We start from the raw sequence: 121,896 nt of genomic DNA on the forward strand, positions 1-121,896 counted from the left end.
AGTTTCTCTCTAGATATCAAAAGCTGTTTTCCAAACATAGTTTCAAGACACACCTTTATTTTTTTCAGTTTTTCTGAGCTGCTGGTGGAAACTGAATTGTTATTGTCCTACAGCCTTCCAGAATACAGCCAAGCACTTGAAGACCTGACATCTAAATCAGTGCAAGTCAAGGTGGGCTTGGAACTGAATGCAGGAAACTTGGGTTAAAAAGTAACCTACTCTCCTTCTTCCTCCTCATTCACTGCCTGCTCTCCGGAGACTACTCCTTACATGGCTAAGAGTAGGTGCAGTTGCTTCCCAAACTGATTTTGACAAATGATCCTCATCAATATAGGTGTTCTAAGAGGAGGTTTTTACAGCCATGAGTGTTTACAGGGGGGACTGGAAATGGGAACCTTTTAACACTGCTTGGTCAAAGGCAGAAAAACACAGTTGATCCATTATAACCAAGTGCACATTGATAGACTGAGCATGGAGGAAGTGAGAAACATGGAAAGTTTGTCTGCATCCTTTTCTCCTTACAGGAATGCACGTGCTACACCTGCATGCTGCCAGCAACTGCCTACTGAGCCTCCCAGTCACTCTGGGGAAAGCTGTCTTCAGACATAGGGAAGTTTTGATTGGACAAGGGTGTTGAGATAAGGTCTGATGAAGACGGTGCTACCAGATGATGTGGCCACTCAGAGACAGTGCCCAACACAGCTAGCCCAAAAAATGATGATGAATCTTTCTAGAACCTGTGAATTTGCATGTAGTTAGTATTTCTGACCATTGATGCTGACATCAACAACTTTCACTCAGTAACAAACATTTAATTCCTCTCAATTCCCAATTGTTTGGTGTGCTGGGCAGCTCTGGAGCAGCTCCTCAAACTCCCACCAGCTTCAAGAGTTACTGAAATAGGTTCTTCAATACTAAATAGTTGGAGTAACAGGATGTAATATTACTTTTAATTGTTTTTCCAGAAAAGCTCCCATGTTCTCCTCATGAGAGCTTCTGGACTGGTTGTTCAAAAGAGCAGTGCTCCCTTGTTATTCAGACATCTCAGTGGGGAGATTCATGTGTCCTGAGATGAGTATGAGCTTAAGTGGTTTGGTGGATGAAAGCCAGTTTGGTCAGCAGCATCCCTCTTGGATAAGGTGCGCACAAAGTAGACTAAGAAGGTAAATGAAAAATCCATGAACCATATGTAGCACATTTCATGTATCCAGCATCCTGCTCAGAAGCATTAAGGATATATTTTAATTTCTCAGATGCAAAGTCATTCAGCTTTTAGCCATTTCAAAATCACAATGGGCCATATGCTTTCAGAGAACTCTTAGTGAGCATAAGATGATATCAGTGCACAAAAAGGTATGCAATCAGGCAGAGTTATGGAAATCTTAAGCATCTTGGATCTGAATCAGAACTCACAAAAGGGTTTTATAGAGGCATAAAGTTTGAGTTCTGACACACAAATGAACTGCAATGTTTGTATCTGGAGTACAAACACTTCAGTAAAGTGGCAACTAATACAGTCAGGACAGCAACTAGAAAAGGTTGCAACGGGAAGACCAGTAGCAGTTTGTACTAAGATGCACTTCTGCTCATCATTGAAGTCCTGGGTTAAACTTTGCTTTTACTTTCCTTTATGTTGACCTTGGACTTTTAACCACTTTCCTGTGGCCTTTCTCAGATATCCTGATTAATGTTACATTCACATATCAGGGTTTTTTTTTGGAAAGTAGCACTCATTATCAAGATTTTCATAGCAATTCTGCACAACATGAAAAGCATAGGTCTTATTAAAAAAAGTATTCCATCAGAATTCTGTTTCCATAGTCTCACTCTTATTTCAATTGCCCTAAATAGTCACTTGGGTAACTTCACTAAAAATTTAAGCTTTTAAAATGTGATGCTTCTACCACCTTTGACATCCAGAGAGTTTTGGAGATGTTTCACAAATGTTCATTAATTAGTGCAAGTTACAATTAGAGAAATATTACTGTAATGATTTTGCAGAAGGAAAAATGGAAGCAGAAATAGCTACAGCAACACAGAATTGTGTTGCATAATACACTAGTATTGCACCAAGGTGAATCTCTTTCATTCCACACACAACTGAATTGAAAACCTGGGAAACTCCATTCCTTTCTTTACCCACTAAATAAAACACTCCACATCATCTTTAAATGGGATCTTTTTATAGAAGCCTTATAAGACTTTGCAAGGAAATGGGAGATGCTAATCCCTGAAAATTTCTCAGACCTGAAATGGTAGTAATAAACATTTGAAACCTATAAAACATCCTTAATGCACAGAAATTATTTAGAATACTAATTGCAGCTGAATGTTTGGCAATGAGTAGATAAAGTGAACAGGGAGCTAGCTGAGATGTACCATTCCCTATGTACAAAACAGTGGAACCTGATAAAAAGGCAGAGTTGGAACTTAAATGACTTAATTTGGTATGTGGGTAACTTCAATGTTAATTTTAGCTGTAACAGTTTACAGCCTCCTTACACTTAGCAATTATCCCTGATGTCCATTGAGGAATGGATTGTCTTTAAGCAATCTGAACTGTAGCAGTTCCAGAGTCCTAGAAATCTTTTCTGTGATGTCCTAGAACTGCCAAATATGAAATATAAACTAGCATCAGATAAAACCTCTCAGGCTAGCCCCAGCCCATGTGGGATTATTTTTCTACTATGTGTATCAAATTCGAGGGAAAGGATAGACTTGGGACATAGGTGCACCTGGGGAGTTTTGCCCCAGCTTTCCAAAGAAGAAGAATTGAAAACGATTCTCCTTACTGCGTTTGAAGAAATATGAGCAGTGCTGGGGGCTGGTTTATATCAAAGATCAACCTTCACTACATGCATATTTTACAGCCCACTAAGTAGGGCCTTATTAAGAAATGAATGCTCCTATACATCTCTTGTCCCTTTTCTTCCTTGCAGCAACAAAGTGATGCACATGGGAAATATAAATCGACAGAAACTACAAGCAGCGAAGTGTCTGCACACTGAAATGCTAACTTTTATAGGCTGTAAAAACAGTTACTGCTCTTTTATGGAATTATAAGATTTGGGACCCCCTGAGTCTGAGAAAGAATAGCCTCATGAAGCTAAATAATGAAAAGAGCACAGAGAAAGCATAAGTCTTCTCATAAACAGAGAATTTTTATAAGGTCTGAGAAGACAAAAGTCCTTGCAAAAGCAGCCACCACCAGTTACAGCCAGATAAACCACATAAACCACTCAGGACATGGGGTGACTCTGGCCACGCAATGCCCATTGCGGGCAGGGAATACCCCCTCCAGCTGCATCTGCATCTGATGGGCTGCAAGCCTTAGCACCATGGTTAGTCTTTGCAAAGTGGGAAGCCACAAAGCAGTCATTTGGACCAGCCACTTGTTTTGCATCATGTTAGGGTTTTAAAGAATGAAGAGTGCCAGTATGTGGTGTGGGACAGAAAATAAAGAGATGCTAGTGATGCTGGGGAGAGGGAGGTATCAGACTGAAGCATGACAGGTGATAAGGACGTGGGGTCAACTTTATTTGGAAAACAATGGTAGAACACAACTATACAGAATGAAGACCATCAACATCTACCCAGAAAGGGACCCCAAGAATACCTTTGTGGATGAGACCAGCGTAAAGCGAATCTTGCCAACAGCCAAAGTTGCATTGTATTTATTGAGTGAGACAAAGGCAGAGTATATTCAGCTACTGAAGATCTGTGTCAAGACATCGTGTGCACGTCTCCAGTAGTCTCCAAAGGGACCAGATCAGGAGAAGCAAAGAACTGCATCCCCACTACTTAAAATAAAAGGACTAACACAGAGGAAACAAAGAAGAAGTGAAATCAGCTATCTATGTTTTAAGCAAGAATGATAGAAATGCTTTTAGCTGCCTAGAAAAGGTGCAGTTACAAGTTTGCTAGTCCCACAGCAAGAGTTAGATGCCTTTGAGTAGATAACATCTTTGAAAAGAAAGGATAGTAGGGAAATAGGATAGTAGGGAAACTGAGAATTTGCCAAAACTGCATTTGGAAATCCTGTAACAAGGCTAAATTTCATGACATGTTGAGAGAGTCATCATCACTCATTAGCCACAAAGAGACCTATGAATATTAAACCAACTATACAGCACATTTCACACATCTCAAAATAATGTTCCCACTCTATATGTTTTCTAGCCTATGGATGTTTGCATTTCCAGTGCTAGAGAATTATTTGACAAAATATTGTGGAATGCCCTTCCACTTTTAATTTTGACAAGTTTGTTTATGTTTAGCACTTCAGCAATGCATTTTGCACACAATTTATTTATGGGTTGTATAGACATTTTCCAAGGAGTAGCTGGTAATAAGAATTGCCATTATTAGTTTAAATCAGGTACTTCTCAACGGTGTTTGCTTCTTTAAATGGGAAATTGAATATTTGTCATAGTGGACTAGTTGCATTTTCCTGCTTTATATATTTGATATTTCCACAATATTACATCACTGTTGTTTGTGTCTGAACCTTTGAGTCTTGGGTAAAATTGACTTGTCACTTTTTGTACTGTAAGTTAATTTCATATATCCTTGTCAGTGTTAAAAAACATGGGCTATTCTCATGTTCAGCAAGTAAATGTAAGTCAAAGTACAGTTTCTCCATTGAGCACCTTTTCTGCTTCAGATCACTGTGTATGCAAAGCAAAGGAAAAGGAGGACTTCCTCAGAGAACTTCCCTGTGAAGACTGTCTCTGCCTCTTTGACTGAGGAAAGATGTTTATTTATCCTTCAGGAGATTTCACAATCTGGTGATACTTTTGGATGAAAAAAATGCTCTTAGAAATTCATGTAGCAACAAAGATCAGGATGAGTGGGTTTTAATCTGTATTAGACTGGGAGACTGTTGACCATTTCACATGACCCGTGTCTTAGTTTGAGATTGGATGACTGTTCTGCACCCTGAATTAGCCTAGCCATTAAATCAACTGGGAAACTGTAGTTTGTATACAATGGAAAGACCTTTTTTTCATGGAATGCATTGATCTGTTGCGGGTTGGCTCTCTGAACTCTTTCACCCTGTACAAGCAACAAAACACTTACAGATTTGGCTAGATGTTTATTTGAAAAGCAGCAAATCCATTCTGGACACTTTGGGAATCCCCAAATGTTTATCACAGTTTGGATCTGAAATTTGTTGTAGATTCAATGCAATTGAGGCCCTTTAACTTCAATGTTAAAACATTGATTTACACTATGGATTGCAGTTATTTCAGAAACCATACTCCCTGAGGTCGATTAGAGCGATTGACTAAAACATTAGCAATAAGCCAGACCTTTATTGTTTAGAATAATCTCACCTAGTTTTCTCTTTCTAAGCCACTTGGCCACCCCCCTTCCACTACTATGATGCCACACAGCTGTATGTCACACAGCCAACAGGCTTTGAGACGAAGGTTGGTTTAATCTTGTGACTACCTGGTATGGTTGGCAGCAAGTCTATGTTACAAGTAGATGCTATTAGAAGTATGTGAGCCACTAGCAGCAATGCCTGTGGAAGGGTGTAGGCACATATACAGGCATGTGAATCAAATTGGGGAAAAAAAACCCAAGCCAACCAACAACAAGTTTCTTTTTTACATTCTTCCTCTCTCTTTTCATGAACAGCAGACAACAGCATTTTCCACAACTGGTTAGCAGTGACTTTCCACTTGGAGAGTCACACACAGGGCTGGTCTCAGATAGCAGGGAAGCTGCAACAGAAGTAGTGAAGAGGCCTGTTTAATTGCACTGTTTCTGGCACAGAGCACACTGACACTGATTGCCACCGGCCTTCCACCCTGACATAAGGCAGGGGTGCAGTTAGCACCTAGATGGTGGCACGATGGTATGAGGAAGGCTGCCTTCTACCAGGTCAAGCCCAGTAAAGACAGATTGCAAGTACCCAACAGAGGCATGAATTTGTGCCTTGGAGTATGTTTTGTGAAGCTCTGACCTACTAATAGAAGTGGCACTTCTAGTGCCACTAGAACCCAGCTCAATACTTCCTTTGACATTAATTTTGTTGCTATTATCCATCACTTTTATTTGCCAGGTTGGCACCTGAGCAGGGGAATGACCACCTCAAAAACTCTAAACCAGAACATCAGAGCAAAGCAGGGACTCAACATATGGGGAATCCAAGGCAGGACTCTATTTTATGGAGTATTAGTGTTGAATTAAACCTCTTTGATCCCTTACTTCCACAGCACATGAGCTGCCACGGACTCAGCAGACAGCAGATGCACTTACTAATTACTACTAATTGCTGCTGTCTAGACACCATGTGAAGACTAAACTACTAGCCTTGTTTACAAATCAGCAAATACCTGCATACTCTTCTGGTATTATTCTGGAGCGCTGTGTGCTGTCACCAGTGCTGAGTTTGCATACAGTAATGCCAGAGAGAATAACGGTTCACAGAATTTTTGCAGTAATCTGGACAACTGCATAAAGGGAAGAGAACTGGAGAGTCAAGCTCTCTGTTGCTAACAACATTAATTTTCCTTCATCAAATCCTTACTGTGTTTTTATTAGTTTGTACCACAGGAGCAAGTAGTTTTCTGCATTAAACTCTTGGTCGAATGTCTACAAATGAGAAATGCTCACAAAGAAGGCTTCCAGCATGTGAAAACCTCACAAGATTTTGTGGCACAAAACATTTTATTCAACTTCTTTAAAAAGTAGATCATTCAGTTTTGTTTGGTTTCTTTTAAACTGATAACAGTTTAAGTAGAAAATGTCAGTACCTGATACCCTGTTGTAAAAAATCTCCTTGTGATTGCTTTCACAGAGGAAAAAATACAACATAGACTTTCACAAAGCTGAATTTTTTTTTTTGCCATGCTTTTCTTTAAATAGTTTGCAATTTTTTCAGAGTTGTGAGATTGTAGCTACTCAGCCTCTACTCATCTCTCCTACAGAGATTAATCTACGGATGCAAGCACTAAGAAGCAGCAGTATCGAACAGTTTAGACATGGTGAATATATAGTACCTACCATCTTAGCTCCACTGTGAGTTAGTGCATCTACCATTGTTCTGCCTAATGGTGTTTTTTCCCTTTATAGCTATCATGAAAACTAAATGTATTATTTCATGCATCAGATGGACATTTAAAAACATCTATTAATGTCACCTGCACAGGAATTTCTTACCTGCATCACACTGGTCTTGCACAAGAAACCTTCCAAATGAGTCTGCACAAACAGAGAAGCGTTAAACTGAGTAATGGGAGTACCAAATGAGAACAGAATAATGTGGTGTTATGTGGAAATGAAATAAATAGGTTCTGGAACAGTAAAAAATTTTATCAGGAGGGGTCAAATTAATGTATTGTTCTTTTTATGGAAGTAGAGATTTTTTACATCATTTTTCTTCCCTAAACGGGAGAAAAGCTGTCATCAAGAAATGGCACCAGAAGCCAAAATAAGCCTGAATTTAAATAGGAGTTATTGAAACCAAAGTCTTTCTTAAACTTTCTTAAACTGTTAGACTGTTGATATTTCCCTTTCTGTAGACTGTACACAAGCCTTAGATAAGAGCTAACAAGGAGATACTAAGGTCTGGAGAATGGTACGTAACATTACTGTCTGAACACAGTTGTGAACTAAATTGTCTGACCCAAGGCTGAAATTATCTGAGTTAGCATAGATTGAGGCAAACCATGCCCAGCAACCCGCCAGGCAAGCACAGGTAAACCCTGCTTTGGGAAATGATGCAAGCTGAGCTGTAACATTTCAGGTAGCTTCTTTTCAGATCTCCCAGGAGAACCAGGAGTAGCACACTGGTATTACCAGTGACAGCCTCCTGTCTGCGTACCCTTCAGCCAAAATATCCTCATTGCACAGCGTGTCTATGTGAATTAGTCTTGCCTTGTCACAGCACAGCTGGCAGCCGTTGGCTTGGGCCATGGCTGGAGGCAGGATCTCTGCCCCAGACTGGCACACAACCATCTACGTGCACACATACACCATGTGGAGAGGAGGAGAGGAGGTGTCCAAGGCATCAATTCCTTATGCATGCTTTCCCCCACTACTCTCATACATTCAATACTCTTCTTTTCCCCGTCTTAAATAGCAGTACAATTACTGTGAAAAATTAACATTACTTCTTTTGACTTCCCCGACTAGCTCAGCTTTTGGAGGTTTGGAACTTGTTTGAGTCAGAAAGAAAAATTGGTGAAAGGACATGGGATTTTTGGACACAAAACCCCCTCTCTATTTACAAGAATAAACAAATTCATGCTTTCCAGGGCACACAGGGGACCCAATGTCCAGGAACAGCTTTCCAGCTGAAGGCTTCCTGCCTCCTTAAGAGAAATATGACCCAAATGTCCTCTGTCAAGCCTTTATTTAGTGCCAAACTGATGGTTTTTTTCAGCAGTTTTGAAAAAATTTTCTCTCTTTTTGAAACTTTGTGCCTTTCTCACTTCTGTCCTTCTCCCTTCTTCAAAACGCTTTGTCAAATGTCTTCTGCCCAGACCATCACAATTTGTGAACAACCTCCTATTCACCATTTGTGTTGGTTGGAATGAAATTTTTTATTCTCTCCTATAGCTCCCTGAAATGCAGTATATAAAAGGAAACCTAGCACTTCCAAATAAATTCAACCTACTCTGTCATTCTCGAGACCCTTTTAATTCAGACCAAAGTGCATTTTCTCTTGTATTTCCAAACCTTAGCCCACATTCCCTTAAAAACAACAACAACAATGAAAAAAAAGAACATGGGTTGATCTTCAAGTTCACACAGTCCCTCTGTTCACAGCTGGCCTCTTTCCAGCTCTCACAAGTCCCAAGACACATCTTACTTACTCTTGTTCTTAATGTTTGCACTGGTGCCAGGTGGCTGTTCTCTTCTCCTACGTGTCTTCTTAGGAGAACTGAGCTTACCAGTACACAACTTTGTCCGTCCAAAGCAAAAGTGTTCCTCAGAAGGAATCATAATGAACAATAAATCAGGGAAAAATACAGTTCACAAGCTATACTTAGGGTCTGAAAGGATGGAGGATAACTCTTTATGAAGGACAGAAAATGGCATTGGATGAATCGTATTTGGTCAGTTATGTAATTCTTGGTCATCTTCTTAGGAATAAAGGTTTTACTGTGTCTCAGTAATACTCAGTATCTCATAACGTGTTTCCTCAAGACCGTTAATCGCTCAATAAATCTTGAAGTATCCTGATAGTCCCGGAGGCTGAAGAACCACCGAGTGTTTGCTAACACAAACATAGGAGGCAGATGAGTTTACAGTGTATTTGAGAGCACAAAAGAAAATATACTGGAAGACTATGAAGAATTTCCTAAAGTATGCAAGGCTAGTAGACTAGAAGTTATGTGGATTTTCTGTCCCTGTGTTAGGACTATGAAAAAACTTCTGTTGACTGCAGGTATTGTCCCTTGCTTGCTGTGGAAGGGAGGGTGGATGGAGCTTTCAGAAGAGCTTTATATGGGAGAATTAATAGCAAAACCAAATTAACCCTGCAAGAGTAGAGAGCAGAGGGCAGTGCTGGTGGGAAGTCCTAAAGACTGGCAAGTGAACCCTTGTCCTGGACTCAGAGTCAACCACAGGAAGACTTACCGAAGCTGAATTTCCAGCCAAGCTTGTGGAGATGTTTTCCTATGACCTTCTTGTCTGAAACTGTCCCCAGTCACAACTCAGTGCTGCAGGATCCACAAACCTGAGGTTGCAGCAGCCATCATAACTCAAGGCAGCCACTGGCAGAGGACCAAGGGTGGTTGTGTCTGCCACAGCACCCTCTTGTTGCACCCTGCTGTGCCCAAACTGCTGCTGCAATTCACAGGTGTATCAGGGCAGAGATGATTTCCATTACAAATGTGTCATTTGGACACCTTTTGTAAGCAGTTGAATCAGCACCAGTGGTGACACTGAAGACAGTCAGCTCAGATCAGATTCTTTCACTGAGAAATTCCTCAGCATCTTTTCTCAGATCCCATGGAGAGTAAGGTCCATTATGCTAGCCCTTTGATTTCTGATTTTCTGCAAAAGCTAATGCCAATATCCTTGTAGGACGTAACTGAAACATATTTTGTTAGCAGCTATGTTAGGCTTATTCAGCCAATAACCTGCTCAAAGCAGAAAATACTGGATGCTGAAGAGGTTGGGGCTCTGCCACCAATTTTTTTTTTTTGTTGGACATAGCCAGGGCCTGCTGCTGTAGGTACTAGAGGGCCTATTCTCTCCTCACCCAGACTACATCCCAAGGGGATATCACCTCTTAGTATCTCCTCTCGGTCTCAACACACAGTAGAGGTGTGCGGAGGTCTCTGCCTCTCTCCACTGTCTGTCTTGTGAAATTGCACTCTCATTTTAGGACCTCCCTCAAGTGCCTCCCCAAGCACGTGACTACCTGTTAAGGTACTTAGTCATAATCTGAATCTTTTTGATCTAATTAATTAGTGAGAGCTGAACCTAGCCTTTTAATACTTTATTGACACACTTCTATTATAGCTTGGTTCCTGCTGGAAAATGAGTTTTGCAGTTCTGCATCATTTTCTTCTACAGTCCTAAAAATGAACAGACATTTTGTTCTGCTGCAGTCTGGTGTCACCCAAAGGACACAAGGTCAAGTAGCTGTCCTGCTTATTATATTGATATACAGCCCCAGGCCATGCCTGCAGCACATGCTCACAGCTGGTACGAGCAGCAGCAAGGCAGGCTGCTGCGTGAAGTGTGGGACACAGCACAAAGCTTTATTTTTGGCTTGCTTCATCTTGGGTGATCAAACACCAGGCACTTCAATGGAAGACGCCGTCCCCAGGGCAGCATGGAGCAGCGTGTGTGCTCCTCACACCCAGGCGCTGTGGGATGCTCGTCCTGCTCCTCTGGGGGCTGTGGGCTCTGTGGATGGACATGACTCCGGGGACCAGCAGATGTTAGTGTTTATGGATGAAATTTTTTTTGGCAGAAACAGCTTCCAAGGGACCATAGCTAATGTTTAAGCAGTGACTTTTTACCTAGGGAAAACTGAAATGCTTTATACTCTAAATAAGAGGAAAGCACGCTAGAACCACAACAATGTGCAGGCAGGATGCAATTGGTGCCTGATTCCTGTCTCCAGCCTCCCTCCTGGTGCAGCTCTCCCGGGAGGAGGGACTGTGTTTTCACAGAAATGCCGGCTACGGATAGGTAGGCCATGCTTACCACTTGAGCTAATGTGGAGGGGAGGAGGCAGCCACCAAACAGACAGGCACAAACAGGCAACATCTTGTCCCAGGGAAGATGTTGACCCTGGGTCAGCACAGACCAGGGAGGAATACTGTCAGGAAAAGAGGTGTCTCTGTCTCCACGGAGATTTTGAACAAAAAGCTCCTGAGTTGCACAGATACAACCAGGGATGCACAAATCCTCTGTATCTCAGATGCTCACTGCAAGAGGGTGCATTAGCAGGAAATATCCTTCTTTCTTATATTTATTTTGGCCCCTGTGAACTGCTTTGCAGACCCGTGCAAAATGCAGAGCTTACACAGTCCAGGGAGCACAGTGAGGACCACTGCACATCCCCACAAAACAATACCATCGTGGGTGCTGTTCCCACCGTGATGTTAGCCAGCTGGCCGAGATGTAGCCTAGTGTAGATACACAGATTCAGAGAAGGCAGTAAATCAGGATGTGCTATAGCTAATCCCAGACATACAGAAATCATGAGTCATGCCCAGAATAACCTAGAGATTAGCTTTAAAATTTGTGGGTTTTGAAAAGCATAATTAATGTTCTGCCACTTTCATTTTCCTGCCATTCTTTAATATTTCACACGAACTTTGACTTGATACCCAGTAATCATATGGGTTAAAACTGTGATTTTTTAAAACCTAGATCTGGAAAGACCCTATAATAACATACTGACAGGGTTAAGACTTTCACCAAAATGTCCCCATTAACACTGGAAACTTTAGTACAATTGCAAAGATTGGTAATATTGGAATGCCCCCAAGTTCACTTTTAACGGGAACTATGACAGAACAACTTCCCTGACTTGGTGTGAGGGTAAACATTCATGAAGAAGTCACTACGTTACAGTTATCTCCCTGCAGCACAGCACCTTCTAATACATCAACAACTTGAAAACAACCTTTCTCCTCCAGACAGCCTTTACCCCTTTATCTTAAAATAGGGTTGGTGTTCCTGTGTTCCTGGCTTTTTAGGAAACACCAGCCTGGACTTTTTAACCCCCCGGTCCCAAGTCTCCTGATAGTTTAAGTGACATAAATAAACCACAATGCTTTTAACTTATGGCTGCAACTGCTTGCTTTTTGTCAGTACTACAGCCAAGCCAAGGCTGAGAAAGCTGAGACTTAAATAAATATTCATATATTTACTAAGCTGCTGCTCCACTGATGAAATCTGAACACAAGGAAAACTTGCACAACCTTTGAACTATTGTGGCACCACTACAGTGAAATGAGATACTGCAGCTGATTTGCCTGGGGCAGCCATAAAATAACTGGCATCCCGGCCATTTGTGGTTCAGCATAATGGGGCTTCGGGTTTAGCCACTCCAGCCAAACCAATCCCTTTCTAAATTTCCCATGTTTTTGTATTTAAACAAAGTCCAACTCTCCCAGGCCCTGTGAGAAGCAGCAAACCCGGTGGTCCTCATTTTCTGTTTTCTTTTGAAAACTGGGACATATTGCTGTATTTCCCCCATTGCCACCTATTCTTTCCTTGTACTTACTTTGCAGTCCTGGCTACCTCAGCTGTTGATCCCCGGGAAACCTCCTCTGCTAATACTCCCAGGAATAGAAGACATTTGTAGCCAAACCGGTAGTAGTGCTGTGGTTGCATGCATGTTTGTAAAGTTTGTTTTGTATAGATTTAATCTGAGGCAAAGCGACTGGATGGAAATTTCTGCTACTTTGGGCCATGAACAGATGCTTTGTCTCAAGTCTCCTTATCTTTGCCTGCAAGTCCCAGGTCACATGATTTTCTGTTCTGAATCAACTTGATATTCACAAGGTGAATATTCAAAAGAAGTAGGAATGTTTAATTATTTTTCAAACTTTTTGAACATTTCAGACTCTATAAATCTTTGGGAGGGGGGTGGGAGGAAGCTTATGTGGGGCTGTTTGTTCTTTCACTCCCTCCTCGTCTCCCCACCAGCTTGCCCTGGAGAAGAGGACCTCTCCATCCACATCTGGCAGAGAGAGAGACATGACTGAAAGGAACCAACAGCCAAACTCAAAGCTTGTTTATTTTACAGAAGCTGCTGAGCTGAGGTCAGGAGGCACTTCTAGCAAAGAAAATACAGGGAGGCACACTGCAGAGTGATGGGAAGTTTACAGCAGCACAGTCAGAAATCTGGGCCACCAGCAGATATGCAGGTGTGCCCCATGTCAGCAGTTCCCCTTTCTGGGGAAGAGCACCTTGCCTTGAGATCCACAGTCTAAAACCTAAAAGAAAAAACAAACGAACAAAAAGAAAATCCATTTAGAAGTCTTCAGAGGGCTGAAAAGAGAATGAGACTCAGTGCTACAGGGAGTTTTACAGAAGGTCTGAAACAGTTGGACAAAGACACTGCTAAAGCACTGCTAAAGGTGAGCAGGGACATCAGCGGCATGTGGGGCAGTGCATGGGGCTATGCGTGGGGCAAGGCTTCATGTCCTGGCCACCACCAGCATTTTGTGGGGTGCAGGGGCTGCTTCTCTGGATGCAGCCAGGCCAATGTCTCAGCAAGAACAAGAGAGGAGAGCAAGACTAGGAACAACTACAGCTGTATCTTCCTGATGCTTTGGCCCATAATTTTTAGTAAAATACTGTTTGGCAAGGCAATTCATTCTTCTTTGTAAATGGGGAAAATTAATTAAGTAGCTAGTAAGTAGTTTAGTTTAATTTTCCTAAACTTCTGGGTGAGAGCTTGAACTACACTCTTATTAGTGATCCCTCAAATTTGATCATGGCCCTTGGAAACCTGGTAGTTGAGTTGAGACACAGAGTTATTATATCTGTGAAGGTGCAGCTAGTGTCCATGAACTGCAGAGTTTCCAGCCAAGCACTGCTTGGTTAGCACATTGTTCTCCACTTGTACACCTTGTGATATGTGGTAATGCAGCACTCCAGTACTTAAAAAAAGTTTCCCCATAGTAGATAACACATTAGCTTTTTTTTTTCTTTTTCCCTTTATATCTTTGTCTTGCTTATTTAAGTAAAGCTTCCAGTTCTGTGAGTATTCCACTGCCAGCATATAATTTCTATTTAAGGCAGTTCTACTACTTTCCAGTGTGTTGTGTGCAAAAGGAAGCTAGCAACTGCTAGTTTTGGTCAGGGTTTGCTCAGAGGAAAATTTCCTCTCATCTTTATTTGATACATTACAATAGTGCTTTCCATTGCTGCAGTTGTGAAGCAGTTTTAACCGCTCATGTAGCAGTACTGCTTTTGTGTAAATGTCCAGCCATATATTCCCACAAGAAATAAGAAAATCTATATGGCATGGCATGTCATCCATTATAAAGAGAGAAGGATCATGGTAAATTTTAGACATATAACCCATCCAATTTATTCCTTTTTCTGATGTAATATTCTCTGTATTTCCATAGGTTTTACCTTTTGCCTGTGAACCGCATCCTGCTCTTTTGCAACAGTGTAATTCCTTTGACCTCAGCCTTATTGTAAAATGCAGTCCAACCTCACGCAGCATAATTTTCACTGGAAAATAAAGCCAATAGTCATAGAATCATAGAATTATAGAATAGTTTGGGTTGGAAGGGACCTTTAAGGGTCATCTAGTCCAACCTCGCTGCAAGAAGCAGGGACACCCCTGACTAGATCAGGTTGCTCAGAGCCTCATCCGACCTGGCCTTGAATGTTTCCAGGGATGAGGCATCCACCACCTCTCTGGGCAACCTGTTCCAGTGTTTCACCACTCTCATTGTAAAAAAAAAATTTATTTGTAGCCAACCTGAATCTACCTCCCTCTATGTTAAAACCATTACCCCTTGTCCTATCACAACAAGCCCTGCTGAAGAGTTTCTCCCCATCTTTCCTGTAGGCCCCCTTTAGGTATTGGAAGACCACTATTAGGTCTCCTCAGAGCTTTCTCTTCTCGAGGCTGAACATCCCCAACTCTCTCAGCCCGTCCTCACAGGAGAGGTGCTCCAGCCCTCTGATCATCTTCGTAGCCCTCCGCTGGACTTGCTCCAACAGGTCCATGTCCTTCTTATGTTGGGGGCTCCCCAGAGCTGGACGTAGTACTCCATGTGGGGTCTCATGAGAGCGGAGTAGAAGGGGAGAATCACCTCCCTTGACCTGCTGGCTATGCTTCTTTTGATGCAGCCCAGGATGCTGTTGGCTTTCTGGGCGGCAAGCACACATTGCCAGCTCATGTTGAGCTTCTCGTCCACCAGCACTCCCAAGTCCTTCTCCTCAGGGCTGCTCTCAATCCATTCTCTGCCCAGCCTGTATTTTTGCTTGGGCTTGCTCCGACCCATGTGCAGGACCTTGCACTTGGCCTGGTTGAACTTCATGAGGTTCTAACAGGCCCACCTCTCTAGGCTGTCAAGGTGGCATCCCTTCCCTTCAGCCTGTTGACCATACCATATAGCTTGGTGTCTTCGGCGACCTTGCTGAGGGTGCACTCTATCCCACTGTCCATGTTCCCAACAAAGATGTTATACAGGGCCAGTCCCAACACTAACCTCTGAGAAATGCCACTTTTCACCAGTCTCCACCTGGTCATCGAGCCGTTGACCACAACTATTTGATTGCAGCCATTCAGTCAATTCCTTACCCACCAAGTGGTCCACCTGTCAGTTCCATGTCTCTCCACTTTAGAGACAAGGATGTCTTGAGGGTCAGTGTCAAATGCTTTGCACAAGTCCAATAACATGCATTTAAATACCTCTCTCAGTTTATATCTCCTCCTAGGTATGTGCTCATTGCATACTCATTACAATATCTGGGCATTTATATTAGCCATAGATCTATAGGAAGTTCTAGTTATATGTGTATTTTTGGTCTTTCTGGACTATGCCACAGCTGAGGAGCAATGCATAATTTAGTTCATTGTAACTGGTAAGCCTTTACCTAGAAGCTGCCCAAACGGCTTACAGTTGTCAACAATTGAAGCTGAGCTCTCAAAGACCTATTTTTCTAGAAGATGGAAAAAAGCAAACAAAAACTGGTTGACTAGCCTCTCAGCTCAAAACCTGAGCCCCTTTTCTACTTAGTGAAATGGCATCCTCAGTTTGCTTGGAGTATTTGGGCGTTATTGCAACATAAACATTAATTAATTATAAAAATATAATAGGAGAATTAAAAAAACCCAACCACATGTAATAAGTTCTTCCCTTCACAACAAAGGCAGTTAATATCATTGAAACTCTGTGAGAAAGACATTTTCCCACTGAAAGATTACACAGGAAATAAGAAAAATCATCAACATTTTGACATTATTTTCTAATTGAACTGTTTCTCTTTGTATGGGAATTTAACGAGTATGGAAAGCATTTCAGTTTGTTAGTATGCAACAGATGAAACCAAAGACCTTGGTGACCAGCCCTCAGAGCAAATATTTGCAAATGTTAAGGCAGCAAATGAGGTATTACTTAAATGAAGACACTCTTAAAAGTCTCCCTAAACTACCCAATTTTTCAAACCCAAGAACTGAGGATTAGGCTGAATTACTTAAAAACTTCTCCCTTATTTTTCCTTTCTTGTTTGTGGTGGATTTCTGGGAAGATTAAGGGGGTCTCACATCCATTCCCAGTGACTCCAGACCCTGCTTGCCCCTGTGTACACTGGCAACAAGACACAGTATTGCATATTTGCTCTCAGTCCATGAGACCTCAGGAGAGTAGACAAGGAGAGCAGAGCCATGGGAACCCTTGGGCTTTGGCCACTCTTCCCAGTGTCCTGCTGTAGGTCAGGGTGCTCCTGGCTAACACTACTCACCCAACGACCCTTGTAGCGCACAGACTTCTGCATTGCCAACTCCTATGCAGCTCAGTGGAGGAATGCTGTGTTTCTTTCTATGCTTAAAAAACAAATAGGAGCACTGGGAAGCAGGCAGGTGGCCCTGAAGTCTAGTTTTAAAACATAACGATGGATCAGTAATGGTTTTCATCACCTGGAAACAAGCATTGACACAAACCTCAGACTCAGTGAAAAATAATTGATATGCTTACACAATCAAAATACAGACAACAGTTACAAAAGCTTTAAAGGTCAGTAAAAAGAAACAAAACCATAATTTTATCTCTTTATACTTCAGGTCAGCTCCAGGAGACTTCAACCCTGTGCCTCTCAAGGCATTTACTGGAACTTAGTGGGTTTTTTAATGCACACTCTTGTTCTCTATGCCTGTAAAGAGACAAAGCAGATACAAGAAATATTTAACTGTTATGCAAACTTCCCTGACATTGCATTCCTCTTTAAAACTGTTCTTCCTACCCCTGAACAATCCACACAAGGATAATTCAGTCAAGGTCTTACTTTTAACCTTTTGCTTCTAGCTAAACACACCTCACCTCTCTCTATCCATGAGTTTTATTCAAAAGATGGCAAAAGCCATCTCCTGCCCAAACGATGGCCTTCTGATCCACAGGGAAAATGACGCAAAGCACAATTCATCTCTCAGAGCACTGTTTCAGGAAAAATATTGCATTTTTTGCCACCTTGTTTTTTACCTAAATGATTTCCACAGAGGTGTTAACCCCCCAACCATGCGTGCACTGGCGTGGCTGCTGGGCTATGCTGGGGAGGGAGGGAAGCAAGCCCCAGGAAGGAGCAGGCAGCAAGTGGAAGCTGCTCAGTCCAGCCTGGCAGCATGGAGAAGAGTCCATGGATGTGTGGCCTCTAGATGCAAATGCCTGAAATGTCACTGCTCCCACAGGCCCCTGTACAGTCCATGAGCATAGCAAAAGGAGCAAGAATTGCAAATCACTGTTAGTGCTTGGCTGAGAGCCCACAGCAGTGCTCTGATACCCTGAGCTAGTTTCTATGTGTCCCCTGCTCTGTGCTAGGAGGGCACTGGGACATTACACTGTGCCCCAGTGGAGATCCCAACGCCATGGATGCGGTGCATGAAGCTCACTCCTGCCGTGAAATCTGTGTGTGGCTTCTCCACTGAGGTAGCATGATATGTTTGCATTTATTCATCAAAAATACTGACACTCAAGGCAAGATGTTGCTGGAAATAATTTTAGTTAAAGGTAGGGGCTATCTTTAGCCAAGTCATTTATCAATTTAGAGTGCCACTGTTTCAGCAAAAGTTTCTACTAACAGAACAAACATGCACCTATTACTGAAGACAAAAAACAGCTCACAACCAATCACCAGAGACAAATATGTCAACAGCACTCCAGTTACAAGATCCTGTGTGTGTATCATAATGTATATTGATGGCTATGTGCAAAATACCTAGCAGAAAAAATGATAATGAAAGCACAAGATATGGATGGATGAAGGAATGGATGCAAGCCTGGGGCCAGCAGAGTTAGGTGAGCTGTTCCCTGATCCTTCTTGTGCAGCAGGGTACTCACTGTTACACAGAAATGTCACAGGAAGTATTGCCTTAGCTGGGATGCACATAGATTTTAATGGCTGACTTACTTCACTGTCACCCAGTTACAACTTCAGTAAAGCAATGAAGCCAAAGAACTGCATTTTGAAAATAAGCATAAACAATGTCACAAACTAAAACCTCAGAAAACATATCCAGAAAGGATGTGGTAAACATCTGTCAGACTGCATCCTTTTAAAAGAATACCCAGGGGAAGTACATTTCATTACTGACTGTGCATATTTACCACAGGCTTAACCTTTTCATTGAATAATTGAGGAGCCTTCATATTCTGAACCAGAGGAATGGGTTGGAAGAGTTGTTAGAGTTATTAGGCTGCTTGTAAATAATCCTGGCATCCATCCATTCTGTTTTTCTCTCTAGAAAAAAAAGTCCATCAATGGAGGAAGATTACTCCAAAGGGACCCGTTTCAGAGCAGTGGTTTATGTAGCCATCGTTGTTCAAGAGATGTTGAATCACTGAAGCAAAAAACTAGTTGCTAATGACTGAGACATATGTCCTTTATTATTTCAGAAGGTTTTGGAGCAACCTAGCAGTCTTTTCTCACTCACAAGGTGATTCACGCTGCATTTAAAATAAGGAAAAGCCAATAAAATCTGTAATTAAGCATTATTGCATGAGTGCTATTAAGCATACCTACAAGAATGGATTAAGGTTTTTTGGATTTCTATTAAACTTAATATTAGCTGAAAATTTCCTGTTTATATGAAACATTATTGTTTGACAACTACACCATTCCCATAATATACTTTACCCAAAATTATGTGTGTATGTAGTCTCCAGTTCTACCATTTTAATATCATTTGTCTTTGAAAACTGAATGAGGCCATATGCCAGGTGGACAGAGCTACAGACCACTGGATGTTTGTAAATCTCAAGAGGGTAGTTGTGTCCCTCCAACCCTATTTGGTCTGCAACTAGCCTATTTTTAAAAGTCTCCTACTCTTTTGCCAGATTAAGTCATCATTAGGGAGGGGCAGGGGAGGAAGCCGTTGTTCAGTACCTAAATTATACTTTACATTTTCTATAATTTAGGTTAGGATTTTCAACTTCTCAGAGAAACACATTTTGCATTTTTTAGACCAAAGGAACAAAGAAGTGGCATTATAACCCTGCTAATTTTTGGACAGCTGAGGTACCTAAAATAGATGCATCCTCACCTGAGATTGTCCCACTGTGATTAGTAAAGAAAGAATCCCTTCAGGGAGGCTGTTGACCAGCTTTTAGGATGTATGTGTGTGTATCTGAGTCCCTCTAACTAAATGGCTACCCTCCCAAACCAACCTCCTCAGCTAAGTACCTGTGGTGGTGGGGGACAAATTTGGCAGTGAGATATCAGTGGTTTTCCAGCCACAACAGGGCTAAGAATTACAGGTAGAGAAGTACTGGCTTTATATTTATATATTTGATAGCCACTAAGAGTCTGCAGAAATGGTTTACAGCTCCGTATTTATTTCCTTACAAGACTAAACAGCTAGGACCTCTTTTTATACCAAATGAACCTTCACAGCCCTAATGTATGTTTGCAAATGGCATGAGGTCAGTGAGTCTTGAGAGGAGAATTTGCCCAAATGACTGTAGGTGTACTGTAAGTAACCAAAGCCTTTACTTCAGTTTTGCTCTTAGCAGACTGGAGTGTGACAAAAGATGAGCTGTGTTTCTCCAGTCAGATATTCTGGCACACCCGTTGGGCATTTCACCGCAATCATGGCCAGAAGTACAGGATTTGATTCGTTCCAAAATCAGCAGTCAAAATCTGATCATTAGGATGCATCTGTCTGTGTTATTTCCCATAAACATGTAAAGAAACTAACACAAGATTGCTCGAGGAGAACTGGGAGTGGCTGGATGCTGTGCCCAGCCAGTTAGCCAAAATATGGCAGGTAGAAGTAGGAGCTAGACTAGATGTGGTAGAAAGCTTCTAAAACTTTTGCTTTGGCCAACTACTGCTAGATAACCCCGCTCCACCAAGGGATATATTACTTCCATGTCAAGTCATAGTAGGCAATTGTTATGCAACAAGACATGTTATTTTGTTTCCCATCCATTATAGCTGCATAAAATACAACTCTCTTGTACTTTCTGCAAAATAAATGTGAGGATAATAGATATCCCATGCTACTCATTTCATTCTTATGTCTTCTTTTTTTTTTTTTTTTTTTTGCAAGAGCAATATGTCTTAAACCTTTCAAAATCTCAAAAGCAGCAGCACCATGTGGGAAGAAGTGGTTTACTTACATTGTGTAACAGAAATGGTTAAGCTTAGATGGATCTGAAACTGGAAGCAATATAACCACATCAATGCTGCTGCTCAATGAGCCTGATTAGCTTAGCAAAACAGATGCAGTTTTTTCAGAACAAGGTAGCATCCATCCAATGTAGATATTCTAACTTAGACTGATATTAGAGCCAGTATTTGCATCACTCTCATATATAAGTATGTTCTAAAGCCCAGAGTCATCCCATCCAGCTTCAGGCACCTAACTAAGACATATTTGTCAGAAGCATACTCACCCTAAGTGTCACTGTATACTGGATGAAGAGAGACAGACACTTTCCATTACCATTCAGATATCTGGTGAATTCTAGGACACAAGCTCCTGTTTTACTTATGTGCTTTGAAATTACTGTCCTTTCTTTCCAATTTCCCCAGTCTTGAACCTCAACTCAAAATTAAAAGATGGTTATAATTTCTTCCATCTGCCATATTGCTCTCCATTTATTTATCAATTTATAATATATTATGTACATTAATACCAAATGGTATGTGAAAACTTTGGAGCATTGATGTATACCGCATGGTTTGGCACAGAAATTCAAGGGCAGTGCTTCAAAACCAGAAAGTGTATTAGACACGCATTTACTCTGTGGTGCTGCCCAGGACCCAGCTTCTATTTGAAATGTTTTGTTTGACCATTTTCATTTCAGGAGCAAAAGAACAAAATACCAACTGTGGACTGTTTCACATTTCTGAATCCCAAATATTTGTGGCAAAAAACAGTCATATACAGGAGACAGGAGAAGTGTGTTGGACACGGATTGTGCGGTATATTTTATGCTGAAGTAATTAATGTAGCTCATTTAGAGAGCACCAGTGCCTGGTGTTTGCATGCCATATAAGGCATGCATGATAGAAGAAGCGGCAGCAGCAGGGTTAATTTCAGAGGGTATTGCTGCTGTTGGCTGCCTTGACTCTGACCTCAATCCCAGCATCCTTGTGCTCCAGGGCATCTCTTCAGACAAATTCACAAGTCCACAGGCACTTCATCAAAACATAGATCTTTATCTTGAAAAGAGACAATAAAGGAAAAAAAAAAAACTGAAAAAAAAAGCTGCCGACATTCTGTGCAGGATTGGTTAGTTGAAGCTTGGTGCCACACTAACAGATCCCGTGTGGCCCTTGGCGAGCATAGCACAAATATACGACACAGGCATCCTGGCAGGGGAGGCTGGACACAGTGGATGACATAGGAGTGATTTGGGAACTGCATGGCCTCAAGCTTCTGCAAAGGTGTCCCAGAGCTAGCAGTGCCCCGACACCACATCCCAGGGGTGCTCCCAGGGCTGGGAGGCTCCAGTTGCAAGTGTAGCTACTTTAGATCACATTAATTGCACTTTTCCCCAGTGGAAATCCCAAAAGAGAAGGAAGGAAGTCTCTTGGGGGCTTCATTTATGTCTGAGCCAGGTCAGCTTAGAAAAATACAAAAGGAAATTCTTCTTGCAGGACACCATGGAAAGAGCCATTGGGGTTTCCTGTTAAATATTTGCTTGTTAGCTGTGAAGCACGCTCCTGCTAGCATTTACATAAGTCAGAGATCTGTATGCCTTTCCCTACTTCTTCTGTAATCTTCTGTCACTTCAGGACATTTTGAAAATTACTCCAACCTGCCTGTGTCCAGAGCTGGCTCTAGCACAAAGGGTGAGCCTATAACATCTGTGGTTCATTCCAAAATCAAACTCCTTAAATATTTGTTTCATGTGCATTCCCAGGAAGCAAGAGACTCAGATATAATTGCAGTCTGCCTGAAATTTATTATCAGTTGACACTTCACATCATTACTTTTTAAATGCCTGAGTACCGAGCTGATTCAAATCATACTCTGCACACTCACTGCAAAAGCAAAATTTATTTCTGAGAAAAATGACAAAGGTATTTCACAACATGAAAACTTGTATGTCAGAGAAACTTTATCAAACTCGTTGTACCTTCCCCTTGCAGTCTCATGGCTGCTGATTATTACCTATTTTTGTGCTTTAAGCTGTTTAAAAATTACAATCAAACAACTACTGATAATAAAAAATGAATATTTATTCTTTTTCAGACAAGATTTCTTCCTGTGCCAAGGATCACAGCGATGAGCAAGTGGCATCATTGCATGCCCATACAGGCCTCCCTGCTGCCTTTGGTGTGTGCCAGCTGTACGCAGAATTAAAGACAGATTTGTACAAAGACAAGACCTTGAAAGCAACCCTTAACACAGATTTGCTTGGCTGATTGCTTTTTGCCTATCACACCCTACTGTGTTTATGCAGGGTTACGCTGTCAGATTTGATACCTGTTGGACTGTGTCTGACGACGCCTCTGGCTCTGCCTGCATAAGCAGGCGCGAAGGGCTGGGTTGGTGGCCTCTTCAGAGCCAGCCCTGGGTATCTCCTCCCAGGGTGGCCAGGGAAGGTGCCCCAGTGCTGCTGCAGCTATGTTATTCCACCCCAGAAACCTCAAGGTTACCCTTTAGCACTTCCCCTCCACAATCTCAGTGGGATGCAATGGACCGAAGAAGTGAAAATCTTCCCTCTCCTGTGGCAGTGTGCAGTGCTCCCTGCATGGGCACTGCGCCAGGCCAGCAATTGTGCTACACTTAGTCCTAGTTATTTTTACAGCACTTTTGTCAAAGACACAGTAGATGTTTACCCTTGATTGTAGTGTTTTGATGTTGTTTGTTCAAAAGCTGTGCTATTAGAACTAAGGTAAATAATTTTTTTGCATCACACCGTAATGAAAACTTCTGTCATACCACCTCAGCCAACTTGCATGCTAATACATTGGTCATTTTTTAAAATAAACTAAAAAGGCTTGGTGGAACTGCCTGTGCTTTTATTTTAGACACAATAGGTACCTAACAGTCATATAGGAAATCACAGAGAAAAAAAATAAAATATTCCACAAATAGAAATATCGTGGGACCTTTCAACTGTTCAACACAATTTACAAAATACTTTGAGTGAATAAAACATCAGTTTGTAAGTATACTCAGGTAATTTTTCCCTGAGTTTAACAATTAAACAGGAACCACCCCTGATTCACTGCAGACAAGCAGTAATTTAAACAAACCTTACAGTTAAAGCTTATTTACACTTTGTTGCCTGATCAGTCTGAGATGTTCTGCATAAAAACGTCTTGATACACAACTTTTTTTAAAAATTTCAAATCAGCTAGTGTTTTAATGCATCTTATTGAAACATCTCAGAACCAGATTTACATGGAGGCACATGGTAAAATGGTGTGGATACCTGCCTGGTCCTACCATGGGAATGTCTGCTTTATCCCACTCCTGGCTCGCTAGTTTATCCTGCCTGACTTCCTCCCACCACCTCTTCTACTCTCCTCTCCAAAAACCTGCTCGCTGCTTGAGCGCTAGCAGGGACCAAGAGCTGCTCTTTCCCTTGCACGCCAAAATGTCAGTGGATTTGTGTACCCAAAGTGATGCCACAGTGGCAGCCCAGGTTTGGCCACCTTTTGCTTTTCTGAGCCTGGGGGAGCCAGGCACCATGTGCCTCTGAGGCAGGGTTGCAAGGCTGTCATCTGCAAGGCCCTCCCTCTCAAACTATTCTTTTTAAGCCATTCCCCTCCTCATTCCTCAAAATGGCACCCATGTCTTCCTAGAAATCCTAGGAGGTTGGTTTGTTCTTTCCACCTCCAAATACAAGCAATTGTAACTCTCAGTGAAGGCTGCTACCGTGCCCATCTCACCTTCTCCCCTCCAATTAACCTGCCACAAGCCAAGATGGAAAGCCCTAAAAGGGAAAGAATTTGAAGGGAAGTTAAATCCAGCAGAAAAGAGAAAGTGTCAAGATTATATTCCTGGCTGACAGTTGGTGAGACTTTGGCTTTGATCCGGTGCTGGATACCATACACAGACATGAAAAAGAGAACTTGCACCTGAAGTGTCCCACAAACCATACAGGGGTTTCATCTGCTCAGCTGGTCTATGCAGCACAGGATTGACGTTCACTTTTGCAGCTTTCTGCTATACAAAATCATGGCACATTTGCCTGCTATACCAGTTTTCCAATAAAATTTTCCCTGTCTTTGGGCTACATTCTTCATGGCACTATTATTCAAGCAAAGCATTTTTTTTCTGCTTTATTATTAATAACATTTTGTTTGATGTAGTCTTCATTGTTTATTTCAAAATCTTTGAAGTTCTCTTTACATCTGTATTTTGTATCTTGAGCAGTTCATTGTCTCCCACTTTGAGCAGGCTAAATTGTGAATATGCTTTACACAAAAAACACATAAGTGATACACTGAAATTCTCCTCCACCAAAAAAAAAAGAGTTATATTCTTACACAGGACAAGATATTTGTAGTAAACCCCACCAAGGTCTGTTAGAGAAGCATATACCTTGTTCCCATATGTCCCCTTTATATGAGTAAGGGCACAGAGCATCGAGGATTTGACTTGCAGGAGCTATTACAGCATTTCCCAGGGCAGTTCAGTGTGATTGATGGAATTGCTCAGCAGTCAGCCCACCTATTCCTGCTACACAGTTTCCCTCGCTTTGAAAAATTTTGCAAACCATAGCAAGCAGCACTCATAGTAGGCAGATATTTCTGAACAGCACAGAACCCTAGCAGGAACATCTGTCCTTCTTCCAAAAGCACATTTCTTTCATGAGCTGCTCAGGTGGGAATGACCAGCTCCTTTCTGATACCTAAGTGCCCAGAAAAAAAAAAAGACGTATAAGCTGCAGAAATAAAATATAAGTCTGCTGCCTCAGAATGAATGGAAGACTCTCAATGCCATAGGTCTTTCTGAGCACAAATCTTCCACTTGCAATCACAAAAAAGCAGTTCAGACTTTACTGTAAAGTTCCTGGTATCAAAGCCCTTTTAGGATGTCCTACATAAACATTAGGACATCTTCCATGGCAATCAAATAGACTTTAAAACAGGGAGGGGTAATAACCTTTTCTGAACATAAACAGATGTTTCTCAGCAAAGAATAGCCATATGGTTTTTATCAGTAGTCCAAATATTCCTCAGTATTTCCCACTGTGAAAATCTGCTGAGGCCCCAGGGTGAAAGGCTAGTCCTATTATCCAAGACAACAGCAATGCACTTACCTAGGCCCAAGGAACCACAGTATTAACTACTCACACCAAACCAGTCAGTAACTAATTAATTATAACCAGAGATGGTAACATTCCAGATGATGATTGCACATCAAGCAGGGCTTGATGCAAGGTGTGGGCTAGTGCTGGGAGCAGCTCTGCACATCACTAATAAAGCCTTTGACATCCAGAAATCAACCTGCTCCTGCTCACTGTGCCAGGTCTTCGGTTTCATCCCACCCTAGATGCCATTTCTTTTCAGCCAAGCACAGAAGCATTTCTTCAGAAAGTTCAGCCACTCCAGGAAAGATCTGGGAAGATTTTCCCTTTTGTTTCAAGCTCTTCTTCCACATCACTCATATCACACTGGTCCTGAAGGGTCCTGAAGGGATCAACTTGTCTTTGCACTGCTTTCTTAATGAAAGACAAATGAATGACTGTGATGAAGATGTTCACTCCACAGACAGTGGAAAAGATGAGCAACACAAAACTCAAGGGAGAGCAGAACACAAGAGTTAACAGTGTATGCTATAGAAAAAGGGAAAAAAAATCCAACAGCCTTCAAGAGACTTTTCCTACCAACAAATCCTTCTGGCTTTGTCTCTAAGACAGAGACAATATGTTAATGAAAACTCCTCTTGCTTTGCCACACACACACACTCACAAACACATCTCCCTCCTCCATCTCTGCCACAGTTCATCCATTAAAGGAGCCACTCTCACACGAGTAGTCCATCCCCTGTATATTTATAGCACTTCTGTTATTATTTCACTCTTTTTGTGGGTGATCTCTTGAGATATGTTCCCCCCTGCATCCTGTGATTATCCATGAGAGCTATAAATACACAGCTGAGTTGGTCAGCACATCCCTTCCCCCTCTCTGAAACAGATTTAATCTACCCAGCTACTCTGGTCCTCCTTTTCTGAGCAAGGACCTCTTCACTGCTATAAGAAGACACTTGCAGAGGATATTGCTGAGACTACGGTATCTGATGAAATAAAATTAGTGAGGTGCATTTCTCCAGATCTCCTGGGGAACAGTGAGAGAAGGAACAGAGGTTTGTACAAGAAGTATAGGCAGATGCTTTATCTTTGCAGCTTCACATGACCCACAGCACAGCATCTGTGGGGAAAGCTTCTTGACTCTGTTATCTCTAACCAACGGCCACATAATTACACCTGGAATCATGCCACATTCAACAGTGACTTTTAAGACACTATGTCATTTCTTCTTCTTCTGTGCTAGGGAATCAGGCCTGATTCTCCACTCTTGTAACAGGGAGAATTCATATCAAACAAACTATTTTAAGCCACACTATTTTAAGCTGGCCATACATTAGAGGATGTTAACTGATAGGACAGTAACCAAGGTTCAATAGAAAACTCACCAAACAAGCCTGTAAAAACATCAACCACTGTCAGCATGACCATTAGTTAGTACAGGACAGCAAACGTGGATCACAGAAATCCTAAAAAAAAAAAACCAAAAAGAAACCAAAAAAACATTAAGCTCTTCAGAGCTTACAGTGGTAGGTAGCTGCCTCACCACATACACTTCTGGTATCTGTTATTATAGTCTGCCTTTTTATCATATGCACATCTTGAGGTCTGCAGGAATATGCTGAACAACTTCTGAGAGCAGGAGGCACAAGGTTCATCATGTTCAATTCCAAAACAAGCAGTATAAATTTTCCTTTATTTATGGTTGGGAAAAAGTCATGTAAATCCTTTCAAATGAAGAAATTTATGCAGAGATCCATCTGAAGCTCTGTCTGGAACTTTTAAAGAAAATTGAAATCATTCACATAAAAAACTTTTGCTTATGGACATCTTAAAAAACTGCTCTTTTCAGTTACACAACCATTGGTGCTTTCAGACTCCTCTGAAGACAACCAACTGACTAACTACAGGGAATGAAAACTAAGAGAAGAATGCAAAAGATATGAGATGTAGATATAGAAATTCAATAATGTGGCTATTTTCACTGAGACTACAAAATCAACACTTGTAAAAATATGACCACAAAGTAGATTTTGAGATCACCAAACAGCAGTTAAAATGATACAGATTTTGTTTCCAAAGCTCACCTATAAACTGCTGCATGCATACATTGAGACAATGACCTATAAGAAAAGGAATGGATATAAATCAGCATTTACAGAGAAAGGGTGACTGGTATAGACACAGCTGTATCTGTATACAAGGGTTAGCCACGCAGCCACTGACCCCTCTGCCCAGTATGAGAGTATACTTGCACATACAGTTTCCGTCAGAATTACCAGTGGCAAGGTGCTTTGCCTGAGAACAGAATAAAATTACTAACTTTACTAGTCTTTGTCTTTGTTTCTGGTACAGGCAGTTTGTGCCTTTGTAGCCCAAAACCCTATGTTGCTGTTTGACAAAATATCACAAGGCCAGTCTCCTGGTACACTATTAGCAGCACAACATTTTTTATATACCCACAACCTCAATCCCATGTTCGTGTGTTGCTATCTACTCCTAGACACACTGGTCTTTGACTACTGCCTTGTGCTGGTCCAGGTTCCACAGCTCCTGGGAGTACTATAACATCAAACACCTCCATATCTTTGTAATGGCAGCTTATCCATTAGCCATTGAAAATTAATACTAAAATCTAAAGATACAAAGGAAAGTGATATAGTAGTAAAAAATATGATTTTTTAAATAGAAAATAGAAATAGAGCAATGAGAGATGCTTGTAAAAGTATGTCTGAACTTCCCAAAAAATAGATACCACAAACATCAAACAGTTCTCCGAATGAGAAGTAAACAGCTTAGTACACCTTTATCACATCACATAAAATATTCTTCTACATATAACTTTTGAAGAAACGCCAGCATGAGCAAGATTCACTTGTCTTTACACAACTCCAGGGAAAGCTGAAAGAGCATCGAGGAAAACACAGAAAAATATGACAGATTGTAAACTGAATCGCATGCTAAGCTACAGATTCTGCTTTCCGGACTTCCCTGACAGCTAGCCTGAGCTCCTGAGGCTTTCAGCTGCTTGGGGTTGAGATGTAAATCTAAGAGATACCCTCAGCAAGGGATCCTCTGTCTTGGAGCTCATTGCTTTTCTTGTGCCAGTGGAGTGGGTGGGTGTCTCAACTTGGCAGAGATCTGAAATTGTGTGGAGCAGAAGTTCATGGATACTGAGACATATACTTGTATCTTTCATGCTAATATATTACAGCAACTTACAGTGTAATAGCAACGATGGTCCTGGTGCCAGTGAGGGTGTTTACCTCCCCTTTTCACAACCCTCCCCAGTGCATGCATAGTTACCCAGTAAAGACTGGAATGATGCCACTGGTAACGATTCTGTGCCCACACACTCTACATGACCATCAGCAGAGATGCAAGTGAAGGATTTGCTGTTCCAGAACCACAGAGCTCTGTATTTAAGCTAAATAAGGCTTTGATTATGCCCTTTTTTCCCAGGCTTGCCAATGGGTGGGGCATAAATAACACTATTCCAAAAGCATTCCAGAATGTAACCGCTCCCCCTGCGGCGGTCGATGCCTCCGTGCAGACGGAGCAGCCGAGGGGAGAGGCTGCGGTGCAGACCTCGGGCTGCAGGCAGTGCCTGGACCCTACTCCCGGGGCAGGGGCAGGCGGCAGCCCTGATGCAGAAGGTGTGCGCAGGTGGAGGAGCTCCTGCGGCAGGTGGCTGAGCTGCAGGAGGCGGTCAGGAGGCTGCGGGACATCAGGGAGGCTGGGAGGGAGCTGGATACTTGGTTCCAGGCACAGTCTGCACCAGAACTGCAGCATCCAGTGAACCAATCAAAACCCCCCCCACTGACACACGAGGTAAGCAAGAAGGCAGAAGATGCCAATGAATGGAAAGCTGCAAGGGCAAGGTACAGCAGGAGGAAGAAGAAGCTTCCCCAGAACCCCGAGGTGCCCCTGCAGAACTGCTTTGCCACTCTGCAAACTGAAGAATTAAGACCCAGCACCTCAGGGGAGGCACTGGAGCCATGCAAGGTAGCCCGACCAGCTCACGTGATAACTAGTGCTACCAAGAAAGAGAGACGTGTGGTAGTAGTGGGTGACTCCTTCCTGAGAGGTACGGAGGCACCCATCTGCTGACCTGATACGCTCTCTCGGGAGGCGTGCTGTCTCCCGGGGGCTCGTATCAGGGATGTCGCCGAGAGAATACCTAGCCTCATACAGCCCACAGACTATTATCCACTGCTGGTGTTTCATGTGGGTGCCAGCGACACAGCCGGGGGCAGCCTGAGAAACATCAAAAGGGATTTCAGGGCTCTGGGTACAACAGTCAAAGGCTCTGGGGCGCAGGTGGTCTTCTCATCAATCCTCCTGGTCGAAGGGCAGGAACCCGAAAGGGCCAGACATATCTGGCAGGTTAACTTATGGCTCAGGGAGTGATGCTACAGCCAGGGCTTTGGGTATCTAGATCACAGGGCGTGCTTTGAGAAGCCCGGGCTGCTAGGGGCGAAAGGCATGCACTTAACTAACAAGGGGAAGAGTGTGCTTGGACAAAGGCTTGCCAGACTCATCCGGAGGGCTTTAAACTAGTGTTGCTGGGGGAGGGGGAGCACAGTTCAGCCCACTGCTGTCAGCATGGCGCCAGTGCCAGCACCAAGGGTCCAGAAGCTGAGGAAGGATTGCAGGTATGTGCAAATGAACCTAAACTGCGGTGCAGTAGCACCCCTGTCGCTCCAGCCAGCAAGTCGGCTTTGTCGGGGGCCCAGCTGAAGTGTCTCTATACCAATGCACGCAGCATGGGGAGTAAACAGGAAGAGCTGGAGATGTGAGCACACGAGCAGGGCTATGACTTTGTTGGCATCACGGAGACGTGGTGGGACGACTCGTACGACTGGAGCATCAACATGGAGGGGTATAGGCTTTTTAGAAAGGACAGGAAAAGGACACGAGGAGGGGGTGTTGCTCTTTACGTCAGCAACCAGCTGGAGTGTGTGGAGCTCCACCTTGGGATGGAGGAGGAGCTGACAGAGAGCTTATGGGTCAAGATTAGAGGATGGGGACAGACAGGGGACATTACGGTGGGGGTCTGTTACAGGCCGCGTGGCCAGGAGGACAGAGCAGACGAGGTGCTCTATAGCCAGATAGGAGCAGCCTCACGGTCACAGGCCCTGGTCCTCATGGGGGACTTCAACCACCCTGACATCTGTTGGAGAGACAACATGGCAGGGCACAGGCAATCCAGGAGGTTCCTGGAATGCGTGGATGACTACTTCCTCCTGCAGGCGATAGAGGAGCCGACAAGGAGGGGTGCCATGCTCGACCTTGTGCTCACCAACAAGGAGGGGCTGGTGGGGGATGTGAAACTAAAGGACAACCTTGGCTGCAGCGACCACGACACAGTAGAGTTCAAGATCCACGGGGCAGTGAGGAAACTACATGGCAAGCTCTCTGCACTAGACTTCAGGAAGGCGGACTTCGGCCTCTTCAGGGACCTGATGGGCCAAGTGCCATGGGAGGTGGCCCTGGAGGGAAGAGGCGCCCAGGAAAGTTGGTCCACATTCAAGGAGCACCTCCTCCAAGCTCAGCAGAGGTGCATCCTGATGAAGAACAAGTCGGGCAAAAAGGCCAGGAGGCCGGCGTGGATGAGCAAGGAGCTCCTGGACCAACTGAAAGTGAAGAGGAAAGCCTATAGAGGGTGGAAGCGGGGACAGGTAGCCTGGGAGGTCTGCAAAGAGGCTGTGCGAGTGGCCAGGGATCGAGTGAGGCAGGCTAAAGCCCTGATGGAATTTAATCTGGCCAGGGATATAAAAAGCAACAAGAAAAGCTTCTGTAGGTATGTAGGGGACAAAAGAAAGTCCAAGGAGAATGTAGGCACCCTCCAGAAGGAAACTGGCGTCCTGGTTACCCAGGACATGGAGAAGGCTGAGGTACTAAATGACCTTTTTGCCTCAGTCTTCAACAATAAAGGCTCTTGTCTCACCACCCAAGCTGTGGAAGGCACAGGCAGGGACTACGAGGATGAAGAACCGCCCACTCTACAACCGCAGGTTCAGGAACATCTGAGGAACCTGAAGGTGCACAAGTCCATGGGACCTGATGAGATCCATCCGCGGGTCCTGAGGGAACTGGCAGATGAAGTTGCCAAGCCACTGGCCATTGCATTTGAGAAGTCGTAGTGCTGAGGTCCCCGATGACTGGAAGAGAGGGAACATAAACCTTATTTTTAAAAAGGGGAACAAGGAGGACCTGGGCAACTACAGGCCGGTCAGGCTCAGCTCTGTGCCTGGCAAGGTCATGGAGCAGATTCTCCTGGGAACCATGCTAAGGCACATGGAGAGCAAGGAGGTGGTTGGTGACAGCCAACATGGCTTCACCAAGGGCAGATCATGCCTGACCAATCTGGTGGCCTTCTATGATGGGGTGACAGCATCGGTGGACAATGGACGAGCAACTGACATCATCTACCTGGACTTGTGCAAAGCTTTTGACACTGTCCCACATGACATCCTTCTCTCTAAACTAGAGAGACATGGGTTTGGTGGACGGACCACTTGGTGGATAAGGAGTTGGCTGGATGGCCGCACTCAGAGAGTGGTGGTCAACGGCTCAATGTCCAAGTGGAGACCAGTCAAAAGTGGCGTCCCTCAGGGGTCCGTGTTGGGCCTGACCCTGTTCAATATCTTTGTCGGCGACATGGACAGTGGGATAGAGTGCACCCTCAGCAAGTTTGCCGATGACACCAAGCTGTGTGGTGCCATCGACACGCTGGAAGGGAGGGATGCCATCCAGAGGGACCTTGACAGGCTGGAGAGGTGGGCCCGTGCCAACCTCATGAAGTTCAACCAGGCCAAGTGCAAGGTCCTGCACCTGGGTCCTAGCAATCCCAAGCACAAATACAGGCTGGGTGGAGAATGGATTGAGAGCAGCCCTGAGGAGAAGGACTTCGGAGTGCTGGTGGATGAGAAGATCAACATGAGCCGGCAATGTGCCCTTGCGGCCCAGAAGGCCAACCGCATCCTGGGCTGCATCAAGAGGAGCGTGGCCAGCAGGTCAAGGGAGGTGATTCTCCCCCTCTACTCTGCCCTGGTGAGACCCCACCTGGAGTACTGTGTCCAGTTCTGGAGCCCCCAACATAAGAAGGACATGGACCAGTTGGAGAAGGTCCAGAAGAGGGCCACAGAGATGATAAGAGGGCTGGAGCACCTCTCCTATGAGGACAGGCTGAGAGAGTTGGGGCTGTTCAGCCTGGAGAAGAGGAGGCTCTGAGGAGACCTTATAGTGGTCTTCCAGTACCTCAAGGGGGCCTACAAGAAAGATGGGGAAAGGCTGTTTAGTAGGGCCTGTTGTGATAGGACGAGGGGTAATGGTTTTAAGATAGAGGGAGGTAGATTTAGATTGGAAATTAGGAAAAAATTTTTTACAATGAGAATTGTAGAACACTGGAACAGGTTGCCCAGAGAGGTGGTGGAAGCCCCATCCCTGGAAACGTTCAAGGCCAGGCTGGATGAGGCTCTGAGCAACCTGATCTAGTCGGGGATGACCCTGCTCCTTACAGGGGGGTTGGAGTAGATTACCTTTGAAGGTCCCTTCCAACTCTAACCATTCTGTGATTCTATGATTCTGTGATAACATGCCCTTAGGCTTACATTCCTACTTTCCTCTGGAGGTAGGAAAAATTATTATGAGTAATAGTTCTCTGCAGGCAATATGTATTCACCACCTCACACATCAGCTGACCCCTGAGTTATGTCTAGCTCTGCATCCATTTACCCTCAGTGCTGCCAGAGACCCAGGAGATGAGGTTCGATAGACACCACCACAATGAAGCAAGTTGTTCCTGCTCCACCAGATGTCTGGAAGCTTATGAGTTGTAGCACTAGAACTGACAAGTTTGGTAGCACTGATGCTTTAAGTACTGCTGTCCCAGTGATTCTTAGAATACTTTTAAAAGAGTAGCAACGAACAGACAAGAGAAATTAAAGGAGTAGGCAGAAGGTGTAGAGAGTTTGAATAGTGGCAAAAGAAGATCCGTGTCAGAGTTTTCAAGTCTAAGAGAAGAAAGCAGAATTACATTAAATTGAACAGCAAAAGAGATTCAGTAGCTGGCCTGAGTTTCTAAGAAAAGTAAGGCATATGAAAAGCTGAAGTTTACACTTATGAAAGAACAGAAATGAGAAGCTGTGGATAAAGAAGAGCCTTAAGAAGCAGGAATAATACAAGAACCATTAATATCAATGGGAATCTTTCCGTTGGCCAAAAAAAAAGGCCAATATTTCACCCTATTTGCATTAAATGGTATATGATATAGGAAAGAAAATGAGCTGGACAACAGACCTAACCACAGGTTAGTGACAAAGATCTCTCTAACAGAGCCCAGCCTGTGAATTTACTAAGGTCCTCCTGGCAAAAATAATGGAATACTCTTGTGGCATGTGGCAATTGCTAGTGAGGGTCAACTGACAACAGCAGCCCCAAAAAATGGATTCACGTAAAAACAAACAAACAAACCCTTAAGTGTATAGCATGCAGGAAGGACATGACCCTGAGTTATGACCCTGAGAATGTGACATACAGGACAGAAAAGGTGGTAGAATGTTACTAAGAATATACATTGCTTAGCAGAGCTAGGAATGTCCCACACCAAAGCAGTAATAAGGCTGCCGGTATCTCACCAAGACAGTTTGGGCATTACCACACAGCATTGCCTCACACTACACAGACAGACTCAAGAGGAACAGTGAAAAACACATTCAAAATTCTGAAAAAAACTTACCACTACTTAATGTGCAGGTCTAGCACCATGTGGATATGTGTGAAGGCATTGGGCAATCTCACTCACCTTCAGGTCTTCTTCCACCAGCAACCCCTCTCCATCCAGTGATGCCATCTGGGACGTGTGATCTTCAGTCTGGCCTGCAGGCCATATTGTAAGCTGGGCACTATTTACAGCCCTTACTGTGACACTTCAACCTTCATGTTCCATGAAACAGCAACAAACATGCCATCCATCAGCTCCTAAGAAGCTCTTAAAGTCTGATTCACAGAAGGGGTACACAGTACTGCTGGGGAACTTCTTGTTTCAGCAAGTAATAACAGTTCTTAAGAATGCTATGTGGTATGAGAGGAATTTATCTCCTGTATAAAGGGAAACAGATGTCGAAGGGAGCAGGACATGAGATCATTAAGGGGCTGCTGTGAGGGGTCAAGGGTTCTTTTCTGAAAAGGGCTTGTTTTGTACTTTCCTAAAGCATAATGTTGGGTCATTATTATAAAGTCAATACATATGCTTGATTTGTAACATTTCTGAGCACTCTCAACCCTCAGTAGCCCTGGTAAGAGTTAGAATTTCTAACTTATTTTAAAATGTTATTTCTCCTCCTCTCTTCCACTTCTCTTTTCCTTCCTTATAATCATTCTCAGCATATAAATTACTCATGGCGGAGACAGCTAGCATTTCAGTGCCTAGACTGACCTTACACCCAGCCTGTTTAGATGTAAGCCTAGGTACAGATTTTAGCCTAGCATGCTACTAATAAAAATAGTGGCCTCCAATTGAAGTGCTTTCCCCCTGTGGCCACTGTGGAATAGGCAAACTGGCTTATGAGGGAACATGTGTTTCCTAGGAAGTCTTGATCTTCTCAAGCAGGTCTTTGTTGGAGAGGGTATAGGTAGCCTTAATCCAGGCTGCTCACACTTGCAGGTATGCTACAACGCTCTGCAGACATGGAGAACCTTAACAGCCTCTTTCTTTCCAACCCACAGTTACCTGGACAGCTTAGGTCTTGCCAAGGTGTCTATTTATTTGTCCTGTTAAGGGAACAGGTGTCAGGTTTCCATAGCTGAGTTCCAGATGTCCTACTATTAATTTCCTTCCTAGCTCCTGACATGCCTCATCAGCAGGGATGCTAAACCCAGCCTAACCATAGAATCATAGAATCATAGAATCATAGAATGGTTAGAGTTGGAAGGGACCTTGAAAGGTCATCTAGTCCAACCCGCCTGCAAGGAGCAGGGACATCCCCAACTAGATCAGGTTGCTCAGAGCCTCATCCAGCCTGGCCTTGAACGTTTCCAGGGATGGGGCTTCCACCACCTCTCTGGGCAACCTGTTCCAGTGTTCTATAACTCACATTGTAAAAAATTTTTTCCTAATTTCCGATCTAAATCTACCCCCCACTATTTTAAAACCAGTACTTCTTGTCCTATTGCAACAGGCCCTACTAAACAGCCTCTCCCCATCTTTCTTGTAGGCCCCCTTGAGGTACTGGAAGACCACTATCAGGTCTCCCCAGAGCCTCCTCTTCTGCAGGCTGAACAGCCCCAACTCTCTCAGCCTGTCCTCATAGGAGAGGTGCTCCAGCCCTCTTATCATCTCTGTGGCCCTCCTCTGGACCTTCTCCAACTGGTCCATGTCCTTCTTATGTTGGGGGCTCCAGAACTGGACACAGTACTCCAGGTGGGGTCTCACCAGGGCAGAGTAGATGGGGAGAATCACCTCCCTTGACCTGCTGGCCATGCTCCTCTTGATGCAGCCCAGGATGCGGTTGGCCTTCTGGGCCGCAAGGGTGCATTGCCGGCTCATGTTCAGCTTCTCGTCCACCAGCACTCCCAAGTCCTTCTCCTCAGGGCTGCTCTCAATCCATTCCCCGCCCAGCTTGTATTTGTGCTTGGGATTGCTAGGACCCAGGTGCAGGACCTTGCACTTGGCCTGGTTGAACTTCATGAGGTTGGCACGGGCCCACCTCTCCAGCCTGTCAAGGTCCCTCTGGATGGCATCCCTCCCTTCCAGCGTGTCGACGGCACCACACAACTTGGTGTCATTGGTGAACTTGCTGAGGGTGCACTCTATCCCACTGTCCATGTCGCCGACAAAGATGTTGAACAGGGTCAGGCCCAACACGGACCCCTGAGGGACGCCACTCGTGACCGGTCTCCACATGGACATTGAGCCGTTGACCACCACTCTCTGAGTGCGGCCATCCAGCCAACTCCTTATCCACCAAGTGGTCCGTCCACCAAACCCATGTCTCTCTAGTTTAGAGAGAAGGATGTCATGTGGGACAGTGTCAAAAGCTTTGCACAAGTCCAGGTAGATGATATCTGTTGCTCGTCCCTTGTCCACCGATGCCCTCTGCATCGGTGGACAGCAGCACTCTGCAGCCCAAGGTATAGCATGGTCACTGATGGTTTAAAGAAACAGACCAAGCTGCAAACTCTCCTTACAGAGGAGGTAACCACTTCCAAGAATACGGCTGATAAGAAAACTGTGGGCAGCAGTAGCTTCAGCTTAATTCAGCAGGGCTAGAAAGTTGGTCCCCCCAGTATTGTGACAGTTAAATACTGCACATTGAGCATCACAATGAAACACAGCCCATTTGCCAGCATTGCAAAAGGACTGTGAACATCGTTTCAGTATGAACTCAGGGGAAAACTTTAGCTTCTTGCTTTGTGCTTCTTTGCTGGCCCAAAATAGGTTCATTTTCAGCCAAACACCCCAAGAACTCAACCATTGCCAATTTTTTTTTTTCTGTTTTTTTTTTTTGCTTGTCTTCAGGACTCCTAATCTAAGCAGTTGCATCCTTCCCTGATGCAAAGCAGTGATGCTTCAGTGAATAAAGCCTGCCATAGTTGATGATGGCAGATGGCAGCCATGGAACTAGCTCTGCGTTTCGCTTCAGTGAAAGGAAACTTTCTTGAACTGTGCTTCAAATGCACTGATTCACAGGGGGGTCCTATTGTCTCTGAAATCAAAACTGCCCCATTTACTCTGAAGACTTTTTACCACCAACATCAGGGTCTTGGCAGACACAGCATTTTTTGAAAGCTGTCAATCTGCAATCCAGAGATTCAAGTTTGCTGCTTTAGCTCAGTTCTTGACCAGATCTCAGATGGAAAGAACTCGCTAAAATGCTTGCAAAAATGATAAGCAAATCCCATCTCCTGCTGCTCCAAAATAGCACTTTGTAACTCGGCTGTTCTGAATACTGAAGTTATTTTAAAAGTTTGAATGTGTTAATTCTGTATTCTGTGAATGTGCCATTTTCACTTGCAAATGTGACTGCTACTTGAACCAAGACCCTTGCCCAGCAATGAAGCCATCCATATGTGCATCTCCATCTTCACTGGATAATATCTGCTTAGCCTCTGCTTGCTCACTTTCCTTATTAATCAAAACCTGTTCTTTTACTGTACAATCCATTAAAAAATCTCAAATTTAATTTAATTTTTAATTATACCATAGTCCTTGGCTAGTTTAGGAGTTCAATCAGATCTCCTACAGTTTTAGTTATTTTTATCTTCAAACAAAATAATAAAAAAAAAATAATTTTTTGCCACCTTTGCCGAAGGTTGAGTTTTGCCATTCTTTCAGCTGTCTCTATTGGTTTCCACAGAAAAAAATATGTCCCTGTGCAACCATATATATATGTACTAAGACACAGACAAAATGGGGCAGTCTGCTCCCACCATGTAATGCTGTGTTAGGGAGCCATAGCCCTCCTACAGGGATAGCGTACATGGAGCTATGCCCACAGATTTGGCAGCAGGCACCATGCCTCAGTTGCGCTCTGCCAATGTTTTGAAGGGGGGCAGAGATGTCCGTGGCTGGGCTGGGGTCGCATGGAGGCAGTCTGGGGAGCAGGAGCTCTGCAGGAGCTGTGGGTGATGGGTGATGCTGCTGCGGTGGCATTCATGCAAGCTGCCCAGGTCAGCCCGGGAGTCTCCTCCCAGCGCCCTGTGGCTCAGTGCACAGGAGGGGACAACAGCTACTGGGGAAGGGTGGGAGTAACGTGCAGAAAAGAAAGGCGAGACAAGCCTTTAGACAGTGATGTAGGTGTACAGTCTTAACATCTGGAGCGTTGAGCCACAGGATGCAGAGAGGGAAACCCAAGGAGTTGTTTCACTGAACTCATTTCCCCTTCTCCTTTCTCCGCATTTCACTTTTTACATCATGTCTGGCAGGAAATGCCATGATAACAACTATCTTTCTTTTAACATGTGCAATCTGCACAGCACTGTACATTGAACTGAGTCTGCCTTAGCGTAACACTAACAATAAATATCTGGCCACGCTCTGAGCATCTGCCCCATTATGTCTAGAGGAAGGTGTCACTTTCAGAAGCAGACAGAGAGTTCAGCTTAGCTAAGCACGTGATCCCAGCAGTTAATACACAACATGCAGCTGAAATCTGTCCTATGGGCATATACTGTATTTATATGTGATACGTACAAGACTGTACCTCTCAAAAATGCCATTACAGTTACAGAAAAGAAGATGGAAAAAAAAAGGATGTAAAAAGCTACAGCTTTCAGAGGAGCTTGTATTCAGGCTGTAAAAAGTCAAATTCTTTCCATTTTCATCATCCCTTCTCTGAGGGAGAAGAAAGTAGATGTGAATCTAAGAGGTGTATGTGTTTTGTTACTGTGTTTATTAATCATTTCTAAGACAAACTCCAAAATGGTGTATTAAAGCATGCTAATATTTTACAGTGCTTTAAATCAGAATATTACTTTCCAAAGATATCAAGTTCAAATATATTAATTCAAATACGTTATGAGATGCTGTGATTCAAACAACACCGATAAAATGTTAGAAATGTTGACATACAGGATTTGCAAAATCTTGGCCTCAATCATTCCTGGATTTATAGAGTTAGTGTGTCAGCTTCATTGCTGCTAAAGAAAGGAGAACACATATCTTTAAAACCAATAGAGAAGGTCAAAAGAATTCAGAAAATACATAGCCATGACATAAAAGTGCATGAAGATGTGAAAAAAGTCATAGTTTTTGAAGTTTCCAAAACCTTCTCTGCTTATACTTGTATTACTTACATGTATTCTTTATATAACAATGACTGATAGACAACTTCTTTGACATAGTAGCCACCTGTATTTTGATCACTGCTGATTATGGTTCAACAGCATTCCAAATAAATGTTCTCCTTTTAAAAATGTATTTTATACTAAATCAAAATATTAATTTTTTTATCCTTTAATTATCTCTAAATTAACAATATTGCATTCAATATTGGCTTGAAACTAAGTTGCAGGCACAGAAATAAGCACAAAAAATGGTGTTACAAACAAAAATATGTTACAGCACATCACCTAGACACAATGATGCATAATACATCTTATTAATACAAAAAAGATAACTCAGCAGCAGTAGAAAAGGAGAGAGCTAAAATATGTTATAATACAATCAGATAAATATCATAATGTTTTGAACTGTAATTTTAAAATTGCCCTACTGCTGTTTCATTTTTCATACCAAGACAGTTAAAAACAAATGACTGATTTTCCAAATGATGGAGCGGTCCTTCAGGTATTCCAGAAAAGTAAACCAGTGACAGTCCTCTAAAGCACTGGATGAATGTCAGTTTGAGGAAATTATACCTAAGTCATTAATAAAACATTGCATGAATGATTTTTTTTAATCTTGATAGACAGAAATTACCAAAATTTTATCATGCCCTAAACAGTTAACAAAAAAAAAAGGAGATTCTTCAAGGACTTAATTGTAACTGCTACATGAAAAGGATAGTATTTATCTTGAAACACGATCTGTTTTGTCTGTGCAGAAACCACAATATCTTTCATCTGACGATAACTTCAGCTTTTATCTCATATTTATATATTTTATCTATCTGTAAACAGAAATAACTTTAACCACTTTTAAAACTTCTAAGCACGTACTGAAAATTCAGTTATATCAATGTCATCCATCTTTCACTGCATTCATTGAATCGAGTGCCACGTATGGAAGTAAACCCTTTTTTTAATCAGTTAATTCTTTGTGTAATACAGATGACCAAAAATCAAAGCCAGGGTCTGCCACAGTGTGCTGTGAGGCCCAGGACCACTCAGACAACTTCCGCAGCTCATTTTCCAAGCCCATTGCTTTAGCTGAGCCACCTCCCCCAAGTCACCCTGATGACTCTTCCTCTGCTATATCCAGTGTAAATCTGTACGTGACAGAAACCTCTCCTTTTTTTCATACCTGCAGGAGTGGGCAATAGTCAGGCTGTTACCTGTGCCACAGCTTCTCCTTTTAGCCAAGACCATGCCTTCTTGCAATAGAGAAGAAAAGACCCCAGACAAGATTCGGCCCATGCTAACTTTGGAGCTGGAAGTATGCAAGTCACCTGCTGCCCCTGCTTGGGTCCCCCAGCCTTCGGGAGGTGTCCTGCCTCATCGTATTTAATAGCCATTGATGGGCCTTTACTCCATGTAGTTTGTTTAACCACTTTTTCCCCTTTCTCTCCTGCAGCAAAGTGTTCCTCAATTCAATGGTACGCTGACAGATATTTGTTTCCTTTTGTTTTAAACTATTCTGGCTTCTGACTTGATTCACTGTGGTTTTTGCCTTCCTCAGACCATTGATTAGACCTAGCCAACTTGTATTTTCCTTGCAGGGACAACTTTTATAACCATTCTGTTGCCTTTTCTGCCTTTTTCGTGTTTTACTGCATTCATGAGGAGATGAAGCAACCAGAGGCACCCAGGGTACTCAAGGTGCAGTGCTCAGAGAAGAGCTTAACTGTGTTTTCCATTTTGTTCTGTGTCCCTTTCTTAAGCGTTCCAAGCATTCGGTTTCCCTTTGACAGTTAATGAAGGCAGGATGTTTTTGAAGAACTATCCACAAAGATCTCTCTTCTGAGTGATAATACTTCACGTACATTTGTGCGCGTATCATCAGAATTGTTTTTCCTATATTTCACTTAACAGCATGGAAATGAACACAGCATTTTATCAGTAGGTTGCTCAGGATCTTCAGGTCTCAGCAACTTCTTACTCTCAGCTGTGTTTTCACTGTCAAGTACTTCCAATAACACCAGCAAATGCTGGTTACTCATCCTGTTTCCCAATCCCTTGTGAATTTCCAGGGCAGAACAGACCCCTCATCCCCAGGAAATTCACCTGTTAATCTCTTGTTGCTAGGAAAACTGATCATTGTTCCTGCCCTTTACTTTCTATCTCTTACTTGGTTATTAATCTTTTTACCCCTCAAAAATGTAATTTCTTTTAAGAGTACTACAACAAGGTTGGGAGCTTTGTGGAAAGCAGAGTACGGTAGGCATGTCTCACAGGCTGTTGTGTGATGTTCAGCAATGAACTGGTGGGTTGCATGAGCTATTGCCAAACAGGCTGAGCTCCCCAAAGGTTACTGCCAACAGCTGCTTTGGCCTGAGATGCCACCCCAGGCAAATCCCCAGCAGCCTCTGTGCCGGAACTCTCTACCACACTTTGCTCCTGGCTGGCTTCTCCAGCTTGCACTGCAGTGCCTTGCTGTGGACTGCTCCTATGGGGTTGGGGCAAGCCCACCTGAGGAAGGCAAACCAAATCCATCACAGGCACCAGGGCACAGTTTGCCACTTCCTTGGCACCATTGCCAAAAATTCTTCCTGGTACCAGTATCTTGTCCCACTCTCCTACTGTAGTCTGATCAGAATGACTATTCCTTCTGGCTTCCCTCTCCAAGTAACCAAAAGGTAGTAAAGAAAAACAAGTACACAGGGAAAAAAACAAGGAATAATAGCAGATCACACAGCAAGGCCAGAGACTCCTTACTAAAACACCTCCTCTGCAAGAACTTGATGACAAGTGGCTGACAGGAGGACTGCGGAGCTTCCTGGGGTGGCTCCCAGGGAAACTGTTGGACAAGGCTTTCCTGTGCCATGGGAGAGAACCAATTCAGACTCGGGTCCCCCTTTGCCAAAGAGCGGTGTGCACTTTTATGCGGTGTGGAAGTTCACTCCTTTTCCCTTCCACTGAAGAGAGCAGCTGTCACACAGCACACGTGATGGGAGGACAAGGAGCTAAGCCCACGACCACCACATGTTGCAGTATATCCATAGCTAGGTTGGGCCGTATCCATTAGGTCCATTGATTCTACCAGCATTTTGCCCAGTGTAGCCCTTATTCTCTGTCAAGGTCCTAAATGAGAACACTTTATTACTCACTTTCAGCAGATAAAAACCAATCACAGAAACACACTGTTTGTTCTGCTGCATCAGCCTAAACTCCCGACTATAAAAAGCCCAGTTCTGCGTTTTTTCAGGACTGTTCTTCCCCGCCGAGTAGGAGCACAGGCAAGTCCACAGCCAAGCCCATGGCATGAGTCCCAGTGTGACGATGCTTAGCTCCAGACAGGAGGCTCCCGAGAAAAACACTGATTGCAGTGAGACAACTAGGCAACCCTACACGCCTGCCTGTGCTTAGCAAGGCTGTTGCAGTGTTCCTGCTTGCCAGCTCATTATATCCACTTCTGACAGAAGGCTTTGCTGTACCCACAGGCATCTTACAAGTAGTTTAAATTAGACGGTTGTAGGATCCGCGTTTCAACTTCTTTTCCAAAGTGCTGCCATCACTGAGGCAATCTACATGCCTATCACTACCCTTGGGTCGCTGTTACTCAGTCGATAACTCCATCAAGAGGTACCTCACTAAGGAGACGCTGTACTTGGCAGCTCAGGGTCAAACCAGCCCTGTTTTTTTTTGCTGGGAGTTTCTGGACGCCTCACCCCTCTTAGGCTCTGCGAAGATGGCATTGTCGGGCACAGGGAAACAGAAGGGCAGATGCAGGAGAGCTGAGCGTGCACTACCCAGAATTTCCTCCCTGCCCCTCGCGTTTTTTATGGGCCTTACAAATACTGGGCGGCGGGCTCTGCCGCCTCACATTTCACCCCCGGCTGCCCACGACGCCCGGCGCTCCACCCGCAGCCCTGCCCTGGCGACAGCAGCCGGCCCCGCAGGTCACTCTCTCGGCCACGGGGCACGCGTGGGTGGTGAGGGGCGAAGGGGCGGGATGGAGAGGGGCGGGCCGGGGGCCAGGGGCCGGTAAGGGCTGTCGGAGAGGGGAGCCAAGCCCGACCGGGGTCGACGACGGCGTGGGAGCAGCGTGCCGGAGGCAGGACCCGGGGGAAGACAGAGGCGGGGCGGGGGTGGAGGGCAGAGAGAAGCCCGGAGAGGAGGTCGGGGGTTCGGGCCGGGGTGCCCGGGCGGGACGGCTCCGGGCAGCGCCAGCGGCGGTGGGGAGCACGGACCGGCGGCGGGGCAGGGCCGGGGCCATCCCAGCCCCGCCCGGCCCGGCCCGGCCCGGCCCAGCGCAGCCTCCGGGGGCCGGGCGGCGCCGTGCAGCCGGCGCGGTCGGATGCGGCGGCCGCAGATCTCCGGGGCAGTAGCAGGTACTTCACCTCTCCGACGGGACAGCCCTGCCCGCGCCCTGCCGGACCCCAGGCCCCCGCTCCCCGGGGCTGCCGCTGCCCACCCGCCCGTCGGCCGCGGCCGCCTCGTCCGCCCTTGACCGGCGGTGGGCGCGGTGTCCCGGGGCGGGGCGCGGTGTCCCGGGGGGGGGCGGGAGCGGCGCGGCCCCGCCTGCCCAGACGGCTGTGGCGGGAGCTGGAGAGGCACCGTGCCGGCCCTGCCTGCGGAATGTCACCTTCCGGCGCGGTGGCGGGCGCGGAGCGGCGGCGGGTTGGGTGAAAATCCCCGGGCTGTGAGTAAAGCCGTGTTTCTCCTGTGGGACGGGCTCGCCGCGGACACGTCGGGAGTGTGCTTGGGCAGCTGAGACGAGGTGTTTGTCACCCCGAAAAGTTCAGGCGGCTGCGGTAATGCCGGTTTGAGAACGGATTATGGGAATTTGGAGTGCGGGGAACGGGTCGGGAGCGCTGGGAGGCGGCGAGGGGGAAGATGTCCCAGTGCCTTTCGTCCGCGGGCGAGAGCTGGAGCAGCCGGGAGCTCCTGTGTGAGATGTGCGTGTCTGCTACTCGGAACTACAAACCGATGGCTAAAATCCAGGAGCCAAGAAAAATAACCATGTATCACAGGCTTGTCTGAGGCTGTAAGCTGCCACCACATTAACTTGGAAAAAAAAAAAAAAAAAAAAAAAAAGATACACTCTTTTTAAAGTTTATTTGAGTTGTCCAGCACATTGTTCTGCAGCAAATGTTTGTTGTCTAAACTTCATTTGCAACTAGCACAGCTTAATTTCAGAGTGGAAATGGGTATTGAAATGTGCTGCTGTCCTCAAAAGCCTTTTCAGCTCTCAAATTTAACACTACCAGCATGTGCCTGATCAATTACACGTGTTTACTTTTCATCTGGAAAAGGCTTTAAAAATCAAATATACAAAAGTTTGGCTTCAGATACACATTCTTGACTTTCCCTTTGCCTTTCTTAAAATTGTCATTGGTGGCCAAAGCATATGGCTGTGTGTGGAAGAGAAGGGCGACTGTGTGTAGTGGTGGTGGTTGCAAAGGCGTTCCAGTCTCTTTGGGCAAGTCTGTTTGTGGATATTTGGAAAGCAGGAAAATACGATTCCAGTGAGTGTACTGAATGCACGGCATCGTATGTTCTTGTGTAGGCAAAAGTAGGTAGCAGGAAGTTAAGTCCCATTCCTAAAGCTTGTGCTTTATTCTCACTTGTTGCTCTGACTTCAGGATATCATGCAAATTGAGAGCAGTATGCCTCACTGTTTTGAACAATAGAAATTTCTCATTCTTCCAGCTGTAATGTACCCAGTGATTCATGAGATGGTAAAAGCCCTCAGCTCCCCATGGGACTCTTACCAGAGCACCCGCTCAGAGCAGAGAGTGGAGATGTACTGGGAATGGCTGCTTAAAGGGCTTTGGCATCCCCATTATCACCAGTTCCCCATTGCCTCCTGGCACTGGGAATTACACATTCCCAGAGGAAAATTGCAAGTTCACTCCAACTGCCTTACCCAGAGCATTATCTGCAGGGAGCTGGTGAAACGTATAGCCCTGCATCATGCCATTGTGTGGTGGGGCTGGAGGGGGCAGTGGAGGTGTGCCTTGCCATAAGGCAGACCGAGGGATCCTGGCCTACCACATAGCATTGCCCTTATGGTGGCACATGTGGGACAGGGACTATACAGACCCTGGTAGACCCTAGGGATGTGAGGTTTGGTGGAGAGCCCCGGCTCCAACATGGAAGGGTGCTCGACCCTGCTAGGATCCTTGACTTCTGCAGGAGACCACAGTAACCACTGTGGAAACCCCCAAAGCATGGTGGTGGGCAGGGACACTTCCCAGGAGGAGCAAATTATAGTGCTCGCTGCTGATCCCAACTGCTCCCTCCATCCTTGGGGTAGAGAGGACAGTGGTCAGACAAATAGCTGAAGGAAGCGACTGAATTGTCCTTCCCATGACTGTAGTTCTTGACATTGTACCACTGCTTTTATTTGAGTAATTTAGCAAACACTGTTTAGACCATCACATCTATGACAAAGTAGAGCCAGATTGCCCCTGACCTGCCAATAGGTTTACCTTTCTAGTGGTACTTGGTGGTGCAGCCATAGGGATCTTCTGGTTTGCTTTAGAGGGAATAAAACTGATTTCCAGCTGTATCAAGAGCTTGGGGTATTGAGGTACCTAACCAAGGCAATGCTCAACACACAACATGCCACAGATAGGCTCTTCAGGTCCTTTTTTAAAAATATTTTGAGCTGAGGTCTGTACCTTGCAGGTAGTGGCTAGTCCCCTGCATGTGACTGGGACAAAGATGTTTTGAGGAGTGAGTTGTAGAGCTGTCAGGAAGGAAGCAGTTACACAGATATCCTGGACCTGGCTGCAGTTGTCTTGCTACTATAATATACAACAAACTTTAATTTTTCTAACTATTAAGAAATGACTGTGCTTTCTGAGTTACTGACTACAAACCAGGAGGAAAACAAAAAAGTGGTATGGCTGAAAGATATTACGTGGAAATGTTGCTCCCAGAAGATATTTTAATTTATTACATTATTATGTTTTAAAAATTCATTTATTTATTTTATTTAATCCATTTTTATTTATTTTATTATTACATATCATTACATATTATTAGATAATATTTTAATTTATTACATTATTCTTGATATTAACTTTCAAGTGACTTGTGAGTGATACTTATTCTCTGAGAGTCCTGGCAAATAACAATGTTACAGCCTGCATTGCCTTGCCACTAGCCTGTCAGAGGCAAAGATTTACTTTTGTGATACTAAGTTTGCTGTAATAATTTTAAGAGAAGAAATAATTATGAACACTGGAAGAGGTCCTGTATGATTTCTGCTGATTGAGTGCATCGTCCATGCCTTCAGCCAGGGGAACTGCTTTAGCACCATTGCCTTTAGCGAAGTCATGACAGTTTACAGCTGCTGAGTTGTGGCTGATAAAGCCCTAAGTCTGGCATATAATTTTCTTCACAGAAAGAAATGTATTTGTCCTTTGATAGACCAGTATGATAACTCTGTTTGGAAAAGACTTACAGAAAGATTTATTTTGTTGCATGTGGTGCTCTTAAATGATATGAATATGATTCTCTCTGTCAGCCATCAGCCAGTCTGGTGAGTGTTGGTAGTTGTTAACAAATACTTTTCTAGTCAAATGTACTTGTTTATTTTACAGTGGAAAGCACTTGCAATTCATATGGACACAGTGGCATTTTGTTATAAGCCAATACAATGAAAGACTGTGATAGTTTCTGTGATAACAGTGTGCAGATTGTAATTGAATTACAATTAGATTGAACCTTAGCCGAGGTGAAGTTGTTCTGTTGAAGAGCTTCACTGTCACCATGCTTCAGAAAAGAGGTCAACAATTCTCGGCCCAGTTTGGCTCCTGGGAAATGAATTAAATAGTTGCTGTCATCTTTAGAGTAAAAAAGACTGAGGACACCAAGCAACAACTCTGTTTCTTGGATAATGTGTCTCTCCCAGCCAGTCTCTTCACCAAAGTAGTTTGGACCAAGGAACTAGAATGGGGAAATAATAATAATAATAACAATAATAGTAATGGGGTAAATAGTAAATTATTTTCACAGAAAATAATTTTAAAACATCCTGAATGTACTAAAGAATTCAAGTCAATTCACTACAGGCTTTTTTTTTCAGATTACTTCTTTTCTGAAGGAGGGAACTCAGGAAAAGGGAGGGTAAGAAAAGAGGGTGTGAGTGGTCCTTTAAATCCCTTTACATTAATCTGGTGTGTGGTTTGTTCCTCCCCTCTCCCAGAAGGCACTTGAAAATGCATCTCTCATTTTTCAAGTGCCTAAAACAGAGTGCTGGAACAGCAGTGGCTCACATGTTTGTGTGATCTTAAGAAACCTGTCTATAGAATCATAGAATGCTTTGGATTGGAAGGGACCTTAAGGATCGTCAAGTTCCAATCCCTGCTGACAGGACTGGACACTTTCCACTAGACCAGGTTGCTCAAAGCCCTATCCAACCTGACCTTGAACACTTCCAGTGATGGGACATCCACAACTTCTCTGGGCAACCTGTTCCAGTGTCTCACCACCCTCAGAGTAAAGAATTTCTTTCTAATATCTAATCTAAATCTTCCCTCTTTCCGTTTAAAACTGTTAACCCTCATCCTATCTCTGCACTCCCTGATCAGGAGTCCCTCCCCATCTTTCCTGTAGGCCCCTTTACGTACTGTAAGGCTGGTATTTTCCAGTGAAAATACAGACACTTCTATATGAAACCTAAGCCTATTGATGGCAACAGGCTTACTTGGGGTACCTCAGATATTTCTTGGGGTGTACAGGCTGCAGGTTGAAAACTGTCAGTGTGCTGGTGTCTAGCAGAGGCTGAGGTTTCTTACCTCGATACCCATCCTTTGAAAGTGCCTTTCATGTGTTTGGGAAATGCTCGTGACTCTTGAGTAAATAAACGGGAAGGTCAGGGGCTCTAGCTCTTAAAGAATTTGCTAAACTAAACTATTTAATTTGGGGCTGATGGAAAGTGTCCTCCCATTCAGCACAACTTTTTATTTTCTTACCTTTCCCAGAAAAAAAAAAAAATCGTGACAAATTTGGTTGGGATGGAACCAGTACTCTCCTCATCCCCATCCTGATTTGGTTACTAAGCTGAAAAACTGTCTATCTGTTCATGCTCAGTACATACATTTGGGGCACGAGCACTGACTCTCATTTGAGTATGCAGCAACTAAATGGTAACATTTCTGGTAAAAGAGTAAGTGCTTCTGACATCTTCCAATATTTTTACAAAGCTGTGGAGATCTCTTCTGATATTTATATATGGCCATGGAAAAAAGACAGCTAGGAGGAGGTGCTGCAAAAATGCAACCTATCAAAGTCCATGGGAAAATGTTGCAGTTAATCTAAGTCATAACTTAAAGAAAAACAGAAGTAAATTGAGAAGGACAATTAAAGTTGGTATAACTATTTTTTATTTTTAAAAAACTCAACAACATTAAATGTACATCTTGTATACATATGCAGTGAAAAAAAAAAAGTAAAATTAACCATAAAGAAAAGCAATACTTACAAAGATGCAACTTGCTGTGTTTATAAAGCGTAGTAGAAATTCAACTAATTTGAATGGTAAGTAGGATTGGATTTATGATGACTGGCTTTCAGAGCATCTCCTTAATTGTAAATACCATAATTTTGTACCATTACGGGTGGGAAGATATTTTAGGCATTGACAACATGCACACTGGCACCAAGACTTAACACCAAGTTTCTCAGGCTCTTTGCTACCTTAGGTCTGCACAGGAAACAGGGACAAGCTTAGAAAGCAGTGAGTTTACCCTGCTGCTGTCAGGAAGTGATGGCTGGATGGTGTTTTGGTAGTGTCATGCACACTTAGGTCTTTCTGAGAAGGTGTGAGTCTGTTGCTGTGCACACTGGGGCCTGCTGGGACTGGCTGCTAATTGTTCTCACTGCTCCTCGGCATTTTTTTGGGCATGGAAATTTGGTAGGGGGAAACACCTATGAGCAGTTCTCCACGCATTGCCCCAGCAGAGCTCCATCTGTGCAGAGCACGACCGAGGGCTTTGATAAGCACGCTGCGATGCCAGACCTTGGTGCCCTTTCGCCATCAGCGCCCCTCTCGTCTCCTGGCTGTATGCTGTGGCTTGAGTGCCCACGCGGGCCGTGGGCGACACGGGAAGACCGTGAGACTGACGCTGCATTTGTCGTCTTTTTTTTTTTTTTTTTTTTTTCAGAGCCCGGTTTGCCATCCACTCTCCCGTATTAATATGCGAGGCTCGCTGGAGCCGGGGGTACCCGCCGCCCACCCGGAGGAGCGCTTGGAGGAGCGGGGCTCGATCTCCCTCTGGTGGAACAGTAGCGGAACGAAACTCTCCTGATACCACGGAAGGAAAAGTCTGGCACCGGCAAACAAATGATGGCAGCAGTCACCATGCCACCTGATGCTCTTGTCGGCCCTCAAGGAAACGAAGAGATGGACTCGCTGATCGTACTGCATTACAATTACACAGGAAAGCTTATTTTAAGGGAAAAGGCAACTGATAATGTAGACCTCCCCACTATTGCATTTCTGATCCTGTGTAGTTTCATCGTCCTGGAAAACTTGATGGTGTTGATTGCCATATGGAAAAACAATAAATTTCACAACCGCATGTACTTTTTTATTGGCAATCTAGCTCTCTGTGATCTTTTAGCTGGGATTGTTTACAAAGTAAACATTCTTATGTCTGGGAAGAAAACTCTGAGCTTATCCTCCACAATCTGGTTCATTAGAGAAGGCAGTATGTTTGTTGCCCTGGGAGCCTCTACTTTCAGCTTACTAGCAATAGCTATTGAGCGGCATTTGACCATGATTAAAATGAGGCCTTACGATGCAAATAAGAAATACAGAGTGTTCCTTCTCATTGGTACATGCTGGCTTATTTCAATTTCCTTGGGTGCCTTACCCATCCTTGGCTGGAACTGTATTAACAACTTACCAGATTGCTCAACAATTTTGCCACTATATTCCAAGAAGTATGTTGTGTTCTGCATCAGTATCTTCATAGCCATTTTGGTTGCCATTGTCATCCTTTATGCCCGCATCTACATCCTGGTAAAGTCCAGCAGTCGTAATGTCACTAACCACAATAACTCGGAGCGGTCCATGGCGCTCCTTAGGACTGTCGTGATCGTTGTTAGTGTCTTCATTGCCTGTTGGTCTCCGCTGTTCATCCTGTTCCTCATCGATGTGGCCTGCAGAGTCAAGGAGTGCTCTGTCTTGTACAAACCCAACTGGTTTATTGCTCTGGCGGTCATCAATTCTGCAATGAACCCCATCATCTACACTCTGGCCAGTAAGGAAATGCGTCGGGCTTTCTTTCGCCTTGTTTGTGGCTGCCTGGTGAAATCCAGGGTGGCCAGATCTTTACCTATTCAGCCCACGCCAGATCACAGTCGAAGTAAATCCAGCAGCAGCAATACCCAGAAGCCAAAGGAAGATTTCCCACCTATTAATGTTCCCTCGTGTATTGCTGAGAAAAATGAATCTTCATTTCACAATGGAAACTTCTGTAAGTAAAGGACTCCTCGAGACAAGTACTTTTCCATGGCTTTTAGATTTAAACTACAAGTTTAAGCATTCGTGCACTTACGTCACAGGGGAAAATACTAACCACTTATTTAACTTTGAGGACTTATTTATCAACAATCATTTGCTTTGGGTGTCTGTTTAAGAATGCACTTGATTCAGAAAAAACCTTTCATGCTACCCAACAGCCAGGACAGATTCCATGCACATCTAATGGCATTGTGCACCAGGATGGCATTGCATGATGAGGCTGCATTTTGCACTGCCTGATCTTGCAAGACATCAAGATAAAATGTTAGAAACTTCAGCATTCACTAAACATAGCTAATGATTGGAAAATGAGCCTGATTATTGCCAACTAGGAGAAAAGTTCATTACATATATTGGTGATCATAGTTCTTTATATGTATCTTGCTGTTACGTTAATAGCCTTATATGTATGTGGTATAAATAGCTGTATATTTGTACAATTCCTTATTAAAAAGTCGTTGTTTGGTAAAAGTTTACAATATGCTAAACATTGTATTGCAGTATACAGTGTAAGGTGACAAAATATACAAATAGATGCGTTTCAATGGGGATATTTGAAAATATACGAAGTAGTAGCTTTTATCTGACAGGAACTTTAGCATGTCATATCAATGCAGTATTTTTATTTTTTCTAGTTATTCAGACTTTTCATGTTTAGTGAAAGACAGCATGACAGTTGTCACTGTGACATTTCACAACTTATTTTAAACAAGCAGTAGTAAATAACCATTGAGAGAGACTATATATGTTCACTATTTAAAGTAGTTAAAATGTGATCCAACAATACATGTGTATCAAGTGTATGTACTGTTTCAATGCATATATTTTTACTTACTGTTTCCAATGTATTTAAAAATGTATGTCAAACGTATGTAAACCTGTGTACATTGTGAATGCACTGCCTAAGCTGAGATTCTTCAGTTCTGAAACAGAGATATATCATTTCAGAAAGCAATGAACCACAAATGGGTCCCTATGGAGTTCCTTCTTTTCTCTCCAGGCACTACCACAGCATGGGATTGTGTTAGAAATTCTCCCTGGGAGGAAGTCCAGCCAGTGGGACAAGATCCCATTTTCTGGTAATGGGACCCTGCGCTCCTACCATCTCTGGTCACTTTTGTTGATACAAGAGGGAAGATGCGGTACAACAGGATCATGCTGAAGGGCATATCTCCATTTATACTTGACTCTGCCTTGGATCTGAAATGAAAGCCCATTTGGATTGGAAGACCTTTCAACTTTCCTGGAGCTCCAGACTGACTCTTTTGAGAGGCTGTTCCAGAGAAACCTGTATGAAAACAACTTTATGGTTTATCACTGCCTTAGCAGCCTCAGTACAGTATGGTGTTCTGCATCAGAAGAATTACCTGAGACCTAGAGCAGTTAAGACTTCATAAACATCTGGTTTCAAGTTGCCATGGAATTGGCCCGTGGTACTTCCATCAATAGTACTTTATGGCTGGAGGCTTCAGAGGAGGTTGACAAGAAGTTCTGAGATAGATTAGTTCCCGTTGTCATTCAGTAAGAATGTCAGCATCTAACTTTACTGGGCTCTTTCAAAGATTTGTTTTTAATGTCTCAAACCACACCTTGCCTTATGCACAATCAGAAGTAGTTGAGGCCGTTTTTATACACAGCCTGAAAGAGCTCATCCTTAGCTTTACTCCGGTCTTAATCATTTAAAGCAGCAGCATTAGACTCTTTTCAAGTATGTACAGTGTATAAGTTGTGTAATGTCTGTAGCAAAGGCCTTTAAAATGTAGAGGTTTGCATTGTGATTATCTTTTACAAGTTAACAGTCTGGTTGTTTTATGCCTTTAGAAAAGTGTAAGAACAAAGAAAAACTGTATTTGAATTAAATAACTGTGAAAGAGATTAGTAAATATTAAATAATTTCTACAAAAAAAAGTTGAAAAGCATTGCACTTAGAGGAGAAGAAAAAGCTAAACTGAACATCATACAACTGCAGATACAGGCTGGTTAGCAGCTCTGTAGCTTTGTGAGAAATAGAACTGGTGACATTGCATTGCCATGGCTTGCTTAGGTTTTTAGATCTTACAGTGCTATTTGGCAGTATTTTCAGTGTGGAAGTTCTCCTCTGAAGTTGTGTCTTTGAAAGGTGCCAGCTAAAATATTTGTATGCCTCTAAATGTTAGTTCCTGAGGTGGTGGCACGTGGCAGCATTCCTTGCTATTGTAGAGCAGAAAAGCCTTAGCAACACAACGGTTTGAGAAAACATTGTGGCTGACCCCACACCAACTTTCATGTCAAGGATGTTACATGATTCTCACTATTTAGGTGATTAAAAAAAAAATAATATTTTTATTAGCCAAAATCCAAGAACATGCACATAAAAGTGAGCTTTAACATCTGGATTCTAGCCTTAGCTATTGTCAGAGTTGATGCAAGGTACAAGTAATGCAAGCAGCTCCACCACTGGAGGCCATGTGAGTGCATAACAGTACAAAAACCTTTCGCTCTGCTTTGATTTCCTTCTCTTATTTTGGAGCTGTGGGGATATTTTGTTAGTTCACTACCCTGCTGTACTTGAAGCAGGCTCCTAAGATTCATGCGTTCACATGAAACACTGATAATATAATTTACGAAGTATGTATGACTGAAGAGAAAAAAAAAAAAACTGTTGTGGATACAGCCTTCAATGGGTACATCCCACTGGGGTGTATTAGGTAAAGCACAGACTCTGGAAGATTTCAGAGAAAAATTTTAAAGTAGGACAGGTCAAGGGCTTAACAGCAGTGGATCATAAACAACCAGGAAGGTGTCCTATCCTTGAAGCTGGAAAGATGGACAATACCTTAATTCACCCTAAAATATTAGAAAATTCCTTAAAATACATCCCAGAATCCAGGCTTTTTATCATCTAGGCTGATCTGAGCATAGAAGAAACTGAATCATGTCTCCCTTTCCTAACTGGTTTTACGGGAGCAAAAGCTACAAAGGAGACTAACATTTCATTCATATTATTTCATGAACTGGAATATTTATTTTAGTTCTGGATTACAAAAGAAATTAAAATCAAACCGCCTGAGAAGAAAAAAAAAAGCTTTCACCAGATGCTTTCCAAGATTCTTTTATTGCCAACAGTCTTACAGAGTATTTTCAACTTACTAGGTACCATAAACATTTTGAAAACTTTTAATTAAATCTCAAGCCTTTGAACCTAAGTCGTTGTATAGCAGTCATTTTTCAAAGAATTGTAAAAAAGGTTTTCGCCTTCTGTGGAAAACACTCATTTAGACTCTGGGCACAGTGCCTGGAAGAGCAGTACCTGTGGGAACGCTGTGCAGACAACGGCGGCAGGCTCTGCCTCTGCTGCCCCCGGGGTCGTCGGAGGAAGGCTTTGCCCCTGCTTTCCTGGGAGCAGGCTTGGTCCCTTGGCTTCCTGCTCTGAGGGCTCTCTGCTCCGGCAGCACCGTGCGCGGCTGCTCCTTTGGAAAGGCACATTTTACAAGAAGCTACTGTAATTAGGGTGTTGCGCTGCCCTCCAGGTTTGTCATCTCCAACTGCTCTAGTAAGGAAGTGAAAAGCACACCTGTGCATAAAATGCCAGGTGCCAAAAAGCTGGGGTCCTGAGAGCAGCCGGTCCACCCCTGCTGAGCGAAGCTGTGCTGGCATCCACCCTGGGTACTGCCATTTAACCCACCAACACAACCAAGGGCACAGTTAGGCCCCTTGACTCTGCGGGGAGCTGTGGGCCCCCCAGGCCTGGGGACACTCCCTTCTCATGGCAAAACTCTTGGAGAGGCAGGCACGGCAGCAGTGACCAGGGGTTTCTGCTTGGCCACCACTGAGCTGCAGCCCTGGGGCCTGCTGGCACCTGAAGTGATCTGGAGGCGCTGTGCAGAGGCAAGCAGAGGCATGCTGGTGCCTTCAGAGCTGCCTTTCTCTTCCCCAAGAGCAGTGTGATTTCCCAGGGCATCTCCGGCCTTGGCTTTTCTCCAAGTGTGTAAGAGGGAAGGGCCTTTGCAAGGAGACACTCTGGCAGTGGAGGAAGACGATTTGGGGAACATCAGCCCAGCTGCTCTCTCCGGAGCAGAGTCTCTCCCCTCGCCATGGTAACACTAAGTAGCTGCTGTTGCATAGACCTTGTCCTTGTAGTCACCCGCCATGGAAAGATGTTGGAGTTGGCTACTTTCACCTATTCAGTGTGCCTAGCAGGAAAACTGTCTTTTCAGGAGAGGGCATCATCTGGCCCAGAAGGAGGGCCTGTATGGGCCATTACTTGCCTTGTGAAAATGCTATTTGTCAAAAATGAATTCCTGGAAATCATTGTTACCTGTGTCAAAGTGGGCTCCACAGTGTAACTGAGGTCAAACTCCTCATGTGCTATTTGGTCCTCTGATATTTTTCATCCCCAATTTTACTGAGATGAGTAGTGCAGTGACTTATTAGTATTCAATATCCAGATATCCATGTCAACCCTCTAGAATTTCATTTATTCTGCTACAAAATGGGCATCCCTTCAGGTAAGTAAAAAAAAGAAAAAAAAAAACAAGAAACAAACTAGGCCACTAGGTAACCTGGGCATAGGAGAACAGACTTAAGCCCACTTTACATTCATTTTGATTTGATAGTAGTGCTCATTATTTTATTACTTTGGATAATCATTTACAAACTCAATAATCAGAAAACAGTTGCATGACACTTGTATTCCAAATTCTGTTCCTCAAGGACTTCCTCAGAGCCAAAATTTGCCTCTATAACCAGAATACCACAATCAGCGGACAGGCAAAAACTTGAGATTAACAAAAATTGTTTGGAATATAAATTATCACAATATTTCCACATACATTATTTTTCCTGCAATTCTCAGTTAAAAATGTTTCTAAAAGTAATAAATATTCATAAATAACAAATGTACAGTCAAACTTGCTTTTACAGTAAAACAGTAACCTTTTTTGTTTTGTTGTTGCTGCCAACACAATGCAAAGAAGAACATTTACCTCAAAGGAAGAAACCTGGCTTCTTTTGAGGATTAACTCTGCAGGACTTTACTGAGAAGCAGTTACCACACCAAGTCAGCCACGAAGGACAAATATATATACCAATTATAATCTTTACATTCTTCATTTAATAAAAAAATTTCACTTATTTCAAGTGAATTTTTGTCTGGTTGTGTTTGGTGGTTTTTGCCTCACGGAAGAAAAAGGATTGCTGGAATAAACTGTCATTTGACCTGTATGTTTTTTGACCTTCATGATAGCTACATAAAATGTAAATATGCATTTAATCTCAAAATCTGAGGCTACCTTCCTTTTCTGAGTCATCCGTGCTGTCTCTCACAAAGTGGGGTAGCAGAATGAATAACCCAGCTTTAGCTTCTTTCATCCTTTGGTTTCCACAGCCTGTTCTGTTGTCAAACAAGGTTTAAATATGCTTTATTTAGCTTTTCCCCTGTATGGTACTTTTGCTAGAAAAGTGTAGCTCTGAAATCTTACGACGTCCCTTACTGAGACAAAAAAAAAAAAAAAAAAAGCCCTGCTTTTTCTCAGTGGAAGCCACACAAAATGCTTATGTTGGAAGATGCAGAGGAACAAATCAGGGCTTATGAATACAAATGTCTCAAAAAGAGATGAGCTGCAGGCAGTGCTCAAGTATTTTGCAGTTCCCCTCTCCAGAGGTTCTGCTTTAACCCCATCAACAATTAGCACATGTTTATAATTTGGTGACAGCTCTCTACTCTCTTTAGTGGCTTATATGCCTATTGGCTTGTGTTTCCAGGCTTCACATTTCTTATTCCTGGGGTTTTCACTCCCAAGACAGCTTTTCACGCCCTATCCAAGCCTCTGGTTAACTGCAGGCAGATTGTATGTCCATGGTATCTTTTCCACAGGCCTGCCCTCATTCCAGCTGCATCCAGTAGCAGATGTGAGGAAGGTTCATAGCCACTGTGTCCGAGTGAGTAGAGCAAGTACAGCAAGTACAGCCGAGCACTGAGCTTTTAGTGGGAATTTGCCCATATCCTGACAGCTTTCAGCAAGCATAGATTTGTGGAGACTGAATCCCTAGGTTTGGGCAAAAAGGCCATGCAAATCAACATATTTTCTCCACAGTACACTAAGAATCTGAATTTGGATTTTTTGCAGACATATTTTGAAAATGTCTGGAAAGTAAAAAAGAAGTGTCTGTTACTTCAGCTTATGTTTTGTTTATGCAAATATGGTTTAATTAATATAAATTCTTGATTCTACCACTTACTTCAGATAGATATTGGATACTAAGAACAAAGGCTTGAAAGCAGGATTTGCAACCTGTTGTCAGAACATTCACAAGTTCCAAATTTCCCCTTTAAAGCTGTGTATTTCCTGGAAGCTGCAAAACTCTGCTAGTTTTCAAATCGAGCATTTGCTTCTTACAAATATCTAAATATGCAAGAATCCTATTATGAATACATTGTAGCTGGCATCTGGCACTTGATGTGCCAGCAGCATTTGCACTGTGGTATAAATTTTACAAATTATCCTCATCTTACTGCACACCATGATGCCTGAGCACCATGATGATAAGAAATGTGAACATATTATTCCACAGAGGAGAAAAAAAATGAAACCAGGATATAGAAAATTTAGTGCTGGCAGGTGGCATTTACCGGACTGTTAGTAAACGTTTTCTTCCAGTGACAGTACAGATCTTGCACTCTAATCTTGGTCCCAGGAACATGTCCTTTGTTCAAGTTTGTATTGGACATGTATGGCACAAAGGTTTCTGCCAGAACTGGCGTTATTTCCCATGTGAAGCCTGTAGGACGTGAAGGGGAGGGAAGCTACTCTACAACCTATCCTCACCATGTATACAAAGCCCTGGGCAGGGAGGCAGGCAGTAAGCCATGGAAATTGCATCTCCTCCTATGGTCTCCATCCAGGCATGGCCAATTTGAACATCCTCTTCTTGCATTAGGGAGAGGAATCTGGCAGTCCTCACACTGAGCAAACTTCCGTTGAAGTCAGAAGGTAGTTCACTTTTCAGATGACATTTTCTACCTTTGAGGTTTCACTGCTTCTGAAGCATCTGAAATAACTGAAAGTTTGAGAACCTGACTGTACCTCACTGCCAGCCTCACTGGAAAATTTTATTATCCTAATAATTACTCTAGATCTGCAATAAAATGAATCAGAAGCATTTGGTTCAGTTTTGAAAGTTCTTTGTTTAAAGGAATTGAATGTGTTTTCATTGCCTGCAGTTCACATAGTTGCAACACAGCTAGAATCAAAACTGATAACCAGATAGAACTTAAAATCAATGTAGACAGTCTTGTAGGATATTTAGAGTTTCAGTTCCAACTTCTCAGCTATCTCCAGTGAAAATATCAAAGGACACCAGAATATTGTCTAATCTCAGTGATTTCTATTGAGTCTAGTAAATTTGTTCTTCCAGTAAAATCTCAGTTCTTGAAGTCATGGTACTGAGTTATCACCAAAAAGTGTCTAGCCCTTGAGATTGCATCAAAAAGAATAAAAAACAAAAGGTGAGGTGACTCAAAACCAAAGGCAAACATTAAAAGGCTCAAATTACTATGCTGTCAGCTGACTGGTTTTCAGCCAGTTGCACAGCATTTGAGGTCATCTCATAACTACCACCTCTCTTAAACTGCTGGCAGTGTTGTCTCCTCATAGAAATGAGCCCTGCCTCTCTAGCAGGTGCAATTCACTCTTGTTGAGCTCAGTGTAAAATGGTGTTTGACTCTAACAAGTCAAACAGATTTGGAACTGCTATCCAAATGGCCATACAGTTTTTATACCATTTTAGTACAAGGAAATGCCAAATCTACCAGACTGACAGTGACAAAAAGTAATGGCATGATCCACAAAAGGAGCATTGATTGGTTGACATGTCCTTTTCCTACTGGACAGCTTTGAGATCACTTGGTTCCTAGTGACTTAGAAAAGCCTCTGGATTATCACACCTGGCCAAATGGGATCTCCTGGCCCACTGCAGCAGCAGGGCACTGTCACAGCTCAAAGACGCTACCACTACCTGGGACCAAACTGCATCTGATCAAGCTATGTATAACCTTTGCATCATCAATGTATGCTGAGCTGGGCAAATTGGCTGTGCTGACAGAGCAGCTTAAAATAGTCACATTTTCCTGGAGGCAGAGTTTGTGAAATGTAGTCTGGGAATTTTAAAATTTCTGTAACACAGCATGTTTAGTGCCTTCATCCATACGTGTACATCTCGTCACATTTTTCCAGCTGTACACTGACAGGATATTTAGGAATCTAAACCAGACATAGGCAGCAAGTGGGATTTTTGAAGGCACCTAAGGGAGTTAGGCACCTGGCTCTTACTGAAGTGATATGCAACATCTGAAGTACTAAAGAGGCCTTCTTTTACAGTTAGTCATATCACACTAAAATCTTTCCAGGACAAGGCTATAGGGAAGTAGGAGCATGGAATGACAAGTGTTATATACGGGGGAAAAAAAAGGTGGCAACTGAGATACCTCAAAACGGAATATGGTGAGACACGGATGTTCTTAAATAAAGTCATTTTGATGGATACTGCTTTGGGATAGAATATCTCCTCACCTTCCCTTGCAATTTCTAACCTGGCAAAAGGGCAACCCAAATTTTAAGAATTCCACTAACCTCAGTGTCACACTAATTTGGGCTGCAACACAGCATTTAATTTATTTTCTTTGTTCTCAGTTCCCTCACAGATTTAGAAATATCAACTAATAACTATCCACAATAAAATTAATCAGAAGCATTTGGTTCACTAATGTCTTAGTTTGGCTTCTGAATGTCTTGATTACAGAAACAGTGCACTTTTATTGCACAGATCACATGATTAACTTAGGTGCCTCCATCATTTTCATTTTTGAGATCAACCAAAACCAAACTTCCCAGGTTGGAACTCCACCACATTTTAAAGCAGAAAGTGCAAGAAAATTATTTCAGAATTTTAATGTAATAATCCTACTTGCATGGATTCTCAGTGAATTCTCCAGTCAGTTTGGTTGTAATTTGACAAATTTTTTAACTTAGCAAATTCTTAAAACCGATATAACTTTAAGTAGATTTAAGTATTGAGTACTTCAGGGTAGGCAGGCACTTAACCTAAACTTATCCTGTTGAGTCCTGGGCTTCATGAATCAAGTCTGAAGATTTTTATTTGAGATACTGGTGCTTGCAGTACCTTGGAGTGCTGAAGGCTAAATCCTGACCCTGACACAAACTTTGCCTTTACAGGAACTGTCTCTATTGAATTTTGCTCTTGATAAGCTTCATAAAATAGGCAAATAACTTCATATAGTACTTGCATTGGAATAGTACAAACCTTCCTTAAAACATTTTCCAGTACCAAAGGCCAAGGACATTTCTGCCAGAAATGCATCTTTAGTGTATGTGTATTTTTCAACTTGATATTGAGAGAAAAGCAGTATATTTGCTTGCTGAAGGCCAAAGTCAAGTTACACTTTGGTAGGTAAATGCAAATGATGCCATTTGCAGAACTGACCATTGAGTCATGATAGATTTCACAGTTTCTAAGAAGAAAAGATTTTTCAGATATGTATTTAACCAACCATGTACATCTTCCATTAAACCTATTAAACACAAGTTACTTAACCTACCTAATGGGAGACTGGTTGTCAAGAACACCTAAATCTTCACCGTAAGCAGAGAACTACTTATAAATAAAATTAGCACTCAAATTAATAAATTAAAGTTACAGAATATTGTTATATAATTGTTAGAAAAATCAGATGCACACATCTCATACACAGAGAGATCACACCAAATCATTGTTAAAGCAAGATACAAATGTTTTGAGTAGCATCATATAAGAATTCAAACTTGACATCAGAAAGATAAAATGCTTTTGATATCAGTGACACTAAGTAACACTTTTAAAAATCATTTTATGCTAAATTTCCGAGTTGGAATACTAGTTGCTGAATTCAGACTCCTTCCATGGTAAATCAGTGTAATCCACATGTAATCCCCATAGTTGTGCTTCATAGGTAAAATCAGAAATAAGATCCTCAATATTAATTTTCTCAAGAAATTGAGACTGCTGAATTCTGTTTTTATCTAACAATCACAATTGGCGTTTTTCTTCTGGTAAAAACACACGACACAGAAGATGGTCCTATACTGTCAACAGACTGAGTTGAAAAATATAAATATATACTGTATTTACACATATATATATAATATGTATATATACATTATCAATATTTACACTAGAGAATCTGAACAACTTTACTGAAATTGCTTTTTAAGAAAGCCTTCTAATGTGCCTTCATGTCTACATAAAGCATCGAGAATTTTCAAGTGTACTATGTGAAATGGGGCTTCTTAAACCTAAGGAAAACATACTGGTGAAATATATGTGAATATCCTTTTTTTTTTTTTAATGTACATGTTTTTTTCAGATCTGCAATTTCCACCAGTTATAGCTTGCAAATTACAAAAATTAAAACAGTTATCTGGAGTCAGTGTTTCCTCTCAGCAGGTTGCTGTAGGCAGAGTTCACTCCCAGAAGAAACTATTGGCAAATTATTCTCGAGATGATGATTGATGAGATGACTTATGCTGTCAAAGACACGATCTTTTGTACGAACCTTCAAGAAAAGGACGCAAGAGACAGATTAAAGAGTAAAATACTTTTTTTCTTAACTTTGCACTGAAATTCTCTAAGAACAAAATGACAAAATTAATCATATTTTAGACACTGATTGCCCATCAAAATAAGTGGAGCTTTGTTTTGCTTCTCTTTTGTCTTCCTCCCCCTATTCTTTCCAAACAAGTATTTTGCATGTTACCTATGTGCTAGTCTACTATTAGTACTTTTTCTGAATAGATCTGCTTGAAAACTTAGTACAACATTTTGTTTCACTCTAAGTCAGATTTTTAGATTAAAATTTCTTTTTCAAGACACCGCCCGCTTCTTTTAAGTGCTTTCACCTTTTTCATTAGAAATGCCGCACGGAAGAAATGCAAGCAGCTGGCACGCTGCTGCGGTTGGCCACACACTGACGAAAAAGGCCACATTTTACTGACGGTTCTCCCCTCTGACAAGCCACAAACGGGGCTGCTCAGCTGTGCCAGGATGTCACGAACCGTACAGAGAGCACCGCTAAGGTAAATACAGCCGCAGAAAAACTGCTGTTGTCCGGCCATGCCTGCTGCACGAGAAGCTGCAGAGCCGCTTGGGCCGTGAGGGCACATTGGGAGCAGGCCGAGGGAGGGGACAGGTGCACAGAGCAAGCAGGTCCCCATGCAAGGAGGTCAGCAATCTACTGCTGCTCTTGGAGACAACGTGGAAAAGATGGCCGTGGGGGGGTGGGTCTGTCCTTTGCCTATGGGAGGAAAATGACCCGGAGGCCTCGCAGGGCCCGAGTACGCCACGCCAGGCAGCAGGGTAGCAGAGGGCCGGCAGGACACAGCCTCTCTGCCCCTACCGTGCCACACAAAAGCGGCCTGTAACAGCTCTTTGGGGGTTTACCCTGGGGGAGAACCAGGGAGCCCTGCTGCAGGCGTCACCGAACTGCCGATGGCGGGGCCCAAGGGGCGAGGCCCCAAAGGGCGCTGGGCCGGTTCCCGCGGCTGGCGGCCCGGCCCGGCCCAGTCCAGCGCTCGGCAGCCGGCCCCGAAGTCCAGAGCCATTCTTCGGCTGCCCTCGCGTGGGCGATCTGTACACGACACGCACCGCGGGCGCCCCTCGTCGTAGCGTCACAGACTGTGGGGCCGGGCGGCTTAAACATGTGCCGACGGGCCAGCTCGCCCCCGGGAGCGTCCATTTACGTCGGGGCTCGTCTCCTTTACAGAGGAAGAGGAGCTGCCCGCTCTCTGCTACCACGAGCCAAGAATAAAACGGGTAGCCATGCTATCATCTTCCCAGACACGACTACACCTCCCCGGGAGCGGCAGAAAACTGGCGCTCCTTTGCCCTCTCCATCCTGCTGCTGGGAGGGTCCCTTTGTCGACTGAGGGGGCCCCAGTGCAGCAGAGGTGGAGCGGGTTTGGGAACATGCCTAGCTATCTCCTGGGCTTACGTGCAGGAAAGGGAGGGCCTGGTCTGTATCCTGGCTGACAGAGATGTCATGTGGGAACTGCTGGCACACAGGCTGGCTGAACCTGTGCAGCTACTGGCAGCTTCTCAACAGAAAGGCTGAAGAAGTGGCTTAGCTGCACTTTTGACTAAGACTGTACTGCCAAAGCTTGAGGTTGTTGGGGAATCAGGTCCCTAAAGGCTGCCTGCAACATGCAGAAATCATGCGGTGGGTCTCCTGCTAGGCATCAGGGAGAGAATTAGAGATGTGATGGCGTATTAGAGAGATGAGGCTGTACTTATGATCAGTTGTGAATAAGCAGTAAACAAGATGAAACACATTTAGAGAAAATGTGTAGAGTCAGAAACCTCCTGTGTTACAGAGGAGTCAGGACTTACATTTCCTTCTGGGTCCACCAAAAGAAGATGCTTGGCTTGTCCATTGTGCATGCCTGTCAGCACATAGGAGCCGGGATTTGTAGTACTCTTCCTCACAAGGAAGTCTCCACATTTCTTTAACAGCTGCTCTGCTTCTTTCCTGCTCATCTCTCCTTGGTACCATGGCTCTGTGCTCAGCTCTTCAGCTACAGTCCGGTCAGCTGCTCTGGATAAAAGAGGACTGGTGCATCCAGTGGAGGTGGATTTATTCAGTGCAGCCTCAGACGTTTGGTTCTTGAGGGCATCTTCAAATGGTTCTGGTTGTGGAAATAGAAACAAGCACAAGATCATTCAGAGGTAAATCATGTTACAAAATGGTGATATTCCAGTCATTTTTAACAGGATTTATTTTGTGTTATAGCCACTTCCATTTATCTTTATTAAAAAAATGAAGGAAGATGCACTGCTAGGCCTACTGATTTACAGATTATATTAAGATCGACGAGTATAATGTTAAAAATCTATGTTATGCACAGAAAGATGCTGATAAAAAGCAGAGCAAACCTTGGCAGGAGCTTTTGAAAGGTAGTGATTTTATTTCAGTAATGCCTATTGTCAACAGTTGCATTTATATATCCTGGTACCAGGCAGAGCTCACCTTTTCTCTTGCTAGGTACATTAGACATTTTCATTTGAAATGAATTACATAATATGGGTACCCAGTATCATTATACTCGTATATGCTCTGTCCTCAAGCAGTGCATTAATTTAAAAATTATCCATTACTGATTCTCCAGGCCAAAGGTATGTCTAGAAGGCATCAGACACCCTTACCACTCAGCCTGCCCCTAGTCTCCAGATAGGAAGAGGTCTCTGCAGCACAGACACAGGCTAACACCTTTACAGTTGATTTACCTAGCTGAAGCCAGCCTCAGGGAAGCATCTTTTAAACCTCAGCTAAATCTTGAACTCAGTGTTACTTACTGCAGAGTGGAATGAAAAGATGTGTCATTACAGATCCCGACAGCCTTACAGAAATAGTAAACAGGTCAGTGCATGCTTCGTTATATGCTGTACTGACCTGTGGGAAGCTATTTTCCCTTGCAAGATCTTCATCCGGCCAACCAGTGCATATCAAAGATATTGTTCTGTGCCCACTAGACTTACTAAATGAGATCTGCAGAGCAGTACAATGAAGCAATACAGCAGCTCTAAATCCAATGGTTAAAGATTAATAAAGGCTGGAAGATGAGAAATAGTTTTCCCTATTTTTAGGAAAAAAATGCATACAAAATTGAGGTAAGCATGTGTATGTTTTAAGGGCATGGCATATTAGAAATCAAGGTTAACATCCCAGATTTCAGACAGCAGAATTTTCTCATTTCAGATCTATATTCACTCCCTCAATTTTCTTCCCTCCCTCTTTCTTTCAATCCAAAATCTCCCTAAACTGTGGAAATAGAGACATAGCTCAGCAAAAGCATGCCAGGAAGACAGTTTTATATATACTGAGATAACAGAAATGTAGATATGTTCTTTTACAAATAACATACAGGCACCGACTGCTTTGTCTCATTGCCTTTTAATTACGTTAACTCAACTAAATAAATTATGTGTCAGCAATTGATCAGAGGTAGGAAGAGTAGAAAAATAAAGATTTTCTGTGCATCAAACTGCTTTCTCCGGATTTCCTGTTAAGTATCTCTTCAAAGCTGAAAACAATGTGTATCGGTAGCACTAACGTCTAATAATGACTGATGCTTAAACCATTGTTTTACAGCTATGGCTACGATTCTGATCTTGGAAAAGCTGACTTCAAAGTTGGAACAGATAGCTAGATAAGATAGTAGGCCTGTCAAGAGCAAGGGATAACACAGCCTTTTAATTTCCCTCTCAGCTTCCTTGTTGCACAAAGTTTTTGTAATATGCATTGACTTCCTAGTAACATAGTCACAGGACAGGCTCAAGCTAATTCTCCAGCCTTCACTTTCCTGCATGAGAAGCCTCCTGATTTATTTTCCTTCTGAGGTGGTTACCTGTGATGCTGAGGACAACATAGACCACAACTCAGCTTAACTCATATATAAGACAAATGAGCTTCAAATCTCCAGCCATCCTTATTTTAACTCAGTCAGATAGGAAACCACCGTTAATTCTAAAATTCACCATGATTCCACCAGGAATACTAAAATTCAGAGAATTTTTAAAATACTTCTATACAGAACTAATGCATAAACATATTAGGTCACTTATTAGAAAGGGAGTGAACAGGAAAGGAACTCACTCATGTCAAACAGATCCTTTCCTGGGCTGCTCTCTTTGGTGTCATCTGCTGTTCCACTGAAGGTACTTTCAGCATCTGCCTGAAGTGCCAATAGAGCTTCTATATTTATATGCTGAGTGTTTACGTACATTGGCACCTCTGCTGTTGGGGTTACTTGTGATTTCCCTTCCAGCATACTACAGATGTCCAGAGATCCTAGAAAATTCAAGACTGTTTTTCTTCTTTTTTATATTTGACAGAACAGTGTTGTTATAAATGACCAAATAACATATACCCCATCACCACAGGTTTAAAATTCCCTGGAATGGGAAATCTAAAGTCAATAACTGCAGGATCTAGTGAAAAAAAATGTTGATGAATGGATTCAGAACTGTGTTTCAATGAGGGTCTGGGAATGTGTGTTATTATTCAAGAGGAAAAGAAAATTCTGTAAATACTGTCAGTGTCAAAGGTGATATTCAGTTGGAGAGTCGTGATAGCAGGATATGGAATAAAATCCTAAAATTTGTGCACATTAAAAACAGATAACATATTCTGGCATTTGAAAAGAAAGTGTCCCTGGAAACACAGTAAAGCTGTCATATAAAGGTGAAAGGGATGAAATTTAACACATATGTTTTGATGTGATTTGCTTAAAATTCATAGACAACAACAAAAAGAACATTATGCATTATTTGTTATTCATGGAGCAGAGATCATGTGCAAATACATGTATCGCTCCACATTTTAAAAAAGCTTCTAACTTTAGGCTTTTCCTTTGGAAACTCCATCTTGCATACCCTAGTAGGTCAGATTTTCAGAATAGACCATGCAGTCCATCTTTAAATACCATGGAGTTTTACGACATGGCAGGCTGGAGAGCTGAAGGTTTCTGGCTCCGCAGAAGATAAGATTTTATGAAGGTGTGCATTTAATAATTTATCCAGAGGTAATTACCAAATGCTTTTCACTGATATCAATGCTAAAATTCAGACAAAGGGAATCTATCAACAAAATGCAGTTCATTGCCTTAAGACTTTGAGGCATCAGACTTTCACGTGTTTTGCCCACCCAAGACCTCCAGCAGTATTACAGCTAAAACTAGTAAAACTCACCTTGCTTAACAGGCGCATGATGCCAGTTTTCACTGAATGTGTCTCCTAAGTGACGACTCTGGTAATAGGTTTGCTCTCCTCCCACTCCTACTGCAGACTAGAAGGGACACATGTGCAAAGAAATGTTCAATTACCTTTAGAATGCTCAGATATATCATGAGTGGCTTCGACAATTTCCTTGGCTGTATTCTGTGTACTCCCACTCTTCATTTCCAATTCATCATGGTGTCAGAATATATATCTCACAAATGCATTTGTGTAGGAGTAAAATATTACCGGTGACCTTCATGTAAACTTCCCTGCTTCCTGCTTTTATTAACCCTCGCGGTCCCAAATGATGCATTACCTCCTTCACTACATTTGTCTTCACATAGCAAGCCCTTTCACATATGTGCCTGGGGAAAGCATTCTGCAGAAACACACCTGGGACCAGAAGACACCCCCAGCACTCTCCAAAGCATGAGCTTGAAAGATTCACATTGGTACAAGGGGACACACTTGGGTACTGAAGGGAGGATGTTGTCTACAGACAAGGCCCCTCTGGATTTAAGCAGAGTTGTGCTGGATCTGAAAACTCCTTTTAGGTGGCTATGTTGATACTGCAGTCAAACTTCCCACAGCAATGCTGGCAGAAGTATCCAAGTGGGCCTCAGTTCAACATGAGGTGTAAAACCTACCTAGGAACTGTCTGCACACTGATTGCTGATGCGTTATGAACATAATGAACTGCTAGTAACAACTGCACTAGATCGTTTAAATGGTTGTGCATCAAATCTTTCCCAGTTAGTGTGCACTATTTTCCCAGTTAGTGTGCACTGAAGCAGACATGGTTTCTACTAATTTAGTAACCCTTTGTGGATTTCTCTTCCTTGAATCTGTGTAATCTTTTAACACCATGAGGAGCTTACCTCCTTTTGTTTGTTCTGAACCTGCCTAATATGTTGTCCCCTAGATCTTCAATGCCCATTCAAAAGGAAACTGGCCACACATGAAGGGCTGTGAGCTATAAATGGTCTCAATGTATCCACCTTAAAATACACATTTTTAAAAAATGTTTGATCCATCAGCAGGAGGGCAGAGATGGAATGGTACTGACCTGAGCTGTATCTGCAGCACCGGGAAGTCTTGTTTTGAGCCTGGCATCAATGAAGCCGCCAGGGGGGGCCATTTTATTTGGGATGTTGTTGTAATAGAGATGTTCTGTTGCTTCTTTATCTTCCTCCATCCATGGTTCATCAAAACTCTGCACCCTGTAAGAAAGTGAGTGCCTTATTTTGCCCCTTGCTTGCAAAATACTTACAGATACTCGCAGCATGTTAAGACCGCCTGTGAGGGAACCACTATTGCATATTATTTTGACAATTCAGCTACCATTTTAAGTCAGGAAGCAATAAGGGATCATGCAACAGACCCTCTCTGTTTAGACAAACTTGATGTAAACCTCTTTTGCAATGGAATAAATTATTTTTGCTGAGAAAAGGATGTTGTTACTTAGCTTTAAAGGCCACTATAAACTGCATTAACGAACAATTTTCTTTAACCTTACAGTAACATTTAAAATATTATTACTTTATTGACTGACTAAGCCCTAAAAATTTGTTTTTAATTATGGCTGCTCTGTCACCAATATAAATCTGGAAGAACTTCACAAAGTCAAGGGATCAGATCTGTGGTTTCAGTCTACATTTAACAGTCATTTACACAAGTCCAAAGTGAGTACAGAATGCTTCCAGATTAGGATAGTAGTGTTTTATATTCACCATACACTCATTTTACTCTGATATAAGAGATTACAGGGTACCAGCTCACTGGGATTTATACTAATGTTAGTGAGCATATAGCTATTCATGTCAAAAACACAGTTCACCAAAGAAAACAGAATGCTATATTCCAGCCTTTTAAACATATAAAAACAGATAGATTTTGTATCCGCCAGAGAACAATGCAGTCAAAGCCTCTGTACAATACATCAAATTCCTAAAAAATTAATCCTGGGTAGTATCAGAAATAGTGAAACATCAGTAGTCATTTTGGAAGCCCAGCAACTCTAGCTTACTTCATCTAAATTGACAGAATGGCTATAACTGTAACAACAATGAGGAAATGCCACAAATAACATCCATTCTTGGCCACCCAACTCTGCCTACTAACTATAATGGAAAACGCATTATCATTTCAGTAAGTTCACTGTGAAATCCATATTTAGCCCACTATTTTAAAATTATTGTGCTCCTTTCACATTCATTAGCCAAACCCTGCTTTGCTAATTTAGCATAAATCTCTTTTTAAAGTATTTAAATCCTGTCTGTCTCCAGTAACTTTGTCCACAGCACATTTTATTAAGTAAATATAAAGCTAAAGAAGATCCTTTAGCAGTCTTCTACAATTGTACTCACCTCTCATGGAAAGTAGGTATCTTAGCGGGGCACTGCAAGTATTGCTTAAATCGAAGCTCAAACGCTTGCCCTATGGTACTGATGACATCCTGGGCCAGGCCATCACAGCATTCCAGTATATGACAAGCTAAATGAAAAAGATCCAACACATGCACATGCAAATCATCGTTTATGTTATGGTGGGATGCACTGACCTATTACAAAACACCTACGTGTCAGGCATAGTTGCCCTATTCGTGGTGTGCACATTTCAGTAAAACCCAATTCTGGCATAGTGAATTTCAGGCAATGGGGTCTTTTTAAGGTTAAATAAAATTGCTCTGATGTGTGACTGCAATAGGCAAGACCATGTATCAGTTCTAGGATTTTAACAAGTCCATAAAGACAGGAAATCTCATAAAATTTCACTTGTTAATTACCTGAATACAAGAGATTATACGAGAATTCTGAGCTTTAAGTTGAGATTATAAAAATACTAATAGATGGTAACAACAAAAAAAAAAGCGTTCTTTGCTTTCCTTAGTTTTATTACCACTTCAGTTTTGTCTAATCACCCCAAGTTTGCAAGCTGTTCACTTCCTTTGAGTTTCCTGAATTTCCCAAATTACAGGCTGAGGGAGGAGCAGTAACTATGATACTTCCTAGATCTCGGGCCCCAATCTGATTCCAGTAATACAGATGCCCAGAAGCTTTTTCTGCTTGTCTGTATGGAGACACTCCTAGCAAACTGGAGGATCACAGGGGAGCACAGAGCCAGGACCCCGGTTAACTCCAGCACTCCCTCTCGTGCCACCTCTCAGAACCCACTGTGACAGAGGCAGTAAGGAGGGAGGCTGGCAACACAAGCTCTTTTCCTGTATGAGGCTGAGCAACCTTTATCAGCTGTCTGCGCAGCCAAATCCTTTCCGTTTTTAAATCAGAGAGTGGCTCGGAGGTATCGTCTTATGTAACAACATAAACAAGCAAACTCATGAAGATTTCACCTAACACTGCAGGAACATAGATGGTTGTTAAAAGCAGAAAGCTAAAGATCTGAATGCACACCACTACAGTGATACTCAGAAAAGCCCAGGCAAGTTCAGTTTCCATATTCAGTGCTGGACAAACACATGGCCTGCTGGCTAGAGCCTGGACTGGATTTGAAACTCTGGGTCTTTTCCAAGCTCTGCTGCAGTACAGTAGGATCTTCTTCAAAGTTACTGATTTCTATCACCTCTGACTGATTTGATAACCCAAATATAAATTCTTCAGATGAGAAATTGCATTTTAATATATGCCCAGTGGAATGAAGTGCTTTGGATGCCAATGTCCTACAATTAAGGGTTGGTCATGACATTTGTGTGACAATTTTAGTTAAAAAAATACAGAGAGACTAAGGAGATTGAGCAATGACTTCTTAGAGGGCTGATCTGCTGGACAGAACTTCTGAAGATGTCAGAATAAAGGGCCAAGAAACCTGCAGTTATGCAGATATGGAATGAGCAGGGCACCAATCTATCTCTCCCTCAGCAGCAGCAGCAGCACCTCACGCAGCACGAGATGGCACCAGTCACAGTGCTGTCCTGCGAAATAGATCCAGTGATACTCTCTTCTCACCTTATAGTATCTGCTGTACTGACCAGCATGCTGAGGTAATGCCTGATTCAGGGAAAATGTCTTTAGCTGCATGCTGAAAGTGGATGCGGCAGCCAAAAACAGGACCTCCATGTGTTCAAAGACAGCAGCAGGTTATTTGCTGTTTACCCACTCTGCACCACTGCTGGTGGCAGTGAGCAAGCAGCCCCCAGATAAGGTGCAGACTTATCTCCATGAACATGGACAGAAAGTAGTTAGGCCAAACAAAGCTATAATTTCTGTACTCTACAACTAGAGTGGGAATTCAAAGAGGCTACATTGCTCACTGCTAAACCTGTCTGGAGCTGAAATGAAGCATGAGTCATTAAGTAGTTTCGGTAGGTGACATAATGAGTAACCTGTTTCCTTGGATACGTGAACGGACTTTCAGCAGGTAGAAGATGTGCTTCTTGTAAAAGGATGAGGTTTGGCTCACACAGAAATGATTTCTTGTGAATGTTACAGCAGAAGACAGCCAGCTTTTAGTTTGCTTGATCCAGAATACAAAGCATGAAGAGAGCTTTTCCATCCTGGGGAAGAAATGAGTCTAATATGGAAGTGAAAGGTATACTACAGCACTGGTGCTAGTGTTAATAACAGGAGCAGTAATATTTTCACTACATATGGAAATAAATTCAAACTCACTTCTAAAGTAATTTGCAGGTAACACAGAAAATGACAGAATAGTCTGAGATTACAAAAGAGGGAAATCCAGATCCCTTGGTAAACTAGATCTTTTTAAAAATGTGATTTAATAATTGTCACATACAGGGTCATTGATCTGCAAACCACTGATGTGCACACACAATTGGGGAAAGCTCCCATAGAAAGCTGTAACGCAGAAGGCTTAAAGATCACAGCATGAAAGAATTTCACACAAGATAACAGTGCTTCACTGCAGCTAAAAAGGTTTATGAGAAACCGGCTAATGATGAGGACAAAAGCAAGAAGGAATAGGAAGGTGTGGCCTCTGTTACAGGTTGCTGACATTAATACTAGATTATTCCAAACAATAACAGGCATCATCTACCTTTTTAAATCAATGCAGAAAAATAGAAGGAGGAGGAACAGAAATTGTCTGAAGAATGGAGGATGTGCACTGCAGCTGGAAGAGTTTCTCTGTCAAACTTTGCTAAAGAAAACTGAGAAATGACTTGAACTAAATACACCACAGGAAGACAATACCAGGTGCTTAGATGACTCCTCAATCTAGGATAGACTAGCTTAACAAGGAACAGTGGCAGGAATCTCAGGCTAAAGACATTCAACTTAGATATAAGGAACACAGTCTTTGAAGCAGGTTTTATATAAAATCCACTCACATAGGAACAGAACACAGAGCAGAGGGCTCCTCCAGACCGTACAGTGCAAACATCTGGTCTGCGATGCTGGTCCACTGCATTGCCACTGAGACCTCTCAGTACAACTAGATCAGCCTGCAGTTCAGCAGAGGGGTACTGCTAAAGCAGGTGGGGCAGAGAGCAGCTCTGCACCATACAGCCTACAGTCCAATCCCAAAGCCTTTCTAGTGGGGGACATATGATGTTGGAACATAACAGGTATGGTAAAGATCGGGACTATCTCCCTACCTCCCACTCCCCATAAGTTTTCTAGGTGTTTCATTAATATTCATGTTAGTATGTTTAGTGCAGGTATTATTTATGAGCTCACGCTCTCAAGTCTGAACATCTCTGCACATGGACATAACAGATTGTTGAGGTATCTAAGATCATTAAAGGTGACAAAATACAGAAGCTATTGAATTAGTTGTGCCCATGGTAAGACAGGGTTTGCAGGGTTGGCATTTTGGAGTTAAAGTGTCTGAATTCTGCAGAAATCCTGTTGGAAATGCTTGAGTCTTTTTTTGGAGCTAGTCTTTTTTCTCTGTGAATCTATGAATAATAAATAGGTTCTCAGGTACATTATACAATACTTTGTATCTAGCATTAAGACCTAGTGATGCTTTCTGCATTACAAGCAGGCAGGTTTTCTGTACCTATTATTTCAGACTGTAATTTACACTTTTTATAATCTACTTTTATTTTTGAGAACCTGAACTAGTTCTTAGTCTTTGAAGACAATCAACGAGAGGTTCCCTGTTGCTGACTGATCACTCAAAAAGCAATACAACCTTGAATAAAACTTCACTGAGAAAGAGGATTACAGCCTCCAGCAAGCTGGCTCAAAAGCTTACCATTTGGTAAAGAATGATTCTTCCAGGAAGAATTAGGCATGTACTGAGAAGACCTAACAGATTCAGCCACCTCATCCAAGGACTTAATCAGAGAACTGCTTAGTTCTTGCGTGTGATTGTGTGTAGGTAAGAGTTAGCTGTTGCTTAGAAGCTCATGCAGCCAAGTAAGGCAAGCATTTGATTTAAGAGATGAAGAGAATCCAAGTGATATTTGGAGATGAACTATAAGCAAGACCTGTTCCAAGTTTGAGAACCAACTTATGCATGGCTGTTCCTTATTGCTACACAATCTTTCCATGACGATGTCAAAAGCAATCTTTTTATTGGGCTGCATTTATTTTTTCCTAGGGGGAAAAAAAACCTGACTGAATTATACCATGAATATTTCATATTTCTCAAAGGAAGAAAGGTGCCAAATAGATATTTCTAACTTACCTCTCCGATTAACAGGATCCTTAGCTACATATGCAACATAGTCAGTTGTATCCTGTCAAAAAATGAAGATATCTGCAATGAATGCAAAAAATCTTTGCACAGATCATAGCAAAAGATCACAGTTCAGAGTGTGCATATTCCTGTGGGCAGAGCCTCAAATGAAATCTTTTGCTCTACAGTTCTATACTACTCAAACCCCATAAAAACGTTTATGGGTTCTGGTACTGATCTCACCACTTTGCTTTCTCCAGAGTGTGAGATCTGTTCTAGTAGTACTTAAAAAATCTCTTCCAAGGCCTCTGAAAATGAGTTAAACAAATTTAGTAGTATTTGGATCAGGCTTCATTTAGAAGAGAGTAGAATTACAAGTCCTCATCTTCAAACTACCCAGAGATTTGGGTTCAGAACATGAATAATAACTGGTTCTGTGGCAGACAGAGTGGGAGTAACAGCCATACTCCCCAGAAATACTTAGCAGTGGTGCTCATTCATGTGTGACAAGCAGGTGTGTTTACTGACTAAAATGCCATATGCCACACAGGTGCTTGGCTGCGACAGGAGTCTCCCAGGACACTCTCTCCCAGCTCATGGACTGCTCCCAGCCATCCCCATTGACATACGCCAGGTGGATTTTCTGGCAAGAGCAGGCTGGCATCTTCTTTGGGGATTTTTTGCTTGCTGTCCCGCCACCCTCACACTCCTGTGCACAAGCGACACAGACTTATATCATTGTGCGGACAAAACAGAAAGGCCAATGCTTCTGGGAAACATGAGACCTGCTGGCCCGTCTGGAAAATGCCATATACCCTTGATGCAATCAGGAAGTTCTGGTTAGCTCCAATACTTCCTGACATGGCTGACTAGTCAGGTATAGCTAAACCTAACTGAGGTGTATATAGGATACACTACAGCTGGCTGCATAAATCTACCCAAAGCCTCTTCAGGGGACTGACCGTTGACCATTATGTCAGGATCTAATGTCATAACAAAGATCAGTCTTCACTTAAAAGATTGACTTCTTCAGCTTAGCTTTCTCTCATGCAAGTACACACCCCCACTACCCACCCAAAACAAATCACTGTGCTGCATGTGTATAAAACTTCCTTTCTAAGGAGTAGGAAAGGGAAATTATGAAGCACATTCATGGTTCTGGTGACAGATGTGTAGCCATATCACTTAATGCACTATTGGAAGGCACTCAGACACAGCAGTAATTATGTTGGTCTGTAAGAAAAGCAGAGCAGAGCCCTAGCATTTTGACCAGTAATTTTTTAAGCACCCAGTGACATAGTGTCTGGGCAATGGCTTGAGTGGAAGTAATGATGCATATTAACAAGTAAGCAGACAAGAAAAGTGGCTATGTCTATAGAAGCAAATAAAACAGAGCCAAGGTAAAGGCCTGAGAGTTGTCCATACTGTTGATACTGTCCCTTGCCTGGCTGTGCTGGTTTCCCATATCATGCTCTGAAACTGTCTGAGGGACTAGTACATGCTGGGCATCAATCCCTAGAGACCACTGTGAGGGAAGAGAGTGAATGTGCAGATGCAAATTGCACTGTGCTGTTTAGTTTCAGGACCAGAAAATAGGACACAGATCATTTTATTTACTAGTACAGACATAGCTAATGGATACATTTGTGCCTGAGTAAATCATAGATCTATCTCATAGCTAGCATGGATGTGAAAGATGGGAACTACCTACTCTTTATTTCATCTAAAGCTCTCAGATTCAAGCTGACTATGACAAACTATTACGGACCTAAGGTAGGCACATTTCACAGTGGCCAAATTGGAAGACTCCCATCAAAAGGCTATACAGGGCTAGGCTGATGCAGCGAAGTGGTGCCTGACATTAAAGGACTGAAGACAAGTATGAATGAGCTATAATTTTGGCCTAAAAGAAATTGCATTGCGCTGTTAAGATTTGGAGGCAGAGCTGACACTGAAAAACTGCTGCCTTCAGGAACCTCGGAGAGACCTGCCTTATTAGACCTTATGAGATCTGCCTCTCTGAAATTTCAGCAGGCATCTCCAAAAACAGATGTCTTGACTAGCAGCCTGGAAACAGCCACCTGAAATAACTATGTATGAAAAATATTTAGTGTATCATAAGAAGTGGCTGAAGAGAGCTAAAGCAGATCCAGAACACAGTCTTGGAAGTGAACTAGAAATGATTCTGAAATAGTATGTGAAAGAATTTGGTGGAGAGATTTTTAAGCTCCCATGTACTGACACAGCCAGAAACTGTCTGAGTCATTGCAAAGGGGAATATTGCAAAAATATATATGGTACTCAAGCTGTTCTCCAAGACTGTGTAACACTTCTCCAGTGGATATATTTTGAATGATAAAGGTAATTAATGCTTAGGGAGTGGGAGGAAAGTTGCAAAGATAATTGCTGGTGTGAACGTGTGACAGATACCCAGAGCAGAAAAGCGGATGGGGTGAGAAGTAGGGGCAGCCTCACTTCTAACTAAACCAAACTTCAAAATTCAAAAATAAAAATAAAGTATTTCATGAAGAAACATGGACACAGATCTGGGTTCCTAGTTCAGTATGGCCTTTCTCCATCCATTTTAAATCTCATATGAGGAGATGAGCTTACGGGCTGGAGCTTGATTGTGTTTGGGGGATATGGTTTGGTGGTGGCAGTTCTCCACCAAGTGAAAATCATTAAAATCATAAAATCATAGAATCTTTAAGGTTGGAAAACACCTCCAAGATCATCAAGTCAACCATCAACCTAACACCACCATGCCTACGAAACCATGTCCTGAAGTGCCACTTCTACACATTCTTTGAACACCTCCAGGGATGGTGACTCCACCATTTCCTTGGGCAGCCTGTGCCAGTGCCTGACCACTCTTTCAGTAAAGAAGTGTGTCCTAATATCCAACCTAAACCTCCCCTGCCACAACTTGAGGCCATTTCCTCTTGTCCTATCACAAGTTATTTGGAAGAAGAGACCAACACCCACCTCCCTACAACCTCCTTTCAGGTAGTTGTAAAGAGCAATGAGGTCTCCCCTCAGCCTCCTCTTCTCCAGACTAAACAATCCCAGTTCCCTCAGTTGCTCCTCATAAGACTTCATCAGCTCTCTTAAGAGCTCTTAAGGGCTGATGAAAGTTATGCCTGGATGACCCTCTGATGGGCTAATAAAGTTGTGACTTAAATCCCATCCTTGCATCTTGTCTTCTTCCATGTGCATGCAGGACAAAGGAACTACCTGCTTTATGAACAAGCTTTTGATTTAAAGTTGTGCCAGATACTAGCCTACCGAGACTGTGGATCATCATTAGATACTCATACCTACTCTCTCCACCCCCAGAATGAGATCACCATGCAGTGGTGTTATTGGGAACACAACTGCACAATTTCACTGTCTCTTGTAGGCTCCCTTATACCATGTCATTTGATTTCTCTGGTAGCTCACTGACTCAGTAGCATGATTTTTATCTCTCTAAAACATTTGGAAGAGCTTGTTTACTCCAAATCCAATCTCTACTGCTGCTTCTCTTCTCTTTCCTGGTAAATCACTCTATCAGTGGGCAGTGTGCAATGGTGTTTCCAGGTCTTAGCATTTGGAATGGCAGATGGGGAGCAAAGAATCTTCCTACGGAGGCAGGGAACTGTGCTAATAACTCCTCTGCCCACTTCAGGAATTGTTCATTTACAGCATCAAGTGCAATCTGTCGTATCTCAAAGCTGCTGTTGATCCATTTTTGTTCCCCAAATTAATATGATATCATGTCCTTTTCCCTTCTGGAACTGAACAGAGCTCAGCAGAGCTATACTAAAGTTTGCCCTTATGTTTTCTGAGGATAGTGAAATGAGCAGAGAAAGCGTCAAAGAACTTCAACTTAACAGTTGAACTGAGAAAATTAACCTACAAAGCAGACTAGAAATTGCCTTACCTGTAGTACATGACTGATAAATGACAGATAATTGTATAATGGAGGAAGAGGCAGACTCATTCAATTAATCTAGGTTTAAAAGCTTTCAAACCTCAAAGGTAAGAGGTGAGCAATGTCTCTGTTCTATAACTCTCCCATTGCTTCCTAGGTGACATACAAGCACACTTAATATGCCTTTGGATGGACTGCTTATAAAAACAGGGAAGAGCACAACAAGTAGGAGTCTGCCCTTTGATCTACATGAACCAAATGTGTAGGTATATCTGAAAACTTTGCAAAACTAGAAAAAAAGATCTAGGCTTTTCCTGAAAGCCTATCTTCAAGCTGAATGAGTGTAGTGAATATACCTGAAGGCAGTATTTAGCACAGTCTTCACAATGTACACTTAAAGAGGAGAAGAAAAAACATAAATGCATACATTGCAATAAATACAACTGCAACATAATCTATTACTGTAAAAAGTACAAAATAAAAAATGGGACAAAAATTCACACAATATCCATATGACTGTACTACATTACTCAGGAAAACAGAGTCCTGCTTATCAGTTATTATATGAATGCTCACAGCCCTTTGATACTTTTCGTTTCAGTCCTTCAAAGAGGAGGATTCATAACTGCTTGTCCCTCAAAAAAAAGTGTGATGGCAACAATCAAGAAGAATTTATGAAACAAGAAAAGGAGCTATTGTGACTGTATTTCTCTTTCAGCAAGCTATGCAATAAATTTTGTCACACAGTCCTCATAAAGCAATATCTATGTGGGGGAAAGCTTTAAAGAAATGCTTACCGGATCACCTCCAGATGCAAAGGAAATAGATTGCATATGGTGATTTGCTATGATCTGTATGGATCAGAAAGAGTGTGAGTTAGTAGGTTCTTTTATAGTTCACCTTTTTGACTTCTTTTTTGGTTTGTATGGCTATGAAAATCCATAACAAAGATCAAAATGATGTCTGCATTTCACTTACAAGGAATGCAAAGGGTAGCATGATAATATAAAAAAACTTAAGGATGAAGATATCTATTCTGGTGTTCTTTAAAACCTAGCAGGACACAGCAATATTGCTAAGTGTGCTCAGAACTCCAGTAAATCACATAGATCTGTCATACTGTATCTTTGGAGAAATTTTAATCTGCTAAAGCTCACTTTCTGTATTACAGATAGTGATGAATGGAGCAAAGGGTCCTATTCATCGAAATACTTTTCTGCTGATGCCACTCTGGTGAAATCAATGAAATCATGCCTATCTACACACCAGCTAAGGATCATAACATTTCTCCCAATACCTACTGTGTCATTTTATGTTTCAACCAACATGTTTGCAATATGCAAACAGAATTTTGAATCTAGCTGCAGCGTAGCACTGTGGACAAAATCTGAGGCATACTCCAGGGCATTTGAAATTCAATTTGCTTATGTACAATTTGAACTAATACGATATCTCTCTGGGAAGAGACAGATTGTCATGAACCTCTAATACAACAAGAACAGCTCTGCTCCATTGCTATTCTGAAATTTAACTCCTGAAATCTTTCAATAATGAAATAATGTAACAACCAAGAAAGAAAAGGTCATTTGAAAGAAAATTTTCCTTGATCATTTGAGTCACAGAAACCATGCCAAGGAATTCATCTGGCATAGGACAAGTCCTTTATTTAGTGCCTCAGAGCATGCGATAGTAGTCAGTTGGATCTTAACTGCTCACTTTGGAGAGGGAGCTACATACTTTAGAAAACTGTTTTGGAAAAAAAAAAATGAGGCTAAAAATATATTCTCTGGGCTGTTTTCCCATCTCACATCTTAAAGACCTGAAACGGCAACTACCTTCCTTGGAAAGAAAAAAGCTTGATATGAGTTTCTCTGGATCTTGCTGCTTCACCAAGTCAGAGAAAGCTGACAACTATTTGTAGTGCTTCTTCCACGTAAAAAGTGTTCCACTTCCAATACTCCTGCTTGTCACACAGCAGCATCTGAAATATGGTTAATTTTTAAGTGTTCAGTGGTGAACCATTGTTCTCTTACTCACTAGCGAGGACTTCCTTCACTTTTTCCCATAAAAAGTGAGTCTAACAGTAGAGATGAACTAGTGAAGATTTATTACACATTTAATATTGTTATTATCTTGAATAGTGCAAATAATCTTTTAGTTCAGCATCATTAAAAAAAAAAAACAGATTGCCTCAAAACTTATTTTTCCAAATTTTAAGAAAACTGAAAAGTGCTTGAAACCATAAGTTCAAGTCAGACACTTTTTTTTTTTTTTTTAAAATTACACAGCTAAATAGTTTAGTTTCGTTTGAGGCTGGGATATTTTTTCCCCCATAATACCAAAATATTGAAACAAGGCATAATAAATTACCAACGCCTTGCATTGCTTAAAATGAAACAATTCACTAATGTTGGCACATACTTTAGAAACAGTTCAGTATACCCAAATCTGGATATACTGATAATAAACAAAACAAAATCAACTTCCATTCATGCCTGCTTAAGATGTTCACAAAACTGTTGTGCAGGGGGATACATGCAATTGCTTTGCTACTACCCCAGGGACCATCAACACTGTCTTGTCTTTTCTTTCCTGCCAGCTCCTCTTGGAAAAAGTGGCTATTACAGAAGTTCACAACCATCTTCCTGGGTGGAGCCTAAAAGGGCAAAGCTGCTGGGCCACACTTATTCTCAAATCAAATGCTTGGCACAAACAAGAAACAAGGGAAACCATAGCCAGACTGGGGATCTCTGAGAAACTAGACGTTTCCCAGGCCTGAAGCACCCAGACCACGTCTACATCAAAAGGACGATGTGAGAGAAACAGTTTTGTCAACTGAGAGAAAAGGCAAAACGTCTACAGGGGATTCTTTCCTGGGATACATCAGTTCAACTCCATTTCTACCCTGATGTCAGCTGAAGACAAGGAGATTTTTAGGGTTTGGGAATTTTTTAGCCGATGTGATTAACATCAAATTCTTATGCTTCTGACTGGGGGCAGCTGTCCTTATGAAAAGCATTGCTGAGCATATTCTGTAAGAAGGCTCCAAACTACTTCAACCAGCCATAATGCTGCTCCCGCAGTCTCAGTGCTCACTGCAGATTATGATGCTTTCTAAATAAGGATAAGAATGAAGATAAATCAATGAAAACATAGTAATAAACAGCAAGCTTTTTAATAGACAATGTAAGTATTCTTTCTTACTCTTTAATCCTAAGGCTCCTAGGGATAGGATAGCAGGACTTTTTTTTTTCCTCTCTAGCTGTATCTGGGCAGAAAGTTGCGTGCCCTAACGCAGTATGTGGTTCACAGCAAATAGCACAGCAGTGACTCTGCATGTCTGTCTCCTTTCCCTTTATATATACCCTGAGCAAGGCTTTTTCTCATCTCATACATCATTCACAATCCACTGCAGTGATTCCCCGAAGTCTATCTGTACCTTCAGCACAATGAAGAAGAAATGGGCTGCTTGAAAAAGGCTGCCTTGTCTTTCGAAAAGACTGGCATTTCACTGCACTGCAAAATCCCTGAGGCTGTATTTTTAGCAGCACCTCAGGAATAGATTGCCCTTTAAGGCTCTAAATGGGAAGAATTACAACAAAATTGGGGATGCACATTCAGTCCTTTAATCACTTACTTCAAATGCATCTCTTTTAACACTCTGGAAGTTTGTAATTGTACCCAACAAGAACTCCCACAAACAGAAAATGCCATTTCATGTCAGAGGTCTTTTAAGAGCAAAACCAAGCTACCTGAAACATGGCAAGAAGAAAATAATTTCTCAAACCTGTGTTGAATACTGAAATAAACTATTACTCTTACTATGCTTTATATCCTGTTTTCATTCATTTTATAGACATTACTGTGGAATAATAACATAGAGCAACTGAATATTTTGGCAGACAGCAAATAATTGCGTAGTAGGCTGTCCCTCAAAAGCCTCACAAATTAATATGGCAGTTACACTCACCTGTTTTGTATCCGGAGTCATTAGGTTTAAGCTGGTGGTGGAGATATTCAGCATTATGCTCATTCCTGCAAACTGAAGATTGCTCTTTCCCAAGATGCTAGAAAGAACTTTGCTTGGTGGCTGTAAGGGAGGTGGGAAAAAAAAACCACATTTTTGTTCTCTGTTTATTTGGGATCACCTTCACTGTATGCAGAGTTACCTGTAATCTTAAAAGTTTCTAAAAAGTTGCTGACTTTTCAAAGATCGTTTCATTGCAACAGCTGTTTTCCTCTGGAGATAGTTTCTTATTTATTCTACTACTACTAATAATAATAATAATAACAATAGCTAGGCAGGTATTCATCCACTTTTGACCTAACAAAATAGGGTTTTTGTGAGATAGCAAAATCTCATCTTCACCAAGGGACCAAGTGAGCAGACTAAAACGAATGCCTTAAGTTGGTATCTTAAAATGGCATGTTCTTATTCTGTAAAAACAGCTTCAGCTCCTGGAAAGAAATCTGTTGTTTGCTCTGCATCTATTGACTGCTCTACTCACTTCCCACAGGGAAAGTGGGACTCCAGTGATACTGATGGGTTGCTCATAAAAAAAGGATACATAGTGTCACTCTGCTTGTAGACTTCCTACCTCTAGGTAAAAGCCCACCGACAGGCTAAAACCTGTGTATGCTGGGGTACAACATGCAACTAAAGATTACTCCTAACTCAGAGAGTAAGTACAAAGTATGGGAAAGTAATAAAAAGGATGTCATAATACAGATTACGTTTGTAGGCCTTTCACTTGATCTTAGGAGGTCCTGTAGCAATACAAGTTGTGCTGCCAAAGCCAAGTTTACAAACTTCCCACCTTTGACAGCTACTGGAAACCACACAGCTGCATGAGAGCAGCCTCATTCAGGCTGTACAAAATCAGGCTGCCCAGCAGTAACAGACCAAGTCTTTCTACTTGCTGTACTTGCACTGGTGAGTATTTATGCTGGTCATTAGGATATAAAAGCAAAGCTGTAATTGGAGGCAGTGTTCTTCCACGCTGTATTTGCATTTGTCCTAAGCTGTCTGCAAGCTTAGAAAGTTTTGTTCCTAGCAGGATGGACACACTTGTGCTTCTTTACTCCTTAAAACTTAACGTATATTTGATTTTAGCTTCTTTCTCTTCTGTTTAATTGATTAAAAATACACTACCTACACACTGCTCGCATGTAACATTTATGCTGCATTATTTTAACTTGGTCATCTTACAGAGCTAGTATTTCATTAACTTCTCTTTAAAACAAGCCCTTTTGAATATTCTTGTTTCTCTTCTTTCCTTAAACTCTCATGATTCCCAGCTTATGCCTAAGGATCATGCCCCGTGTGAAAACTTGGCCTCAAGAAGTACCTATCACCTTAACCAAATTCCTAAGCCACTACTGGCAAAAACATGACAAAAGTAGAGACTGGCAAAAGATATCTGTCTTTAACATTTATCTGAAATTCTGTTGCTGGGCAAATTTTCTTCTCAGCCAGTAGACTTACTTTAAAACCACTATTTCGTTTCAATAACTGATAAGCAACATTGCTTCTAAAACCAGTAATACAGCAAGGTATTTCACTAGGCACTTGGGATTCTGTTTAACCTACTTTTCCAATTATATTTTGCATTATTCTCCTTTCCAAGGAATAAGGTATCTTCCTCTTCACTTCCAGGTTTATAAACAAAAGCCAGAGAACCTAGAAATGCCAATATGATAAATTGGGGGGCGGGGAGGCCAGGGGGATGTCCACAACTTTAATTTCTGAGACAATGTTCAATTACATTGTGAAATATATTGTCACATATGCCTTATTTTACCAGGCGAAGATTCTCCATTGCTAATAAGTGGCATTTCATCCCATCCCTTTCTGCTGGGGTTCTGCCTAGACAATGGAGCAGCTAGGGAAGCATATAGACCTTTTCCTTCACCTGCCCGTTCTCCTGTGCCCAACAACACGCACAAGGGCCATAATGAATTGCTTTCTATGCTCCTTCCCTTGGAGTTAGCATTAAATCCAGCTTTGCTAGCAGGCCCAAGGAGGAGCAGGCAGTACAAGACTGTTGAGAGCCATCAGTGCAGGAGCCAAGTCAAGCCAAGGCTTACTCCACTGTTTTCTTGCAGATCCTAACTCCTACCACACAATAAGCATAAAATCTCAAAGAACAGATGTAATCACTTTCAAAACTACATATGTTTTTGGCCTCTGCAATAGCTTCCAGCACCTCTTTCCACAAGTTACTCATGCATTTTATGAAAAGGCTTTTCTTTTGTTTTAAGTCTTCCACCTGCAATCTACAAAATAAAGAACAGGAAAAGGAGGGGGTTTCTACAGTAGAAACAGAAAGGCAAGCCACAATCTTTTTCCTAGATGTACTCGTACTTCTAGATGCTTATAAAAGCAGGTCCTGACCAAAAGGCAAGAGGCAATATCCAGTGGGTGAAAACAGCCAATACTTTAAATGATTAATGATCTGCAATTCTCAAAGCTACTTTAAAGTCACCTGCCTGCTGTGCCTTGTCTCCTCTGTGTTGAACTAAGAAAATACAGTCAACTGCACTACAAGAAAAGAAAAATACCTTTCGTTTCTTGAAGGCTCCTTTGGCACCAGGCACAGCTTCACAAACACAACTGATTGCTTCCCTGAAGAGAAAGAAAAAAGCTTTATGGCAAATGAATGTGTGGGTTTCTTCATTATACTTGAAATGCACTGGGAAAGAACAGCTTCAAACCATATTTCTGTTCACAAGTGAGGATAGTTAGCAGGTCAGTTAGCTCTTTTCTCAAGGCTAAAACAAGTGCCATTCAAATTTGGATTACTTCAGTGTGAAGCAGAAGACAGTAAAGAATCAATGTTAGTGCAAGGAAGAGTATCTTGAGAACTACAAAGAATAAAAATGTTTTCTCACACTATTAAAAAGACCTTTTCTCACTGTAAATTAGAATAATTGTCTTAATACCTCTTCCAAGTCTGATTTTTGCACCTTATTAAGCCACGAGGAATCTGATCGTAAGACGTATTTAATCAACACTCTTTACATCATTTTTTTTAACATTTCTTGTAATATAAGGGGTCATAACTATAATTTTTCTCACTACTATACTATACAGTTTTCCAGTCAGAGCATAACCACTTGGCTTTAGGTAAAACCAGAACCCTAAAATATTCCTGGTAATATGCATGTTGAATACAGTACATGCAATGTGCAAAATTTTAGTTTGTTAAATACAATCTGAATGATTTATTTGTTGTCCTATTTTTACATTGTATGCAAAATTAATGCCATTAACCATTTGCTTCAGTTTTCTAATATGGCTCCATTCTTCCCATTGCACTCAGATTGAAAGACAGAAATGCATGCTGAAATTGAATGTGAATTCCTACTCTCTCATAGGAGAGTGACTGTATACTACAAAAACTCTTGAAATCATTCTGCTACAAGAAAATCTTATAGATCCTTTCAGTCTTTAACAACTTATTATCTGAATAGTCAATCTAGTCAGTACTTAGAATTTGCTTCCATGCACACAGATACCTTCCTGTGACCATTAGCTACAAAGCTGCAATAGACCTTTCCCATTTATACTGTAAAACAGAATGGTTGCACAGAGACGAGTAAAGGTGACTCCAGACCTTGTTTAACTGTTTTAAATATCGATTGAGACTAACAGCACATTATATTTAGATCTAAAAACATGCAAATAACACGTATTTTATGAAAAAAAATGGACAATGGGAGACAATGAACTACAAGCTAAAGGGCAGTAAAAATCCTCAAAACCTTAAAACATCATCTTGATAAAAACATAAATTATTTTAATTTTATGCCATGTGCAGGCTGATATTTCAACTACGCGTTAGGTGAATGCACAGGATCAACAAGTGAGTCAGGAGAGAAATGTCATACATTTATCAGCATTCAACATATAATGGCTCAACAAATGTCACAGATTTATCTTGTTGCAGTCAGTTATCACTACATAATTATGCCTCAGGTGCTTTTACCTAGGGCCCAATCCAAAGTTCGAATCACCTGAAAGAATCACATGAAGTTATTGTTTTGGAGGGGTGAGTGGTTGTTGGGGGTGGAACAGGCCTTGCAGCAGGTTTAAGATCCTGTCATTGTGAAGAAGCATGAGATTTATAGCAAGAGATAGTCAAAAAAGCTTTCAGGCACACAATCCTTTCTTCAGAACTAGAGGAGAGCTTGTTTGTTTCACAGCTTGTTTTTCTCTTTTTTTCCCCATCTACATCTGCTCATCTAATAAAATTGCTTCTCACTACAAACCCTGCCTTGCATATGCCCTCAGACCATCACAGCTACAACTGCACTCCATTTCACAGCTCGGTGCTTGTATGTAGTTTCCACGTTTACCACAATGCTTCTTTGACTCCAAACAAATGTTTTAGTTAAAGTAGCTACCAACTTTTCTTAGAAAGTAAAAATCAGTTGGTTTATAAAGGCAGCCCTGATGCATCTTAGAAATACAGCACAGCAAGCATCTCACACACTGATCATCATGGTACTGAGACATAGGTTACTCCTGAAAATGCAATCAGGAAAAAGAAATAATCTTTTACACGAACAAAAATGGTTTCCTTTGACTCAGGAAAAGAAAGCAAACATTGTGTTTTACAGACCCATCCCCTCAGCCTTTCTTCTGAGATAAAACTTGTGGTTTCCCACCTCTGTCTTGCACTGAACCAAATCCTTTGCAGGCAAGAGGGTGGGAATCCCAGGCCTGTGGCAGTCCCCACCCCACTGCTGTCTTTCACACCCATGCTGCCTGCTTCCCCAGATATGTCTGAGTTTCCTGGGCATTTTTACTGCAGGTTGGTGAGACAGAGGCATCACCAGCACTTCATCCTCTTTGTCTCCTCCAGTGGTCCCATTAACACATTGAGATCCCTCATAGGTTTTGCCTCTCACAGAAAGGATTTGTATTTCAGAGATATGAACTGTACTTGAGGGATAAATTGGCCTGTAACTTCCTTTCTCTTCCTATTTGCCTGCACCATCTTCTCTCCATGTAGCAACATGGAGCAGGTAGGAAGAAAAGGGAATTTTCAGGGCACCACACCTGACAAAAAATGTTCACAAGCTTGTTATTTCTCTGATTCAGGTTATTTCTCTGGGATTTGTAGTGGTTTTGCTACTACCTCTTCTGCCTGCCAGCTCCTGACAATCAGACATAAAGCCTGTTACTCAATAGACCCATCTGACTCAAGGACCCTGTTGATCAAAACTGCCACTTGAGTGTAGGAGAGGAAATGCACCAGCTGAAGAGGCTGAAGCCCAGGGCTGAGGGTTGGCAAGGCAGCCTTGATTACTGTTCGTACGCCCTGCCCGGGCAGAGCCAGGAAAGCACTAAGCAGCTGAAAAACTGGAGTGTACATCCTCTTGCTCAGTAACAAAGTGCTATAGATTTTCCATCTGCCTTTCAGTAAAGTATCTCAGTTTTACCAAACTCGGCGTTCCCAAAGTCTGCAGGAAGACCCGAAGTGGGGGGAAGGACCTGAGAAAGGTGACAGCATGTTCAGATACACCTCAGATGAGGCAGGACAGTTAAACTTGAATTTGACAATTCTTTTAACTTTGGTTTCTGAAATTCTGCGAATACTAAATGTACTCAAGCAACTGCAAGGTTTAAGTTAACAATGCATTTGGTGAAAATGCTGGGAACTTCAGAAAATATATTTATAGAGCAATTCTGCCTAGGCAAGGTCAGAGCAGCCTGGCAGCAAGTCTTTGTGTACCTGCAACAAAAGGCACAGTACTTTTCCCACCTGGGAGTTAAGGAGTCTTGAAGAATTATCAGATGAAAACAGGAAGAAAAAGGACATCCGAGTATCTCCCAGCGCACTGATATGCAGTTTTTCCAGGGGAAGGTTCCTGGATCTCTCTGTTCAGAATATTCTAGATCATTTTTAGGAGGGGGTCTTTACACAGAGAGCCTAGTGACGTGGAAAAGGCAACATAATTCTTTCCAGCTTGCATTGCCAGGCAGCACAGGGCAGACGCAAGCTTTTTTTTGCAGCAAATCGAATTTGCAGATGCTTCTTCAGCAAAACACCTGAGCCACAAATCAAGCCCAGAAATAGATACTGCTGCTATGTTGAGAGTGTTGTTACCTGATTACTTGTGGATGCAAACATTTGTCTAAGGAAGGCAAAAGCCAAAGTTCAGGACACATCTGCATGGCTAAATAGTTGCACAGAGTTTGGAAAAGTTGGATGTGACTACATTTGCTTTCTTTCCAATAAGCAAGTTATTCAACACACATTACACCTTTCTAAGCCACATGCTGTTTCATTAGCTAGGCACAGATAAATACCAGTGTAGAGTTATCTTGATCTCTTGTAAAATTAGCTGCTGCACTGTCTGCAGTAGGGGCCACATGCCGAGTTCCAAATCTGTCCAGAAGTATTTTCTGCTTTGCAGATGGTCAAACTGTGGAGTCATTTTCTTGGCACAAAATATGTTGTGTATTTTGAATACAATTTCAGCACACAAATGTATCCAGTGAAAAATTACCAATATGCATTTTCCGAGGCTGACCTATTCTGCTTTAAAGTGACTTGACATCTATCTGAGACAGAAAAAAAAGACATTTTACGTTGCCATTTTTTCTACTAAAAAGGCCAATACCCTGATATTTTTCATAGCTTTACTCATGTTTTACTCTGATTGTTATAGAAAGTAGCCCACTCAGGAAGCTCAAATCTCTTCCTCTGTGAAGCACCATCACATGAAAATACCCTCCTTTCTTGTGGTTTCAATGATATTTTGGCTGTGAAGCTAAGTTTTATTGTTGCTATTTTTAATTAATATGGTTTAACAGATTAAAAAACAGAATTCTGAAATTCATATTTCAGGGAAATTACAGATTTTCTCAACATATTTGGAAAAAGTATAGCCATCTCAAATATTGAGACAAGAAACTATGACTAGTTTTTAGTCTGAAATGTTTTGTATGACAGGACATAAAACCTGCTAATATTTTTTTGTTCATATCTTTAGTATCATTTAGTTCCCAAGTTTATCTTTGCCATCTCCAAAGGATAGGGCTTCACAGGTTAAAAAGTCAGATATTGAAAGATGGATTTTTAAAATGAAAGGATGAGATGTCTAGAAGAATTGTACAGAAGGCTCCCAGTTATTCTTGAGAATTTAAAAAAAAATAATTTATAAGTCATTACCAAGTGTTGTACCAGTATTTGCTGAGGAGAAACAAATATACCAAATAAAAAAAAATAACTTGTTTCTAAAAAAGAAAAAAAATGGAGACCCAAAATACATTTTTAGAAATCTGTTTAATAGTTGAAATTTTTTCATTTGCAAAACAGGCAAAATGAGTGTGTGCTGCCTGAAGTAGCCCAGGGGACATTCACAAGCTCTGAAGACGAAATCAGTGTATTACTGTTTATAGAACTTTAAATGCCAACTGGCAAACTGACCATGTCTGGAAGGTGTAAGACTGGAGAAGTAGCTAAGGAAAACAACACAGAGAGTATATGGGTAGGAAGGGGAGGCTAACTATGGTGTGGATGCACCTACTGCCACAAATTCAGAGTACCATGCCAGGAGTACCCCTGTGGGGGACCCTCCCCAGAAAGGAGCGCAGAGACCAAGTGATGCCATTTGTCATACCAGCCTGACGGAAGTGAAGCCTGTCCTGACCACAAAAGTGACAGAAAGCCTGGAAAAAAGGGCTTGTGGAATAAGGTAACATCAGCGGATATGGCACGCAAGCTGTTGTCACTCGTAAAGCAAGGAGATGACAACTCCTCTTCTTCTTCCCCTCAGTTCTTCACTTTGTCTCTTGAAATGATGTTTATTCACATGTAGAAAATCTACAAGCAGAAAATGAAAGGAAGCTGGCCGACTTAATTTTTGGTTTATTGAATAAACTATATACAGTGAAAGGGTTAGCTTTGGCAACTATTAGACATAGAGTACCACATGCTGTTAGGTATGTAGTATGTAATCTATACAATGGTTGTTATTCTTACGCTCCTGCATCTTCAGTGTGAGACTTACATCAATCTATTAACAGAAGCCAATGCACTCAAGAGGACTCTCTTGCTTTTACTGCCGAATAAGATTTTTTTTTCCATTGGTATGCTGAATGACAGCTCTGTTCTCAGTATTTATAGATGATCTAACTTCAAGGAATATTTGAAGCCATTTCAGTACAATCTGTACCTTCTTGTATAACATGCAAGTAAGTTTAAGAAACTCTGGTTCATTCATCAGTAACAGAAACATCTACCTGATCTTGATGATGACATCTAATACAGCAGTTCTGAACAATGGCCTTATTTTTATAAATGTAGAATGAAACTGTTTATCCAGTAGCATGCCTTATCTCTTCACTCTGTGTGCATGCACAGTCAGATTTGTGCTTCGCAAAACTGAAGCAAGCATATCCATATTTTCCTTATAGCTATGGCAAATGTATGCCACTGACAGATGATGCTAAAGAGGCATAAAGCTGCTCCTCCACTGCTGCGAAGACAGTCGTGTCTACCTGCAATTAACCATCATCTAGACTCTGACAATCTTGGTCCAAAATTTAGGGCACCTTTCAAAGAGGAAACTTCTTAAAATACTGGTTGCAGCTTTTATGAACATTGAGTAGGGGTATAAAAAACCTTGCTGTTGAATGCACAACCACAAAAGCCTTCCTTCTGCACAACCCTCCACCTGTCAAGAACAAGGTCAATGATACCAAAACCTTAAAGAAAAATGTACTTGGAGCTTTAGATCTGTTAGGTAGCTCCAGTTCTTTAACTTCTTTTGTGATCTTCTGGCTTTTTTTCCACTCAACCTGGTCTCTAGTGGTAGTGGTCAGGGAGGTGGAGAGAGAGAAAGTAAAATTGTCTTCTGTTGCTAAGTCAGGATCATAGTAACCTCAAAACTGGGTCCAGCCTCAGGTGATTTGCTGTAGTATCTTATCGTTCAAAAAGTAGCCCATAGCAGGTATTTCAAAGGAGGGCATAGGAAACCTGACAACAGCAAAATGAAAAAAATACAGTCTAATGAATATTTTTTTCTAACCCCTAGTTGGCTTCATGTCCAAAGCAGGACTTTGGAGACAGGTATCTTCTAAACCCTCTTTTTTATTAGAGAATTAAAGTTCTAACACTATCATTTTGAATAACTCCATAAGATACATGACGTTTTACACATATACAAGCTGTATTTGCCAAAAAGGACTATCTAGTGGTGATGAACTGACTGGTGTGACTGGATATGTCATATGAAAAAACACTCAAATTCTTTATGCCTTTCTTTCTTTGTGTAATCAAATTGCTAGGTGCTATTAGCAGAAGAACTTGGAAGTGTCTCTGTTTCCAAGGTGCTAGGCAGCAGTTAACTTTGCAGGCATGTGGAGTGGGGGAAGCCCCATTAGTTACTCTCACTCAGGCTTTGCATTACTGTATATTAAATCAATCCAAATACTAGCTAGCATTTTCCTCACTAATACTATATTGAAAATGAAAGATTTTGATGTTAAACATACATTTATTCTAACCCATTTCTGTGCTAATGACAGCTAAACTAGCAAATGTAAATTACTCTCTGTCAGTACCAGGCACTATAGCTGTCATTGCCCCACTTCTTAGAGCTGTGCTGTATGAATTACAAGGCTGTCCCCATAGACTTCTGGGAATCCTGCTTCCTGGTGAACTAAGCAATAGTCAGCACCCTGTGCTTCCCAGAGCTTTGGCCCTCAAGTTCCCTGTGCACAAGGAACGAGGATTCTCCTTCACAGCCCTTCCTGCACAGAGCTGTATGTCCAGACTGCAGTGTGTCTATGCCTTCCTCTAAGCATCATCCCCTAAATGCTGCTCCACATCCAGAGTCCACGTAGCAGAACAGCACAGGTGAACCCCACTCACCTTCCAAGCAAGAGAGAATGTTAAGGAGGAGACTGAATACAGAATTCACTGCCGATAACACGTTACCTATCCGCCTTCAAAAATCACATGGGAAAAGTTCTTCCTTTTCAATGTCTTCCATCCTTTTTTCAGTGATGCTTGCTGACAGTGAATTTCTGCAAAGAATACAGATACAGTTGAAAGAAACACTGCATCAACTGAACTTCATTCATATTGTTAGCAATGGACTCAACTCGGCTCTAAAATCTAGATTTCCATCGTCTCCCCTCTAGAAGCTTGGCATATTGGCATCCAGGTTGGATGAGGCTCTGAGCAACCTGATCTAGTCAGAGATGTCCCTGCTCCTTGCAGGGGGGTTGGACTAGACCTTTGAAGGTCCCTTCCAATCCTAACCATTCTATGATTCTATGATATTGGGATAAATGGGTTTGGTTTTCACAATTAATAAAATTCAGGCCCCAGATTTGGAATCTTATTCAAATTTGAAAGCCCCACAGAGTTCATGGAGAGGACGAGGATCAGAGTTTGGATTCAGGTCCACTGCTGATGCAAAGTATTTCAGTCCTCTGATCTAACTGCTATTAACATGCAATATAATGTTTTACTCAGCATGGGGAGGTTTGACTTTCTGAAGCTGCATGCAGTAAATTGAATGCATTCAATTAGATACTAATGAATATGCAGCCCAACACTGCTGTATGACCAGCCATGCATGCAACATTATTCTAATTCAATCCAGTGCATAACTACACTCATGCATACAACACAGTAGTGAAGACTGATTACACTGTAACAGATTTAACAATAAGCATACAAACATATTATATGAACTACAAACACTGCACATGTTGCAGAGGAATGTTACCTGGTTTTTATTTTTTTTTTTAATAAACAGCCTGAGGGCACAAAGGGCCTGGCCGCACAAGCTTAAGAGTGGCTCCTTTCTGTGATGACGATGGTAGGTTTCAGATGAACTTGGGGTCAACTTGCCACCTGCAGTTAACTCAGTAGTCTCGCCTGCTGTTCCTCCTGTTCCTCTGCTATGTTGAAAATGAAATGCTTCTGTTCGTCTTGCTGCCCAAGAAAGTAATTTTGACTTCACATATGTTACAAGAATTATCAATAGATAATTAATGATGCAACATGTGGATTCACCTGGCTTTTATTTATCATTATGCATAACTGCAGACCCTCGGCTTGCGCATCCATTTATTTGCTTGAGAATTCACATGACATTACATGCATGACACAAAGGAATACATACAATATGACTGATTAACACTACTCTCCTGTTTCTTCTGTAGTCAAAGAATCTTGAGGCTTCAAATGTGTAATGGTAAAAGGAAAAATCTGTTATAAATTGTACATAGCTGTTCATTTTTCCTCAAATCAAATCCAAAATTAGGATAACAATATCTTTTGTCAGACACCACCAAGGCTGTTAAGATCTGATGAAGAGTATGACAAGTGAAAATGCTTGCTCACATTTTTTTCACATGAAGATAAATGTAAAACATTTTAATTTACAAAACCTGAAAAAAACAAAATAAAACCAAGCCACAGGCCAAGTACAACAGTCTCAGATGGCACGGGTTGATTTTTCACATGACTGTTACAAGGAAGGAAAGACTGCTAACCAAACTGTTTATACTGGGGCTTCAGTCCAGTTCCTGGAGTTGAAAACACAGTTCTTCATTTGTCAGGCTGGTCCATGCATACACACCGGTGCTTTCCTGATGTATAACAGCTGTTATTTTAAAAGCCATTCAAAACATCTGGACAAGCTTTTCCCATTAACTTCTTATTTTAAATGGGTGTCTAATTCACTAGATAACTGGCAATCTGTCCTGGTTTCAGCTGGGATGGAGCTAGTTTTCTTCCCAGTAGCTGTTGTGTTTTTGGACTTAGTATGGGATTTGGTATGCAAAGAATGTTGATAATACACTGATGTTATTAGTTGCAGTTAAGAGATGAAGGACTTTTTTTCGCCTTCCCAGGTTTTGCTAATGTGCATGTGCAAGAAGCTGGGAGGGGTATAGCCGGAACAGTTGACCCAAACTGGCCAAAGGAAGTATTCCATACCGTAGATGACACGCTCAGTATATAAGAGCGGGCTGGCCGGTGGGCAGCTCTCTTGCTGCTCGGGACTGTTTCGAGATCACTCTCAGTTACATTCCATGGTCGCTGCTCAGGACGGGCTGTATCAGTCATCGGGTCATCCGGTGATGAGAAATTGTGCATAATTAGCTTTGTGTATTTTATTATCCCTATATTCTATTATTATTATTATTAATAATATATATATGTAATCTTCTACTTTGCTGTCTTAGTAAGTTATCTTTATCTCAACCCATGAGTTTTCCTTTTCTTTCCGATTCACTCCCCAACTCCTCTGAAGCCGGGGAGGGTGAGTGAGCGTCTGTGTGGTATTTAGTTGCCAATTAGGCAAATCACAACAAAATCTTAGCCCGGTTTTAGTAATTTCTAAATGTTCACTTAAAGATTTAAGTGCCTTTTAAAACATTAATTCATTTAATCTCACAGTTGTCTGTGATGGGGGCTAATGGTTTCTCCAAAATAATGCCCTATGTTTGCAGCAGAGCCAGAGACTACACATCTCACCATCTCATGACTGAGCCACAAAAAAAGTTTTTTTCTTCTAGGAAGTGGTGCTGCTCATCTTACTTTGGGGTTTTGTTCCTCCTCAAGGTTAGTAGAGAGGTAAAGTAACAGAAACAATAGCCAGAAAACAGAAAGAAGGCAAATGTAGGATCCCTAATGACTGACTTCTTATGTTTGAGCTCTGCCATGTAGAGGAAAAGCAAGGGTAAGAATGCAGGCAGGGACAGGGCTGTGATGCAGTGTTATGAAGGGAATAAGTGCTTTGTGTCAAGCACGATGTGCGCTTATTAGGAAGAGATGCATTGAGACTTCCACATTGAATTAGGTAACTTGCTTCATCTTTTCTAACTGTTTTTTTAATCATACTTAGTAAATAATCCATAATACCAGAAGTCATATTGGCCCAAGACAGATCACTTTCTTCTATGACTGGTTTCGCAAGGTCTTGGAAAAAAATAACAGATTAAACAGGTGTGATGCATGCAGTAGGATCTATTTATAAAGTTATGGGTCAAAAAGGGATCAGAGCTGCCTTGATGTCTGTTTCTCCACTTATGGGAAACAGCACAGAGCAATTTATACAGCCTCATACCAGAAAAGCTTTCACTGCAGCTAGGGATCTAGGTTCCTCAGCTGGAGTAGTCACAGCTAACTTTACTAGATCTGCAGACCCAAACTTCAGTCACACTTCATCACGAGCCATCAGGTTACTTCTTACTGATAGCAGGCTGCAGAGAAATCAGCAATGGACATACCTAAATATAAATGTATGACATAGTAGACATAAATGTGTCTTTCAGGGACTTTTCTTTTATTTGTAATCAAAGGGCTTGACAGACCATTTGGTGCCAGGTGTCTTCTAAAGAGGGAATTGGTGCCTGTAATATCAGAATATCAGCTTTACTAATGCAGTACATACCTTGAGGCCTATGTTATGTTTCTTAATGCACAGGAGCAAGTTAATCAGCAAATGTGAATTTTAAAAATTCCTTAATCATATTTTCTTAATAAAGAATAGGCTTGTATGTGAAACACTACATGACAAAGCATGGCACAAACTGCTTCCTGTGGATACTTAAAACTTAAAGACACTGCATGGGGATTTCTAGAGCCAGATGATATTGAAATGCAGATTAAGATGCTAGATCCTGCTTCAAAACTCACCTAAAACCTCCTACTTTCAAAAAGGTTTTAGATCAGGAACTACAGGATCAGAATAATGAGTTAACAAGTCTTCACTGTTTTATGATAAACAGAAAATTGCCAATGCAAAATAACTAGCAAAACAGGAATATATGGGCTTCCTGCTTGAGAAAATATCCTGTGCTCTAGATGTGGTGAGAGGAAGATGAGCCAAGAAAATGGCCACCATATAGTCAAATACGCTGTAACATTAACAGAAAAAAAAATACCAAGTCTGTTTCACAGTGAAAGCCGAGAATCATTTTTGTATTGAAAGAACTATAAGACAAAGATACTTTGTTTTTGCAGACCATATAGCTTTAGATCAGCAAATATACTTAAGTATTAATGGCAGAGTTGTGACTTTAAGTGCAACACTGTTCCAATAGAGACATAGAGTGAAAGAGACTGCGCAGAAATAGACTACGAAAACAATAACTATCACAACTGTTTCATAAGCCAGTATCATTTAACTTCCAAGTGGTAAACCCAAATGTATTACCTGTATTGGAACTACAAATCTGCTTAGACATGAAATAATTTTAAAAGGTCACTACTGCAAATACCACAGAAATGTACATGATGAGTTTTTAAAAGTACAGTAGTAAAATTCTCAAATACCTCCGTAGTCTACATTGCCTGAAAACCAGAATCCTGTCATTTACCTGTCCTTGTGCTTTTACACCCCCCATCAGTGCACTATCTTGACAAATTAATGATTAAATTTTGTTAGGACTTACGAGGTCCAACTCAAACCTGCTGTATGCAAGTTAACTCAAAGTCAATGCATATAGACCATACAATTAGCACCTGAGCCTAAAAATAAGTAAATTTTCTCATCTAACACAAGAAATACTTAGCTGTCTATGGTTTGAGAAATGGTTTATGATAGACTATCAGCAACTGTAAGAGGTGAAATTCAAGCACTGTATCCAGTCATATAACTTTATATATGTTCCTTTGGAAAGGATTACTTCATTATTTTGATGCCAGAATTTGAAAACATGGTTTCCAGTTCCTAGAAGATGTCAGTACTATAGTCCTCTGAAATCAATGAGCTTAGCTTTTCAAGTGAAAATGCCTGCAACACACTATTTCCTATAGTTCTCAGAAAATACTCATAAAAATAAAATGATTCATGGACACTTCTTAGGACAATGCTGTACTTATGTACCACTCTTACAAAAATACTGTGACAGGTTTAAAATAATTGTAATAAGAACCTAATACAAGCTTATTGTTTCTTACATACAGTCTGGAAAAGATAACATACTTTAATTTGTCTCTGGTATCATTGTGGTAATATATTTTCATTTATAGCCTTTCTATGGCCAATTTGTAATCTGACACCTTTTGATAAGAAATTACTAATAAAACCTAAAAACATGCAGCTCCAAAGCAGCTCCCTAGGCTCATTTTGACAAATGCATTGTAGATTTTAAGCATATTCTAATTCTCACTGGCTTAAATTTCACAAAATTGGTACCCAGATAAGTGCCTTATTTGACATAACAAACAGGCAAAAATTTTCTAAAGCAGTTCTTGGCACATGGAAAGACCACTAAGAAAATATCCTTTAAGTGCTGTTGGAGCTATATTAATACCAGGTGAGAGATTTACCTGTAAAAGCAAAATTTAAAAGCGCACTTACAGTATCCAAAAATTATTTACTATGTGTTTTGCCATCTTCCTGTGCTTTCCACCCGGGGGACACAATTCAGAAGTTACTTTAAAAAACATACTTGCACAAAGTCTTACCTTGCAATCTGTGTTCTAGTATTGAAGTCAAGAGATCTCATTGAGCGTAAGACTTCTATACACCCCAAGTACTGTAAGGAAAAACAAACAGATGCAAAATGTATTATAATTGTTCTTGAGTTCTAGGAGAAAATGCAGCTAACCATTAAAAGGCATTGTACAATTCTTATTTTTACATTTGATTTATCCTATTGTCAGGTAGGTTTTTATGACTATGTTCTTGTAGGTAACAGATCTGTTCCATAAACATTTTATTTCATTTAAGTGTCAAGTTTGGTCCAAGATATCTTTTTATGTTTTATCTAATCACTGTAATACACCTAGTTCATAATGTGTTGCTGTGCTCTTTCATTTTCCTCTGTCTTAATTGTTCCATTTTAGATATGGCAATCTAGGGTCACGGCAATCCCAGGCACAAATACAGGCTGGGCAGAGAATGGATGGAGAGCAGCCCTGAGGAGAAGGACTTGGGAGTGCTGGTGGATGAGAAGCTTAACATGAGCAGGCAATGTGCCCTTGCGGCCCAGAAGGCCAACCGCAAGAGGAGCGTGGCCAGCAGGTCGAGGGAGGTGATTCTCCCCCTCTACTCTGCCCTGGTGAGACCCCACCTGGAGTACTGTGTCCAGTTCTGGAGCCCCCAGCACAAGAAGGACATGGACCAGTTGGAGAAGGTCCAGAGGAGGGCCACAAAGATGATAAAAGGGCTGGAGCACGTCTCTTATGAGGACAGGCTGAGAGAGTTGGGGCTGTTCAGCCTGGAGAAGAGGAGGCTCCGGGGAGACCTGATAGCGGTCTTCCAGTACCTCAAGGGGGCCTACAAGAAAGATGGGGAGAGGCTGTTTAGTAGGGCCTGTTGCAATAGGATGAGGGGTAATGGTTTTAAAATAGTGGGGGGTAGATTTATATTGGAAATTAGGAAAAAAATTTTTACAATGTGAGTTATAGAACACTGGCACAGGTTGCCCAGAGAGGTGGTGGAGGCCCCATTCCTGGAAACGTTCAAGGCCAGGCTGGATGAGGCTCTGAGCAACCTGATCTAGTTGGGGATGTCCCTGCTCCTTGTAGGCGGGTTGGACTAGATGACCTTTGAAGGTCCCTTCCAACCCTAACCATTCTATGATTCTATGATTCTATGATATAAAGCTAATCAAAGAAAAAATAATTTTAATGAAAAAGGAAATGTGGTAAAGCAAATTCATCTAACACCAGTCAGTAGGAAAATCTTATTTAAGAGGGAGAAAACAGCCGTATTAGGACAAAAAAGATAAGTTATAGCAGGGAAAGCTGAAAATAGCACCAGCAAAGAGGATTCCTTAATAACCAGCTCAGGGATAGACAAGATTTAATATTTTCATTAATGACACTAGTATAAAGATACTGGAAAATGCTAACAAAATATACTAATAACCCATGCTAGGAGATGGCTTCAACAGGGCCTTTCAAGAGAGGAATGACATGAAGGTTAGCTAATATTAGGAAAAGACTAGGTCTTATTGACTCAGATTTATGCCCTGCATCTCCATGAAAAAGAGCGAGTACTGTTAGAAAAATATGTTAAAATATAACACTGTCACAGGAGTGAGAAAAACTCAGGTGAGTCTTCTGGACTCATTTCCAAAAGTGGGCATAAGTTGCATGTGGATGTCTACATGCAGCTACAGGTCTCATCAGATATTTGGATAGCAGCTTTGTATAAACCAGCTGATGCCTGGCATATCCCATGGCAGTATCTTTGCATGTAGGCTAAGTACCCAATCACACATCTGACTTGTGAAAGTCAGAGGAAACAGAGATTAATCTTTACATAATGAACCTGATAACGCTATTCTAGTACTCTGTTTTTATATCAACTTTTATATCAGCTTTTATATATATTTGCAGTGTAATGCAATCTATTTGGGTATGCAACTGGTGCAAAAAATCCAGTGAGTCCACTATTTTGTGTCTGTTTGGAATTTTATTTATATTGAAAAAATGATCTCTTGAGTAGAGAATTAGTACATTAGTAACTATACTATCTGGAATTTCAGCAATGCTTTTTCAAATATGTCACAAACTGTTTACAAGCTGAGGGAGGATCTAGTTTATTTTCACATTTCCATTATTATTTAATTTATTGATATCAAATGTTACAATGTAATTACAACACTGAATTTAAAAAAAAAAAATTAGAATTCCACAGTTTCTGGAACAGGTTTTTTCAAGACTCATTTCCTAGAATTTTTTAGAAATCACCTGCAATCTTATGTTTTTTGAAAAGCTTCTAAAATCCTAATGGAAAATGTCTTGTCTATAGGGATACCAGCACAAGGACCCTTCAAGCTAAGGGTTGTATTCTCAAGCTTTTCAGATTATCATCACTTCTGTATCAGTGCAAATTTAGGTAACCCTTGCATCTTATTACACGTAGATTCCTTTTTTACATATACTTTTGTCAGATTACTTAAAGCATCCAAAACAACATTTTCTGATGCAGGAAGTTAAGCCATTAACTCTATTTTTAAGTGTCTCAGAGGGTGATTTAATTTGCTTGGAGATGAAGTTCGTTAAACATCAGTTGAGATAATCAGCTGAAGTCAGTTAAGTTATGCCAGTATACTGCAATGGAAGATGTTTTCCTGTACTGGTTTTGTGTTATTTTGTTTTAGTTCTAAGATGCTTTTATAGATAAATTTTCCCAAATATTTATTTAATGTGAGACATTTTTATATTTAAATATACTGTAAATGGTGTAACTATTCAAAGGTATCCCGGTGATTTTTTTTGCTACTGAAATGCTTGGTTTTCATTTTTTCATCAACCTGTTCATTTAGACCACTCTATACTAAAATACTCTTGGATTGCACTTGTTCCTTCACTTATTTATATTTGCCACAAGTCTTTTAAAGTGAAGTAATTGTACAATTTTGAGAAACAGGTCCAACATTTTAGAAGCAAATTCTGGGAAGAAGTTAGACAAGTACATGCAGGCGTGCAAATAATTACACAAACACATGTGCACACAAGTCACTGTCAAAATAAACACACAAATAATTACACAAATATCCATAAACATACTTAGAATGCGTGCATTTAGACTCCTTTGAGTCATACTACCTGATCTGCATTAACAAAGTAGAGACAAAACCAGACTGAAGGAAGATCAGATGGAAAAGTTATCCTGTACTTGTTTTATGTACAGCACAGAGACAGCTGAACACAACATAGTAAGGCTTGCAGTATTCCTGACTGATCAAGGCAAAGATGGCAACTGATTTTCTGAGATAAAAGATGTGAACATTTAATCACCACAGCATGTTTTCAAGTAACAAAATTACTATAAAAACTGACATTCAAAAGGTCCAAAGGCCAACTACAGGGACATATAACTCACCTACTGCTATGCTTCAATTATTCCCCAAGACCAACATTGCTTTCTAAAAATATCCATTTGAAGTACATCCTGACAAGGATCCACAAAAAGGAGACATACAACCAAGATAGCAAGTAAATAAATTATTCATTTATCTCAACAAATAAATATCCCAATTAAAAAGAAATGCTATCTTTTGCTTTAGGTATTCCATGAAACATTTAAATTACAGTTACAAATAGTCTACTTCTAAAAAAGTTCCTCTTCACCCAGCACATAATGTATATTCTAACCAATTAGCTACTGTGCACTGTGATATTTATGAGCCCCAACTAGCATCCTCCCTCTCATTGCTCAGGAAACAAATATACCGAGATGCAGCCCACCTTGAAGAAGGAAGATTTGGAACTACCCATTCCAAGCTCTCTTAGAAAATGTTCTGCCTTCTGTCTGCTTTCTGATATTTAAATGAGTTCCCAGCTTGTACACCTTCATTGAATAGTACTATGCCCTGAGGAAAAAGTCTTTCATATGAATCAATACCTTCCCATTCAGAGGTTTTAGATTCATAACTAGTACTTTGCACGCTAAACAGCATCTTGCAGGAAGTTGATGTAAATCTAAAAGCAGAGTGCCACATACTCCTGGGACCACACCTCTCTCATTGCATCAGATTCCAATACCCTTACTAGTTATAATTTTTCCAGGTAAATGTAAGAGAACGCCATATATCCCAGGTTTCTGGTTTGTCCCATAGGTGAAGATTTTTTTCATGTTCCCTGAAGTACCTCTGCCTTCTCTATGACACAGTCAGAAAATTCTTGTTTAACAACTGATTTTTTTTACTGTACCCTGTGTAAGAAAGGTTATTGAGTTCTACCAACGTTTTTCAGAAACAGACAGTTCACTACATGAGCGTTGAGTGCATTTGTGTGCATGGAGCAAAGAGAAAAGGCAAAGGAGAACCACCTTGTTCAGTGTTTCCTAACAAGCTCATTCAAGACATCGAGTTACTGGAAGAAGTCTTCCATTGTTTGACTCAGAAGCTAGTAGTAACTATAGCAACAAATAATTTTACAAAAACGCAGCCAGATGTAGCCCCATACAGCACTGCAGCAGTCCAACCTGGGAGTGACAATGGCTGGCTTGAACGCTTGAATAGCATATGCATGTCTAATAGCAGACGACTGTCATGGGTAGCATGAGGATCTGCCCATCACCTACTCTCAAACAAAATAAGGACTCCTAATCTCTGAGTCTGGACTACTGGGGCATCATTAGCTCACCAAAACTGTATGAGTATTCTTAATAAATTAAGATAGACTGATTTTAATCTGTGTAACCAGATGACCATCATCAAATCTGAGTGGTTCAAAACATTGCAGAGTACCTGCAACACACAGAGCCTCGTGCAAGTTATGTAAGAGATAACATGGTTACATCAGCAAAACAACATGCACTTGCATTGTTAGCCAAAAAATAAGCCAGTGCCTTCAAATATCAGTGTATCTGGAATCTGCACTAACATTACATGGCTGCTGCTAATAGCCTGGGGGCTCAAAAAATAGATTCATATTCCCAGAGTTCTGGCTGGTGTATGTAGATCCAATTTTTGAAAACAGAAATCTGTGAAACATAAGATATCTTCTAATAAGCTGGTCAATTCACTGCAAGTTTCTCACCCACAGGCTTAGGCTGTGCTTTTATTTAGCAAATATGCAAAAGTGAGCATCTTTTTACTTGCCACATCTGTTCCTCATGTATTTCTCAAGTCACATCTGAGTACTCCCTTACTGAAAAATGAGAACTTTTATTTCAAACTCAGATTATGTTGCTTGTATTGCAACATGCATTTATTTATGCATCAAAATGACAGTTCCTTCTAATTTCAGGTATCATCATTAACAGCCAAAGGGGCTTGTGAAATGAGCACTAAGAGTTCCACAATGTTCTGCAATACTTACAGCTTACTTTCAAGCCTGTTGTCTACCCTAAATGATATTAAGATTCAGACCTAGATACACGCTAACAAGCAAGGGATAATAGAAACATAGTAACAGCCCAGGGCGTTATTTCAAGATAGTAAGTTTGTCCACATGTAACTGGGGACGCAGTAAGGATTTTTAATATCCGTATTGATGAATGAAAAGGAGAAGGAAAAAAAACCACAAAAGCAAACCAAGGCATAGCCAGAGACTGCGGGATTGATAATTACAAGTATGTTACAAAATTAGTTTTTCTCTTTAGCAAATTAATATGAAAGAGTAAACCTGAATACTTTTGCTCCCATATTAGATTGATTTCCTAGCTTAACTGAATTTACAATACCCACTCTCTAAACCACTGAAATGAAAAAAAAAAAGAAAAAAAAAACGAACAAGGAACTGTAATCAGAAGGTGTTCCCTTTAATAAAATAAACTAAGTAACAGAAAAAATAAGTGCCACAATATTTCCTATTTTTTTAAATTGTTCTTTAACTGAATATTTATTACCTTGAATACCATACTAATTTGACTGAGACATGCACAACAAATTACTTGACTCAGCTAATCAGCAACAAAAAATCCCCAAAAGAGAAGACTGCTTAACACAACATACATCTGCTTCCTTACTTCATAAGGAGATCAGTGTAGTTATATGTATTTGATTAAACTACATAGTATCCTGTAGCAGTAAATTTATTAATTTTGTGAAGACAGTGGAATCTTAGAAGCATTATACATTAATGAAAACACTGAACTTTTATGTTGAGAGAAAAAGTGAGAAAACCACATTTTTCTGAAATACTTCAGGCACATCTGGCAATACAAATTTCTTGCCAATCCATAAAGGAACTCTCTGATTGGTGTTTGTCAGTCTGCCTGGTACTTCCTAGCATCCATCTGCTAACAGAGGCAGTAAGAAGTCTGAAGAAATCTGTCTGAAGAAATACAGTAACAATTCAGACCTACCTGTTTGGTTTTTTTTTAAGATAAACTGGTACAGTTCATCTAGAATTTGAAATACTTAATTATCCTTTCAGTTACCCATAACAAAATGCCTTACCCTATGGTAAAGCACTTCCACATAAGGCTATGAAGATACTGGCATGTGGCAGGAGGACCACTCCTTCCACATCTTCAGGAGAAAAGGTAACTGCTTGGCATTTTTGCATACAAATCCTTACTCACGCAGCCTGTAAAAGAGGACATAAAGCCTCCACACCAATAGTTTTGCAGCCTTTGAATTTGACGCAGTGAGCACACCCCTGTACCAGGCTGATCAGATTTGTGTGAGAGGCAGAGAATGTCTGGAAGCACAGCTCTGCATTCAGGAATGTGGGAATCATCTTTTTAATATGCAACAGTGGCTCCTCATCCCGATCACAACAAATGACACAGAGAAAGCTGACCTTCCTGAGTTGTTCTCCACCTAGATGCTCCCATTAGTAAAGCAAAATAAAAAGGAAAGAAGGAAAGGAAAGAAGGAGAGTGTGCTAAATAACAGTGGGGATGTATTGCATGCTACCAACAAACCCAGCAAGCTTCTTCAGGGGCTATCCTCTCAGAGAGTTACCTTTAACTGCAGTAATTTGATAATAATGTTTAGTATTTAACAACAGCTAATACTCACCAATATTTACAGCACCCACATAAGTTTCTATAAAATTTTGCTTCCAATAGCAATGATATAAAATATGATGTGCTTATACAGCAGCTTGAAAAGCATAAATGCTTTCGCCAGTAACCAGAAAAACTTCCAAACCTTTTCAAAACAGGTAAATGGTTCATTTAGTCAGGCTAAATATGAAGACAGCCTATATCTTGAATTAACATTGAATAAAAAGATTGCTTTACAAGGAGGGGTACTCTGAAGACATCTCTACATAGCAAAAACTAAAGCTGTCATGCATATTCTGTCAGTATAGCAGACGAGGTAGGATATGAGCTGATGTCATAAGCACTTACGAGGGCTGAAGGCTGTGGGAAGCTCCTGAGGCTGAATTTACACTTGAAATTCTTTACATATAGAATTACTGCATTCATACTGAAAAAGAGTGTATATATAAAGGGACTTTATACATATGATGCTAGTCATATGCTAGGGTTGTGACTCAGCTACCAAACTGGGACATAGGTCTTAGCAGGAGCTCAGTACATCTTTCTGGACTCAACAGTCAGCTAGCCCGCTGGAGCGCAGGAGCTACTTCTGAAGCCAAACTAGAACAAAAGGTAGCAGTGTAGGGAGGTACTTCTCAGTATCACCAAAAACTCTGCATTTTCTGAAGACCTGCACTCTAACATGCAATAAACTTTTTTTTTTTTTTTTTTTAAATCTTAACAGCTGTTCAGTGTTAAGAAGGTGTTTGTGAACCCTCGGGCAAACCTTTTTCTAATAGGTGGAGAACTGCTGTACATTTTCCTGCCATCGCCATCCCACTCCACCTAAACTCTGTCACCAGAGAAGTCTGTGGGACACCCTGTCACTGCAGGTGTTGCTGATAAACAAAGCACTCATCAGACAGAAGAGGCAGCCTTTGGCAAATACTGGCTGCCATTGACTGAGCAGATAGATGCACAGTGGGAAGAAGGACTCACATGCACACAACCATTCAGATTTATGTCAATGTACCTAGATATTTTAAACAGAAGGATGGAATGGAAGATTAGTTCTGTGACATTTCTAATGTAGGGCAAGTTACAATATTAGAAAAAGCTGTGGGCAGAAGCAAGACTGGATATTCAGAGAGAAATAAATTTGTATGAGCAGTAGTCACAGAGCTTTAAGTCAGCTGCTAGAGATTTCAAGTTTCTCTGGTAGTTTGGCATATGATGATTTGCTTTTGAATGCTCTGCTTAGTTATCAAGTAACACAATAGTGAGATTTTACCTAACATAAGTGTTATTCTCCCAGCCACACCATACTCTCCTGCCCTTCCCTCCCCTTGGGGCAAGACACATCTTCAGGACTACTTGAAGACAGAGATCTTCGAGGGTACCTGATGACTGCGCTACCAGCGTATGCTGAGGGATCCGCTCTCTACCCCTGCCCGTGCTTCTCGGGTATCTGCATGACACAGCTGCTCACGGGAGCAGCAACCCTGCATGAAAGAAACACAGCCTTATTCTGAACAAGGAAAAGGCCCTATATTTAGACACTGTCAGAATCTAACACCAAAAATGTGTCATAAACAATATGCTGCCAGGAAAAACAGAAAGGTACTCTTCTGTGCTTTCCTACTTCTGCAGTTGGTAATTTTTATACCAGTAAGTAATCATGTATAGAGCTTTACAGTGAATCAATATTACCCCAAAGGGGTTTTTTTTCTCATTAAAGAATGCATGTTCTAATCCAGACAGAAAACTCTAAGTAAGGATTGATTGAATGGAAATGGAACAGAAAATCTAAAAACAAGTCTTCAGGGTTCAACTACAAATAAGCCTTGACCCTTCGGCTGTAAATTTATCATCACAAATTGCTCCACAAGACAAGTAAACCCACAGAGCTTCTGAACTAGCACAAATGATGATGGATATGACTGTCAATAGGTTTGCATTTCCCTTGGAAATAGGTGGTTCCTTCTTCAATAATGGATGAGAGGAGAACACAGTTCTCTGAAGAATACCTCCGATTCCGGCCAACACCTGGGTCTTTCCTATTTCCTCTTGTAAAATAAGCAGCTTCTGTAGCTTAAAAATATTTTAAATGTTCCTACATATGCGGACTTTAACAGTTCTTAACTGGTGAATGTTAGCCTACTCTTTCAACGAACTGCCTTATCCTATTAGAACACAAGCCTCAGGTGTGCACAACTGTAATAACAAAGAGATTTAGGAGGCAAACACAGGTATTTCGTGCACGAGATCAGTACCTCCCAGAAACTACTTACATGATTTATATACTTTGATTCATTAATTAATACATTATTTTTAGTATAATTCAATGTTGTTTTGACAATTTATGATGTTTACAGTGTTTTGCTTCTGTATTTTGTTCCTTGAACTGAATGCTTGGATTTTCAATAACAGGAATGCTGCTAAAATTACGCTATTGAACTATTTTGGTAAAAGAGGTAACCTTCATAAGCTCTTGATTTAATTATCATAATAGAGTTAAAAAATATTTTCATAAGAGACTGCAGTGAAACAAGACTTTCTCTGTATATCTGTGCCTTGATATATTTTGATTCACTGGACCAAACAGGAACAGTGTTTGTTTAGCATCCAGAGTACAAAACAATAAAAAGAAAGGTCACATTTTAAAATTTTCACTGCATGATACTGAGTCATTGCATATTTGCTAGACGTCTAGCTTTAATAATGTAAATCCTTTTACAGTGAATTTCCTGGAGATTTTCATAAAGACTTTCAGTCATAAGTAAAGCAAGACTGACTTCCAGAGGGATTCTGGGATCAACTACAAAACAAAGTGCCTAGCATTGACTAATTAATACTGAAAGGCTGTGAAACTTTTTCATCTAAATAAATTCATCCCAAGTCTAACCCATTGCCAGTAGAAAAATCAGCTTCTAAACAAGGAAGGCAAATATGTTGTTCTATTTCATGTCTTTCTTGCACTGAGTTGCTTAAGTGATAAAAAAGAATCAATTAGCTTTTCACAATTTTTATTTATATATACCTACTTTTATTTATATATTTTATAGATATGCATGTATGTATTCTTCTACGTACACACAGACCTTGAAATCCTAGATATTGATTTCAAGTATGCACAAATATACAGTGCCACTGTTATTAAGAATGCTTATCAAGAATCCTTAAGTCTAAAAAAAGGCTGATTTTTAATTATTTCTGAAGTGCAGTATATGAATATTTATAACTATTTTAAAGTTTCAGTGTGCAGCTGTATGCTTCTATTAATAAACTGAAAAATAAGACTATATATAAAAAGATATCAAGATTTGCCAACAGTGTGAAAAAGCTGGAAATACGTTATTTCTTTTTCTCCCACAGAGATGAGAAAACCTATAAATTCCTTCTTCAGCAGCATATAAGCAAATTCATATAAGCAAAGAGGCCTTGGAGAAGATGTGAACACCTGTTGAATACCTCCAAATCGTGTTGACAATGAGGCACAGAGAGACAACACAATTTGCAAATGAAAATATACTTATGTGCCACTGGTATCAGGACAGAAGGTAGAAAAATACTAACCAGTACATTCCATATCTGTTAACACATCTTTGAAGTATGATGAAGATTTTACCCGATTAAATATTATCAGTTGCTGGAGAAAGGAGATACCTGAAGAAAAGCTGTGCAACAATGTGTAATATTTTCACCATTTCAAAGTACAGTTTCCCTCTGCTGACAGAATGTATTTTCACTTGATTTTACTAGAATAAACAGGATTTTTTCTAATTTTCCTGTATCAGAGTTGCAGACAGGAGCAGCTGTAGAAATCTCCACACAACATGAGAGTATGGGGCATCTTACCGGTAAGAAAGCAATTAAAAAAATCTGTCCGATAAACCTCTGTAAGAAAAGAAGAATCCATTCTATTTGGGATACATCTACAACTCTCACTAGGTATTAACTGTGGTTTTACATCGTCCCCTATCAAAGCATTCTAGCAGCATTTCACAATCAAATCATACAGTAATGATTCAGAATATCTTTTTTTTTAAAAAAAAAAAAGGCCAAGGATTCAGCTAGGGGAAGAAGAATATATTATCTTACTTTGAAAAGCAATTTCTTAAGTCAACTCTAAGGTCTCATTTCTTGCTAGTAAGGGAAAGATACCACTGGGAAGCAAATTTTGCTTCTGACAATTTTGTAATCTCCATCTCAAATGGGGTTGTAAACAACACATCTTCTAAGAAAATACCTTTTTCTTATTTCTTACTCGTATGTGGATGAAATAAGATTGCCAACATCATGCTCAAAAATATCGATGCAGTAGAGATGCTAAATGGACTGGGCTTTCACAAAATTCCACCAAAATCCCATAGCAGTAGTTTTGCATGTACAATATTTCTTACATTATCATTTTACAGATGTATGCAAAAACTCAGAAATGCTACAACCAGAAGCGCACACATTGGACAATGATTTAGTCTATTATTTTTAAATGTAAATACATTCTGCATTATGCCTGAATTTTTGGTATGTGCCAGAAGTCTTCTTTTAAAAAGGCTACATTTGGAAAAACTTTAGTTCCATACTTTTCAGGTTTAATTTTAAAAGTATATAATACAGGTTGAATGCAACTACTGCAGTATGATATTAATCAGTGCAAACCACTGTGAGTATGCACTGAGTATCACAGATGAATCATTTCATTTTCACAGTTGCATACGTTAATTCAGTGAACACTTACCAGACTGTTTTGCTTGCTACCTTGATTATCCACTAAGATATGTTTCATTTTAAAGCACCACACAGGTAAGTTCGAGCAGCTTATGTTCTGCATCAGAACTCCTTTAACACAAACATGCAAAAGCTTCTGCAGCCAAAATTTTGTGCTTCAATAGCTGAAAATCATAATTAGACATTTGAAAAATGTAAATATGGACACTGTAAATATATCTAGTTATTAAAGAATTTATACTACCTCAGTCATTAAGAATAATTGTTTGATGAGATTATTAAAGCACAGACGCAGAAGATGGAGGATCTAACAGTTGCTTTTCTACTCTGCCGAGTATAAACCTATGCTAAGTATCTGAAATTCTATACGCCTATGCTTTCAAAATTGTACATTTGGAGGTGTAATATAGGAAGGACCTACCACTGTTAAAACTGGAAATCCAAAACATAGAGGGATGTGAGTCCTTTTTTATACCAATGCTGCATGTACCTCTGGTCTTCATCATCCTTTTCCTGAATCCTTATCAATCTTTAACTTTCTTATGCTTAAGCTATAGTGAGTTATGTTCACAGTGAGAGTGCCCAAAGGTAACCTCCAACGTGCAGAACAGAGGAATAAGGCAAGAGACGTCCAGAGTTTGATTTAAAGCATGAAAAAAAATCTCTAAAAGGTCTTCTTGCAGCATAGAGGCCACAAAGAATCCTAGCAGAACAGCTCTGAGGTGCTGGAGGCACCATCAGGCCCTAATGGCCACAACTAGCCTCACCTGGGAACCCTCCCCACCACCTCTGCCCAAAAGCCCTGATGTCCGTGACAGGTGAGGATGGGCACCTGCAGCTCCCAGCTTGTGCCACCCCACAGCGAGCAGACTGCTCTTCAAGCTCCCAGGCAGAAATAAATATATTGCAAGAAAGGATTCATATTATGTTTCTATTTACTTAGTGCTCTCTGCTTATTTTATTACTATAAAATCAATTTGTAAAAGGTTCACAGTAATGGAAAGATACATCTTCAAGAATCAGCATTTTAAGTTTTCTCTTCCGGAGCAAGGCCTGCTTCGTGTGCAGGCTATTTGTCCAATGCAACTATTGCTGTAACAAATGAATGGTTACAGAACAGTCTCAACCTCAGGGGTAATCTACACTACATAAATAACAGTATTTTAAGTAGTCTCAATGTGGTTTCAACCTGAAAAGTCTACTGCACTTACTTCTACAGGCTGCACGTCAATGCTACTTCTTCAGATGTCTCTCACATAACTTACTACTCTCTCTGCCTGTCACTGAGCAACCTGAATTGCAATTCATAACACTGGTCTGAAAAATACATTCATAAATATTGCTCACTTCAAGCTCACAACATATACCAGACTAAGTCTCTAACACGAAACCTGTCTGGTATCTCACTGTATCCAAGGTATGCCCCACAACTCTGATCCTCCAAAACATCCATACACCATGGGAACTTGGAGCTGATAAATAATTTGTTGTTTTTTACACAACATTTTTAGGTATGTGTTTAATAGAGAACCTGTTCTCCCTGTCTGCTGAGGCATGCACTGTGTGCTGGGTGACCTTCTTTGGCAACTGTTACAAGTGCATCCCAGAAGACCATGATTCAAAGGTAGCCTCTGCTGGCCTGGGCAAAGCTTTCTTAATGTTCCTCCAAAATTTCTACTCTAGTTTCTGTCAAATGTGTTCAGTTTGCAAACTGAAAAGGTATTTTCTGCTTTGCCTATTCTGCCTACCCAGCTAGAGACCTCTTACAGCAGCAGACCTTCACTCTAGCAACTTCACAGAGCAGTTGGGTCTGGTGGAAGAGCACTACATTTAGTTGTGTAAGCCTCACCTCTGTCAATAATTTCCTGGACACCCTCAAGTAAATTACTTAAATTCTCTACAACTTTATTTGCTCCTCAGTAAAATCAAAAGCTTGATACCTTGCATGAAATAGTATTTTGCATTAAAGCTTGTAAACAAACATCACTTTGTAGAGTGCGAGGATCTATTAACAAGTGTTCCATAATTGCTAGGTGGTATTATTATTATTATAATCATTATTATTATTAATCCTACAGTAGAGAGAGCCAGACTTCACTGCCTTCTTAAGGCTGCTGAAGTGCTGTAAAAGAAACCCGTTCAATGCATCTGCCAGCACAGCTTGATTTCATACCAGGCCCTTGTAAAGCTCATTAATTCTGAAGATTTTTATCATGCCTGAGTGTTGTTAAGAACAACAGTCATCTAGGAACTGAGCCATACCAGGGACTGCCTTTATAGTTTCTGTGTCTGACCCAAGAAAAGGCTTTGGGTAGATTCAAAACACTTGGCTGATAAGTTTTTAACAGTTCATTGTGGTGTTTGCAGTGCAGTTTCACATTTAATTATTTCATCTCAGAAGGAGACTCTGCACAGTTTATCCACTTGGCCTTTTTTCCATCATTCCTGCTCAGACTTTAGAAAAAAGTAAGTAAAAATGAACAACACCGTAACATCGGCACTCAACATGTGGCAACAATATATGGCCCTTACATTTGGTGGCAAAAGTGGTGTTTCTGAAACATTCTAATTTCTTGGGCAGTTAAGGGTACTTTTAAAATGTCCTGTGGTTAATTAAAGCAGCTTGTCTATAAGAAAAGACACAATTCTTTCTGATAATTACTTCATCAGAGGCATGCAGTGTCAAATATCAGTCAGGATGCTGATGTCCAATGAGACATGCACTCCCTTGTATAATTCCTATGCTAACAAGGGCCAAAAATGGGAACAAAGTTATGTTAGTACAATAACATAACGAGAAGGATGGAAATGGTGCTGAGCAAGTTAAGATAATATCTTAAGATAAAATATCTCTCTTTCAGTCTTATCATTATTTAAGGTATTTGGTCAATTTATGTCTCTAATTTCAGGATTTGTTCTAAGATTATAAAAAAAAGACAAAAATTTCTGTATCAGAAAATATAATGTGATGGTGCTGTGGAATAAAGGCCTAGACAGCTGCTTCTGTTTACCTCATGTTATTTTTTTTGTGTGTGTGTCTCCCTGTACCCTGTTTATTTTTATCTTTTATCTTTTCATTTGCCATTCCTGTCTAATTTCAAAGAGCTTTTTTCAGTCTTCAAACTTTTAGCTGTGACTTGGATTGTCTGAGTCAACCTCTTGAGACTGAAATCTTTCCTGGCCCTACAAAAAACTTATTTTAAAACTCTAGGGGAATATCTATCACTTATTAAATAAACATTCCAGATTACCTTCATTAAATTGCACCCAATCCCCCTCTGAAAACAAGTGATGACTGGAAATGTGGTTGCACCAAGTTCCATCATTATTCCCATCACAATTCCCACCACAATTCCCATCACAACTCAAATGGACAGGCTCTGCTTCAGACCTAACTGGAGCAGCCAAAGGTACAGCTGCATTCCATTTTATCATAAATATACAGAATCAAATGAAATATGAATACTGCACAACTATGTAGAACTGCAGAGAAGCAATACTGAACTCCTCTTCCTCTATGACTATGGAATTTGTTTCACTGCTTAGGGGAGTAAATCACCCCAAAAGAGTGTCAGTAGCTGGGAAGGCTGGTTGTCTCTGGCACTATCCCAAGGAAGATCTGCATTTTTCCCATTGCAAACAACAATAAAATTCAATGTTGATACTTTGTACAATCACTTCAACTTTCTACTATAAAATGAAGCTCGGCTGCAGGACAAGTATAGCCATTGTGTAAATGGAGATGAGGTTCCTCAATGGGTTATGTGGCTAGGGGACAAGGAGTGCCCTGTCTCTGGGACAAAGAAGCCCCTTGCCTCCAGCAGCGAAGAAAGGCGTGGGTTTTCCATGAAGATCCTGGTTCATCTATATGCTTTCTTTATGTTTGTAGCACCAGATATTTACACTAGGCACATGGCATTCTTACTGTAACCATTATTTGAAGATAAGTAAAGAAACATCCCTGGAAGTGTTCAAGGCCAGGTTGTATGGGGCTTTGACTGAGGTGGTCTAGTGGAAGGTGTCCCTGCCCACGGTAGGGGGGTTGGAACTAGGTGATCTTTAAGGTCCCTTCCAACCCAAACTGTCCTATGATTCTATGATAAACCAACAACCCAATGTCCAAGGAAAAACAGAAAAAGAATTCTGGCTGAATGCAGTTTTACCTCTTAAATCAACTAGATAAATTAATTTGTGCATTTTAAAACTGTAAATAACTATCAGGACTGCATATTTTTTGCATTAAACAAATATAGTTCTGACTTTACCTATTCAAATCAACACTAACAGTGCCCAAATTGTGTCACTGAGGAAATAACCCTAGGTGTGGAAATTATGCCAAAGCTTCCAAGACAATTTGCAAACACTCCAGATGTACTGCAGACCAGACATTCGTGTTGAGAGTTTAATCCTACAGTACCTAAATCATTATGTGCTTTGCTTTCTATGAAAGGTGTGCAAATGTACAGTAATAGTACTTGATTAATGCAATTAGAATAATATTATAATTAAAGACTCTACTGTATGATTTTTTCCTTGTAGGATCTGATTTAATTTCTGTGAAAAATGCTCTTTTCATATCAGTGGGCTGTACCGCAGTCCGACAGTGTTGCAGATCCATGGAGTTCAAAAAAGAGGTTTTCTATAGAGCAATAGGCATCAATGCCATTCTTTCATAGCCCAAATAACAGCGAAAGAAAATGCAAAGAATACTAACTGATTGCAAAGGAATATGGCATACTAGGAGAGATAATCGGTAAAACCAATGCTGTCTTGTCACTTCTCTCTCCTCTAACCTGCATGTATGCAGCTTTAAAATCCATGGTGATAAGCCAGCTTCACAAGCCTCTGAGCTCTGGCTAACAGTGTTTGGGTACCTGGGCTGGGGATACCAGTCTCTGAACTAAAGGATCAGAATTCAGTCCTGTTATCACCATATGGCTGAAACACACAACTCACTCCTTAAACATGAAAACTTCATTACAAACAGGATGCTTTGGAACTGTGTTTCTCACTATTAGAATCACATGCATGAAATACAACTGAGTATGTCTTTACTCAAGCCACATCAAACTATCAGCGATTACCCACTAACACTACTGCAACTTGAGTGACAGAAGCAGAATTTAAATTTGATTTTAAAAAACCAAGCAAACAAACAAAAAAACCTTGCACAAATTTTTCTGTAGCGAAGGAAAATAAACTTAGCATGAACCAAAAAGAGAAACTAAACAGTCTTGCTGTGATGTTAATTTTGTTTTTTTTTAAACAAGTAAATTGTAAATTTGACTTTATGTCTATTTAAAATAATAGGAAGGAATCAAGAAGCCCTCTTTTTTTTCTCTTACAGGCTACGCTGGATATCTTCAAAAAAGGTGGGCAAAGAGTACCACCACAAAGCCATGAAGCATTGGTATCTCGCTCCTACTTTAAAGCAGCAGAAAATCAATTCTGGTTAGAACAGAGAGAAAAAAAGAAAAACATTCTTCCATAGAGCTCTGAAGTCTTCCAGTGTAAGGCCACATATGTTGTAGTTTCCACCATATTAGCTCCATTTAAGGCTATGCTTTGCAGTCTGCGTTAGCCACTAATGAGAAAAGTAATTTTGTAAATTCTGTGTCTATTTGTAGAGATCTGCTAAAATCACAGCTGCCCTGCATAAAGCTGAAGGGAATACTATGGTACAGAATAAAAGGATGCAATGAGCATGCAACACAGCAATTCAGTTCACCCTTAAGCACATACTTCACTTTTAGCATATAGGAGTAGCCTCAGTTATTTCAAAGAGAATATTCCTGTAAAGAGTGCCATGCAGAAACATTTGCAGAACAGAAGCCTTTACTTGCTGATGTGTTCAAACAGCTTCACAAAAGATGCCTGTTTTCCTCATCAGACGTGAATTGCTACTATCCTCTCTGAAGACATGAAAGTCTTAAAATGTTTAAGAAATAATTGTAGTTAGGATTATACTTTTTAGATACTTTGCTATAATATTACTAATTTAATACACTTTTAACTCTATTATTTGCCTGACTTGAGGTGCTTGCTTTAGATGAAGTCCTTTTTCCTTCCTGTCTCTCAGATACTACCTTTGTATCTGTTTTTTAACACCAGGCTTACCCAGGTCTGTTCTGTACCACTGTCTTGGTTTTACAGTTTGTCAGCTCTTTCAGATGTACTGTATAAAGGAACATGTACTGTATAAAAAGAACATGTACTGTATAAAATTATGCAATAATATTTTGGGTTTATTTAGTTTTCAACAGCTGAGAAATAGCATTTTAAGCTCATCAACACTTGTTACAAAACCCAAAAATGAGTTACCTAAAGACAAACATACATTTGCCTCACGACTGTGGATTGTGCTCTTAATTAAATGCAACAAAACCCAAAATGTCTAGGCCATTAGCCAATTAAACTCATCAGTAGACATTTATCATTGGAAAGAAATAGGTTTCACTGAAACATTTAACTACTGTTACATTAAACAGTTTTACACTTTTTTATTATATGTATTTGTTTTTCTGACAACATGAACACTTATAATCACTCCCTATGGCAATTAGTCTCTCTATGGGGAAAACACTGAGCTCTTCAATGACTTCCATCACAGCAAACTATTTCTTTTTTTTTTATTAATCAATAATTTGTTAAACTGTTCAGCAATAGTGTTAAGTAAAATACCCAGTACCTCACCACTTTAAATCCCCTAAATGGCTATAGTCATTCTCTAATTTGTTGCAAGAATATTCTGGTTTTGTGAAAGTTTTCCTATTAAAATAATATAGAAAAATGCAAAGCGAAATGCATAGGAAGAAAAAAAATACAGAAAGTGCCAGTATTTTTATTGTTTAAAATAATTCCATCGCAGCAGACCATGAAGATCACAATACAGTTCTGTTTACCATAATCCTACACCCATTTTCAAGCATTAGAGTTACACTGCCCATTTGAAAAATGGGTAATATTTGAAAACATGGAGACAGCAGTAAAGTTACAGATTTGTCACATATTGCACACAGGAACTTCATGTCTCTTACTTCAGAAGCTTCCAATGTGAGTTATTGAACTGCCCAGTAGTTACAATTTACCCCGTCCCATAGATAATTTTAATGTTTTGAATGTGCATTAATGAGAAAATAGTAACTCAGTGCACATTTACACACAAAATGATAAAAGCTTTGCTGGTTAACAACAAATCTAATTTTTGTCTCATTTAACTAATGGCATATGGAATCTTCTGCAAGGCATATGGTACTAATTAAACACGGTAGAAGTGCCCCAGATAGTCAGTAGAGCCATGAGGTATCCAAGGAATGTTTCCCTTCAGTGTACACTATCTATGTATTGATTTGATGGTCTGAATGCATAAAAGCCCTGGCAACTAACAATGTTTAATGATGTGGGAACTGCACTTCTATTCTTATCTATCTGAATGCTGCAGTTGCTGGGGAAAATTCTGAAATACTTAATGAACATGCAAATTATGAACTAACCAGGACTGGTTTATTTTCATTCACTCATTAACCACCGATTTTGATATTTATTTTTAACCTCTGATTTTACATTTAGAGCACTGTTCTGTGACTCTATATGCCAGAGAGCATGAAGTTAAAGGTATCATCCTATTTCTTCAACAGCAACAACAATCTCAATTCCATACATTTTACTGACATTAACAAACACCTAAAATCTAAGTTCTACGGTGCTAATGACCTGTTTTGAAAATTCTAACATACACAATGTGTATAAATACACTTCCATGTATTTGACACCAACTGTACTAATGAAAATATTTGTTCCACTATCAGTGTTAGATATGGGTTAATTATTAATTTTAAATGTACATCCACTTGTATATAATTTTAGTTCTCTTTTCAGTTCAAGGATATCAGCTTCCTCTAGCATATAGAAGGTCAACCACTGAAAAAAATTACAAAAATTAATATTGTGTTTGTTCTGCGTCATAATGATCACTTCAGGTAAAACAAACAGCAGCAGTGAATTCTCACAGTCATTATCTGCCTATTTACAGTATCCTAAGCAAAATAAAAAATAGAACACCTGAGTTCCCTGAGCTAATGGGAAAATGGTAAATGACCTTCTGTTAACCAGAGTACTTCTGTGCAAGTGAACAACAGGGTCTCAACACCACTACATCAGTGGGTTATTTTTGTTGAGACACTTCTTGAACCATAACAGAGCAGCAGTTTGTCTTCTGAAAGGTAGCACTGACTCTTTTGTAGTTCCAGTACATTTCAGAGTAGTAAAAAAGACAGTACAATTTTAACAGTGCTCTGAATTGGGCAGGTTACTCAATCTACCATCACTTGCAAAATCTACCATCACAACTAACAGAAAGAAGTTAAAACTGCTACCTAGTGCTCCAGCTATTAAATACGTGCTCTGCTTTTTATAATGAGATAGGAAAAACTGGTGAGAGTTGACCAACAGTCACTCAGTTTTAAAGCATCCCGATAACGAAGTCACACTGTGACTTTTATACCCAAAATAAGATGACATTAAAAATAGACCTGTAATCTTATTAATAGTCTACTACAAAACAGTTTAACACTTAAGATACAAAAGCCACTCAGCAAATAAAAATAACTAGTGACTGAAAATAACATGGTGACTGAAGAATGAATTCTGGAAAGTAATGTTATTTTTACACTTTCTGCACACAGTGCTGGAAGAGGTAACCAAAATCTTACCTGACTACAAAAACATTTCACATACCCTTCTCTCAAAGGCTCTAATTGAACAGATAATTTCAAAATCCTTTCAAAGCATATGGAAATATTACCCTGTAAACTTGCAATTCTCTGCTCTTGACATTCTGTATCAATGAACTGAAAACAGCAGTAACATTTAAGGTGGCTGAATTCCCATTATGTAAAACAAGCTGCATTTTTCTGTATTTCTATTTGTGGAACACAATAAGAATTGTGCTCTCTGCCTTACTGCTCTAAGATTTCAAATATAATCACAATTTAAAAACACACATGTCCTTAGAGGTATTTTCAAACTGAAATATCATGCAAGATTAACAGTCTTTCTTTCCTCCTATATATTGCACCAGACATATTGAAAGCCTATGTATCCAAGATATACACAGTATGCTACATAACACTGAAAACCTAAATTCAGAAGAACGAAGAAAACCCCAAAAGAAAAGTAAGAAAAAGAGCTTTTAGCTTAGGAACAGTATTTTTACACATCTGTAGAACACTATCTGACAAAGAATCTATTTGCAGGTTTGCTCTAATTTAACAAATGAACACAGCTTCCCAACCCTGCCCTCCTGTATTTACATACCATGCATTATGCACAAAAAAAAAAAGGAATATACAAATAGAGATCTTTCAGCCTGTCTAGCCTGTTGTCAAAACCAGCAGAGAATTTTTCATTGATAAAAACAGAGAATGGAAGAAATCAGACCAACCTTCACAATGTACGTCACACCAGGTCCCAGGATCTTCTCACTCGAATGCAGCCATCCTCTAGAGGGTTTATTGACAAAGCTGCTACTTTGATTCCGGTCTTCACCTCCCGGGTGCATTTCCTCTGACCGTGGGTTTTTCCCCATGCTCATCTTGCTCACGCCCTGCTGAGAACACGAAGTGGCAGAGACAAGGTTACATGTGTTGTCTGAAGCCCCTGCTGCTGAGCTAGAAGCACTCGAGCTTCCCTGCAACTTGGATACAGCAAGCTCCTTTACTGCAGAGGAGAGGTTTTTGATACCCAAAAGACTGCCCGTGTGAGAGAGTTTCAAGTGGGACACTTTATGGATGAGGGTACACAGGGTGGTGGGTCCATCTTCTTGGTTCTTGCGGAGAACTTCTGGTGAGACAAGGTACGAAGGTGCTGTTGAAGTCGTGGCAACTGCTGAGACCTTGCTGTTCATGGACAAATTGTGAATAAGATCATCAACTGATGTCACCGAATCATTCCTGAAGCGGTTATACTTGGTACGTTGAAGCATGCCCTTCTATCTGGTTTCCTGCATATGTTCTGGCAAATCTGGTGCCAACGCTGGAGATGCCTGTGTTAACATAGCAGGCAACTCATAACAACACGGAAGGATAACGAGATTTTCGGGTAAAAAAGAAAAAAGTATAAGGAAGAACAACAAAAAAAATATTTTTAAGAAATTTCTTATGGCTCCCCGTTAAGGTTGGGTGAAGTAACAGTTTCCTATGACAGAGATCCCAGTCCTGCTTAGAGCTGCCAACTCGCTCACAGCAAAAGCATGACTCACACAAATGAGAAGGACCCTTTTCAACAAAAGGCTCAGTGAACACTGCAAATCACTTCCTGTAGCAAAAAAAAAAAAAAAAAAAAGAAGAAGAAGAAAAAAAACCCATCCACCCACTTACAGCACACTAGCACCAATCAATTCTCAAATTTCCTTTTCCTATCTTATAAAACAGATATTTCCTTCCAACATTTAATTCCTTCCCCCCCCACCCCCCACCCTTTTGGTACCAAAGGCAATTACCTTTAAAACTGAATTAACAGCCTTTACGAAACGCCACACTTTATTCTTCTGTTTAAATGTTCTTCCACCTCACATATTTGTGAATCTATAAAGAAGTCACAGTTAGATAGCAAATATCTATATAAATATCAAATATTTATGCATATATACTCCCCCTTCCCCCTGCCCCCAAGCAAAACACAGACACCTTAAAGGTTTCCAGAATACCTTTAAGCACACAAGTATTTTAAAAACAGGTGACAGAACTGAAGAATATACACATTTTCTTCCACAAAAGCACTTTACAAGTGCCTTTGTGTCAATGCTGTCTCTCACAGAAACTGTTACATTCAATTTTTGATAGAGAAAAAAAATCCTTCTTCCCTGTTACCGCCCAACAACCTTCTATTTTAATGCAGGAATTACATAAAGTACTTATGTGTGAAGAAAAGTATTTTTCAGATGTCTGACAACAGGCTTAAGCGATGTTTTCTCTTTCACCACTGATATTCACTCTGAAGAAAAACATGAAGAGGATCTCCCATTCACAGGAATGTTTGGTTTAATTCTGAAAAACTGAAAAAACCTGAAAGAATATTCAAAAGTCCAGGTAGCAATAAACTGACATCCCACAGTGAAAAATAAAAGAATGCACCAGGTCTTATTAAGCATAAATGTCAGCCACAAACACTTGATCAAGTAGCAAAACATGCAGAAAACAGGTATTTCATTTCTCCTACTTTTTTCTGTAAATCACAACGTGTACAGCATTGTGATACACAATGCCCATCACAAGCTATATGGCTCTTTTCTATAAATTGATCTGCTTTGCAAAACACCTTTTGGATGTAGGACGATACACTGCATTATAAACAAACTCAGACCAGAGAAGTTGCACAGTGCAAAGTTATTTTTTAAACAAATGACTAACTGCAGCAAAATTTAAAGGAAAAATCCTATGGAATTCCTTCCCTCTCCCATGACTAAACGCTGCAGTATACAAAGTGCAAATACAGTAAAACAGCCAGCTCAAATACAGGTATTTAATTAGCATATTCATAACACATTAAATTAAGTCAGCACCTCTTATTCCAGCAGTGATGAGTAATGGCAATGTCCTACTCAGTGTAAAAGCAGGTTTCTAGTGATCTGCAGAATAGCCGTTCATCACCACACTGTGAACCTGCTACAGCATCCACACAGCATTCACTCCCCTCTTCCTCCTCCCAGCATAGCAACAGCAAATATACACACCATAGCCTATTTCTATGTGTCTCTACTGCCCAGAAAACCCTACTGCTCCCAAATGGCTCTCTTCATTAGAAGCGGCTAGCGAAACTGCAAAATGTGAATGAGATTCTGTGCATGTGAATGAAAGGGCTGGCTAGCATCCCCACGTTTCTGTGAATGAAGACAGGCCTTGCAGCCTCTGCCAGACAATCCCTTGGGTGCTCACCAGCCCAGCCAATACCAGCCGGCTTCGATGACTCATTCAGCAAAGCCTTGCTAAATAGTGGAAGATCCCATTTCCAGCGCAGGCGGCACATTTTTTGCAGCAACATCAGAAAACGAAGCCGGCGTTTAAGCGGACGTGGGTAGGTCGCAAAGCCCCTGCGGAAGAGAGGGTGTTGCTGGAGAAATGTGTGGGGTGTCCGCAGGGGCAGCAGGTGAGGAAGGCCAAGGAGTCACATCTGGGTTTCTCCCCGATGCATTCATTCTGACAGTTCATTTACCTCCAGGACGGGAACATGAATGTGCGCATTTCGTCTGCTGTTCAATTGCTCTCTGTGTGCACCAGCAGATTCACAGATTTTACAGGTTTGCCTTCAGAGACCCCTGATGAACCAAAAAAAAACCCCAAAACAAACAAAAAAACCCAACACACACTGCTTGAAAATAAATGCATATACTTACTTACCCTATAAGCAGAGTAGATATTAAAAAACAGTACAATCATCAGTCAGCTGAAAAAGAGGCAGAGGGAAAGCTAGAGGATAAAAGCTTCCTAGAGCACCAGCAAAAGGACTAATTTCTGACACTGCTTCACTGGACACAGAAACGCTACCAAGACATCCGAGGGATGTTGAGCTCTCCTGGAAATCTGACATTAGATGTTGCAGAGGAGCAGTAGCCACTGAATTGCTTAGTGCTTGAAATCTGGTGCTCATTTCAGTGTCTGTCTGGGAACCAGTCTCCTTTACAAATCTGGCCCTAAATTGGGAGAACTGAACATTTTAAAATCTTGCCTTTTATAGTTCTTGGGACTAGAAAAGGTAGATAATTTTGCCCTACAGGAAGCAGGTTCCAACTCCAGGAAATAAGGAATGAACCTAGGAGACCTTGTAATAGGCATAAACTAAAATCAAAATTAGGATCTAGTTAATTCTAGCGATTGCCAGAGCATTATAATGTCTTTGGCACTTCCAGCAACATGCCTGTAGCTTGCACACTGACTATACCATGCTAGCCTGAAACAAGCTTGTTACTACGATTGTCGTAGCACTACTGACAGCAAGACATGCACCATTTCTCTCTAATCTCTCTATCTGCACCTTATGTTAGGTCAGCTAGTAAAGTGGATCCAAGTTGAAAATGAGCCTTTTTCTTTGCTTTTTGCAAGGATATGAACCAGACACTGCCACGATGAGTAACAAATGGTCATGAAACAATTACTTCATTATTGACTCAGCAATAAAATGGCAGGTGGAAATTCAATGTTGATAAATGCAAAATAATACATAATCCTAGCAATACATACACAGTGAGGGGATATACACTGCCTCTGATGAAGTACAAC

General features: G+C 41.1%; 2 protein-coding genes across 3 annotated transcripts; one reads left to right on the forward strand and one right to left on the reverse strand.

Annotated features, from left to right (window-relative positions):
* Positions 1-43,932: 43,932 nt before the first annotated feature.
* Positions 43,933-58,427, forward strand: S1PR3 (sphingosine-1-phosphate receptor 3). Of its 2 annotated transcripts, XR_015261495.1 has the most exons (3): positions 43,933-44,041; positions 49,829-52,721; positions 56,148-58,427. XR_015261495.1 is itself a non-coding variant. In XM_086771142.1 (2 exons), the coding sequence occupies exon 2, from the start codon at positions 50,008-50,010 to the stop codon at positions 51,151-51,153; it is 1,146 nt and encodes a 381-aa protein (XP_086627268.1). In that variant the 5' UTR covers positions 43,933-44,041; positions 49,829-50,007; the 3' UTR covers positions 51,154-54,377. The 2 variants fall into 2 exon arrangements, 1 of the variants encoding a protein (XP_086627268.1); XM_086771142.1 differs by lacking the exon at positions 56,148-58,427 and having other exon boundaries at positions 49,829-54,377.
* Positions 58,428-61,350: 2,923 nt separating this feature from the next.
* SHC3 (SHC adaptor protein 3) lies at positions 61,351-118,711 on the reverse strand. Its single transcript, XM_086770464.1, has 12 exons — positions 118,065-118,711; positions 96,961-97,031; positions 84,071-84,134; positions 81,480-81,599; positions 78,307-78,360; positions 73,606-73,657; positions 69,363-69,489; positions 68,063-68,216; positions 66,967-67,063; positions 65,873-66,067; positions 63,610-63,905; positions 61,351-61,780 (listed from the first exon to the last, which is right to left on the reverse strand). The coding sequence occupies exons 1-12, from the start codon at positions 118,602-118,604 to the stop codon at positions 61,652-61,654; spliced, it is 1,899 nt and encodes a 632-aa protein (XP_086626590.1). The 5' UTR covers positions 118,605-118,711; the 3' UTR covers positions 61,351-61,651.
* Between the last annotated feature and the right edge of the window lie 3,185 nt (positions 118,712-121,896).

This window comes from Chlamydotis macqueenii, chromosome Z (genome assembly GCF_036417535.1).
Source record: "Chlamydotis macqueenii isolate bChlMac1 chromosome Z, bChlMac1.mat, whole genome shotgun sequence".
Classification (NCBI taxonomy): Eukaryota; Metazoa; Chordata; class Aves; order Otidiformes; family Otididae; genus Chlamydotis; species Chlamydotis macqueenii.

What these genes read in the sequence shown, in the direction of transcription:
- SHC3 (XM_086770464.1), bottom strand. Translation starts at nt 118,604, where the DNA reads ATGCTTCAACGTACCAAGTATAACCGCTTCAGGAATGATTCGGTGACA. An exon ending in ACTAGAACACAGATTGCAAG is followed by an intron (nt 84,135 to 96,960) that starts GTAAGACTTTGT and finishes CTTTCTCTTCAG; the next exon opens with GGAAGCAATCAGTTGTGTTT. An exon ending in GAGCCTTCAAGAAACGAAAG is followed by an intron (nt 81,600 to 84,070) that starts GTATTTTTCTTT and finishes CCTCCCTTACAG; the next exon opens with CCACCAAGCAAAGTTCTTTC.
- S1PR3 (XM_086771142.1), top strand. Translation starts at nt 50,008, where the DNA reads ATGATGGCAGCAGTCACCATGCCACCTGATGCTCTTGTCGGCCCTCAA.